This window comes from Bolinopsis microptera, chromosome 5 (assembly GCF_026151205.1).
Source record: "Bolinopsis microptera isolate Bmic1 chromosome 5, MBARI_Bmic_1.0, whole genome shotgun sequence".
Lineage (NCBI taxonomy): Eukaryota > Metazoa > Ctenophora > Tentaculata > Lobata > Bolinopsidae > Bolinopsis > Bolinopsis microptera.
In genome coordinates, this window is record NC_087076.1 from 11439144 (window position 1) to 11583322 (window position 144179).

General features: G+C 38.1%; 8 protein-coding genes and 1 long non-coding RNA gene across 14 annotated transcripts; 6 read left to right on the forward strand and 3 right to left on the reverse strand.

The window, feature by feature from the left end:
• Positions 1 to 36271: 36271 nt before the first annotated feature.
• On the reverse strand, positions 36272 to 59088 carry LOC134815864 (furin-like protease kpc-1). Of its 2 annotated transcripts, XM_063824454.1 has the most exons (7): positions 58260 to 59088; positions 57980 to 58097; positions 41880 to 42049; positions 39773 to 41103; positions 39492 to 39625; positions 38490 to 38573; positions 36272 to 36771 (listed from the first exon to the last, which is right to left on the reverse strand). In XM_063824454.1, the coding sequence occupies exons 3-7, from the start codon at positions 41939 to 41941 to the stop codon at positions 36712 to 36714; spliced, it is 1671 nt and encodes a 556-aa protein (XP_063680524.1). In that variant the 5' UTR covers positions 41942 to 42049; positions 57980 to 58097; positions 58260 to 59088; the 3' UTR covers positions 36272 to 36711. The 2 variants fall into 2 exon arrangements, with proteins under 2 accessions (XP_063680524.1, XP_063680521.1); XM_063824451.1 differs by lacking the exons at positions 57980 to 58097; positions 58260 to 59088 and adding an exon at positions 48167 to 48688.
• On the forward strand, positions 38902 to 72355 carry LOC134815866 (uncharacterized). Of its 3 annotated transcripts, none has more exons than XM_063824457.1 (5): positions 38902 to 38935; positions 70309 to 70837; positions 71020 to 71286; positions 71496 to 71762; positions 72070 to 72355. In XM_063824457.1, the coding sequence occupies exons 2-5, from the start codon at positions 70322 to 70324 to the stop codon at positions 72160 to 72162; spliced, it is 1143 nt and encodes a 380-aa protein (XP_063680527.1). In that variant the 5' UTR covers positions 38902 to 38935; positions 70309 to 70321; the 3' UTR covers positions 72163 to 72355. The 3 variants fall into 3 exon arrangements, with proteins under 3 accessions (XP_063680527.1, XP_063680528.1, XP_063680529.1); XM_063824458.1 differs by lacking the exon at positions 38902 to 38935 and adding an exon at positions 68916 to 69050 and having other exon boundaries at positions 70308 to 70837; XM_063824459.1 differs by lacking the exon at positions 38902 to 38935 and adding an exon at positions 69058 to 69317 and having other exon boundaries at positions 70308 to 70837.
• Positions 50340 to 51857, forward strand: LOC134815653 (uncharacterized). The gene is made up of 4 exons (XM_063824207.1): positions 50340 to 50425; positions 50594 to 50770; positions 50986 to 51115; positions 51224 to 51857. The coding sequence occupies exons 1-4, from the start codon at positions 50402 to 50404 to the stop codon at positions 51475 to 51477; spliced, it is 585 nt and encodes a 194-aa protein (XP_063680277.1). The 5' UTR covers positions 50340 to 50401; the 3' UTR covers positions 51478 to 51857.
• On the forward strand, positions 53926 to 59794 carry LOC134815868 (uncharacterized). The gene is made up of 4 exons (XM_063824461.1): positions 53926 to 54121; positions 54304 to 54385; positions 54583 to 54689; positions 58947 to 59794. The coding sequence occupies exons 1-4, from the start codon at positions 54080 to 54082 to the stop codon at positions 59163 to 59165; spliced, it is 450 nt and encodes a 149-aa protein (XP_063680531.1). The 5' UTR covers positions 53926 to 54079; the 3' UTR covers positions 59166 to 59794.
• On the reverse strand, positions 63010 to 77500 carry LOC134815870 (uncharacterized). 3 transcript variants are annotated; one of them, XM_063824463.1, is made up of 3 exons: positions 77401 to 77500; positions 76907 to 77016; positions 63010 to 63329 (listed from the first exon to the last, which is right to left on the reverse strand). In XM_063824463.1, the coding sequence occupies exons 1-3, from the start codon at positions 77491 to 77493 to the stop codon at positions 63215 to 63217; spliced, it is 318 nt and encodes a 105-aa protein (XP_063680533.1). In that variant the 5' UTR covers positions 77494 to 77500; the 3' UTR covers positions 63010 to 63214. The 3 variants fall into 3 exon arrangements, 2 of the variants coding, with proteins under 2 accessions (XP_063680533.1, XP_063680532.1); XM_063824462.1 differs by having other exon boundaries at positions 76907 to 77025; XR_010160318.1 differs by lacking the exons at positions 76907 to 77016; positions 77401 to 77500 and adding an exon at positions 72469 to 72565.
• LOC134815323 (keratinocyte proline-rich protein-like) lies at positions 74833 to 76327 on the forward strand. The gene is made up of 3 exons (XM_063823840.1): positions 74833 to 75343; positions 75573 to 75845; positions 76059 to 76327. Exons 1-3 carry the CDS (start codon positions 74852 to 74854, stop codon positions 76149 to 76151), a joined length of 858 nt encoding a protein of 285 aa, XP_063679910.1. The 5' UTR covers positions 74833 to 74851; the 3' UTR covers positions 76152 to 76327.
• A 3374-nt stretch (positions 77501 to 80874) lies between the features above and the next one.
• Positions 80875 to 86915, forward strand: LOC134814845 (protein transport protein Sec61 subunit alpha). The gene is made up of 11 exons (XM_063823142.1): positions 80875 to 81103; positions 81293 to 81360; positions 81622 to 81822; positions 81942 to 82017; positions 82176 to 82356; positions 82509 to 82752; positions 83268 to 83408; positions 85373 to 85429; positions 85752 to 85928; positions 86046 to 86196; positions 86350 to 86915. The coding sequence occupies exons 1-11, from the start codon at positions 81097 to 81099 to the stop codon at positions 86463 to 86465; spliced, it is 1419 nt and encodes a 472-aa protein (XP_063679212.1). The 5' UTR covers positions 80875 to 81096; the 3' UTR covers positions 86466 to 86915.
• Positions 86916 to 86917: 2 nt separating this feature from the next.
• LOC134814844 (uncharacterized) lies at positions 86918 to 89656 on the reverse strand. Its single transcript, XM_063823141.1, has 8 exons — positions 89374 to 89656; positions 89044 to 89223; positions 88707 to 88845; positions 88378 to 88549; positions 87991 to 88256; positions 87681 to 87785; positions 87344 to 87529; positions 86918 to 87219 (listed from the first exon to the last, which is right to left on the reverse strand). Exons 1-8 carry the CDS (start codon positions 89481 to 89483, stop codon positions 86941 to 86943), a joined length of 1437 nt encoding a protein of 478 aa, XP_063679211.1. The 5' UTR covers positions 89484 to 89656; the 3' UTR covers positions 86918 to 86940.
• Positions 89657 to 90495: 839 nt separating this feature from the next.
• On the forward strand, positions 90496 to 108931 carry LOC134815777 (uncharacterized). The gene is made up of 4 exons (XR_010160291.1): positions 90496 to 90645; positions 91017 to 91169; positions 91333 to 91538; positions 108874 to 108931. It is a non-coding gene; the product is annotated as an uncharacterized LOC134815777 (long non-coding RNA).
• The last annotated feature ends 35248 nt before the right edge of the window (positions 108932 to 144179 follow it).

Consider the following 144179-nt stretch of genomic DNA (forward strand, 5'->3'; position numbering starts at 1 on the left):
AATCGAACGCTGCCTTGAAATCGACAAACTTAATGAAAAGAGGAATGTTAAACTCAAGACAGTTATGAATAATAGTTCGGAGAGAATAAATCTGATCAATACATGAGCGGTTCTGTCTAAATCCGCACTGATTCTCCCTGAGAAGACACTTCATACCAGCATGTAACCGCTTAAGAAGAATTATCTGAAAAAGCTTGGATGCTGTAGACCTTAAAGTGATCCCTCTGTTGTTCCCGCAGACTGAAGTGTCTCCTTTCTTCCCAATAACAATGATCACACCCTTTAACCAATCTTCAGGAACAGTCTCTTCTTCCCACACTTTCTTGAATAGACACTATAGTTGATCAACTAGAGCACTCCCACCATACTGCAGTTGCTCGTTAGTTATCCCGTCCACGCCTGGGCTTTTGTGGTTCTTAAGCTTTGTCAGGGAATAACTAATCTCGTCTCTGGTGTAGTGGGTGGTCCATCCGAACAAGATAAGTGTTAGTTTAGTGAAACAAGCTTTATAAATTACTGAGTGATAAAATTCAGCAAGTCTTAACAAATTAAATTATGATATCAGCTGATAAACTCGTGAGTCGTGGCTGATTATTTAACAGTTGATTGACACTGAATGGTAAAAAGCGAATACATATTTGAGAACAGATTTTACTTTGCATTTACATTCAAGAAGCAACTAAGATCAAGACTGCGGTGTTGGGTATGCTTTAAAAAAATCCTATATAGTCGATGGTGCTGTTGATGTGTCGAGTAAGCATCAAAATGTATTAGTTTAGGTTAGATGCAAATAATAACTAAGATGAGACAGAATATCTTATTACAGTCAATAAAGTTGGCATACGATGTAATAATATGACGTGCACATGATACGCATCGTTAACACGAAACAAACCGCGCAAAATATGAAATGATCTACAACCAAACCACATATTATACAGATCGACGGCGCACCTCAGATGCGCGCAGAATTTTTCAAGTTCTGCACGCATAATATAATTAAATATAATGTAAACAATTATCATGTGCGCCAAACACAATAAACTCAATAAAGTTGAACAATTACATTGTAAGCAGTAGGGAAATGTCGTGCGTGGTGTTACCGCGACGAAATTCTTGTTTACATTGTTTTGAATTGTTTCCAGAACTTTGCCAGATTCGATACCGCGTTAAGTTGGCTAAAGTATTTGTTACTATTTTTGTTGACAGGTAAGGGCTTTAATAAGTTTTCGGCAAACGTATTAATCTAGCTCGACACGTACTGTAGTTCGACACGTACTGTACTTGTAGTTCGACACGAACTGTACAAATGAATTTGTATAAATGTTTGAATCAACAGAAGGAGAAAAGTTGAGATTAAAAGTTAATGACCTGTTGTCGTGAAAATAATTGAAAGCAGAGAGGTTGCACGGTCACATGAACTTCACGTTTGAAGTCACCAAGTGTGCGTCCGTTCAGTACGTGTGCAATTTATTGTTGGGTATATTTATTTGTCTTGGGTAGTAACATTCCTGTCCAATTTTCACAAATAATTAATGTCCATTTCGCTGTTAACATTCAGTGACCTTAATAAGATTATCGAGGTCACTGAATGTCAAAACCACTAACGTGTAAATAGCTTTGTAACCTAAAGTACCCAGGTTAATGAGCAATATAAATGTTCAACGAATAATAAAGCTAAAATTATATATTTCCAGAAGCAGCACGAGCAAGATGTCTCTGCATCTCTTCCTGCTTCTTCTCCCTGGCACGTCTGTTCTGAAACCAGGTTCGTAGAGAAGGATGGGGAATGTCAATCTGCTCAGCTAACTCCTCCCTCTCTTCCCTGCTGATCAAGGAACACTTCTGGAACCGTTCCTCTAGGATCTCCAGCTGGGTTACAGAGTACTTGGTTCGAGGGTAAGTGTAGGGTTTGTCGATAGAAGTCTGGCGGGTTCTGTAGGAGGAATACCTGCGTGGTCTGGTTGTGGTGCTCTCTAGAGAAACCTGGCGGGGTCTGGTTGTAGGGTTCTCTAAGGAATGTTGGCGGGGTCTTGTGTTGTCTGGATAAGCTGACGGGTAGGAGATGGTATAGTGTCCCTGGTCCATATGAGTCCAGTTAGGCGTAGAGAGGTTTGGTTGCCATATTCCTGCTCCAAGGAATCGAGGCTGTGGGTAGTGGTTAATCATAATAGAGGGAATGGGCTCTTTACTAGGGCTGCATGTTTCATCCATTAGAGGAAGATTAAGGGAGGGTTCTGCAGTAGGGACAGGTAAGCTTAGGGTTCTGAAGTCAGGAGAGGTTTTGGAGAAAGGGCTGATGTTGAGACTTGTAGAGTAAACAGAGGTAGGTATAACGAGTCTTTGAGAGAAGGAGGGAAGTTCATGAGAACATAGTGCTGGGAAGTTAGTTTGCTCCATTAGGTAATAGTTTAGAGTTGAGGACAAAACGAAGTGATGAAAAGTATCTATTGATTCAGTTTTTAAACAAGAATGATTAGGTCTAACGAGCGTGTTAATGGGGAAGGTATTGTTATCGGATGTAAATGTCGAGAGATCAGATCACATAGTGTGCGATCAGGTATTACGAGATCAAATCTCATGTATGTAACTTGACCTGCTATCTCAAGATCTTGTCTTCCGGTATACGGTACATCGTAATGGTTCAGGTCCCTAGTCTCCTCACTCCTCAGGTCTCTAAGCTAATATATCTGTGCATGTTAGATCACATACGCGTGATTAAAACTCAAAGAAAACAGGAATAATTTACTGAAATTAATTAGTTGATGAACATATTGCTCAGAATTAGAACCTTAAGCAGTTGCATCATCTCAATAACACCAATCAAATCTGATTCCGCAAATAATTAATCTTTCGTTTTCACTCATATTCAGAATTCTGAGGAAAGCAAATAACTTGTAACATTTATCAGAGCCTGGCAAAACCTTTTAATGTTCTAATAGATAACCATACGGCGAGCGTAACCTCTAAATTATATTATCTAATTGCTGTTTTAAGAATAAAGATGAAAGAGGATCTCCAGACTTATGATGCAGTGAGAGGAGAAGACCACAATTACCTAGCCCCTCCGGCTTCATCAGTGGATATCGGGTGGACTCCAAAAATGAATTACAAAGAAATTGCACTTTTTGCAAAGGACTGGCTAAAACTGGTTAAGTGGGTGTGGGTATAATGTTTTTTGTTATCCTTGATTAAGACTTAAGTAGAGGACTATAACAGTTAACACTCGCATCAAGTGAAGCCATGATAGAAACATTTGTCTTAAAGACATTTCCATTTAAGTTCGGTATGTCTCGTTGTGATTAGTGGCATTTTAGTTCGAGATAGCTTAGGACTTCATAAGTTTTAAAAATGTTGAAGCTTGATTCTGTTTGTATTACTATTTTTTTTGAAAAACGTGCAAAACGTGCCTTTACTTGTAAAATATTGCACCGGAATAATTAAATAGATATATACGATGAATCATGCATGTCGCATGAACTGTACGTGAATACTGTACGTGACGTTTGATCTCGAGACCACCAAGTATATTTATAATTGAAAGAATTTTTCCAATCGATATCAATGATGATCTTACCTGGCAATTAACCTTTCTGAAACTTCTCTCATCGGGGGTTGTTTTTCTTAATCGCTTCGATGATAGACAATCACGATATCGTAAACTGTTGTTCCGTGAATATAGGCGGTTATTGAGCTTTTCAGGATGAATGACCGCTTGGAAACTGAGATTTTTTATCGGAAAGGTTTTTCGTTGATTCGGTTAGACCCCGGTAAGAGTAGGACGGCTATCTCTGCCTGGCACCAGCCATTATTTCACAGACGGAAGATAAAGTAGCGATCATTACCAACCATCGTTTCACATATAATGGTAATTGCTTGTAGCAATCGCTTTGCTACACGGAGGCCGCGAAGAAAGGGGTTGCAACGTGTGTCAACAAGATCGCTACAAACCATTATTTCAGTTTCACTCTGACCAGCGATCTGCGCCCGTCGTCAGGGTGGCGATTAAAAATGGAGACCTATCAGTATTCGTGTAGTTGCATATACCGATACGAAAGGCCCTGAGGGTAACGTGGAAGTTATGTAGATCAATGTATTTTTGGACGCTGATTCCGAATAACTCCCATAAAAATGCTTCCCTTAACCGGTCTTAGGAGTTAACATGTGCTAAAAACATTTTTGGTTACGTAACATGCCAGTTAAATGCAAATTGGACTGTTTATGGTTACGGTTCGGGTTACTGTTATGTTAGGCTTACCATTACTATTTATAGCGTTAGACTTAGAGTTAGAGTTGCGGTAAGGGTTAGGGTTCAGGTACAGCCGAAAATTATTACAGCAAATTGTTTTTGAAGTAACGCAAAATTCCTAATCCATCCTGATAAACTGCTAGAATATTACTTGTAGGAACAAAGCACTAAGAAGTTTTTTATTTAATGCCTTGATCATGAACAGCACTGGTCATAAGTTCCTCATAGATCATGAACAGTACTGTTCGCCACTCGCCAGTGACGTGGTATAGATTTAAACCCACGCTTGCATTCACATCTTACTGTAAATGAATCGGGTTCCTGCTAGTAGCTCTAAGTAAGCTCGTAATAACGGCTATTATATTATTCTTATATTTACTGATAACAGTCAGCAGTGACCTCCTAACATTTAACAAAACCTAGAAAGAATTGAGAGATACGAGCATCATCTATTACTGTAATAATTATCTTACCGGCCATAATTTGTCACGATTTTGAAAACTTAGCGTATAACTATAACCACATCAACAATTTATTCGGAAAATCAGCAAACGAGTCAATGGATGATCATTCATCGACCCAAAATTGTGGAAAGCAATTACCTACCATTTAATCTCATTACCAGCCAGTTTCTGCATTACTATTAGTATTTTAACTTTCAACATCTTGGTTTTTGAATTGCAGTTGATTGGGTACGGTAGACACTTTATTTTTAGGAATTGTGGTTGCTAATTGCTATAATGTTCCCTGGCCTAACTATTGAACTCTTCACAAGCTTCTCTGATTTTATATAATAGATATGTATTTCTTTTCCTTTCACTCAATTAAATTGTTTTATAAGCTCTTGTTTCTATTTCGAGATAATGTATCGAAGTTAAATTTTATGGATGGAGTTCGTTTTGGAATTTCGAGTTTTAAAAAATGTTACTCTTTAATACTTTGTTAACATCCTTGTATAATGTTTCGTGAAAGATTTCCTAAAAGTAAGCTATGACTTAGTAATAGTATCCATATTCCGTGCACACTTGGAAACCATTTATTTATTTATCTACGATATTATGTTCTTTTTGTTTGGTTGAATAACTTTCATTTAACTGATTGGGATCTGACACATGTAATTTTGTAATGATCTTTCTAATTTCTAATTTCTAATTTCTAATTTCTAATTTCTAATTTCTAATTTCTAATTTCTAATTTTCTAATTTCTAATTTCTAATTTCTAATTTCTAATGTATAGTCTAGACGGGAGCGTTAGTACTATTCCCTGACAATTTAATCCCTGTTTTAAATATCGTCCCACTATTCAATAATTGGGTCAGCTGTTAACTTCTCCTAATGGGTGCCCGGTTAGGGGTAACTCTAGCTTTCTGCTGTGCCGAAAAGTTGATCGAGAAATGTACTCTGGGGTGGTCACTGGATGTAATCAGTAATACAGATTACAGATGATAAACTCGTATTATTTGGAAGCTCTAAAATTAAGCTGAAGGGACGGCAAAAAAGGAAGCCTGATTTCTTTATTTAAAAAATCATTTTTAGGACATTAGACAAATTTTATGTGGGGGATGTGGGGGCACATAGGTAAATTTTGCCACTGCTCATTACTCTACTGATCGATGGGTGATTTTTTTAGAAAAGTTAAATTATATAGCCGTTATACAGAATGTAGAGTTAATTATGTCCCCTTATAATAGTGATTCTAGACTGTCCATATCAACATTAGTCGTGCGTATTACATAGCATACTGAATTCTAGTTAGTTTAAGTTAGTTTATAATTCAAAAGTAAATGGTGTATAGTATTAAGAAGAATCAAAGACAAAAGTGAACGGTTTATGAAAACAGGTTACAATAGGTTACTAAAAACAACTAAAAAGGCAAACGGTACAAAAAGGTGTGAATGATGGTGGAAAAAGAGTGCGTCAATTCGTACCTACGGTTGTTAATTCAGACAAGACTCAAGATCAAGACCAAGGAAACATAATATTTAGAATTTATGAATATATAAGAGACTAAGAAGGGGGACGTACGTGACGGATGATGATTAATCAATAATCACTCTACACGAACAGGACTCCCTTCAGTACGTGTTAATCTGCATTACAAAAGCAGGGCGGGACATGTACGGTAAACCTCGTATGCATTTTTCAGAGACTTACCGTATAGCGCACCGATTTAGGTTGTATGTACAATGTACTAGTGGAGACCTCCAATAATTACAGTGGAGGTCCTCGCAGTATCTCTACTCGAAACTCTATCAACTATGAACATATTTTAAATTTACTAAACATGCTTATGCATTATGACCGTAGAATCGATTAAAAGTGGAACGGTAATGATTGAATTTTTATTTTTATTGGCAAATTTTTTGTCACGTGTTTTAATCGTTATTAGTGCACTGAAAATATTTGAACTTGGCGAATGAAGCCGATGACCAGGGATTAGACTTCTTAGGGGCCGTCTACTTAGGACGTCCTTGACACACGCTGCAACCCCTTTTGATCGAGAGGTGTGCAACGTGTAGCAAGGACATCCGTCAAAATCGCAGATTTTCAGACCGCTGCACCCCCTTCCCCTGTCCAGGTGTGTCCGAATTTCAAAACCCCTCCCCCGGACGTCCGGAGTTCCAGCTACTTTTAAGAGTACAAATAAAACCAACTCAAATTCATTGTTAATAAAATTCAAAGAGTTGAAATAAAATTCAAAGAATTAAAATAAATGGAACTTTTTCGTTAATTCTGCCAAAATTTCCGGACGTCCGGATTTTCAGAAACCACCCCCATCTCCCTGTCCGGATTTGTCCGGAAATTCAAAAACCAACCCCCTCGGCCCTATTTGCCGGACGTCCTAAGTAGATAAGATAAGTCCTAGGATAAGTCCTAAGATGGCCCCTTTTTATAAATGTTAAAGCAGTTCATGATCAGGGCAAAATAATTTCATGGCGCTTGTTTCATTATAAAAAAGGAACGATACAAATTCTTATGCCACATTCAACATACCCTATCAGAACTCTAAAAATTGACTCGACGGGTTTTACTTAGGCGAGTAAAAATAATGACAGGTAAAAATATGCCAGAATTTCCGAAAAACCACAAAATTTAACCCGCCATAATTAAACGAACTAAGGTATTCAGATTGAATGCTGGCTCCGGTAGAGGAGATTCTAGGAAATTTTACCGTCAAGAGAAGAGAATTTTTCAACCAAATTCGACCTAATTTTCGTTCCAGACTGCGTATTTGTTTGCAGTTTCAAAATAAAATAAGTATAACATTATAATATTAAAAGACTTTTTCCAAGAAAATCAGCGTATTATATGTAAATAGATGATTATTCGAATAAAACAACCTCGTTATCAATATCAATATCATCATGGTTGGAATACCTGGAAAGTGAGTCCATTGCGCTTGTTTCAATATAAAAAAGGAACAATACAAATTCTTATGCCAAATTCTTATGCCATATACCCTGTCAGAACAGGTAAAAATATGCCAGAATTTCCGAAGAACCGCCAAATTTAAGTTTTAACCCGCCATAATTAAACGAACTAAGGTATTCAGATTGAAATTGAATGCTGGCTCCGCTAGAGGAGATTCTGAAGTAATTTTACCGTCAAGAGAACTTAGAGAATGTCTCAATCATATACGAAAAACTACCATCGAAATCAAATAAAAGTGCTTTATTTTGAAATCGAACCCAAAACTCCAGCAGAAACATATGATTCCGAGGTGATTTTAATTTCAACAAACAGAAGAGTTTTGCTTTTGATCTATGGCTGCGGTTTAAAGCTTGTACCACTGGCTAGTTACAACCCGCACTTTAATTTCAACCAATAAAACTTGTTTCAGACCTGTTACAGGTTCCACCCCAATCATATATCTTGACGCGAATAAAAACTACGTCATGGAGATAAATGATGATAATGAAAATCTAATTATTATTGGCTGCAATGAGCGTTAGTATAGTAACAAATAGAGATAGAAACAAACTACTATCCGTCAAACCCGAAGAAATGTGTAAATGCGATTTTCTGAAGAATATCTGTCTTTTAAGAGAATGTTAACGTCACTATTTCATCAACTTAGGCTTAACCACTGGTTTGGATTTCCTCTTTTAAAAATTTAATTACATAATTTTATTATAGGAGAAATGCAATATTCAAACAATATAAAGATAATTTGAAATGTCAGCAGGCATTGTCCAGCTATGAGGTAAGACACTCTTTACTGGGCGGCGCTCAGCCTGTCATTCCGCCGAATCTCTATAATATGTTTATGAACATTATAGCCTGGGGTCCCCAGGTAAGACACTCTCAACAGTATATAAAGCATTTTAAAAATCAAATAAAACAGTAACAAATTAAGAAAATTAGGGTAGATTTTATAAAAAACCTCCTTGTAGTATTTATATATGGGTTTTTTATAAATTTAAAAATAGACTTTTCTATTCCGATGATATATTGCAGCACAATTTAAATGCCCATTGCAACGAACAGTCTAGGCACCCCTGAGCATTTATGTTTTAAACATCGTTCACATGAATTACGTGATCACTTTTTGGACAATTTTAAACCCCCTCCTTCCCCCCTCCGTAATCAATTTTACACATATCTATTGTGTCAAAATTACACTAGCGTAATCATTTGAAAAGATTGGTCCAGATCCAGATTGCAGTAGGTTGGAGACTTCTCACCCCTCTGAATCCCATGATGAATATCAATGGGTTACACTCTGAAGTCTGAAGTATAGTCATTGACAACTGGTCAATACAGAAACACTGTTGAAGTGCTCAGCAATCACCAGTGACGTGGGTTTGTCTTCTGGAGGAACGCTGTTGGAGTGCTCAGCAATCTCCGGTGAGTTGGGTTTGTATTCTGGAGGAACGCTGTTGGAGTGCTCAGCAATCTCCGGTGAGTTGGGTTTGTATTCTGGAGGAACGCTGTTGGAGTGCTCAGCAATCTCCGGTGAGCTGGGTTGATCAACTGAAGGAACACTATTGGAGTGCTCAGCAATCTCCGGTGAGCTGGGTTGATCTTACTGGGCTGCGCTCAGCCTGTCATTCCGCCAAATCTCTAATGAACATGATAGCCTGAGGTCCCCAGGTAAGGTTGATCAACTGAAGGAACACTGTTGGAGTGCTCAGCAATCTCCGGTGAGCGGGGTTGATCTTCTAGAGGAACACTTTTGGAGTGCTCAGCAATCGCCGGTGAAGTGGGGTGAACTTTCTGCAGATGTGGTAGTGTTCCGAGGATTGTATTCGAGTTGTAAATTTGCTGCTCAATCTCATTATCAACACGATATTGAACTCGCTCCTTGATTGTCGCAAAACATTTACTCCCGATTGTCCACATATATGAGGTTATATTTTTATACATATCACTGTAAAAGATTGGGTTCAGAAGACTGTTGATTGGGATCACGATCAGAGCAAATATCTCAAACATTTTTGCCGGAGGATTTATACCGGCATAGGTCAAGATGATGACAGTGGCTATGAAAGAGACCCAGCTGACCAGTTGTGAGATTATCATGAGAGACAATTTTACTGTCAACTGAGAAGTGTTGTCATTATTGACTGCACCAGCTTGCTGACGGGAACTTCTTGTCTTGAAAACTATGATGATGTAGGATGCTGTGATGGCCGTAAGCAATAAAGCCACAACTACGCAGTAGATGATCTTGTACGTGTGATAGTTACCTTGCACCTTAAAGACGTTGGATATACACAGTGGGGTGTTACCGTAGTATCCTATGTCTGCAACATTAAATATCGTGTTATCGGAGGTAATGTTGGCATTTCTAAGGTCAGCTAAGATCAAGATTGTATCTGTTGAAGAACTGTTATTGAAATAGTGGCTGTGGATCCTTTGGACATCTTTTATCATATCAGGGCCTTCTCTTGATGTTATGAAGGGATTTTTGTCCACAGCTGTTAGGGTCATGCTTGTTTGTCCGGAAAATGTTCTGGAGCTGATGAATAGGTAAAATGGGAACAATAGAATGAACAAAGCTGAGAATAAAAACAATGACAGTAACAATCCTGACTGTATTCTTCGAAAGTTCAAAGGAGAACCCCAGTGAGCACTTTAAACACCTTAGAATACTCATAATGCCAATGACAATCAATGAGCTATGAGAGGATACAGAGAAAATAACTCCTAGCACCATACATGCTACACTTGCACGCCAGTCTTCATCAAATTGACAGTAATCTCCTTTAATCTTTAGAACAATTGATGCAACAATCATGAAGAAAAGGTATACGCCCATTAGAAAATCATAAAAACATATTGAAAGCCGTAAAATCCTATCTATTTGAGCTGCATTTGAAGTTGGATTTTCGTGATAAGTTGTAAGACCAACAGATATGTTAATTATCATGATACTCAGACCTCCAAATGTAGCTAAAGCAGCGATGAGTTTAGATTCCACCATAAACTCAAAAGAACCATCCAGGGTGCAGCCTGAGCACTCATCTTTTCCATTGTTACAGTCTTTCTTTCGGTCACATACCAGACTTTCGTTTATCCAGCTGCCAGCTTTATCGACAGAGCAGTAAAAACGTCCTGGGCAACCCAACTCGTCAGCACTGTTTAGACAGTGTATTTTACCATCACATAAAAAGTCCACCGGATAAGAATTATTTGAATGAGCTACTGAGTCATTTTCGCACTTGAAGACCATGGAGTGGGGCATAGTCCGACTCACACCTCCAATTCTTATGGCCGTACTCAAGCCGTTCTGTATTAACTAAAAGTGTACACTGTACATGAAAGTATGACATTTTTAGCCCTCCCAGTGCTGAGAAAATAGACAAAATTTACTAATACATATTTACAAATAGTAATTAAATAATAGTAATTTACTAATAGTAAATTTTACTGTAACCATTTTGATGACTCAGTAATACTGAGTAAGTATGATCTCAGGTTTGGTTCCGATGCAGAGAATATTAGCTAGAAGGCTGGTGTTGTGGATGTACTCGGGATGGAGCTAGTTCTTCAGAAGAAGTTCCATGTTTCACTGCTATTCTTTTGTCGGCTTCGGAAATCCGATAAAACGGGTAAGTTAAATCTCATCACCAAACTACGCATCAAATAAAAAGCAGTCGTTCATGTCTGGTGAGAATTTACGTCGATAGCATCGAGTTTCATATTTCACATCGACTTACTCTCAGCAAAAGTTCGATTTGTTATAAGATAAATTTTGGAGTACACTGTTCAATGTACAATAGACCGATTTGTGATAACTGAGTCCAGAGTCGTAACTGACTTATTTAGACTATACCTATTACATTTTGTTTCTAAATATAACTGTAATACATTGATGTAAAGTTTATTTGAATTTTGAAATAAAACGAAGGAAACACACAATGTTAGGCTTGAATCCTTCGTAAAAAACTACATTTTAGAGCCTGTAAAACAGAATATAGAATACTAGAAACCCGCCGCTAGTCGAAAGCTTTGTTCGAGGAAATTTTAAGCATCAGTTATGTTTTAATTTCTCTTCATCATATAGCCCCAAAACAATACTTTTTACCGCATCAAAAAATTTCAATCACAACCAAAGTTATAAATATATATAGGTATTTATCGGTCATCGCTAGTCAATGGTCAAACAATCCAACAAATATGCTTTAGTTCCCGAACCCTGCTTCACTGAAAATATATGAATTACACATTTGAATCATTTCGGTAAATGTCAGGTCCCTCATCGTCTCATTTGATAGATCTGTTCAAATTGAAGTTTTTACGTATGAAAGAATTGTGATAAATAAAAAAGGAAATTTGTGCTGAATGAAATTGGTAAAATGACATAATCTATCAAATGACTTTAGATCCTAAATCAAATGGTTAATAAATGGATATTTACGTAGGTTGACAAAACGTTAATTCAAAATTATTATCATTATATGAAATTATTATATGAAAATTGATTGCTATGAAAATAAGTAATAGCTAGTTATGAAGACAATCCTTGAACACGGGATTCTTTGCAATATTGCCCCGACTTGACAGCACCAAGATATCCTTAGGATCGTGTGTTCTTGACAAAGCTTTGTTCGAGGAAATTTTAAAAATCAGTTATGTTTTAATTTCTCTTCATCATATAGCTCTGTTATACTGTAGACATAATGGAATTTATCTAACAATGGCGACAGCGTTGTTAGTATTCGGATTCCCAAAACGATACTTTTTACCGCATCAAAAAATACCAATCACAACCAAAGTTATGAATATAAGTCATAGCGTGAGCGTAAATGTGAGCTAGTTTTGAAATTATGACGTAGCATACAGCATAACAACGCGCGTAGTTAAGATGTTTTTGCTCGCGCACGTGCATTTTAACGTTGCTACGCAACAGCGCAGTAAACCTTTGCTAAAATAACGACATTATTCTAACGGTTATTTTACCTCACTTCCGACGTTAATTATAAAAAATCTAAAGCCTAAATCAAAATTCTAAGAATGCTATAGCCTATTCCTATCCTTTTTCTACAACCCTGCTAAAAATGGCGAGGTTTCAATTCCATTTGCGAGCTGGGTTTGATTTCACCAGAGGGTCATTTTGAGGTCGATTTTCGGTGTTTTTTCTTCTATGTCCCCGTTGCCGGGGAAATTTCGTCAAGTTTAAATTATAGTATAGATAGATTGTCCGAATAATGCTCAACCTCTCAATTTAGAAGATCATTCGTTTACTATTACCATTGATTTAAACTCCATTAAATTTCAGGGTTCCCATGTTCTGAGGAAGAGAGTATGCAATTAGGACATGATAATGAAGATACTAAGTACTGCTACAGAGTTACTGCTACATTAGTAGACCTAGACCGACCAGGACCAGGTAAACGTCATTAATATGAAATTATTCTGACAACATACAGACAATTTCAGCAATGGCCATTGTCCAACTGTAAGGTAAGACACCCTCACCAATAGTCGATAAACAATTACAAACCAATTTGATAAATTATATAAAATAGTGAAACTTTAACACACAGTTATCTGTAATCGGAGTCCAGGTGTGAGGGAGATTGGGTTAAATAAGTAAATACACCAGTAATGTGATGCAAAGATCAACTTTTATTTATTTTGTCGATCCAGATTCCAGTTAGACTTAGAAGTGTGAAGAATGTGCACGCTACTACTTTGATATAAGTTTTATTATTTTAAGATGTGACAAACCTTTAGTGATTCCTAGTTTAGCAATGGTTCCCACTTTGCTATGATGTGGAATGTGGATTCTTTCAACATAATTCTTCAGGCCTATGTTTGTTTCGTTATGTATGTATTGTATTTTGTTTTATAGTGAGCGGAGACTCTCAATTCGTCGCGTCAGTATGAATAAACAATTTTATCAACCTATTCACATCGCTAATCAGACTCATTACATTTAATAGAACAGCCACCCTCGTGGGGATTGGGGATATGATTCAAATAGATAACTTTTAACCCCCTTACAAATTAAAAGTAAGGAGATATATCAAGCGTACTCTAATCTGTTTAGTCCTGCACCGTCAATATACCTTACTCGGGATTATTACGACGGGTTTATTAACGACCGGTTAAAATATGGTTCGGGAAAAATATGGCGAAATTGCTCAAAACCCACCACATTTTCCCGGTCGCCATTTTACCGGTGTCCAACCTTTCAATTTTAGATTCAAAAATTTTGTCTCAGATGTAAATTTCCTTATTAGAGATAAGCAAGTTTAGAAATTTTCGCATTGCTAAAACTTGTGAAACAAGTCAAATTATCAATAATTGTTGAAAGTAGACAGAAATAATGACTCGTGGTTAATCAAACTAGATGGAAAATAATTTTTAACATTTGAAGCGTAACAACCAGATCGATATTAAGATAAAGGGAGAGCTGTTTAGTCTTCCAATAAGTTGTAATCATTTTCGTTATCTTCATCTGGATCATCCCTTTCATCAGTTTTAATTAATTCAAGTTTTAATTTAACTGTTACTTTTACTTTGAGTCCTATTTCATTATGTAGAGATAGTCAATACCTAAGAAATTAAAAATTGGCCTATTTAAATCAAATTTGACAATAAGGATATATGTGATATGACAAGAATTGGGCAAAAAGGTGAATTTTTTGCAATTTTAGCCAAATGAAGTCGAAAAACCTACAACAAGTGTCCCAATAGTCTTCTTTAGTGAATATAAGACAACGATTAAAATATGAGCACCCATACCCCTTGGGAACCCTATAAGCTGAGTAGGCGGGTTTATTAACGACCGGTGAAAATGTGGTTCGGGAAAAATATGGCGAAATTACCCTAAATCCACCACTTTATCCCGGTCATAATAATCCCGAGTAAGGTAGATAATATTTTACAGTTAGGACACCTGAAAGCGCTGGTTAGCTACTAGTAGACCACCCCGTCTATATAGATAATATCTTACAGTGAGGACACTAGAAAGCGCTGGTTAGCTACTAGTAGACCACCCCGTCTATATAGATAATATCTTACAGTGAGGACACTAGAAAGCGCTGGTTAGCTACTAGTAGACCACCCCGTCTATATAGATAATATCTTACAGTGAGGACACTAGAAAGCGCTGGTTAGCTACTAGTAGACCACCCCGTCAATATAGATAATATCTTACAGTGAGGACACTAGAAAGCGCTGGTTAGCTACTAGTAGACCACCCCGTCAATATAGATAATATCTTACAGTGAGGACACTAGAAAGCGCTGGTCAGCTACTAGTAGACCACCCCGTCTATATAGATAATATCTTACAGTGAGGACACTAGAAAGCGCTGGTTAGCTACTAGTAGACCACCCCGTCTATATAGATAATATCTTACAGTGAGGACACTAGAAAGCGCTGGTTAGCTACTAGTAGACCACCCCGTCTATACAGATAATATCTTGCAGTGAGGACACTAGAAAGCGCTGGTTAGCTACTAGTAGACCACCCCGTCTATATAGATAATATCTTACAGTGAGGACACTAGAAAGCGCTGGTTAGCTACTAGTAGACCACCCCGTCAATATAGATAATATCTTACAGTGAGGACACTAGAAAGCGCTGGTTAGCTACTAGTAGACCACCCCGTCTATATAGATAATATCTTACAGTGAGGACACTAGAAAGCGCTGGTTAGCTACTAGTAGACCACCCCGTCTATATAGATAATATCTTACAGTGAGGACACTAGAAAGCGCTGGTTAGCTACTAGTAGACCACCCCGTCAATATAGATAATATCTTACAGTGAGGACACTAGAAAGCGCCGGTCAGCTACTAGTAGACCACCCCGTTTATATAGATAATATCTTACAGTGAGGACACTAGAAAGCGCTGGTTAGCTACTAGTAGACCACCCCGTTTATATAGATAATATCTTACAGTGAGGACACTAGAAAGCGCTGGTTAGCTACTAGTAGACCACCCCGTCAATATAGATAATATCTTGCAGTGAGGACACTAGAAAGCACTGGTTAGCTACTAGTAGACCACCCCGTCTATATAGATAATATCTTACAGTGAGGACACTAGAAAGCACTGGTTAGCTACTAGTAGACCACCCCGTCTATATAGATAATATCTTACAGTGAGGACACTAGAAAGCGCTGGTTAGCTACTAGTAGACCACCCCGTCAATATAGATAATATCTTACAGTGAGGACACTAGAAAGCGCTGGTTAGCTACTAGTAGACCACCCCGTCAATATAGATAATATCTTTCAGTGAGGACACTAGAAAGCGCTGGTTAGCTACTAGTAGACCACCCCGTCTATATAGATAATATCTTACAGTGAGGACACTAGAAAGCGCTGGTCAGCTATACTAGTAGACCACCCCGTCAATATAGATAATATCTTACAGTGAGGACACTAGAAAGCGCTGGTTAGCTACTAGTAGACCACCCCGTCAATATAGATAATATCTTACAGTGAGGACACTAGAAAGCGCTGGTCAGCTACTAGTAGACCACCCCGTCAATATAGATAATATCTTACAGTGAGGACACTAGAAAGCGCTGGTTAGCTACTAGTAGACCACCCCGTTTATATAGATAATATCTTACAGTGAGGACACTAGAAAGCACTGGTTAGCTACTAGTAGACCACCCCGTCTATATAGATAATATCTTACAGTGAGGACACTAGAAAGCACTGGTTAGCTACTAGTAGACCACCCCGTCTATATAGATAATATCTTACAGTGAGGACACTAGAAAGCGCTGGTTAGCTACTAGTAGACCACCCCGTCAATATAGATAATATCTTACAGTGAGGACACTAGAAAGCGCTGGTTAGCTACTAGTAGACCACCCCGTCAATATAGATAATATCTTGCAGTGAGGACACTAGAAAGCGCTGGTTAGCTACTAGTAGACCACCCCGTTTATATAGATAATATCTTACAGTGAGGACACTAGAAAGCGCTGGTTAGCTACTAGTAGACCACCCCGTCAATATAGATAATATCTTACAGTGAGGACACTAGAAAGCGCTGGTTAGCTACTAGTAGACCACCCCGTTTATATAGATAATATCTTACAGTGAGGACACTAGAAAGCGCTGGTTAGCTACTAGTAGACCACCCCGTTTATATAGATAATATCTTACAGTGAGGACACTAGAAAGCACTGGTTAGCTACTAGTAGACCACCCCGTCTATATAGATAATATCTTACAGTGAGGACACTAGAAAGCACTGGTTAGCTACTAGTAGACCACCCCGTCTATATAGATAATATCTTACAGTGAGGACACTAGAAAGCGCTGGTTAGCTACTAGTAGACCACCCCGTCAATATAGATAATATCTTACAGTGAGGACACTAGAAAGCGCTGGTTAGCTACTAGTAGACCACCCCGTCAATATAGATAATATCTTTCAGTGAGGACACTAGAAAGCGCTGGTTAGCTACTAGTAGACCACCCCGTCTATATAGATAATATCTTACAGTGAGGACACTAGAAAGCGCTGGTCAGCTATACTAGTAGACCACCCCGTCAATATAGATAATATCTTACAGTGAGGACACTAGAAAGCGCTGGTTAGCTACTAGTAGACCACCCCGTCAATATAGATAATATCTTACAGTGAGGACACTAGAAAGCGCTGGTCAGCTACTAGTAGACCACCCCGTCAATATAGATAATATCTTACAGTGAGGACACTAGAAAGCACTGGTTAGCTACTAGTAGACCACCCCGTTTATATAGATAATATCTTACAGTGAGGACACTAGAAAGCGCTGGTTAGCTACTAGTAGACCACCCCGTTTATATAGATAATATCTTACAGTGAGGACACTAGAAAGCACTGGTTAGCTACTAGTAGACCACCCCGTCTATATAGATAATATCTTACAGTGAGGACACTAGAAAGCACTGGTTAGCTACTAGTAGACCACCCCGTCAATATAGATAATATCTTACAGTGAGGACACTAGAAAGCGCTGGTTAGCTACTAGTAGACCACCCCGTTTATATAGATAATATCTTACAGTGAGGACACTAGAAAGCGCTGGTTAGCTACTAGTAGACCACCCCGTTTATATAGATAATATCTTACAGTGAGGACACTAGAAAGCACTGGTTAGCTACTAGTAGACCACCCCGTCTACTCGACATATAAACGTTCGCTCTCATAATCTCAAGACAATCCTTACACGGTGTAGCTCTCGATGTAATCACTTGATTGGCAATTTTATAAGCCGATAATTGCCACCATCAGTGAAGAGCTCCAAGTATGATAATGGCGGGGAACGAATAATTTGCTCTTATGAGCCGTGATTATACTGCTTATGTGCAGAGTACACTGTGTACTCCTTGTTTAAAGCACATGCCCTGCCTTTTGTTTACTTCAGAAATGAGTTTTCTTGGATTGAGCGAACAACCTCCCGGCGCGCGTCATGTCACGGTAAACGTTGCATAATCCCTTTTATCTTGCTGTATATCTACTAGTTTTCCCATAAAAGCCTCCCTTGCGTTTTGTTGTACTTCATTATAACGCCTCCCGTAGATCTTCGTTTATTCTACTTTCGTTCCCTGTGTACGTGGCTTGCTCCAAGATGACTAATACTTCGACTTGGTATTTAAATTGCCGTGGAAAAGAGAGAATAGCGGATTGTTTATCATTGTCTTGGTACTGAGCTTTTAATCAATAAGATTTGGAAACATTGTCTTCTTTAATTATGGTATTCTTTCGCTTATGCGTGTCATTCGTCATTCAGTTGGTATGACTTTATAGTTTATCCACGACTTTACCATGATTGTATACAACACCAGTTATTCTGCTTTCTGTAACACAATTTCTATTGTCAGTGTCTTGCTCAGACTAATAAGAGTAAAACATGTTCATTGTTCATTTGAAGGTGAAGATATTGGTAAACAAAAAAGTAGCGTTTTCGACATTAGTGCCATAATTTTGGCATCTATAAACCTAGCATGTTCAGAACTTCTGCACATTAGCCACAATCCATACTCCCATATGCACTGCTCAGAATATTTACTTTTGTTAGGCACTATAATGTTTAAAATGTTACATTTTTTTGTGTGACTTTGTTAACTATAGCTGCCCAGTTAGTATTTTTTGGACGGAAATGTAGTCAGTAGTACTAGTAGATTAAGTCAACCTAACAACTGTTAGATTGGGCATGGATCCAACTGTTATAAGGCAATATTTCGTTAATTTTGTCACGTTTTTAATACTTTCAACACTACTATGTAACAAATAATTTGAGGTATCGAATTATTACAAAATAGTTGTTTAGTTTTTTTAAGAACTGACAATTTGTCATTTTGTTCCTTCGGCCCTTGATCTTTCTAGCAGGGTTTATAACATGGAAAAGATGGAGTCGGACTTGAAAACAATCTTGAGTTATACACTGCCAAATTACCTAATTATATAGCAAATCTGTTATGAGGGGAGAGAGAGAAAGAGAGCGAGAGTGGGAGAGTACACACATACACACTTTAGTACCACATTTGGATCACAAAATGATCAATTAAACCGATTTGAAAAACCGTGATGATTTGGCTTCTTCAGAGTTTTGTCGGCACTATACCGAAAAAACTAGCCCAGTAACTCTTACCGTTTTCTTGATCAAGCCGCTCGAAAATTACACGCGAACGAACGAACACACACACACACACATCTTGAGAATATTAGTATTGATTGTCATATGTGCCCATCCTTACAACTAGAGTCTTGACAATCAAAATTTGTTAAAAAACGGCAGTAAGGGGTCCATAATATATAGTGTGAAAATGTAAACATAAATCCGTGCCGGCCGTATTTAGGCGATATCTTATCACCTGATTATGTGACAAAGTTTGCCTAGCAGATGAGACGATTATCCTAACCAACAATTAGGGTTTATATGTTATCGTAGTGTGACAAAGTTAACTACACTTCTTTTTAATAGGGTTGTATATTTACCAATATCCTCAAATGAACATGTCTATTAAACCGACGAAAAGGATCAGAGAAAAGAGGATGTCCTAATGCTTTTTCAATGCCATAATACAGAGTACAGACGGAGTGCCACAAAACCCGTCTATTACAGCTTCCGATTCGAATAATATTTTCATCGTTATCCTGCATTTTTCGACCATATTAAATTTATGGTCTAGATTCATCATTCAAATGCATCGGCAGATGTTCCTTTTGTTTGAAATTTTATAATTTGTATGGATAATTGAGATTTTTACGGTATAATCATTGTTGAATCATTCTATTGTGCGGCAATTTCCAAAGTTAATTTCAAACAATAAAAAGTTTCATCTCATTTAATTTTAACCGTCGTATGTGTGAGAAAAGCTCCAGTATTACAAAATCACTGGTATCGCGAATAATATCTGTGACGTTTCTTGATTTTTCATTGTGGCCCATATTACTAACTACCCCGTGCCCTTTTACCACTACTATAGAAAACTGAGTTTCACTGGTTTGAAATTACTATTTGAGCTATTGTCACGAAACATGAATGGCAGGGCGTTCCTATTGTTATAAATGAAACTAGTTTAGTGACAGAGAAGAAATTATTAGATAGAAATAAGTGAAACAAAGAGTTATAACTCTTTATAAATAATACAAATACAACTTTCTGTGCAAAACCTTTTGACTCGATTGTAGACTCACTCGAAGGGGTCTATTAGATTGAGCTAGCAAGGATTGCCTTAGATTAGAACTTTAGAACTAAGAAAAATGTAGGTTATAAACTCGCACGCTTGTCAATTCGTATCCATAAGATTATAGTGATAAAGTTAACAAGAAGTAAGTTTGGTCTCCACCGCTTTTCAGACATATACTCCAAAACTGCAACGCCACCCTGCTTGACGGTGCAACCCGGCCAATGAGCTCCCGACTATAGTAGCCTCACTGTAGTCGCGGGGACTAACCACAACCCGAACACTATCGAAGTTGTGTTTTACTATCCTGTCAAGTGACCAAAACAGTTTTTGGCCGTTACTCGTCAGGGAAGCATTTTTACCCTACGTCATGGGGGGTTATTCGGAATCAGCATCCAAAAATACACCGAGATAGGTTACTATAATACCCTTAGGGTCAGAGATGTGTTACTTTTAGGCGGAGGCGGTCTGACTATGAGATATCCAAACCGGGGTCTGTGAGGTGTAGTTAACTGTGTACATGATAATTTGGTTGTGTAACTGATGTAGATGAATCGATTTCTTAATATCACTCTACATCGAAGAACTAATTTATCGTTAACCTCAAAGACCGCGGTCTGGGTCAAAATTTCGCGGCGGCGGTCTGGGTCAACATTTCTGCGAATCGCTGTGGTGCACGTCTCTGCTTAGGGCCTTTTCACAAGGTTTTAAAACATTTGGGCGAGTGATTTAGTGGGAGCGATTTCTTATACACCCGAAACTACAATAAACCGTGTTCCATTAATGCCGAAACTATCTCCGTTAATATTACACGCACTTTTAACCGTTAGAAACGCTATATAACGTTTAAATTTTAATACTTTAGGCTACAACTAAAATCTCCTTAAAGATATCTCTAAATATCATTCAACAACATACTAAAAAGAAGTCTCCATTTCAAGGATATCACAATCTTGAATCTGGCATCGGCTCTGTAATAACAAGGCAAATATATATTATATACCCTTTGACGGTTTAAAGTCTTTAAGAGGCCGGAGAAGCAATTTACTGGGGATGTACCGTGTTTGACTGTTACACTGCCTACACTCTGTCTATTATTTAGCCTATTCATAATGCAATTGTCTGATGGTAAGCTTCATCTCAGCGTGCCACTAACAATGGTATGGACATGAAGCCCCAATATTAATTTGAGGAGCATTTTTTAGTCACCCGTCTATTATTGTATCGTGTTAGATCAAGATGCCATCGTGGAGTAGATCGTATCCTGCACCTTTTCCGCCTCGACATGGTGAAAAAACCCCGTCTATTAACAAATACAATGTAGGCTAATTAAAACAGTAACCAAATCCAATTAACCTTGTCATGTCGATATGTGATAACATTACCACAATCTTTTGTAATCTCGGCAGTTACAGCCCTCCTTTTTCTCTTACAGTGTGATGACCGCCTTTTGGCTTTGCTGATAGCCACTGTTAAAATTAGGTGTTATAATACTGCCGGCTCACGCAGCAGCTATTAACAATTCGTCTTGCTACTTTTAGTTGATTTGTACCTTTAAATACTTTAATAAGATTAGAGGTCCCATGTTTTGCTGGGTGGTGTGACTAATTGTATACGGAGTTAACCATTGTGAGGATATTAAGTTAATTAGACTGTGTGAATACCACAATTAATTGTTACGGATATTGGCTGGATTGGTGGGTGGTGAAGAATTATTTCAATGTCTAATAGTTGTACTGGTGGTGAGAGTAAGCTAACAGATCTGTTAATGAGGAGGAAAGTGTTGCCAGGATGTTGGCGGTCGAGCCCCGCAATAATTGACCTGCTTAATATTATACCCAGAATATATGCTGTATGATGGCCGGGGAGGGAGCCACATTCGTTCAATCTACACTTCCGGTAAGGGGGGTACAGAGCACCTGATCGCTACCCAGCCACACATCCTATCACTGCTCAGTGCTCACTTTATACTAGAGTGCTTGTGCGGTGGTTCTTTGATTTTATTAATCTTACCGTCGAGCTGCGGGGTTATTGTTTGGCTTAGTGTTACTTTAAAGCTTATCCATCGTCACAGAGTTAAAGTTAGTATAGTTTAAAAGCGCTAAAGTGTCCCCCTTAGTCCAAACAGCCCTCACCTCTGGATTAGTCAGGTGCCACACATCGTCCATTTCTTATCTCACAATGCTCAGAGGATTAAAATATTTCCTAAAGTTAGTTGTTGAAGTTTTGTTTCGTAGGGTTAGAGTTTCAGTTATTTGAGGATTAACTTGTAGAATTGTGAAGCTGGGTTTCATAGTCTATAAATCAACAAACTGTGTATACCATCTCAACTTTATAAAGCTAAAAAGCGGCATTCACATGGGTTATGCGAGAAATTTAAAATCACTTATTAAAACTATTTTAATACGCATTTCTTTAATGCGCATTCATCACAGTGCAATGCAAGACGCCGCTTCGAATGTAAAAGAAACTTGAAATCCCATGCAGCACTTTGAATTCGACAATCCATAATAAATTTAAGGGATACTGAATGCTGATACATCGAAATTTGCTGATTAGACTTACTAGTCTTATAGTACGAATGATTGATTTAGCTACGTATGCAATCACACAGATCGTTTTTGAACTTAACATCGATCTTAAACGGGAACCAGAATATAATTAATCATTCATCCTAAAAAACGCATACTTTAAAGTTAAATTTACATTATTAGTGGTGATATCCGACACCTAATTTTCTCACTCCATCTTTTAATTAGTTTTTAATACTAAACATTGTTTGTAAGCCTGCGAGCAGGTAGTATTTTAGTAGTTATATTATCGAGCTTATGTACAGTAAGCTATTTCTGCGTCGTCGCAACTGTTGCCGTTTAACTTAATTGACGATTTAGTCGTCTGTGAGTTTTTAGACCATTTACAGTGGCAGCTAGTCGTATGCATCATTAAAACAACATGTAACTACTCACACGACTGTAGAAGTACTGTTGATTTACCAGCTTCTTTAGCTTCGTCTGTCAGAATTTAGTCCATTTTCTTGTCTCGCGTTCGTTACTCTCCAGTTTATAAGCTTACATTTTGTGTATCATGATAAACTTAATAAACCCAATTCTTGTTAAGTAGAAAAATGATCAATCCCTTGTATATAAGTATGTTGAGTGTCTTAGAATTCAGAGGTATGATCTACATTCTACATATTCCCCTCATCGTAGGAACGAACACACATTCCACACAAACGATGTCGATAAAATTTAAACTGTGACTCCTGTCACTCAGTCACTGTGGCAATTAGAAATGTATCTGTCACTATCTCTTGTAATGCTCATGAAAGGGTGTGTTAGCTTGAGCACCATCATTCATCTTCGTTACGTTATGCTGTTATGGCAATAATCATATGAAGTGGTTAGCCCCGCAGTTCTTGTGTTTTAAAGCAATGTCATTTGAGAATTAAAATCTTGGTACGACCCGTATCTTGGGCTAAGTACGGGTACCTGAAATTTCATCCCTCGACATTTTAACTTCTTTTGTAGATTTAAATTAGGTTTAAGGTTTGGGCCAGTGTAATTGAATTGGGATTTGGAGGGCGTGCAGAATGTTATCATGGGGCTTTTCCGCATCTTTCAGTGTTAACTCTTTTACAATTTATATTTGATCTACCAAGAATTGAATTGTAGGAAAATAAATTTAACATACGCTTAACTGCATTTTAGCCAATCAGGAACTTTCATTTTAATTATGCTACCAACATTTTATACCAGTTTTTATTTGAAAACCTATAATCTGGATTAACTTTATTATCTATACCATTTACAACTAGTGTATAAAAATTGATAGCACCATGCCACCATAAGCAAGTGAAATTCCTCGTTCATATTCATGTGGAACTGGAACATTTCCAGGTTTGCCAACTTGGTTACGCTTGCTTGGCTTACCATCTCCTTCTGTTTTACGCGCAACATTTATACAACTTCTTTAAAATTTCCTCTACTATTGCAATAATTTTTCGCTCGTTTTTGCATGATTTCTATGATGCTATCAAATGTTTTTTTATCATGCACCCGTGTCTCCGATAATACGATTCTTCACCAGGATTGTGATTCAATACGAAAACTGTTAATAATTCGACACGATTATTTAGTGCACGAGCGAATCTTAATTTCTCGATCTATCATCAAGCCTTAAGAGTGTTCTATTTAGCAGCACAGTTACAGTTACATAGCTGCATACTGCATAGTTAGAACGCAAGAGGGAGCGGTCTAGTCGCTGTTAAACTTTCGTGTCCGTTTTTCACGTTTTTCCCCGATTTTCTAATTTTCTAAATCGTTTGATCTCCCTTTCTTATATTTTCTGAATATTAGATTTTCCTCTCCAGCGTTTTGTTTATCTAGATCTTAACATCTGTTAATCTATTGTACACAATGTAACATAGTAATGCAGGCCTGGTGCTGTGTAAAAGTATCCCAGTATGAAGTTGCATGCATTACCTTGACTAAAGTACTTGTAGAGCTAATTAGCCCCATAATACGCCTACTAGTACTCAATATTGAGCTGGTAGCGTAACCACGGGGACTACAATATATTACGTTCTGACATGACAGACTACAATTAATCTAGCTTAACCCAGGTAAGGACGCTAATGCACTATTGACGTGTACCTCGATCAAGTTATAAGGCATATTTATCAAAGGCCGTAAATCAACGCTGTGCTGAGTGCTCACGTTAGATATTAGCTCCAATGGAGCTAATAATATCTGTATAATATTAAGATATTAGAATAGTTTTGTACCTATGAATTGGTGCAATGCTTTATGAACACTCATCTTTAGTCTTCAATAAAGTACACTCCTCTCTGGTACGTCCTCATTAAAGAACACTCCTCCCTGGTCCTCAATAAAGTGCACTCCTCTCTGGTCCTCCCTGGTCCTCAATAAAGTGCACTCCTCTCTGGTCCTCACTAAAGTACACTCCTCTCTGATCCTCACTAAAGCACACTCCTCTCTGGTCCTCACTAAAGTACACTCCTCTCTGGTCCTCACTAAAGTACACTCCTCCCTGGTCCTCACTAAAGTACACTCCTCTCTGGTCCTCACTAAAGTACACTCATCTCTGGTCCTCACTAAAGTACACTCCTCTCTGGTCCTCGCTAAAGTACACTCCTCTCTGGTCATCACTAAAGTACACTCCTCTCTGGTCCTCACTAAAGTACACTCCTCTCTGATCCTCACTAAAGTACACTCCTCTCTGGTCCTCACTAAAGTACACTCCTCCCTGGTCCTCACTAAAGTACACTCCTCTCTGGTCCTCACTAAAGTACACTCCTCTCTGGTCCTCACTAAAGTACACTCCTCTCTGGTCCTCGCTAAAGTACACTCCTCTCTGGTCCTCACTAAATTACACTCCTCTCTGGTCCTCACTAAAGTACACTCTTCTCTGATCCTCACTAAAGTACACTCCTCCCACGGATGGTATCGTTCTATTGTAACCTCAGGTAAAAATAGAACGATTCTATTCTTGGAGATAGTCTATTACGATAAATTATGTGTAATTAATGTTTCTTTCAAGAGGATTACGTGTAAATGTTGTATAGTGTAGTTATTCCGTGCTTTCCTTTTGACTGCACTGAATTCTTCCTTTCTTCTCCAGAATCAGGGCCGTGTATTATAACAGCTGACCTAAATAAAGGCCTCGTAGCACACATCACCACACACATTACAACATGTGCATTTAATCAGCAGTTTTACCACATCAATAGTAATGAATACTGAATAGTGTCCGTAACTCCAGGAAGAAGCCAGGTTTCTGAGCCGGGTCTCTCCCAACTACAAAGTGTGGCCACACAACAAAGACACGCTTACCCCACAGTACAAAGTGTGGCCGCACAACAAAGACACGCTTACCCCACACGGACTATTCTTGGTTACCTGGCCGCCTTATCGTTGAAGAGCTACCATTTTGGACTCATCCTTTCCGTTTAGCATAAAATTACTTTATGTCTTTATAGTTTGACTGTATTGTGTCTTAACTCTCAGTTGTATTGTGTCGTGGCTCGACAGTCTGATTGCTTTCTCCATTAGCTTGATTTTATTTTGTCTCAGTTTAACTTTGCCGTGCCTCAGTTTGATGGTTAATTGTTTCGTAACCCATTTTCATAAAGTCGTATTCAAAATAACTTGGAAAATGTGGTATTAACGAATACCAATAATAAATTACTAACCATAACTTCGGTTCTGAAGGTCCCAGAGCGTTCCAGTTTAATCCAGATTAATTGTTTAGGCTGTCCATTTTACTTCATACGTACTGTAGATTTAACAAACCTATTCATTTTGTTAATATCTAGGAGTACGATATCGATAAATCTAAAGATAGATTCTTTCATAAAGATGTGGAAATTCAGCGTACAGTCAACTCCAAGTTAAGTCTGTCTTCTTAGTTAAGCAAGAGCAGCTGCAGCTGCAGCATGCCTCTCTAAGTATTAGTGTAGAACAGACTATGGTCGAGGGATATCACTGCTATCTACTGTGCGGATCTTCTTCAGTCTCTACCAGACTGATAATTCTCCTTAAATCTGAGCTAAAATTAAAAGGAACAAATCTGTCTCGGGTCTCGGGTAACATCTTAAAGATTACAAGCTAAATAATCAGTGTGGTCCCGCAATCTTCCGAGACCAAGTGAGAGACATTCAAAATCAGGGTATTTAGGATAATATATTATGGAGCACTTAGAATTATTCAGGATCTCAATTAGGGTTTCAAATGACACTATAACTCCACCGGGACAGCCACCTGCACCACATCTGGGACGTATAGATAGTAGATACCTAGTGTACACTGTGGATATGTTATGTGGGTCTGCAGTCTCGAACTTCGAGTGCTTCATCTATTTTATTCTATACATTCGTATATATTATACAGGACCATTCACTGACTTGCTGCATTACATTTCTATTTATGTCAATCTTTTATGCGCTCAGAGATAGTTTCTTAATGTATATTAATGTCTGTAGTTTTTTTTTCTCTGTTTCGGAATGTACCATCTTCATTTCATGAGGTACACACATTTCATATCTTTTGTAAAACATTTCATATTTTTCTAAGTGTAACTGTTAAATAGTAATGTTGGTGCTACTTGACGGCTTGACTCATGGATATGCCCCACTCTTTTGCTGCAGGATCTATCTTACTTATAATTCAAAGAATTATGTTTGTCTGTATGTAGAATGTATAGATGTACGACCGCCCACGTGCAAATAAGATAAGAAATAGGATGTTGCATAGTAACCATGGCATTTGGCAACGGTGTATATCCGGTTGTGACGGATATTTTTTGATGCGATAAAAACTGACTACCAAAGAATACTATTAGCTTCCTCCCTGTGACCACGGGCTTTCTAGTATAATATAATGATGCCTGGAGTGGCAAATTCTCACTCATAAGTCATAACCGTGTTGTCTTTCTGAGTTAATATACCCTATTTCTGTATATTAACAAACCCCATCTGAACTGGATAATTTAATTTCTTAATACCCTTTTGGAGCCCTTTCAGAGACCTTTAAGGTTTCTTTTGATTGGGTATGTCAATCTCTCGCAGCTCGTAACTCCGCAGCTCGGAACTCAAACCATGTTCGGATAGTGCAGCGTAGTACAAAGGTTTCTATTAAAAGATAATTTGATAGTCCGTAGACGATAAGTGCCGTATGTAGTGATTTACTGGACTAAATTAGGTGAACAGTGTGCGTGCATCCAATCTGGAGGTCCATTTTATATTCATTTCTTATATTCATATTTTATATTCATTTCTCAAAATATTTTTCCCGGATCATCCCACAGCTGCTATTTTTTATCTTATATTCTAATTTTCTTCGACAATGCATAATCTTAACAAAAAAGCATATGCCTTCAAATTAGGCGCTTATATGCCCTTATCTGGCTCATAACTCCTTTTTTCATTTAATATGGATAAAGATTAAAGATCTTTATAACTGTGTATGTGGTTATGTATGTACCTTTACAATCTGCATAACATATTCTATATAATCTATATAACACTATAACAGTGTATACGACTATACGAGCTCATGAGGGTATGTACGAGCTAGCTTGTTGGTCAATAACTATATTGAGATCAAGTTCTACAACAATTTCAGGCTGAATTCTCCTTTATAAGTTTAACAGTCACGTTATAGATCTCTAGTCATGTAATGTGGCTCTATCCACATTACATGCTCCTATTAAGCTATTACTTCATTTCATGCACTTATTTGAAGTGTGAGCCTGAAAGTAGGAAGCACATAGCTTGTCACTGATGTTGTGTTCGGTTATTTCTTAGTTGATAAGTTGATAGTAGCTCCGTAGCTCTGTTCTTGCTTGTTCTCCGACGTAATAGTGTATTCCCTCGCACAATTGTTGATTTTCAGATCTCTGACTTATCCCACGTTTTCTAAATTCCTGAAAGTAAGTTCAGACCCAGGTGCTATCCAGGTCTCCTTAGTCCTAGTCAACATACTTAACTAGTTCCCAATTAAACGAGAGTTCTCTTACTCCATTACTTGTGGAATGTATTTATGTTGCTCATGTTCGTACTTATTCGTAACATGTTGATGCATAGCTTTTATCTGTCATCCTATTTTCTGAAACTCCCAGTCCCCTGGAGACTGACATATCCCTGCACTTGTCGGCTCAGAAAAGCAGCATGTTGCTTACTGACTGTCGGAAGTCTCTCCAAAACTCGTATTTGCCATCGTTTCTAGGTTCGACGTAAAATTTCAACAACAGTTTCAATTATCAGATGTTTATTTGTAACGATCTTATCAGTCTCTGAAAATACGTTGAAAATCTTATAAGAATTCATCTCAACATGTATCTGTTTAATAACGGAGAGGTGTGAAAACTGATATGTGCTAGAGTTACAATCCAGCAATGTGAATGATGAGTAGTAGCAGCCAGTACTGGATCGGAGCCACTACTAGGCACTAACGACAGTCTCGTAGTCTCTCCTAACTACTGCAACTATCTACAGCTAGTAGAGCTAGTTATAGAGCTGGTAATACCCGTCTAGTGGTAGCTGATCGAGTGATGATCCTGGGTGTTGGGTTACATTCTCTAATACTCTAATTTAGCAGCGCTGTCACCTGATCTTTGTAATGCGGTTAGGTTGTGGGTATTTTGTGATGCGGCTAGCGAGCTGACCTGTAACCTGTTTCTGTACCTTGCCTCTATACTCATTAACTTCTCGTCATCTCTTAGGAGTTGTGCTGCCTCTTAGAAATACTCCCCAGTACGTGCGAATGGTGAGCTCTTGTGCTTGATTCTGTTTGTGTTTTAGGATGTGTAAAAATCGTTTCTTTACCTTGGGTAGTTTTATATTTCCACACTTACAGAACTTCCTTTACTTATTCCCACGTAGTTAGGGTCAATACGGATAAATACAGTATCTCCTGGGAACTTGTTTGCCATAATCATTTCTGTACAGTTTTTAGAGTTGCAGTCGATGTAATAGAGGCTTCATAAGTTGTACTTATGAAGTTGTAATTGTATATTTTATATTTTATAATGTACTGTATATAATTTAGCCATTACGAACATGTTGTACCTTTTCAGAAGTATAACCTACCTATATTTCCTTTAAATTCGCAAAAATCAGTTATTCGCTGATAATTCGAAAAGAAACTGTTTTAAGACTTATGTTGCTCCATAAGTTGTATATAAATGTACTAGTTGCGACTATTTTGCTCTAATACAGAAGTTGATTTCAATTTTTTTCAAAAATTAAAATATCTCGATTCGAAATGGTCTGAGCATTTTCAAACTATCATTCGCCTGCCATGATATGACTATTGCGGTCAGTTTGCACACCCTGTTGAGCTTCAGAGTGCATTCCTAGGGGCAAAAACAAATTTTTAAAGTTTGTTAGCAGGCGTCTGGAGAAAATATGCTCTAGCTAGTTTTGTGCATTAGATATACTTTTACAACTCTTTGGGTGGTTCCTGGGACTATAAACAACACATTCCTGCACAGAAATGCTTGTGGCAAATTAGTTCCCAGAAATATCCATAACACCCTACAAATAATGGGACAACTTGTTGAAAAGGGGTTGATGTAATGTCAAACAGATATAGTTTCCAGAACCAAGATGTTAGATCTAATTTCTTAGGTAAACGAAAATTGCGTCTGTTTTGAATTGACGATTATCATTAATGTTAAACCATGAGGATGCTTTCCATGTACTCCATAACGTCTGTGATGTGGTATTTAATCCGGAAACAAATTTTTTAAAAGCAAATAAAAAGTAAAGCAACGAAAATGGTAGTAGTATAAGTGGCTTTCTTAGGACTTCCTTATTTCAGTTCGACTTATAACATTAAGTTTTTAACTGAACGGTGACTATCTGAATACTTTTACTAAGTTAAACTTATATCTTGTTGTTTACTTACCAACAGAGGTAACATATAGGTGCGGTAATGTTTTGTTCATAGTGCGATTCCGCACATGCCCAAATTCTTTTTATGTGCGGAAAATTTGGAGACAAAAACACACCGTAATTGAGCTGAACAATCCGCCAAATTTGCAGCCTTTTAAGTACTCTCAGGTTCGATTATTCAACACCGTAGTATATAACGTTGCCTTGCACCATTGTTGTATTTAACATTAACACGACAATTGATTTACAATCATGTGTCTCACGTAATGTCATACGCTGAATTTCTTGACAATACAAGATGGTGATAAACATAATTGAAATATTCAATACCACAACTTTATAACTTTACAATACCGTAGATCCCAACATACTGTGTATAAACGACTAACGTGAGTAAAGTGACTCAATTCCGATCTGTTGAGGGATTGCGATCTAGCTTGGCAAGTTATTCATTTGCCAAAATCCAATAAAGGACTTCTGGGAATATTTTTAGGAATATAAATTGTTCCGTATAAGTTTTTCCTGATTTTAAACTTGTTCCATATATTTTTTAAAATCGATTCTGCTTTCTGATGTTTTAATGATACGTCATGAAAAACGTTTGACCCCGAACATAGTTATGGGCATGTATATTGCATATCTTATTTGACCAAAACCCATAATTGGGTAGAGTGGACCGTTGCCAGTGTCTGTACTTCCCAAACAAAAGTAAATGATGTTAATTTGAATTACCGTCCGCAAATGCACAATGATACCGAGAATGAAATCGGTCGGTAATCTAAAAGATTCGTCTTACCAAGCTGATTACGATTCTGTAAAAATTTTAATTGATAATTTTTGAGTTATAGGCATTTTCAGCCTTATATCTGCCATTTTTTACCCTTTTTTACGATGAATTTTACTAAGTCCTTTGAGGCCAGATTTCATACCTTAAAAACTCAAAATTGAGAGAAATCCTGTTCCAAAAAGTTGGATATGATCATCAGCTACACTCACAAGAATTTTTGAAGCGATATCTTATGACCTGGGTGATTGGTAAAATGTACAACTTTAATAGTAGGCAAAAATTTCAATTTTTCTTCTCTCGACCTTGTAGTTGTTCGGCCTGTAACTTCGTCATTTATTATTCAATTGTGTAATCCTTTCGAGGACGTCTTGTACGGATTGCAAATATTAATAATGTTCAGTAATAAAATCAGCCATAACACTTTTAAAATTATTAAATTATCGGTATTTCAGTAACAGACTTCTCAAAATTTCAAAAAAGAATTTTTTTTTTCAAAAGTGCGTACTCTCAAAAAAATGTTCAATGCATCAAATCTTATTTTTTTAAATCTATACTTTCATAATATGAAGTCAAATCCCGAATCTCGGCAAAAAAGGTTTTGATGTATGTCCCCTTAACGGCTGCTTGGTAGACTATACATTTGGCCAGACACTGCATGTCCTTAGAGGGGGCACTTTGAGGCGTCTCTGCAATTGCACTCTTTTTCCGGAATAGATATACTTCACGACAATCTGTTTTAAAACAGGGGTTCTCATTGTGCACAGCGATACAAATTTGATAGAACGAATAACGGCCGATGGTGCAAAAGAGTGCCGTATTACTATTAGGTCAATAATCAATATATTTTTCCTCTGTATACTGTGTATCATCTAAAATGAAAGGGTGTGGAGCTCCCAGAATTCAAAGTCAGGGGCTGGTTTAAAATTATAAATGTACCCAAAAGTTGGTGGTAGGATGCGGCTAATTTGTAAAATTGGTGGTTCACTTCTTAATAAGACTAAGAGGAAGTATTGATCACAATTATGACTAAATTTTGGTAGAAAATTGGGTCCCCCGTGTATTAATAAAGTAAGAAACATTAATTTCCGCAAAAATTAAAGCAATTTCTGATAATTAAGATATAATTTTTACCGTGTGAGTGTAATATAGAATGTAATAAAGAAACAAACAATGCTTTGATAGATTGAAACTTTATGAATGATTTTCCCGTCGATGACAATTGTGACAATTGTTGGTAGTGAATCTTTTTCGTTGACCAGGTTCAGTTTATGTTCAGTTTTTAACACAGAAAATATAATTTTCAATTTGTCGCATGATAGTTTGTATTTCATAACCTTAAAGGGATTTCTATTAATGAGTAACTATTCTAATTAATTTTAATGTGTCAGTGCCGCGTTCTTACTTCGGTCAGGGCTCCTTAATCAATATATTTATTATAAGTGTGCAGTGACTAGATAGGCTTGTCGGCAGGACCACTAATTTCTTTGCCTAATTTGGACACTTTTCTATGAATATTAATGTCAACTCATTACCTTAATTCAGGATTTCTATCCTGCGGGGCTGCGGTACTCAATTTACTCAAACCTTATAGTCTTATATTTTTCTTTGAGTATCTTACCGAAAGTTATTGTGTTGCAGATCTCTAAGGTCAAGCTCCTTGTTATTGATGATTAAGTTTAATGGCCGTTACTCCTTCTCGTGTTGTGAGTCTAAATCCAATACAAATACAATTCCCTTCAGTATACAAAGCGTATCCGATTAGCCGGGGGTATCCGCAGATTCTGTTCTTGAGCTCAGTTTTTAAGGCTGTACTTTCACATCCACTAGACTAAATTTCAGATTTTCACCAAACAATCCCTCGGGTAATTAAAGCGTCGTATCACCACTGGGTACAATTGAAGAGGAATTCGATTAGTTCGAGTTAGAGAAGACCGCCCTTTGTCTATCCAAGTGTATAGTAATCTAACTCTAAGTACCTCAATTTCGTGTGAAAAGGTCGGGCGACTGCAGCACCAACCTTCTGGGATACCACCCGACTTTTCCTCTGTTCTCTTAATTTGTCAGTCATTTTGCTGCTACTGCTTCCATGCCTGAATAAATGTATTCGTTACGCCTCATATCTTGCTATTTATAAAGCGAGACGATGTATATCTTTTGCTATTTTACTGACACCGCGACATAAACTTTAACACGACTTTCCGCGAAAACCGTGAAAGATAAACCATCGAATATTCTTTCAAAGAATCTTTGCCTGAGTCGAATGGTTTTATAGCCTTTCGAGCAGTGTGAAGAAATAATATTGGCCACGGAATAAGAACTTTAGGACCAACAATAAGAACTTTAGGACCAACAAGTGGTGTCAAAATCTCAAAATAAATAAATATTGTTGTCTCTTGACACCACTTTAGAGTTGGAAATGCAAAATGGACGGATTCCTGCTGTATATATAATAACGTTTAACTAGATTAAATTAAATAAATGATTGATAACCAAATCCCCTAGAAAATGGCTACAGAGGAAGTAATAAAGTATTGCAAGCTATTCCTTCTGAACGACAAATGTGTAGACACTCTATTAGCAGCAGATCAGGCGATAGGCAAATTGAATGTATCACACTGCAACACAGAAGAATTCCAAGGCAAAGATTCTATAATTGATTTCGATAAATTCAAGTATTTTGAGAAAGAGGAGGATAATGGTGATGTTAGCTGCACGCTATGGGAGAACCCCGGATACTCTCCAGCGAGCATCATCCTTCCTGTCATCATCTTTGTTTTATTGTGTTTACTACTCTTTATCATGATGTGTCAGAACTTGTAAGTTTTTTGTCATGATCTTCTTTCTGGATGTTTACCTTCTTTTAAGGGGTCGTTCACATATTACGTAATCAGCCGAGGGGGGGGGGGGGCTGCTTACGGTTGATTACGGGGGGGGGGGGGGGGGGGTTTGGTCGTTGATTTCGTATAAATCAACATTTTCTTTTTTGCCCTCTAGAATAATAATAATCAATTTTACTCTGATAGTGATACAATTTAGAAATTGATCGAATATCCGGCTAAAATAGTAAGTAGTTTAGAAGGTGCTTGGCCGGATATCATAACGTAGTCGTAATGATTTTTACTGGGCGGCGCTCAGCCTTTCATTCCGCCTAACATCTATTCGTTTATGAAAAGTAGGGAAAAGGTGAAGGGGGGGGGGGGGGGGTTAAGGCCATGATTACGTAATATTTCGGGGTTGGGTCTTGATTACGGTTGATTACGGAGGGGGGGGGAGGGGGTAAAAATTGTTAAAATATTGATTACGTAATATGTGAACGACCCCTTAAAGCTGAGACGACTCTAATTTTATTTAAGTTGTTTCAGTAATAATGGGTCGTTTTGATATAGTCTGACTCCATCATATTCGTACGCAGCAATTAAGAAATAATATATAGTAATAGAGTGGTAGCCGATTTTGGTTCAATATCTGGGCCAGAACCATTCATTAGAGGTGACAAGTCGCCAAAATAAACAGTAGTATAGCAGTTTTCCAGTTTAGTCCGACAATAAAATATGTACGCGGAGTCTGGTTTGTTCGCCACAGCCTTAGTTTGACTTGCAACTGTAAAATCCTTTTAAATTCGTGGCGATTCAACGTGAATATGCCGTGCAAATATTGATCTTGGATAAGGCGGGGAATCTATAGCAGGAAAATATATGTAAACCTTTTATGTCATAGACCAATTATAAATACTTTCCCATTCAAACAAACTCTAAACTAAAGAAAATATTTCCCCGCAGAAGAGAAAGGTCGTCGATACGAAAGCATTTCTTGGCTAACTACAAAGAGCTAGACCCAACAGATCCTAACGACAAGAAACCGAGCAGAGTACCCCAACAAGAGTTTACATGTGGAGGGGTTACTATTAACTTCCAGATGTGCAGTAACCTTGGTAACCAGAAGAAACCTAATGAAGTGAAAACAGAGCAGCCGCCTCCACCGGCACATGATGAACTGAAAGTATAGCCGGGTTGGCGGACTAGTGGTCATTTCAGAAACATTTGTTATATGAACTATGATCTTCAGTACAATCTGACTTAATGAAATTGATAATGGAAAGAAGGCGATGGCGTGAGAATAAAATGACTGATTATTTACAGCTTGTTTTCGATTTGTTATGAACTTTCCTTTCGAGCTTTATATTTTGTTGCTAATTATTTGACTGCAGAATCTTTATGATTCTAATTCCGTAGCAAAAGTATAAGAAGGTTTGTATAAGAATATATGTATAAATATAATATTAATAAAAAATTTAGGAAGATTCTGGTTTTTGCTCACTCATCTAAAGAATCAGCGAAAGAACAAGATGACAGATGAGTGGGGCATTTTTGAAAAGATTTTATTAACTCCAAATGACGATCCTGTAGAATTAGAAAGCGATCAAAACTTTACATTTACTTTATGTTCATCCTATTACTTTAATTATCATAATTCCTAATGCTATCCACATGATCAACAGTGAACAGTATCCGAGTTTTAAAAGTAATATTACATTTTGTGATAAAATCAAGCTCAAACTAATTTACACTAATTTTTAGTTGAACTTAAACTTGTTTCACATTCAGGGTAGTTTTAATTTTTCTAGATTTTCTAGATTTATTATAATACATTTCTGATCATGATTGCCCACGGTTTAGGCATAAAAAGTTTTTATAGTTTTACAAAGTGAAACAGATTTGAATACACTTAAAGTTAATCAACTTCGCGAACGGGTTTGTAATTAAAGAATTTAAATTGTGTCACTAAAACAATGTCAAATTATCGAAATTACTTTACTCAAATAAGATTGCGTTCAAAATCATATACTGATCGTTTTATTACTTATTAGTCATCTCAACAATATACTTCTAATGTCCAATTTGAATTCCTAAAAGTAAAATCATCAAATAATTTAAGATTTATACACTAAAAATCTTTAGATATTAAAACCTTTTAAAAATTCCTCTCCTAATGAAACGGACAATCTTTTGATTTTTAGAAAGACCTACGTTACGAGATGATATACATTACTTACGTCTTAATCTACAATTTTTACAAATATTTTGCCAAAACTACACTTAGTGCTACTGCTAAAAGAGACATGGGGTCTGGAAGAAGGAAAAACAGGAAGAACGATTTACGTTAAGTAGGTAAGCCATGGTTTCTTTTCTTTAACTCGTCACTTCGACGTTTGAGATCAACCTGAAAACAAAAATATAAGTTTGTGTCTTCATCAGTTAACTGAAAGGTCGATTCAAAGGATGATTAAAATATTTGGTCTATAAAAATTCTAGATATATGTCATGCGTTTTACTGTTTACGGATGCTATCCGTCCAAATAATGTTTCATCATGTGAACTTGAAGAACTGTGGGACAGGTCTCAGCAAGCAAGTTGTTATCACTATCAGTATGATAAAAAATCAGTTTACCTGCGCGCGTCCTTTTTAACCACTTTTGTTAATTTCACTGTGTTACTGTTATAAATACTTATAAGTATAACAGTAACACAAATAACTATTTGTTATGAATGTGCCAAATTGAAGTATCATGAAACAAATGGTTACATGATCACTGAATCATTTAACGGGTGATACTCGTAAAATATCTGTTCCATATATTACCGTCGACGAGTCCAACTCGGCGCGGCGCGCGTCCTGGTAGGTTGTAAACCTACAATGTATCATTCGTAAAAATTGTATTTCTCGGATGATGAATTGATTGACAATGGCAATTGGCAATTGTCAATTCTTTGAACAGATTGTAGCTCAGCTCACGAAATCATATCTTATCCAGCTTGAATGGACAAAAAGGTATTCGTGATCGTGATAATTTTGGGGGACCCCAGGCTATATAATTATAAATGTTCAGAAACATATATCGAAATTTGGCGGAATGGCAGGCTGAGCGCCTGGCGCCGCCGTCAAATTATTTATGGTAAGCATTAAGAATTTCAATTTATAATGACTTTGCTACTGCTAATTGCTAGATGGTCATTCAAGAAAAATTTTATCTGCAGGCACGTCAGTCCCAATGCGTGGCGCTCTTTTCGAGCCTCTCTCATTATTAGTCATTATACGTGCAACGTGAAAGGAGCGAGTAATAGACTAGCAAGCTAGGTAAGAAAAATTCAGTCTAAACAGCGAAGGCTGAAATTTTAAAATGTCCGACATATTCAAAAATCTCTTCTTATATTCTGATTATTTTCCGTTTATCAAAGCTTTCTTTGGTGATAGAACTTTCAGTGCCTCAATTGTGTCTTGTGCCATTCTCAGTGACCGGGACCTTGCTAGATCATGGTCATTCAAGACAAATTCAGTCAAAACAGTGAAATTTGGGTCGCGGAAGGCTGAATTTTTAAAATGTCCTACCGGTAGGATATTTTCAAAATTTCCATTCCATCAAAGTTTTCTCCGGATATACAGCTTCCAGCACCTTGATTGCGACTTGTGTCACTCTCACTATCCTCACTGATAGTGATTGGTCACTGGTCAAAAATTCAGTCAAAACCACGAAATTTAAGTCAAGGAGACAGCAGAAAAGCTTCGCTTCAAAAATTTCTTTTTATATTCTGATGATTTTCCGTTTATCAGAGCTATCTTAATCGTGCCACCCTAGTGACCTACATACTATTACTATTAGATTTTGAGTCCTAGTTTATGTTTGCTTTTCATCGCTTTTCATAATTTCATGTCCCCTCACCACTTGCTCTAAATAACAAATAAACAGACTTTCGGCCTGGCCAGTGGCCAGTGGCCCTACTTGCGGAAGAGTGTAGCTTCATATAAATAACTTGACATACGTTGCATGCCACTTTTCGCGCGCGAAGCGCGCCAATATCTCTGATATTGGGATACAAAACATGTATCAATAAATAACAAAAGTTAATAATTTGTGTCGAACAAATTCATTCGGAGCTCACCTTGACTACATCCATGCACTTGGCGCAGCGATTAGCGGAGTCGTAGTAAGCGTGTTCTGCCATATTGCAGAGAGAATCACAAACCTGGAAAAAGTGTGATAAACTTAAAGACTATGGTTATAATTACTTTAGGTTTGGCTATGTATTACTATTAAATACCTAGTTACATTACTGATTATGACATTAGATATAGTTACAGGAACCAAGTGACAATATCAAATAACGGAGTAGTTCGCTGTTTATTAGTCTCATGATTGAAATACTGATATCTGGATATTATCCGGTTGGAAGAGACAAGGACAAGTGAAACAAGGAAGTTAGGAGTAAGGGCAAATTTTCGGCGTCAACGCCATCTTCAGGCTCAAATTATTTGTTATATAGTAGTGTTGAAAGTATTAAATACTTTCTAATACTTTCAACACTACTATATAACAAATAATTTGAGCCTGAAGATGGCGTTGACGCCGAAAATTTGCCCTTACTCCTAACTTCCTTGTTTCACTTGTCCTTGTCTCTTACAACCGGATAATATCCAGATATCAGCAAGTGACAATATGATATAAGATATAGTATTTAATAGATTATCACTAAGACTAAGAGGGTTGGTACGCATGAAAAGAACTAAGAAGGACTAAGAACTAAGATATACAGTGTACAATGTACATCTCAATACATGCGTGTGTACATCTTAATACATGCTTGTGAGCCCTACTATACATTGTACATCTTAATGTCTGAGTTTGACTTATTACATTTCGAATTAGTCTTGTTCTGGGATATAGAACTACATAGTACATAGATTATTAGTTATAGTTACACTAATCTAGTGACTAATGACTATCTACGTCATGGTGCTTATGCTATGATGCACTTAAAACTCTGCCTGGGGAGCTAAGGCTTAAATGTTTGCAGATGTTATATATTATATATTAAGATGGCGGAGTCAGAGGCCGGCCGTGTTCAGTAATTATAATTCTTAAGTTAAAGTGCAGGTCAACCTACCGAGGAATCATCAGAACTGAAGACAGGAATACTCGGCTCATGCGGAGCGTTTTCCGTACCGAACACGTCAAGGAACATGTTTTCAAGTTCTGCGATGTATTTGCCGTGGTTCTTGATATGCACGGTCCAAATACCTGTGATTTAAATTAACATTCGTTAAAATCAAAGATTACAAATTTAAGAGTCGTTGTTTCTATAGTAGTTTCAGAAGGATCTTTCATGGTGAAATACTAAATCTAGTGAGTTTATTTATAACCTAATCACGTTCTTCATTTACTTACCATCGGGATTTTCACCGAAGAGGAACACAGTCATAAGTCTCCAGTCAACGAATCCGACAACATCACTATCATACTGCCTGGTGCTGATGAGTCTCATCTCAGTTCCTGAAGGTGATATCATGTCGATTGACATGTCACCTCTCCTCGGTGTTTTCATGGTGATCTGCAAGTAGACATGTTCCATGGATTTTACCTCGTTGTTAGTGTCATGGCATCCGTCGAAGGGTATCTCTATAGTAATACCCTCATGAGCTGTTATCGCTCGGTTGTATGTTAGTTTTGGAGACTGACATCTGTGATCTGGTCCCACGTTAGTCCAGTTCTTAGCAATATTGATCGCCCTATCTGTGTCTATGATACCATACCCGAAGTTGGTGTGGGTTGCACGGTTAGCAGCGTTTCTAACCCACCCCTCGTGATGAAACAGCTTGTCAGGCACAGCTGCTCTGACTACCACATGCTGAACATCTCTCCAATGTAGATCAGGGTTCGCCTGCAGAACTAACGCTAAAATCCCAGCGGCTATTGGAGCGGCTGCGCTGGTTCCGGAGTGTTTTTTAGTGCACTCTCCATGGATATCAGTTGTAGCGATACTGTGCACAAAGCCGCTACTAAATGTAGAGGCTAGAGCAGAGGCACATGGTTCAGCGTAGTAGGGCGTGTCTCCATTGAGTCCCACAGCGCTGATGCTTACACTCCATCTCATCGTCTGATAACCATCAGCGTTGCAATCATCATTCTTCCCTCCGTTACCTCCGGCCCACACGTAGATGGTCCCTTTTCCTCCTCTTCCATTTTTCATAGCCGCTTCCAGAACCTCGGATGTGATCCCTTTTGGTCCGTCCATGGACTTTCCGTTATCAGGAGGTCCCCAGGAAGCTGAGAAAATGTCAATGTAATCAACATTGAATCCGAGAGCCTTGCTCTCCATGATACGGGTAACCGGGCCGTCTAGGATCCTGATGCCTCCAATTTTGGAATCAAAGGCCACCCCAACCCCGCACACGCTATTGTTCCTAGCCGCAGCAATCTCCCCCGCACACCGTGTACCGTGCCTGTTGGGTTCGTTACTGGCGTACCGAGGCGAAGGGTCTTCATCGTCATCCTGCATGTCGTAGCTTGCTAAGGGGTCGTAGTTGTCAGCCAAATCTGCGTGATTTTTCTCGAGACCATCGTCAATGACACAAACCACCACCCCGCTACCGTTGTAGCCCTTGTCCCAGGCTGGCTGGATGTTGATATTGTACTCGTACCTCTCAAACGGTCCTGCGTCTTCAGAGTTTAAAAACCACTCATTCGCCCATATAGGGTCATTGTACAGCTCGTGCTTACTGTCGATGGAATGATTTAAAAAATCACAAATTTACCATTAAAGGCTAACCTACAATCATGATTGACATTGAATCTGATAAACTTCTACAATCTTACAATAAGGTTCGTAAAGGAATTTACATTTTTAAACCCGTCCCCTGAATAATCGTTACTTATAATTCGAAAGATTATGTTTGTCTGTCTGTAGAATGTAATGTACGACCGCCCACGTACAAATTTGCTGAGAAATAAGAAGTTGTAAAGTAACCATGGTAACGGTGTTAAAAGTGCACTTGCACGTGCAAGGATTTGAGAGGGGCATTTTGATCAGTTTTTTGTTATTACGTGGTGTTCAGTGCGAGCTATATTTTAATTGGCTGTATCTTCGGTTGTGATGGATATTTGTTGATGCTATAAAAACTGACTACCAAAGAATACTGTTAGCTTCCTCCCTGTGACCACGGGCTTTCTAGTCTATAATATAATTCGAAAGATTATCTCTGTCTGTACGACCGCCCACGTGCAAATTAGGTAAAAGGCAAAAGGTTGCATAGTAACGGTGTTGGAACGCGCACGTGCACATGCAAAGATTTGCGAGCGACATTTTGATCGGTTTTGTGTTATAAAGTTGTGTTTAAAGTGTTTTAGTTTTACATTGAAATGGGCTGTATCTTCGGTCGGAATGGATATTTTTTGATACGATAAAAACTAACTATCAAAGAATACTACCAACTCCCTCCCTCGGGCCTTCTAGTTATATTATAATTATACAATAAAGCAATAATTACATGATCACCTGATTCGATTTCCTCGCTTATCAAGCTGTAGGACCTCATCCTGCTCGCTGCTCTCGATCATCTCATGTAGATTCAGCTGATTAGTAACATCACGTCTGAGTCTGGAGTGCCTCTTTTTTAGTTCTTTGTGTCGGAAGTGGTAAAGATTGTCGAAGTGTCTCTTGTGCAGCTGAAATAAAGGAAATGTTGTAATAATCTTAATGCTTTAATGTTAATACTTGATATGGTTGCAGTAGAAGAGACAAAATGAAAGTGTGGTAGAATGGTTATAGAAGTGTGCATAATACCACCATTGACCTAATAATAGTATACTATTATAATATTATACCTTAATACCGCACGTTTTTGCACCATTAGTGATCTGCCGTTATTTGTTCTAACTTCTATAAAATTTATTTATTTCAGCTTGGTATATCGTTGTATACGATGAGATAAGAAAGACATGCTCATAACTATGGTGAGGGTCAAACGTTTTTCATGAAGTAACATCAAACTCAAAGACATCGGAAGATCGCAATTTAATCCCTCAACAGATTAAAATTGAGTCAATATGGAAGTCCTAAGAAAACCACTAATACTACTACCATTTTCATCGTTACGGGTAAACCGTCCCTAAAACGTCACCTGTTTTTTGGGCCCAGATTGCCGAGTTAGGGCTAAATTTACAGGGTTCTGAAGTGTCTAGGAATAATATTTAAACCTTTTTCTAGCCTGCCAGGAAGATTTGGAGATTTGAAAATAAAATCAGGTACAATTTTTTTGACGTTGAAATGGAGTCACTTTTAAAACACCACCCCTAAAATGTCAACTCTATATGTGTGATAATTACAAAATGTACAGGAGGCCTGATTTATCTTTTGTCACTAGTACTATTTGTTTTGTCTTATTAAAACATTAAGCTACTTGAAAACATTCACTCACTAAAGGAAGTACCTCAAAACCGTAATCAGCCCCTAAAATGTCACGTGCACCACCCCTAAAACGTCAGCTAAAACAGGTTGTGTAGCACTCAGAATGTAGCTCAATTATTAATTTTAATCACTTCTGGGACAAATATAACCTATTTCTGAGAGGTGTCGACCAGAATTTCTCTCTCTGTTGAAAAAAAATGGTGGAATTTAGTCAATTTACTTTTTGTGACATTTTGGGGACTTTTTTTTGAATACCCAGAACTTACGGCAAAACAGTAACTCAGTCAACAAAATTTACACCTGTAGTTAGATTATCTAGTTATAAACTAACAATTTGCACAAAAGAAATGGATTCAATGTGATTTTAACCTAGTGCAAATTGCATGTTTTAATTGCATTTTTTGGGATTTTTAACATCATCCTGCATTTTGGCAATTGTAGTGACCTGTAGTTAACTAAGCCAACCCAGTAATCGATCTGACCTTCTCTATAGACTAGATTTGACTGCTTTTAGCAAAATTGAATGTCAAAAACTACGGTTTTTGGTACTTACTAGTTTATGGTAAACCTATGATATGCCCCCTAAAATGTCATTTTTTCTCCCCTAAAATGTCAAATTTGTATTTTGTTCGCATGGTGTGCGATAATAGCTCTTGTTTTGGCACTTGTTAATTATTAACATCAACTATTAATGAAATGTGAGTATGCATTGCATCTTAGGAAAAGCCTGAGTAATTTGATCAGGTTAAAATGACATTTTAGGGGGGATAATTAGACATTTTAGGGGATGTTTATTGCGATTAATAAAATAAAACTAATTCCTTGAGCTGCCAAAGCTTTCCAATATTACCATTAGATGCTAAATATGATGTTTAATAGGCTGGTACCTCCATTTTATGGTGCTTGTAGTCTCAAAGCCAGAATCTGATAAAATTACATTTTAGGGGGCGGCCAGGTGACATTTTAGGGGAGGGTAGTAATATTGAGTAATGTATAACTTTCCATATCTCCAGTCATATGTACAAAGTTGCTAAAATATGTAAATATCACTATCCTAGACCAAAACCGAGTTAATATTAATGAATTCCAGAGTTATAAAATTGTGCGCTTTTTTTCAAAAGTAAAAAATTCGTACAAAGTGAAAAAATGCCCTTATGGCATCATTTAGATTCAATTTCAGGATGTGGCAGGGTCTGAATGATATTTTTTTATGTTTAGGAGTTACAAATGATTAGGTAATATACTTTCTAAGAAGATGGGATCCAATCAATCAAGAGTGGCGTTTTAGGGGTGGGTGACATTTTAGGGGCGGTTTACCCGTATACTTTTTATTTGCTTCTATTTATGACCTCCTTCCCCCCCCCCCCTCATCAAAGTTATAGAGATTTGTTTCCAGCGGTACTGCTCAGAATTACACAATATGTAGTTAATTTACAGAGAACAGTGTACATAGTACACGGAATACAATATCCTCCATGTTCAATACAATGAGCAGGATTTCTATTGTTTAGGCACTACGTGTAGTACTAGTAATAAAGCACACGTACTACTTTTTCGATCAAACCTATCTGAGTGTGTTAAATCACTCTACCATCTACATTTGAATGTCGAGATTGTTTCAGAAGAAACGTTGGCATGGCATTTTTTCTGGACGCTTCTTCCGAATCACTCCGCATGACATGGGCGCAATTAAACTGTTTTGATCACGTGACCGGTGACATGCTAATAAAATGAAGTACGTCAAATATGTCGCAAGTTAACCATATGAATGCGAGGGTTGAGTGATTTAATCATGACCTGATGATCTTGTCGCCATATTTTCTCATAGATACATGTACGTCTATCAAATATATTTGCTATCAAATGCCACGTGAATTAATTTTAATAAGATTGACCCCATGATCAATATCTTAACCAAATTAAATTGTGAACATATGACATTAGTGATATATGATCTTTAAATTCTATTCTCCAAGTGTTTGTTTTGGGTTGCGAAAAGGAAAGGGCCTATATCTCATTACAGTTACAATCTGTTGGTCAAATATTTCAGATTCTTAAGACCAACAAAGAAAAGAGCCCGATATTGAGTCACAACCTCCATCACAATGCAATGATCTTAATGACCAGCCTGCTACACGGGCATCATTACTTCTCATCACAATAGTCTCCTAAGATCGGACAATGAAGAATGGAGCAATACTTGACGGATGATTTCTTCACAACGATCGCTGCATTAATAGTTTGCCAGCCAACAATGAGCTGAAAGATGTAATGATATTGGGCTATGATTACAAATACGTGATTAAATAACTCGACCGTAATCTCACAAAACTCCACAGAAGCACTCCTCCTTTTCAAAGGAACGTTTCCTCTACATAGCAACAATCAAAATGTGAGAGTAGTGAACTGAAAACTACAGTCATCTCATGTTATGATAATTTTTTCAATACACTTACAGACATTTACTTCACACATATGTTTACTTCAAGGCGGTGATTTTTTCCCTACTCTTGCCGAAGGCAAAAAGATCGTAGGGAATAAGTAATCGGGTTTAGATATATGAGGTGGCCCGATGGACCTGCGATGACGACAAAAGTCTGCTCCTTCGTAATATAGACCACTCCCCTATAATTGAGTGTATAGGAAGCGTCTGTTATGCTGCGCGCGACGCTAGCCATGTGTTAATTAATTACAGTGAAATTCCTCCTTCGCAAAGTTATTTTCCGCAATTTTCTGGATTCATTTATTGTTGATGCAAGGCGCTGCATTGGTCAAATAAATCGTCAAATTTTACCATTAACCATGCACGAATCCCACTGGTTATTTATAAAAAACATAGTATGTAAATATGGTGCACTTTTTTCCAGTCACACTTTTCACTCAAAAGAATTAATGCCATAATGGTATAAGTACATGGTAGAGAAAATTGATCGTGCGTGGTTTAACCGCGGCGAAATTCTTGTTAATGAACCGAACATCGTGACGTTAGGGCCTTCTCGAACAGGGTCCGTCATAACAAAGGTTGTTTCAATACAACTTCTGAGTAAATAGTCGTATAGCCTGCAGCCTGTATAGAGTGTCACTGAAAAGTGTACGTGACTTCTTAAGAATTGACACGTTTTTCTTCCAGTTCTCCTCGAGAGCAAAATGAAGAACGTGAGGAATTTCACATAATATGAATTGGATCTGGCTCCCACACAAGTTACAGTGTACCCCAATTTCAGGGTGCCCAATTGATGAAAATTCACAACTTCTCCCAGGGCTCGGGTCTTATGAAAATTTTTTCCAAACCCTTTGTGAGTCAGACCACCAGATCAACAAGAGGGCCTGCTCAAAAGTAAACATTTTAATATTTTAATTTTAATAACTTCAACACAGCTATAATTGACTTCTACACAGTACACAGATATTTCTTCAACACAGATATTGACTTCAGATATTGACTTGAAGACAATAATCTATCACACACCTGCTGTACCAACAAAGCAACAACATTGAGCTTTGCTACGTGGACAATTTTATGTGTGCTTTTTATTTTTCCAGTTTTCATTGTTTAATAAACTGCCAATCTAAATATCAGAATCGTGTGAAATCATTTCCATTCTTTTCCATTCTTTCTGCAAAACACCAATCCCCATAGCCACCCTCCTATCCTAAAAATTGTGCAATAATCCGCCCCAGACATAACTATGGCTAATTTCACACTCTTCCAGCTGCTGACACGAGCTAGACCCAAGTCAGGTACCTCTGAATTATAATTTGAATTCTCTGCTCCACTAACTAGGCGGAATAACATGCTGGTTACTGGTTTACTGGGTATAACAGTGGTACTGGTTAACTAGTTTACACCTGAAAGTTGCGTACTTTGCTTTATATAATACTCCCCTCTATTACGAAAGTTTTAATGACAGGCTGCACCATTGTAGTGAGAAGAAAAAACATTGTAGTGAGAAGAAAAAACATTGTAGTGAGAAGAAAAAACATTGTAGTGAGAAGAAAAAACATTGTAGTGAGAAGAAAAAACATTGTATTGAGAAGAAAGAACGTGGTAATTACTTACATTAACTATATTATATTTAACATAGTTTGCCGGAAAGAAATGTCCTGTTAAACTTAAAGTATGTTTTTTTGTGCTGGCTTTATAATTATTAAACTAAGGGACATATACATTACACAACTCTGTGTTAAACAGGATATTAGAAAACAAATTCCCTCCAAATATTTCCTACGATTCAGATCCGTGTCTGCAACCTCCATAAAACAAAAGAACTCCGGGAATTCTATTTTTATTTATTATTTGTTAGTCTTTACTGTACACTATACACACTTGTACACTGTACATCTAACAGCACAACACCCCATGAGGTTGTGTGAAACAAGCCGAGATGCAGTACGTGGATTGAGGAAAAAGATATATGGAGCCACTATCAACCCTGTTGATATATGGAGCCACTATCAACCCTGTTGAAGAATATTTTTTAAGTTCACATTTATAAATTTAAAACACTGGCAAAACATGCTACGTGAACAAGAATCCTCGTCAGAAGAAACAACACACAGAAGACTTGTGTATAATTTTACATGGGGGACGTGGGGTCGAAATTAAATACAATCTAATCTTAAGACTGCACATGCCATGACTCTCAAACTTATTAAAACATATTTCCCGTACATGTATAGTGTATACTACATAGCATGGACATATGACGTGCAGCATGAAAACAATGCAACCATATTGTGTGTAACCTACCCTCCTAACCATCCATCATCATGTACACAATTAAGAAGGCCGAAAAGGAATTTAATTTGACATTTGACCCTTAATAGTTTTTTTGGCTTTTGAGTTTTGGGGCTTGGATTTGAGTTGTGATAGGATCAGGCTGGCGAAGTTTACCGTTGGGTAATGTAAGGTGGAAGTCGAGAGATAAAATGTTCAGAGGTAAATTACACTCCTTAATTATTATATATATTGTTATAGGTAACATTGGATATTTTTTAGATTTGAGAACTTCTGAAAACTTTTCGATTCGTTTCACTTTCACTTATCGAGTATAAAACGCAGAATTTAGCGACAGTACATCATATTTCGCGATCATACATTTCTGAATAAGTGAAACCATGATCACCACAAATGTATAATGTACATTCGAAAAAACATCCGAGTACATTAATTTGAACCTCGGGCCGATTATCGCGGGAATACTATTACTACAGGAAACGTCGTATGTACTTAAAGTTAGGGGACGGTTTGTATTTCTACATAGTGGTACCTTTCAATAAAGATATACCTCACTTAAATACAAAGTGTACGGCTGTCAAAATAACCAGCCAGTTACTATGACAACAAGATGACAAAGTGACCACGTTATTGTTACCTGGCCGAGATTCTCAAAGTTGTGGAGCTCCGCCACGGCATCAGGGTCAGCTCCCCTCTTCAAACGAACCGCCCATTCGTTGGTAAAGATGCCCGCAAGACTCGAGCAAATCAGGGCAAATAATATCGTTCGGAAAAAGATTGCCTCATTATTACTCATAATAGGAAACAACAGAACGATCAGTCAAATTACGCAGAAACCATGATTTTGAAGATTGCACAATTCAACAACAAAACGAATAGTAACCGAACACGACCAGCCTCTCACAATCGCTGCAAAACAAAGCCGATATCAATCCAGGTGCCTTATCCAACAGCTCGTACAAACTCTGTAATAATTAGCGAGCAACTGATGTGAGGAGCTTACACCACCTGTTTATATAGTTTCTTAGTTTGACACTAACTCGCACCACGCCTCTAAATGAAACCAGATCGAAACTCGTCAAATTAAAAAGTAGAGACGCGCGAACATAACTCGTTAAGGCAAGGTACTAGCAGACCAGTAGGGAGCATGCTTTTGATTGGCTAGTGTCATAGCAGCGTCACTGCTATACAGATGTACTGGGCTATTGTGTGCCTACCACCTGACCAACACGTGATCAATTCTTCACACAAAACATACGGTGGATCCTTTGTCTCCAGTTTAAGGAGTGCACGACACGTGGGGTGGTACATTACACATATGCTTATATAAAGGTTCATTCTTCTTCAGCAGGATTAGCTTGGACTGGGCAGGCGATAATTCACGTTTAAGGCTTGTTAAAGGCTGGTTAAAGGGGAGTTAATGCGAGCAAAGGAGATGATTATGCTGGTAAACGGAGCATTACCAACAAAATGTTATGCAACATCAAACTCAGTCATCTAAATATGATGTTAACCTACACTTACATTGTTTGTACGGTTATATAGTATAATTGGCTTATACTGTAATTAGATGTATATCATTATTGATTTCAGCTAAAGTACAATCGGCAAAACTGAAGGGCCAAGAAGCAAGGCCTTTATTCGATGATGCAAAACAGTGACAAAACATTTCATCTGATGACGTACCACTATGGTCTTCTCCGACCTCTGGTCAGCTATACACTTACAGTGCAGTATTAGATATCGACCGGTCTTTGGTTTTGACTGCTAGACCGGAAACGGCCCGATATAAATATATTTTCCGGTACAGGATTTTGGCCGCTAAGCCATTTCATATGGTCTCATAACTACTTACCAAAACGACATAACCTTGATTCACGATGTCAATCCTTCGCATCTCGCCGATCTGGTTGCGAGAAGAATTATTTGCCGATCTGGTTGCGAGAAGAATTATTTGATGCGCGGCGCGACCCAGTAGTGCATCGCGCTACAAGACATAACCTTGTCTGCTTCTAATTCTAAAGCCTAGTTTGATCTAGGAGAAGCAGGGCATTCATTTAAAATAAACCCAGCTCTGTTTTCAAGTGTCAGCCTTTTTGTGAGAGATTGTGTCTTTTGTCTACTGTTGACTGGATTACCAAGAAGTCTAAATGCCAGCTCGTTATTCTAGAAAATACGGACACTAACAGTAACTCATGAGTTGGTTGAGGTACATTTTTACAATCGGAGCATTATTACTATCCGTTCGTTAATTTCCGTCTTTCCTAGGTTGAAGAGCTGACGTTTAGGACTATATTAATCTGGAGTGACACTTTCTGAAAGAGAAATGTTTACTGTTTAGTCCAGTAGAAGATGTCTTCAGTCTATTTGGACTGGTGAGTTAGTTGAGAAATTCATATAATCTTATAATCAGAGCTTTCATCGGAAACGAATTTTGTCTAAGATCATCAGTTGAGTTTGACTAAACTATCGTCCAGGCTTGTAAAGGTCTGATGAAGAAATAGTGGCTAAATCAATCTACTTTACTAATTACTTAAAGGCCGTTTGTACTCCATGGATAACAAATCCAGTCGGGCAAGCTGCCAAAAGAGGATTTATGGTCAGCTGTTCGGTACGTGATTTTCAGTAAGTGGTTACAACAAATGCTATTGTCACTGTCAGCCACATATCCTGACCAAGTGGGTGGAGGACACAACAATGACCCCAATAATTCTACACAATTGGTCAAGATACAGTTTACCTGTACGGTGTTTTGACCGGCAATTAGACCTTTTCAGCTTTACGAAGTGCCTGCAAATCAAATTTAAGTGAGACTGAGAGCACAACAATATATCTTATCTGTTATTTGTTTGAGTTGCGCAATTTTAACGTTATGCGAGACAGCATCTTTACTAGGGTTAGTAACTAATAGCTATATTAAGTATTGCCATCAAATAACGGAATCGAAATGAACAATTTTTTAGTCTTAATTATTGAGGGTTCAAACAAGCTCAGCACAAAGTGCTCAATTTATCTATGATCTTTGGTTCCAGGTTCTTGTGAAACCTAACAAATTGTTTGGCAGGCGCGAAATGCCCGGACGGGGTCTGATGATCTGGCTACTTACTGTAACAACATGGCACCTATCACCTTTAAAGTGGGTTTCCAACTGTTCGTGGTTGCATTGGTAGCTCTGATGATGGCTATTGGCATCACCCATCTCAACGAATGTCCTATAAATTGTCTGATCCCCATTTACCTGGTAAGTAACGTCTTCGTTGGACTCTTCTTTCTTTGGACTTCGGGTTTTCACAAAATTCAAACGCCGGAGTAATGATCAGTCGATAAGGGCTATAGTTGATCAGACTTAAAGTTTGGTTTGCCGTTCGGACAAAATATTTAATAAAGCTTTATATATCTTAGTATCTTACGACGCTTTCAAAGCGACAATTCGACAAATAACTTTGGGCTCCACAGATAGCAACCGGAGGGCTGTATATTGGCTGGTTGGTGCTTGAGATGGGCTGCGAACAATGCGATTTTCCCAATATCAAGCTCTGGCTCAGAATTCTCTTGAGCCTCTCAGCCGTTGGATTTTTTATCGCTGGTAAATTTTTTAGATATTTCAATTTTAGAAATTTCTACATTTCCGTGTTAGACCTTCTAATTAATTTCAGTCCAAGTTTAACCAATAATTCCAGTCAACTCTCATCAGGCAACATCTGGGTGTACGGGGCATGGGAGGAGGTGGAAACAAGGAAACGTTTCCTAAACAATGACGAGTACTGCAACCCGTGGGTGTACTGGGTGGCCTTCTGTACCATCACCATCAACACCGCCCTCACCATTATAGGCCTGTTCAGTCTGATGGCCTGGTGCCTCCTAGCCTGCTGTATCAAGTTGTGCTGTAAAGGGGTGATAGATGAGACCACTCCACTTACTGCAGCTCGTAGTGACAGTCCTGCGTAGAGGCAAAACAGTCCTGCTTAGAGGCAAAAGTCAGTGAAGATGAGGACGATAAGATTGGGAGACTTACCTACCGGAAATTTGCCTTCGTCCGTGTTTGGGGTTTTTTTCATCGGGGTTTGACTGTAGTTAGACGGGTTGAATGTGAACTTATTTTATATGCCTTAATTTTTATAGCACCAACTTTTGCTGTGTAATTTTTGAAGAAAAACCGCAAAATTATGAAGTTAAAAATTAAAAATTGTTGATCCGGTGGGCTCTTTGTTTTGGTTATTTGTGTATCGTTTTGACAGAAACTGAAATATGTAAAGAATTTGGATTGTTGATATTGAAATATTTTGAGGTTAACATGTCAATATTATAATTATCTTCCTTCCAGCATATGCTTTTATTTTCATATCTCATCAAATATCTTAACATCATAGCAAAAAATTTCTTTGCTGCCCTAGGCCTAAGTGTTACGGGGATAATATGCGATTGGGTATGGCTTACATATTATGGCCTACAATGTGAGTGTTACTGGCACTGCACATTTAAAATTAGCAAAATATTTTACCGTAAGGGCCTTACTACACGAGTTGGTAACAAAGGTGCGGATCGTTATTTCCATATTTTAAGAAATCCTGTAAGTTAGTGCTCAGTTTTGAGAGTCGGATATACTCGTCATAACAAAGACGAAAGCGGTTGTTTTAATGAAACTTCTGAGTTAATGCTGATTGCTGAGTAGAGTTTCACTGTAAGTATCTTGTTAAGACAATTCTTAAGAATTTACGCGCATTTCACCCATTTCTTCTCGAGAAGCAAAACCATAATAATAGACGTTGGGAATTTTACCTAATTGGCTCCAGCTTCCGCACTACTGACAGTGTACCACAACGTCTGGGTGACGTTTTTTAGTTTCAGAACTGAAAGTAAAAACTTCTCCCAGCAGTCAGCACCCAGGTCATATGACAATTTCTCTGTGAGCCAGACTACCGCTACCAGGTGAACGAGAGGGCAGAGGGCTGCTCTAAAATAAGCATCTTCAGACATAAATAAAGGACATTAATTGTTCTTTTCTTGTGTTATTTTCTTGTGTTTAACACTTACAAGTCTCGTAACTGCTTAGTTGTAATGCACGTACGGAACGTTCACTAAAAATATTCTGTACATACGTTCACTAAAACTCATCTCACGTTCTGAACGTTATGGATAAATTACTACTGGTGTTCAGTAGGATTCACGTACTCTAGTTCGACACGCACTATAGTTCGACAAATTAATTTCGCCAGATATCGCCCCTGCCGTACTTCGGTACCTGTCGAACTAGAGTCCAGGTAGCGTACTCTAGTTCGACAAATAGTTTATGCTTGTGATCCAATGGCTATTGCTGGGCCCTATTCATAGGATCACAGGGTTCAATGGCAGATAAACAAATTTTCTGACATCTAGCAACCATGAGCGGTTAGAAATTCCAGAACCTTTCAGTATAGTTTTAATTCTCCTGTTTGCCACTCAGTTCTGGTCTCTAGCTAACAGGAAATAGATTGATATCCGACTATTTTCGATTCAGCAGCCAAATCTCTAGACCGGTACTCGGTTACTAGTCGTTTGTGATAATAAAAAGTATGGTATGTGGTTGATATTTATATACAATATAGCGTACTCTACAATCTAGATCTATAAAACGGAGTACGAGTTACTACGTTAGTCTTTTATCTCTCCGCTAAGTCTACAGTTCTGCTAACTAACAATTAACTTATGAGTAGAGGACAATTAAATGTTCATAGATATGGAATATGCATTATAGAGATTACATTCACACATAATTGAACAGCATGAGACAAGTGGAAAGCAAACGAATAGATTACAAGCTCGTAAAGGATCGTTGCTTGAGACCGGAGATTTCAAAACTCTAGTTCGACAGTCGAAGTTCTCTTGTCGAACTTTAGTACGTGTCGACTGTCGAACTTGAGTCCAGGTTGAGGTAGCGCGCTTTGGTTCGACAGAGTCGAACCTTAGGGTTTGTCGAACTACAGTACGTGTCGAACTATAGAGTGCGTGTCGAACTTGAGTACGTGTACCTTATAACTTATTGATAATAATATTACCCTTTTAATCTTAATCTTTTGTGCACAGAAATAGGATTGCTTCATTTTGGGAAAATTAATAATTATCAGTTGGGGAAATTAAGATTTCAAAAAGTTTATTTTCATAATTTTTTGTTTTTGATAATCACTGACGTTCACTAAAAACGTTCAATAACGTTCACTACAAAATGACTGGAACGTGCGTTCAATACGTCAAAATCCACCGTTCACTACAACTAAGCTCGTAAGTGTTAGAAACACCAAAAGAGGAGATAATAATGAAACGCTCATATCATGACTCACTCAGCATCTGCCACCTTAGAGTACACATCATAATTTTACTGGAGACTTTTCTGTAATTTGCTTCTAGCTATCTCTTGTTGCTTGAGTTTGTAGTAATGGTTCATTGATCGAAAAGTAACTTTGTCCAAAACTGCTTTATTAACTATAAGTTGAACGAAGAGGAGATTTCCTGCGCATGAAGAATCACAGTGGCAGAAATTCAGCACTAAATTTAGTAACAGTATTTAGTAAACATGACGGATGAACAGGGTCCCAAGAAGGGATTCTGGGAACAGGTTGAAATTGTAGAGCTTTTATTGAAATGGGACCTATGACTGCACAGTGCACACCAATGCAAAAGTTCTTCTAAGACATCTACGCAACGTCTTTTTAACAAGATGACTCTTTTACTTTCCCAAAATTCCCAACTGGAATATGATGATATGATATCGCCGAGTAAATATAGTTTTTATTTCAGGCCAGGGAAGCCCGTCATAACTCAGACGGATGGATTAAATACTTCATCACCATGGCAACAATAACGTCGGTCACCGCTTGTGGTAATGCATTTTATTGGTTACGAATTGTTTTTATAAAACACGCCCAAATTGCTGAACAATCGGATTGTTTGATCGAATCAATTGTCAATTGATCCAGATAGTCAGTATCATAGACAGTACCCGGCAAATGTCAAATCTCCACAAAACTTTACTTGATTCTGTACTTACCTCAACAAACTATAACCACAACTCCACAGGAACTTGTCTAATGGTGATAGCACTTCTGGTACCTTTCCTAGCTGTTATTATAGGTGTAGCTAAGATAGACGACTGTCCTGTTAATAGTATGATACCCATCTACTTGGTAAGTCCAGTCAGTGGACATTTTAATGGGGACCGAGAGCAAAATAGTCATATGACATATCTAATTCGATATTGTATTACTTATCCATTTTGTTACATTCATTTCTATTGCTATTGAAGTAATTTTGTTGGTTTGAACTTAACACGTTGACAATACTGACACAAGTTTATGTTAATAATTATTAAATGGCTTACAAATTTATATCACTGTATAACAATACATGTAAGTAAAACATCAACAAACACAATAAAAGATCCTCCATATCAATTTGGCAAACGGGGGAAACTCTGGAGAAAAAAAACGATAAAAATAATAAACACACGTATTATCATAAACACAGTTACACTAACAAAACAGCTTCCTGAGAGAAGACTACGACAACTTCTTAAACCCCGTGAAATTGGCACATATGTTCATGTTTACAGATCCCATCAGAGCACCTCACAGTGCCCGTAGGACATTTCCCACTATTACTATCCTCACAGAGACTACAAGTTTTCTTACAGTTCTTAGTCATGAAGCGGTGATACTTGCTCCCCTTCTTACAGTACCTAGTGAACTTCCCACAGTACACATCCCTGCTCAGATTCTTGCACTCTGATCCGGAGTTGTCGTTGAACTGTTCCTGTTCCTGTTTGTTGAACTTTGGAGGGTTACAATTCCCGGTGCACTGCATTACCGGCCGGTAGACGTAGTCAGAGATCCCACAGTTGCTGGAGACGTCTCTAGAGATCCTGATGTAGCCTTCATCTCCCCACTGGGTACCCCAACTGTTCCTCACTCTCCAGTAGTTATTACCTCCTGTATTTCCGTATCCTACCACTGAGACTGCGTGGTTTGGTTGTTTACCCCAACATCCTGAGACGTCCTGGTAGATGCCGTTTTTGTACACGTGGAAGGTACTGCCGACGTAGATAGCAGCGGAGACGATCCCCTTGGTGACACCAGAGAGTAAACCTGAGTCTCCCCTGTATGTTTGGTAACCGGTAACTCTGGCTTTGGTCAGGGAGTTGGCAACTCTGGAGTAGGAGCAGGAGCCGTCTCTTTCTTTGTAAACTTTATCTCTGCTGTTGGCTAAACGTCGGGCCTGTTTGACGTAGTCAATAGGTTGGCTCAACCATCCTCCTTTGCATCCATCCCTCCCTTCTCTCTCGTATGTGCAGTCCAAAAGTTCTTGCTCGGCAAAAGAAATCCGATCTCCAGTAGTCAGATAATAGGTACTCTCGATGGCAGAAACGGTACCAAATGCCCAACAACTTCCACAACCTCTCTGATCCTTCATCGGAGGGTTCGCTCCCCTCGACACCCAGTCAACATATGTGGGTTGAGAGCTAGTTGGAAGGATTGGTTCAGTAGAGAGGTGCATATCTGTCTCTTCCTCCGCATACTCGGATATGTTAAGACCGGTGTACTGCCTCCTTTCTGCTTCAGTCAGGGTGCTGAACATGTTCACCTCCGCACTGTACGGGATACTGTCGTCTCCGTTAATATGGTCTATCTCTGCTTTGTACTGCTTGAAGTTGAGGAATCTCTCTCGTTCTGTCGTTCCATCTCCAGCAGACATGAGTCCTTGTGTGGTTCCGTGATACTTCTCCATCGCTTTGAAATACTCTTCCACCAGAGATTCGCTAGCAGCGAGGGTGATGGTGAGAGCTAGAAGAAGTGAGGTCCTCATAGTAGTAGTGTTACTGAACTGGAAGTTGCTGTGAACTGATGATGAGGGGGGTTGTGAGGTAATATTTATACTGGAGTAGGCGATTAGAGTGAGCTTTTGTTCTTTTGTTTATCTTGTTATTGATAAGGACGGCAGGTAATTGCGGCAACTTGTGACGATTGACCGTGGTTTATAGAATAGGTTCAGGTTTCGTTTGTTAAAGCATAGTCCTGGTTAGTGACAATGACATTCCATTTCCATTATTTATTGAGTGACCTGTTAATTTTGACGAGCAAATTACACTAACCAACCCACTGAGCAGAAAGTAGCTTTGTCGAGGGTACTAAGTTGCAAAGTATGGGGGAATTTACAATAAATTAGGGTCATAATTTTGAAATACATCAGTAGCTCATGCTATAATGTCTCAACGAGACTTATCAAGATTTACTGTCTCTAAGCAACTTGCTTTCTATTTGACACGTTTTCGCTAAAGATTTTTTCCTTTTCACCCTTTTGAAAAAAGGCAATAGTGAAAGGTTACGAATGGAGGTTTTTGCAGAAAAACGTGGATTTTGGAGAACGAGATAGGTGGGTTTAAATATGTCGTGTGTCCTTCCTTCCTTCCTTCCGTTCGTTACCATGCAACGAAAAAGTTGGGCGCGCGCGAGGATTGCTTGCGGAGATGTGATGTATAGATAGCCTGTGATTTATGAATGCGCGGCGCGACTGTGTTTTAATGTATAGGATACAAGGATACAAGGATACAAGGATACAAAAGTGATAATTATTTTATTGAATTCACAATAGTTATGATTCTGAAATAATTTAAGGTTACACAATTCTAGTTATTTACAGATGTGTAGGGATAAAATAGAAATGTTTAATATAATACTATTTTTGAGGTCCTATAGCATTATGCATTGGCCAGTATTTGAGTGGAAATCTGGGCTCTTATAGTAGGCTGTAAAATTTTCGTTCACAGAGAGAATTGAATGGATTGCTCTTGCTGTGGCAGTAAATTTTGTAGGGTCTAGTGTTTTATCGGATAGCAAACCGGCTAGGTCAGTAATATTTTTGGGATGGAAGTTAAATTTTTCTCTAACTGAGGAGTAGAGTAAACAGTCAGTTAGAACATGAATTTCGTCCTCAATAGGCTTAAGCCCCTTGCTGAAAAAGCAAAAAGTGCACCATCGATATGATGCATGTAATGTATAATATTACTATTAGGTAATACGCCCAATTTGTACGTGGCACGCGTAGTGTATTGATGTGTACACGAGTATAGTTTACCTTTGCTGATAATTTCTTGAATTACAGATACAAGTTAAGTTCTACGGCAATTGAACTGAATTTCAAGTGTTTCCCGTATTTGATGCATAATTTATCAATATTATTATCATGAAGATTGAAGTGAGCTGATTGGAGCTTATACTTAAATTTATAGTAAATGTGAAATGGAAATCTAGCGTCCGCCAAAACGAAACAACGGGCGCAATTCTTGTTATTGATAACCTGTAAGACGTACTTCAAAAATTTATCCGAGGACCACGCATCGTAACAGCTGGCGATGTTGTAATTATGAGTCTTTTCGCAGTACGAACCAAGATACAACTATACAACAATCTATACTACATACCTTACCAGTTGACCAGCCACTAGGAGACCGTTTCCAGCCGGCAGCATATTATATCTGATAACTATCATCCATCTAGCTGTTGGATTTCCATTTTTATTCAGGGCTTCTAATAATTAACCTGAAAATGCATTAATTCTCTTAGTTGCGATAAAGGGTAGTTTACATGATACAAAATCAAAATTTTGGTACTTCAACCCTGATAATCGCCCTCCTAAAATGTATCCCCTGCACATCACTGCTAACATAAATTATCTGTTTTTACCTGTACTGTATAATGTACCTGTTTGGGCTGTTTATCATACTACACTACATTGCGATATTATCACATCTCCTCCAGATAGCAGTTGGTATAATAGGTGTTATCTCCTCCAGATAGCAGTTGGTATAATAGGTGTTATCTCCTCCAGATAGCAGTGGGTATAATAGGTGTTATCTCCTCCAGATAGCAGTGGGTATAATAGGTGTTATCTCCTCCAGATAGCAGTGGGTATAATAGGTGTTATCTCCTCCAGATATCAGTTGCTATAATAGGTGTTATCTCCTCCAGATAGCAGTGGGTATAATAGGTGTTATCTCCTCCAGATATCAGTTGCTATAATAGGTGTTATCTCCTCCAGATAGCAGTGGGTATAATAGGTGTTATCTCCTCCAGATAGCAGTGGGTATAATAGGTGTTATCTCCTCCAGATAGCAGTTGGTATAATAGGTGTTATCTCCTCCAGATAGCAGTTGGTATAATAGGTGTTATCTCCTCCAGATATCAGTTGCTATAATAGGTGTTATCTCCTCCAGATAGCAGTTGGTATAATAGGTGTTATCTCCTCCAGATATCAGTTGCTATAATAGGTGTTATCTCCTCCAGATAGCAGTGGGTATAATAGGTGTTATCTCCTCCAGATAGCAGTGGGTATAATAGGTGTTATCTCCTCCAGATAGCAGTTGGTATAATAGGTGTTATCTCCTCCAGATAGCAGTTGGTATAATAGGTGTTATCTCCTCCTCCCTGGGTTTGTGGAGACAATGTGCTGGAGTGGAGGACATCAAGACTCAGCGTTGTATTGCTTGTCTCCAGATCCCTCTAACTCTCGTCTGGTTTGGATTCTTCATCGCTGGCAAGTCGCAGATTATTAAAATACATGCAATGTTATCACATTTATGGAGAATGAAATCAGTAAATACGCCGTAGTAAACAGTTATTGAAATTTGGATATGGGCACTCTTTAGTCTCTAAGTATGTTTTGCATTTTCTACTCAAGAATATTACAATTATTATAACCTTGAAAATGTTGATGTTCGGTTACGACAGGAAATGTGTGGGTGTACGGGTCGCTGAAGAAAGTAGAGACGGATGAAGAAATGAGGGTGTTAAAAGGAGCCGGAAAAATCCCGAACCCCAACTATTGTAACGCTTGGGTGTATTGGCTTGCTTTCTTCATGATAACCATGGTGTATGTCATGATAATCCTGATGTGCTGTCTGCTCTGTGCTCTCGGAGCCGCTATTTCTCGAGGTAAGAGCGAGGAACAGGCACCGATAGTGCAAGATAACGAAGCCCCAAACTACACTGAAGAAGGGGGCGCTGCACCTCAAGAAGCGGATCTGGAAAATACAGAGAATCCCGCCTAGATTCCGATATTTTGTGACTGTATGAGAACATTGATTGTTGACGAATCATTATGGTCATGACTCGACAGCTGGAACTGCATTCAGGACAAATATAACTATCTCATTGTCATATTTGAGAGCGGCAGTCAATACTTTGGATGGGAAAATAGTTTTTGATACTAGTACGGCCACGTATCCTGGTAGTAAATATACGGCTTCGCATGCACCCCCGCTATCGATGAGATGATTGGTAGGGCAGCGTTTCAGACAAGGAAGCGATTGATAGACTGGAATTCCAACAAAATTATGTAATTTAAATAGTTTTCAACCAAATTTAATATGCATCAATAGCTAAAATTCATTCCCAACAAATATTTTGTATAAATTAATTACAAAACTGTCAGAGAATCATATTCAATATCTTATAAACCTTGTTTGTCTTGTAAATTGAATAAAATATATGGCACTTTTTCGACGAAATAAGTATTATCCGATACCGTGCCACATCCTAAATCCTGTTCCAAGATATTTTCATCAGGAGTTTGTGGCATAGTACATTCATTTCAAGATCATGCAAAGTCGCAGACATAAAGTATAAACGATATTTGCAGATATAATGATAGCTGTAAACGCCCTCCCTGATGTATTAGGACAGTTAAAATTTCTTTTTATCTTGGAAATTTGGTTCCCAACGATGTTTTGGAAATTTTCAGAATTTAAATTTTTGGCATATTTCACCGGTTCAAAACACTTTCCTGTCATATTAGAACTGATTACTTATATGATAGATCAGTTTAAGGCTGTTTCGGGCGATATCTGAAAGTGAGAAAATGTCTCCATTTTGAGGAATCATTATATCATGTATATTATGCATTTGCAGCTAGATTCGGGTTGGGGATCAATTTAGTAGGGACTACGGGTGGAAGATGAATAATTGAAATTCCAACAGCATCTTGTTCCCTTCATTGTGCTGATTCCGTGAAGCATTCTGTTTACGCTCTCATCATTTTGTAGAATGAGATATCGTTCATTTAAAATTGGGTAATTATAGGCCTGTCAATGATTGCAGCCCAATTAAGAGCTGATCAATTGCAGCTCCTTGTGCCATATAAGGGATAACTGAGGTCACGTGACAGTCGGTCCTATCACGTGACCTTGATTCGTTAATCCTCGAGCACGTGATCACATTCGTAACGTGTCGTATGCCGACTAGGATATTTTGTGACGTCACCAGAGCTCAAGTTACTTGATCAGGCCTTATATGGAGTAATACAGTGTTTCGTGTGTAATTGGACCCAATTAGAGGAGCTGAACGCTCAATTATAACAGCATCTGGTACCACCTTCTGAAACCCAGCAAACAGCTGGCTCAGAGAATCGAAAATAGAAGGATTTTTTATGGATGAAAATCGAAGGGAAAACCTTGTAACGCTACATTTTCGATGACGCTGAACAAGAATAAACTGGTCATAATTATCATACTCTCGTGTAACGTACTTGAAATTTGAATCATGCTATCAATTGTAATACAATTTGTACAATAAGCTGAGCTGCTTAACGGCTGGTATTCCTGGGCCGCGCTCATCCCAGCTTGTCATTCCGCCTCAGCTTCACTGTTTGTGAATATTACAGCCTGGGGTCCCCAGGTAACGGCTGGCACCGCAATCTCTTCATAATCTCAGTTTTTGTAAATAACGAAGCCTCTAGTTCACAGCCAATGAGCGGGCTTACGAAGGAAAGATCTCGAGTTGAGAAGACGAAAGAAATTTATCCAAATATGTGCTAAAGATTCAAACGAATACGGATAACAACCAATATCGAGAAGGACTCCCAATGGATTGTATCGGGACTTCTATAAGCGTTATTTCAAGTCTTTATAGCGGTTTTAGGATGAACTAACGGTATTTTAGGATTGTGTTAGGGCTACTTACGAGTAGGTTGACACTCCTGTTATGAGAATGTTCCCCTTCCGTAGAATGAAGGGAACAAGTTGCTGTTGGAATTTCAATTATTCATCTTCCACCCGTAGTCCCTACAATTTAGGTTCGCACATGTGCGCGGCTTCGAGGGCATAAGTTAATTAAGATATGTGCAGTCTAGCTAGTGCACTGCGCGCGATTTAGCGCTACTTGAACTGACCAATTTGCATTCGGCGCCAGCTGCAGAAGGAATTCTCAGTATTCAATTTTAACTCTCTTCCAGTATATTTCAGGGCAACGTTTTAACGTGCACATAGCAAATTAATGTTATGAAATGATAAATGAATTTCTTATTATGATATTAATCTGCAAGCACATTCATCCGGTCGAACTTATCTAATGTAAAATATACAGCAGGGTGTCAGAATTATTGGCGTGTTCGAAATTTTATGTGTATTTTATGATGAAATCAATATTTTTCAACGGGTCATAACTTTACTTCTGAAAAATTACAAAATTCAAAAACTGGTCTGTTGTTTGAACTTTTTCTTAATTTCAGAATTTTGTGTTGATGTACCTCAAAAGCCATAATTTAGGCCGTTATTTAAAGGGTCGATTCCATACTTGGTTAGATTTATGAAGGAGCAAGGGATTTATGTGTAATTTATTTTCGGTTGTGATGGATATTTTTTGATGCTATAAAAACTGATTACCAAAGAATATTATTAGCTTCCTCCATGTGACCACGGGCTTTCTAGTCTTACTTACAATTCTGAAGATTATCTTTGTATCTCTGTCTGTATGTCTGTACGACCGCCCACGTGCAAATTAGGTAAACAAATAAAAGTTGTGTAGTAACCATGGTAACCTTGGTGAACGCGCACGTGCAAAGATTTGCGAGCATTTTGATCGGTTTTGTTGTGTTGAGTGCGATTTTAATCGGCTGTATCATCGGCTGTGACGTGGATATAACAAAAGTAAAAAGTCTACATTTAAAGGGTCCTATCAGTTCTAAGAATCTGTCTTTGCACCTTCCTCTGAAGTCACGTCCTCTTTATTTTCCCCGTCTTGTTGATCAGGTATCAGACCAACTCCTAGAGATCTAAATAAGCTCTCATTTGACAGACTATTGGCCCACTTTAATCTGTTGAAAGTAACGGGCAGATACCCCTCTCTGTTTACTGTGAACTCTACACCGTCAGGTAGTTTAATGTGCAGATTGTCTGTGTTAAAGGCTGGCAGCTGGGAGGGGTCGGTCACCTGTTCTGACACGTGGTGTTCTGGGAAGGAAGGGTTTACATCGCTGTCATTCTTAACGAAGTCTAGAAGTTCGTTCCAAGACGACATTACCTAGCATTAAGAAAGGTATGATAAGGCAGTAGAGTTTAGATGTAGGTTAAAATTTATATTATGGAGGAGTATCTTAATTGGAGAGATAATTTATTGAATAATATACATGATATGCACTGAATATGCTATCAATTAAAGCAATAATAAAACAATGTAATGGGAATCATAAATAAAAGAAAAATAATTTATTTACACAAAACGGATCACTTCTAGACAAAAACACAAATCTTATCTATATAATACACTTTATACACGTTCTAAACAAAATTCTCAATATTAAATCATTCACATCAAGTCATAGGATCATAAATCTAAATCCGAGCAAGTTCCAAACAAGTTATTTAATCTAACAAGTGTCCTCCTCACTGAGCAGCGGACCACGCCCCGGTTCCCGGATAATAAGGTCCCATGTAGAGGCAACTATTTCTCAACTTCCTCTGTGTCTCCCACAATTCCTTGTCCAATACACTGTCACTCCTGAAAAGATTGTGTGTTATTCACTAATTACTAACTAATTACTAACTAATTACTAACTAATTACTAACTAATTAGTTAGTAACATAGTTACGTCTCGCCACTGACACGTATACAAACGACTTAAACCATTTTCTTATACTTTTCTTATAAACCTTCACTCTAAATATACAGCTATGTTATTCAAGTTTTCACCAATTCTGTGATTTAGTTACTCGGGAACAAACACATGATCTCTGTCTTTATGCAGCATAACGGCAATATAACAGCAGTAAAGTCGGCCTGTTACCACGGACAACTCTACCACCGAACTAGGGGGAGATTGTGAGAATCTTGATTCCTGATGCCAAGCGCCAGCTGGTGAGCTGGCATTCCGTGAAAACATTCATTGAAGAAATCATGCATTAAGATGTTATATACATAATGAAATATTTAGAATTTATAAGTAAGAAATCGTATGATGCTGCTTCTTTTGAATAATTGGTAGTGCAATCGCTCAACCAATGCTGAGATATCATACGTTTACAAGTGAAGTTGTATTTCGCGTGCACGCATCTTATTAATCTTTTACACGTGCCGCGTGTCACGTGATGTAATGTACTTGACGAGAATTTGTTGTTCAATAATCGATTTTCTGCTTGACCAGAAAAAATAATATGGATAATAAAAAACAATCCGAAATAATTTCAGGAAAAAACAACGCACTGAAAATTCTGTTAATAAACCATAATCAAGATGGTGGGTATATAGATGTGGATTCTGGTGGGGGAGAGAGGCATTTTGTACAGCAGTGAACCAATTAGCTTCCACTATTGAACAATGAAACTCAGAATCACTTTCACGTGTCAAATAAAGCCTCGTCTCACCAGAATTCACATATATATTAAGATCCCGTTAGTACATATAATACTCCATTTTGCCCCAATTTAGGGCTGAACAGAATTGTTAGAAGGGAAGAATTCTGTTGGGGTCTTGATTTGCTGCTTAGGAATATATTATCAGCCTTGCATATTACAATATTTTAGGATTGAGAGTTCAGATCACTCGATTCATTGGAGAGAAATTCAGGTATTTCAGTGATAGTTTCAACCACCAGCAAACAGCTCCTACTTTTGTAATGTGTAAAAAGATAGTCGCGCTTGCCAGCACTGTTATAGCAATATAAATCAGATAATATGGTTATATCAATTACTAGTTTCTGTATCTACAAGAGATTTCGTTCCTATAATGTACGGCTGGTAAGTAGACAGTTTAAGTTTGTGTAATTGTTGAGAGGTAGTAACTACTTCTCAACAATTACACAAACTTAAACTACCTCAGGTAGTTATTTCATGCGTCTGGAGTGTAGACGTTTAAGATGGACGTAAACAAAGAGATGGTTGCTGAGTAATGAGTTACGAAGAAGACCCTTACAAACAATGAGATTGAGCAATATACCGCCGTGGCTATTTCATGGGAATAACAGTTCAACAACAAGGAGCAGGAATATTAAAACAGAGGTTTAACAGTCACAAAATATACCAGTCACAAAATATACCAGTTTATAAGATTTGATACCATATGTAGTATCATTACAATGGATATTGATATCGATTTTTAAATGATAACTTCTAGCCAGCCGATAAAAATATACATTAATTGGTGTTGACTTAACTAAAACCTATCGTGTTTGTATTCCTTTTTCCCTTCCTAAGTTTTATCAAAATTAAAATAACTTACTTAAAGCCTAGAACGAGTTAAAGGGGCCGGGGTCTTCATCAAAAGCCTTACGAGTTAAACTCAGTTAATGTCTTCATTATCACTGAACCAATCCAGCCCAAATCTTTCAAGATAGCTACAGATATAATTCTTATTTCAAATTTCAGAATACAGAGGAATTATATAACTCAAAAAATAAAAGAGGAATTATATAACTCAAAAAATAAAAAGTTTGGGACCTTTATTCGCCCACATTAGTGTGCCCATTCCGGTCATTTTGACGGGTTCGTTGACCTCAATTGGTCAATCAGAAGCCGAGTAAGACACATTTTCAGTCCGTGTCAATCGCGATTTGGTAACCCAACTTCAAAGCATCCTGTAGGATTATGCCCAAGATAAAATAGGTGCATCCGAGTGAAATTGAGTTACTAATACCTTGATGAAAGCCTGTGCTTCAGGAAAAATACTTCTCACATCGTGCAGATATTCTACAGCTTTTGTGCATATATAAATTTTATTATACCCTCTAAATGTGACCTGTTATATATGTGTTTGTACGATAATAAAGTATCTGAAGCACCCTACAGCACCCTACAGCACCTCGGCAATTACACCTCAACACTTGCACAGTTTAGCCACTTTCCTATCATCTAATTCTATTTTACTGAAAAACCTCTCCTACGATCTTCCACGTGCCTGCATCACCTGATTATCCATAATTTTCTTTTCACCTTATCAACTTATCCAACCTTTAACCTGCCACACGACACGATCATCATTTTAAATCTTCAAGCTACGCTACTCTGTACTCGCTAAAACACATTAGCCCATAAATTGCACGCATTAGAAATTACCATCACAGGACAACATGAGACTTTAAAACTTTGAACATAACACGAGGAAATATGGACAGAACTGAACAAGAACAAAAACCACATTCAAAGACTGAGGAATCAGGAGGACTCTGCAACCCAGGAATCAACTAATTAGCTATCATCGCTCAATAATCGGTTTGGTAACGACGTTACATATGCATACTTTGATTCTCCGACTTTAAAGCTGACTTAAAGAAACCAGGGAATTAATATTACCTTCCTAAAATTAAATCGTTGATTTTATTTCTATATCACTTTTTATTTTTATTTTTATTCTTTCAAACAATCCAGTACATTGTGCCAGAAAGTTTGAGATTTAAATTTTGGAAGCATGTAGGGCTAGAGATCTGATATCGATCGTAAATACTAAAAATAATCTACCACAATTGTTACTGCAGTTTTACAGAACTCTAAATAATTAATGAACACACTTGCAGGTACCACCCGTATTCCCACTCAGAACTGAGTTTTGTAATTTTCCGATACGAGATTGGGGACAAACAAACAAACAACTGTTTATGGAGTCTTGTCCCTTTATTTGTTTTATGTTGTATAAAATAACTAGATATATCATGTTGTATATTTGAGATGTTCCGTAATGTTGTATAACATATAAGTTTTGATTTGTTTATTTAGCACTGACTGATCTTTGAATTTCTTCGGAATACAGAGGAGATCTGTTAGTAGCCGCGATAATTTGCCTACCTGAACTGAAATAGCAAAGTAATAATGATATAATATGGAGATAAACTGACAAATAATTATCAGTTTATTTTCTTCTCTTATTATTACTACATTAAACTACTTACTTATACTATTATAGCCGGATATTCGATCAATTTCTAAATTTGATCACTATTAGAGTGAATCATTGCATTCTTCATGAAATATACGAACACTGAACAGTGAACACCCACCACTTATAATAGTAGTCAATCTCTTAAATTTAGCCTCTACTAAATTAGCCTCTACTAAATTCCTCTTTAATTGTACTCCAGTTGTATCGGTGCAGAGTTGAGAGTTGCCAACTTTCCAGACTTGGCAAACTTCTAAACTTAACTACTTCGGTGCTCTTATTAAGATCCAATTGTTAAGATCTCTATAAAACTGCTACTTGCCAGCTCAGTAACAATAAGTTTGTAAAGCTCAGTAACAGCTATCTCTAAGTTTGTAAAGATGTGGAATATTTGATGATGATGAGGCGTCAAAACATGAGCTCATGAGGCCCTACCACATACCAGTAATTTAATATTACCTTCCTAAAATTAAATCGTTGATTTTACTATCACTTTTTCTTTCTTTTTGAGTGGAATTTGAATTAAAATATTGTCAAATTGTTGTTATTCTAGAGGGTTTTAAAAAATTGTAATCAACCATAAGCATTTGAAAACCCCCTCCCCTCCCCTCGGCTGATTACGTAATATGTAAACGACCCCTTAGTTAAGAGTTGACTTATGGTCAATACTGATATAAAATGTAACATTATTAATAATATGTAATCTGTGATGAAAACAATTGTCAAAATTCGGTGGTTTATTTTAAGTAGTATTCCTCTATCACCTATATAAACTATATTACTCTTTCCTCATAAGTGACACTATAATCATTGCATTCTTCATGAAATATACGAACACTGAACAGTGAACACCCACCACTTATAATAGTAGTCAATCTCTTAAATTTAGCCTCTACTAAATTAGCCTCTACTAAATTCCTCTTTAATTGTACTCCAGTTGTATCGGTGCAGAGTTGAGAGTTGCCAACTTTCCAGACTTGGCAAACTTCTAAACTTAACTACTTCGGTGCTCTTATTAAGATCCAATTGTTAAGATCTCTATAAAACTGCTACTTGCCAGCTCAGTAACAATAAGTTTGTAAAGCTCAGTAACAGCTATCTCTAAGTTTGTAAAGATGTGGAATATTTGATGATGATGAGGCGTCAAAACATGAGCTCATGAGGCCCTACCACATACCAGTAATTTAAAATTACCTTCCTAAAATTAAATCGTTGATTTCACTATCACTTTTTCTTTCTTTTTTTTCTTTTTTCTTTCAAACATTCCTGTACATTGTGCAGAAAGTTTGAGATTTAAATTTTGGAAACATGTAGGAATAAAGATCTGACATCGATTGTAAATATACTAAAAATACTCTAGCACAATTGTAACTGCAGTTTTACAGAAATCTAAATAATTAATGAACACACTTGCAGGTACCACCCGTATTCCCACTCAGAACTGAGTTTTGTAATTTTCCGATACGAGATTGGGGACGGGTTCTATAAACAAACAAACAAACAAACAACTGTTTATGGAGTCTTGTCCCTTTATTTGTTTTATGTTGTATAAAATAGCTAGATATATCATGTTGTATATTTGAGATGTTCCGTAATGTTGTATAACATATAAGTTTCGATTTGTTTATTTAGCACTGACTGATCTTTGAATTTCTTCGGAATACAGAAGAGATCTGTTAGTAGCCGCGATAATTCGCCTACCTGAACTTAAATAGCAAAGTAATAATGATATAATATGGAGATAAACTGACAAATAATTATCAGTTTATTTTCATCTCGTTACCATTAGCTCCTCACTAACCTTAATTCTCTTTTAATCAGCCAACTGGTCTGACCAACTTTCCATGTGTGTAATTGAAAGTTTCTAGACTACGTTTGAACTAGGTAGACTAATGTTTGTATAATTAAAACAATTATTAGAGATGTTTAGAAAGAGACAGTACAGGTGATGATGAGCAGATAACAATGATGCAGCGGAACCTGGTGAGGGTGAGCCAGCCCCATGTGGTGACACCACCCCTAATTACTTTTCAATAACCCAACCGAGCGGTGGGGACCAGAACTCAGTTTGTCAAAGTTCGATCACTGTTGAGGCACGTTCAGGGTGTAGGAGTAAATCTCTTTGTGGGGGGGGGGGGGGCTAAAATTATAGAGTTTTTAAAATGTAGCGCGCTATGCGCCTGAATTTCTAAACAGCGACTGCGAAACATTCAGTGTCAACCATACTATTTACTTTGACTAGGTGGTATTAGGAAATGATGCGATGAGGGAAAGTATCGACTGACTCCGAAAAAAAAGACTTAAAAATTATTAAGAGCTTACGGGTACAAAACCAACATAGATACAACTTTGAAGGTGAGTAAACAATTGCACTGCCACAATTGAAATTTGTATCTGATGAGGGCGGTAGTAAACTGACCACATCTATGCTTAATAAACCATGTCATTTATAATTTAGTACTAAACTTTGAACTTATTTTCGATTTTTCACGTTTTGAGTACGCCTTGAGTTGATCAGTACGATTAGTAAGTTTTTCGTATAGAAATGCTGATGGGTGTGGGCAGGAAAAATTAGTATGCGACTGATTTAAACAGTTGGTCAACAGAGTTCAGTTCACCGAGGTACTAATATTAAGGAGATTAGCAAAGTTTTATTGTTAATAAAATTGATTTGAAACAAAAATATTTGCCAAAATTCACGTTACATTTCTGCTGACGTCAGCAATGCTCAGACCCCCCTCCCCCCTCCCGTCAGCGACCGTCAGCATTTCCAAACCCCCCCCCCCCCTACCTCCTTGTTTGCTGACATCATATGTGAACACTCCCATATTGTATTCTTTGGAAGAATTTCAGAAAGTTTGCTTTCACGATTGAAATATAGCAATGTAAAATCACAAAGTGAAATTATAAATCAAGCAAGATTTTGGCTTTCCTGTTTAGGGGTCAAACGATAAAGTCCTTTAAATTTTGAAAATATACTTTAATTAATAGGTCTCAAAAAAGGTGCAAAGAGAGATTCTGCAATTTTTTTGGACAATTTGCTTTAAAGGAAGGAATTCTAGCAATGAAGAATATAAATTTGGACCACTCTAAGTCTTTAGCAGTAAGGCAATTTGGATAATGCAATTTGCAGATTGGCCAAATGAGCCAAAAAATGTTGGCCCCTTTCGGCCTTTCCGCCCCTTGCCAAGATTTTATGGGGGGGCGGTCGCCCCCCCCCCCCCCCCCCTCTTCCTACACCCCTTGGCACGTTGACAGGAGTGGCGTAGAGACCGTCCCCGCTACCCCCGCTACACAGTGGGGCAGCATTTTCCCGAATGTTAGAGTTTTTCAAACGTCCGATTTGTGTATTATCCAGTTCACTTAAACGTCCGGTATTTGAGGGTACAAAATGATTCCATGGATTATGGGGCGGCAAAAAGCTGTAGGGGCGGCAAAAAAAAGGCCTGAATTTTTTAGGTTTTCAGACAAATTTAAGGTGGGCGGCAAAAACAATGAGCGGGGAGGGAGGGAGGGACACTTGTTCATAAAATTTTGATTAAGTTTTAAGAATTACGTAACTCAAAAATTGATTTTTGTTGTAATAACTTTGTAATCCTCACTTTAATCTAGCACGCTACATCACGATGCGGTTCTTTCTGTTTCTCGTTGTTGTGCTGGCTTGTGTTGCCCTCACTACAGGCAAAAAGGATAAGTCCAAATCAAAATGCAAGAAGTTGGAGAAAAAGATCAATAAGTGTTTCAAGAAAGGCTTCTCTCCAAAATCTCTCGAAGGTTGCAAAATAGAAGATAAAAAAATTAAGAAAAGACCCGCTAAGAAATGCGAAGCACTGGAAGATCAGGTCATCGCTGCAGGTTGCAGCATTAAAGCATGTAAAGAACCTGAACCTGAACCTGAACCTGAACCTGAACCTGAACCTGAACCTGAACCTGAACCTGAACCTGAACCTGAACCTGAACCTGAACCTGAACCTGAACCTGAACCTGAACCTGAACCTGAACCTGAACCTGAACCAACTGGTCCAACTTGGTGCCAACACGAGAACAGTTTCCTGTACAGCTATGCTGGAGCATCCTACAACAGTCTAGAAGATGCTAAAAATGCTTGTTTGGAGAACGCCAAATGTAATGGAATCACTCAGGTTTGTTAAAACAATCAATTTAATAATATACGACTCTATTTTTTTCAATATTACTTACATATAATATGCTTATTGCTTTAAAATATAAAATACTCAAATATTTTTGAAAAAGTTAGCTCTCCAATTATTCTATAAGTACGACCTTAAAGATCTCCATTTTTAAATAATTTTCAACTTTTCAGGAGCCTTACTACAGTAACCGATATACACAACGAGTTGGACCTGAAATACACGACTGGAGCCCTACCGGTGAAACTTCTTGGACAGTCTGTGATGAACCAGAACCTGAACCAGAACCTGAACCTGAACCAGAACCTGAACCAACTGGTCCAACTTGGTGCCAACACGAGAACAGTTTCCTGTACAGCTATGCTGGAGCATCCTACAACAGTCTAGAAGATGCTAAAAATGCTTGTTTGGAGAACGCCAAATGTAATGGAATCACTCAGGTTTGTTAAAACAATCAATTTAATAATATACGACTCTCATTTTTTCAATATTACTTACTTATAATATGCTTATTGCTTTAAAATATAAAATATTCGAATATTTTTGAAAAAGTTAGCTCTCCAATTATTCTATTTAAAGTACCACCTTAAAGTATACGTTTTTTCAGAGTATAAAGATCTCCATTTTTAAACAATTTTTAACTTTTCAGGAGCCTTACAACAGTAACCGATATACACAACGAGTTGGACCTGAAATACACGACTGGAGCCCTACCGGTGAAACTTCTTGGACAGTCTGTGATGAACCAGAACCTGAACCAGAACCTGTACCTGAACCAGAACCTGAACCAACTGGTCCAACTTGGTGCCAACACGAGAACAGTTTCCTGTACAGCTATGCTGGAGCATCCTACAACAGTCTAGAAGATGCTAAAAATGCTTGTTTGGAGAACGCCAAATGTAATGGAATCACTCAGGTACGTTTCTTATCAATAATATAATGCAATTTTCTAGGGTTATGTATCAAAGTGAGCTAAGCACTTCAAACTTGAAATAGTGTTGTTTTGATCGCGTAGAAGAACAGTTCATAAAACTGCGTCCAGCCGTTTAAAGTTTGTAGTTTGGATTGTGTCATAAGCAGATCTTCTTGAACGATCTTCTTGAACTGTGGTTCACATATAACACCAACAGAACCAAAACATCTGTATAAAAACGAACAATAGGTTGTCCTTCTGCTTGTACTTTGGATGCAGTTATAAAGTTCCTTGACCGAATATATTTCAGGAGCCTTACAACAGTAACCGATATACACAACGAGTTGGACCTGAAATACACGACTGGAGCCCAACCGGTGAAACTTCTTGGACAGTCTGTTAAAATATTATTGAATATTTCAACGTTAAGAAGCATGAGAACACCTAAATATGTTAAGACTTTATTATGATATAGGTGGAAGAATTTAACTTTCAAAGATTAAAATACAGTTTAGAAAATTTTTGCATGACACAAAAATAAACTGATTACTGACATTATTTTATCTTAATATTTGCAAATTCGATCAAGCAGCAAAGAGGCATTTTTATTTCTGAGTTAAACACAAAAAGTAAATGGGCATTGCACTAAAAATACCAAAATTATTGACTATCAAGGATTATGCCGAGAGGACTTCTCAAAACCTCTAACTTAGCTTCAGGAGCAGTGGAGTATCTTGGTATCTCGTAGCTGCTTATAGCACCTCGGGGAAATGTTCAACATGTTCTTCAAGATAGTTGATGACAGGGTCATCAACTATCTTGACAGGGTCATCAACTATAGTCTATATTGACGGGGTCATCAAATATCTTGACAGGGTCATTAACTATCTTGACAGCGTCATCAACTATCTTGACAGCGTCATCAACTATCTTGACAGGGTCATCAAATATCTTGACAGGGTCATCAACTATCTTGACAGGGTCATGTAGTTAGGGACAATTAACATTAATACCCAACCATATGGGAAAAAATTTGCGGCAAGCTGTTTTCTGCAGGAATGTGTTGTCCATAATGTGACATTATGATAATGTCAGGAACCACCCCATAGAGTTTTGAATCTGGATCTGATTGGGGAAAAAAGTTAGAGCAAATTTTCTGCAGCTGCCTAACTCAGCCTGAGAACCGCACTCCAAAAACTCGTAACTGTCGTAAGAAAGACACATAGGAGCCCCATAGGGGTGCAAAATAACCGCAATAATGATTAATGACATTAATATGTAGGGCGAATCAGTGTTTCAGGGTCATCAGACTAGTATTCAATTTTTTGTATTATTTAAATTTTCAATTTTATAATGTTCAAAATTGCTCAAAAAGTTTATTAATATTTGAGGTAAAATGAAACCATACCTTAGAAGGACACACAATCAACTATGATTGGAATTTTCTTATAAATTTCGAACATTCAGTGTAATTCTACTGCAGTTGTAAGTTCGATAAACTATATTGCATTTGTAAACTATAGTTAGTAGTTTATAATTATATATATTGATTTCAAAACCCCTGGAAAACAGTAGTTTACAACAAAACACTTAATAGTATACTTACTGTAAAGTTGTTTCATTTCGGTAAATAGTCGTGCAGTTAATTGCCCATTTTCCACAATCCGATATTTCATGTGGGCGATATGATTTCTCCCTTCCCCGCGATTTCTTTGTTCTTCTCCCTTCCCCGTATTTAAGTTTTAGCACTGCTCCAACCTTGTGCAATTACGATGGTTACCAAACAAATACGGGGGCAATTAACCCAAGTTGCCCTCCCTTTTGTCTCTTTTGTCCTCATTTGGATGTTGTTAGTTTTAGCACTGCTCCAACGTGAGTATGAGTAACACAGTTTTACCAGAATCACCTCAGTATTTAAATCAGTTCAGTTCCCACACGTTCACTATGAATTCCTCTTGTATCTTACAATTTACCTGGGGTCCTTGTTGGTATGGGGCCAGATTGCCAGATTTTGGATTCCTCTTTCATCTATCCCTCTAATTATTATTGCAACATTGTTTGCTTTCCAAAGGTTAGGTTGAGTCAACTTGGTCATTCAAGCAATATAATGCTCAAACCGAGGGATGAAGGTACTGACTCTACACCTTTATTTAAATTATATTGTCCATCTGCAATATTCCAAAAGGTAATCGTTAAACCTTTTTTTTAATTTAAAGGCTTTGCCCATTAATAACAATTAATAATAACAGTTTGATCGGTCGCAGTCGGGGAGCCGATTTCCCTGTCTAAAAGACAACAGTTACTGCGTTTCGGCCACAGCCGAAGCTGTAGGGGCGGCAAAAAAGAAAGCCTGACATTTTTTTAGGAATTTGGAAAAATTTAAGGTGGGCGGCAAAAACAATTAGCAGGGAGCGAGGGAGGGGCACTTGTTGATAAAAATGTTGATTGAGTTTTTATCTGATGAGGGCGGTAATAAACTGACCAAAGCTATCATTAAACCATAACATTTATTTATTTTTATTTTTCACGTTTTGATTACATGTTGAGAGTTGAGAGTTTGTTTTCCGTTCTAATCATATTTATGGTAGCTCTGGAGCTGGCGAAGGTTCCAGAAGGTGACTTCGGAAGAGTCTGGGTTGCTGGACTGACGAGCCTCTCAAAGCAGATGCAATATTTAAGTGCACAATTTTGCGTAAATAAAAGTCCGTTCTCACATTTTAAAATTGTAGGTAGGCAACAAAAACATTTATGGGGCCTCGTTCAGGAGGACAATTCCTCGGTTTGCCTCGGCCTCGGTTAAAAATTAAGTTGCTATTCCTCGGCCTCGGCGAAAATATGAAGATTTTAAGGGTCGACCGAGTCCTCGGCCTCGGTTTTACTAAGGAATAGCGATTTTTCCTCAGCCTTGGTTTTATCAAAGCAAAATTTCCTCGGTCGCAAATCCTGCCCTCGGTCGACCCTTGATTGCTAGACTGGTGGTGAGAGGTACCTGTCCTCAGTACTTTATCTTTTTTAAATGTACTAAACTCGAAAAATGATTTTTGTTGTAATAACTTTGTAATCCTCACTTTAATCTAGCACGCTACATCACGATGCGGTTCTTTCTGTTTCTCGTTGTTGTGCTGGCTTGTGTTGCCCTCACTACAGGCAAAAAGGATAAGTCCAAATCAAAATGCAAGAAGTTGGAGAAAAAGATCAATAAGTGTTTCAAGAAAGGCTTTTCTCCAAAATCTCTCGAAGGTTGCAAAATAGAAGATGAAAAAATAAAGAAAAGACGTGCTAAGAAATGCAAAGCACTTGAAGATCAGGTCATCTCTGCAGGTTGCAGCATTAAAGCATGTAAAGGACCTGAACCAGAACCAGAACCTGAACCTGAACCTGAACCTGAACCTGAACCTGAACCTGAACCTGAACCTGAACCTGAACCTGAACCTGAACCTGAACCTGAACCTGAACCAACTGGTCCAACTTGGTGCCAACACGAGAACAGTTTCCTGTACAGCTATGGTGGAGCATCCTACAACAGTCTAGAAGATGCTAAAAATGCTTGTTTGGAGAATGCCAAATGTAATGGAATCACTCAGGTTTGTTAAAACAATCAATTTAATAATACACGACTCTTTTTTTTTCAATATTACTTACATAGTAGTAGTAGTATTACTTACATATAATATGCTTATTGCTTTAAAATATAAAATACTCGAATATTTTTGAAAAAGTTAGCTCTCCAATTATTCTATAAGTTCCACCTTAAAGTAGACGTTTTATCGGAGTATAAAGATCTCCATTTTTAAACAATTTTTAACTTTTAAGGAGCCTTACAAAAGTAACCGTTATACACAACGAGTTGGACCTGAAATACACGACTGGAGCCCAACCGGTGAAACTTCTTGGACAGTCTGCGATGAACCAGAAGTAGAACCTGAACCAGAAGTAGAACCTGAACCAGAACCTGAACCAACTGGTCCAACTTGGTGCCAACACGAGAACAGTTTCCTGTACAGCTATGCTGGAGCATCCTACAACAGTCTAGAAGATGCTAAAAATGCTTGTTTGGAAAACGCCAAATGTAATGGAATCACTCAGGTTTGTTAAAACAATCAATATAATAATATGTACTACTCTCTTTTTTTCAATATTACTTACAGTACATATAATGAGCTTATTGCTTTAAAATATAAAATACTCGAATATTTTTGAAAAAGTTAGCTCTCCAATTATTCTATAAGTTCCACCTTAAAGTAGACATTTTATCGGAGTATAAAGATCTCCATTTTTAAACGACTCTCAACTTTTCAGGAGCCTTACAACAGTAACCGATATACACAACGAGTTGGACCTAAAATACAGGACTGGAGCCCAACCGGTGAAACTTCATGGACAGTCTGTTAAAATATTATTGAATATTTGAATTTGAAGAAGCATGAGAACACCTAAATATGTTAAGACTTTATTATGATATAGGTGGAAGAATTTAACATTCAAAGATTAAAATACAGTTTAGAAATTTTTTGCATGACACAAAAATGAACTGATTACTGACATGATTTTATCTTGATATTTGCAAATTCGATCAAGCAGCAAAGAGGCATGTTTTATTTCTGAGTTAAACACAAAAAGTAAATGGGCATTGCACTAAAAATACTAAAATTATTTAAGTAAAATACAATTTTAAGTAAAATACAGTTTTACTTAAATTCAACTGACGGCTCCCAGATGACATATATGCACATGTTCATGAATCGGTTGGTTGGGCTGTGATTGTATCGACCATGAGTACCAAGCAAGCAGATATTTGAATTGACTAGATTTTCACAGGTAAACAATTCGGAAAGTCATGGGCCGGCATAGTGCCGGGGCGGGTATGATGCGCCAACGTCCGAGTTTCATGCCTGGTGCTCTACCAATTGAGCTACAAGCCCTATTCAGCGCAGGAACTTCTTGCAAGTCTATCAGTAAGCAATCGTGTAGTTATTTCATATCTGCTGCTATTAGTACACTGCATTATATACATTATATGCAACTGGAATAGTCACTGCCATATGTGAGTGTGCATACTGTGTGTAATGTTTTTAATTTAAGGTTTTGAGGGATAAAATTATTGATTGTCAAGGTTTATGACGAGAGGACTTATTAAAACTACTAACTTAGCTTCAGGAGCAGTGGAGTATCTTGGTATCTCGTAGCTGCTTATAGCACGTCGGGGAAATGTGTATTCTCTGCACATGTTTTCAACATGTTCTTCAAGAGCCTGTCCCTGTAATTCCTGTGTAGTATTATTCATAGAAAAAGTTTATTTTGATCGTGAAATAATGCAACTTGTTGATTGTTCCTCAAAGAGGAAATAAGCAACTATAAGTATAATTCATTAATGTAGCCGTCAAAGCTGACCTCCAAGGATCAAACTTAAATTTACTCATCTAATTTGTCGGACTGGGGTGATCCTACTTTTTTATTACTTTTAAAAGAAGCTGTTTAGTGTTCATTGGTCAAATTAACTTGAGTCCCAAGCTAAATAAAAATCGAGTTTGTTCCATAGTTGCAATTTCAAGCCTATACTGGCCTGCTTTTTGTAGCTTATAATAATAAGTAACCAGCTTGAGTTTATAAACTCAAGCTGTATAAATACTAAGTTGCTTACCTTTGACTCTTCCTTAGCGGAGAGTGCGAATTGAGCATCCTTCTTTTTAGCTAATGTGCGAGATCTTCTAATTGCTTCCATATGAAACGACATTTTTAGCTATATAGAGTAATAGATTGAATTAGTCAAAATGTGCATATTAGTAATATTAAAAATAATAAATAGAAGCTTTTTTGCCGTTTCATTGACCAATATTTTACAGTTTTAACTCAATTTTTGACCAGTGACCAGTTAGTGAGGTCATTTTGAGTGATACAAGTCACAATCAAAGAAGTGGAAGCTGTATATCCGGAGAAAACTTTGATGGAATGAAAATTTTGAAAATGTTGTACTGGTACAAGGACATTTTCAGATTTCAGCTTTCCACAACCCAACAACCTGTTTTGACTAGATTTTTATTAAATGACCATCTAGCAAGGTCGCTGAGGAAGGCACAAAATACGATTGAGTTTATAAAAGTTCTATTCCCAAAGAAAACTGTGATAACCAAAAATCATCAGAATATTAAAAGAGATTTTGGAAGATCTTTGAAGAGAAGCTTTTCTGCCATCTAGTCAACTTGACCATAATTTCACAGTTTTCCGTTTTGGCTGAATCTTTGACCAGTGACCAATCAGTGATGTCAGTGAGAGTGACACAAGTCGCCATCAAGGTACTGAAAGCTGTATATCCGGAGAAAACTTTGATGGAAGGAGAATTTTTAAATGTTCTTCTGGTAGGACATTTCCCTCAAGCCAAATTTCGTTGTTTTAACTGAATTTTGTTGATGATTAATTAAGAATATTTAAACGATGTAAAATGATAGAATTTTCAAAAACTGTGATAGAAATAACCTGCTTCTAGAAAGATTAAAATTTCCTGGTCTATGCCTACATTATCACTTACCTGGGGACCTCAGGCTATCATGTTCATAAATAGAGATTTGGTTACTGGGCCGCGCTCAGCCTGTCATTCCGCCTAATCTCTATTCGTTTATGAACATGATAGCCTGAGGTCCCCAGGTAAAGATTCGGCGGAATGACAGGCTGAGCACGAGCCCAGTAACATTATCACTAAAATGGGGCATCCAACAGATGACAAAATAAACATATCAATTCCTTTTCTTAAACTTCGCCCATATAAGCTAACGAACTATGTTATTTGATGTTTTGCTCTATCCAGAGCCCTAGCGCTTGCAGTTAGTAGCCTACACACTACAGAAATCCGCAAAGTTAAAGTTGTAAACTTTTACTCGGCCGAAAATCAGACTTTTCTGAAAATTTTGAAACAACTCAAAATCTACGTTGTCTCAAATTTCTCCCTGGGGGAAGGCCCAACCAGTAAATTTTCTTGTAGTAGTGGGGTGGTAAATACTGTGAAATTAACACGGATTTTAAGAATATTAAATGCCAGTGACGGGTCAAAAGTATGTTTGGTAGCGCTCGATCTTTAAATAAATGTTAAGTGTGCGGACTGCGGCGGTCCGAAATTGCATCAATCTTTTGTTGATAATTTACGACCAGATCAAATATTGCACATATTATATCACGTCCAGAAATTGCGTTTCTCTTGTCGCTAATATGATTGATGCTATAATAATGAATAAATTTATTGCAATATCCTGATATTGATCTTTGATACACTTTGCACTTTGTATACATTAGATTTTTCCCCATTTTTCGCGCGCGCGAAGTAGCGTGCTGGATCAGTCCAACAATGAGTAAATATTATCAACTATTATATTGCCAGCTTAGTACTTAAACTTCATATGGTAACATGCGATTCTTTTCGACCTCAGCCCTAATCTTTTTTATTTAAATTATTGCTCAATGCGGCGCGCACTTCGCGCTCGAAAAGTGGCATGCAACGTATGTCAACGCAAGCATTTAATTAAATTTAAACTTAAACAAGAAATTTTACCTATTTTACTTAATTAGGTAATAAATAAAAGATGTTGTTTAACTTTAACTCACAACTGTCAAGTTTGTACTGGGATTTTGACGATTTTTGAGCTATAATACGAAATGGTTTTACCCTTGTAGCGCGCTGTGCAATGCACTATGAACTGCGTACTGGCCTACGCCGGGCCGCGCATCAAATTATGTTTATTGCAACTACATCGCCATTTTCCAATATTTTCGCCGAGTTGCGAGTTGACCATTGTTAATGGTCTAGCCCGGCGCGCGCTACTTCGTAGCACTTGCCGTCGGGCTAACATTTCGAGAAGAAAGCGGCGCGCGCTACTTCGAAGAAATTTAGACGAGTAACATCCGTCAAAGGTTTATAACCTACCAGGACGCGCGCCGAGTTGGACTCGTCGACGGTCCTAATATATGGCCATGGAACAAATATTTTACGAGTATCACCCGTTAAGTGAAACATTATATTACTTGTGAAACATTATATTATTTGTGAACAAGCGCGTCATATGCACATGAAATACGCGCGCGCGCGCGTAAACTCAGATCATGATGGCTATATGAATAATTACTCGCAACTCGGCGAAAATATTGGAAAATAACAATGGTCAATATATAAAACCTACAATGTTTCACAAGTGACAAGTAATATAATGTTTCACAAGAGACCTAAGTAATATAATGTTTCACAAGTGACAAGAAATTTGTAGCGCGATACTTTACTGTGCCGCGCCGTGCACTCAAAGAGGCTTCTCACAGCGACATCGCTTGTATCACGTGGTGACCCCGGACCCCCACTGTCGCTTCACTATAGTGTAGAGTTTTCACGATACAACGTATGACAAGACATCGCTAGATCGGCGAGATGCGCTACTGTGCCGCGCCGAGCTGCGATGAATTGACATCGTCAATTAAACAAGTAATATAATGTTTCTCAAGCAATATAATATAATGTAATTCAGAAATAATATAGTGCCGCCGTTTCAGTATAAACGATAAAATCGAAATGTTTAATGTCCATGACAATGTATTTAATATAATTAAATTGATTGCGACCCTTTCAGATTCAAAGCAAAACAACGATTTCGTCTTTGATGTGAAGCAATAATAATAGTTTGCGCAAAGCGTAGAATCAAGAATAAAATAAAATTGGCGGGGCGAAGTTCTCTTATCGAATTTATATATGTAATTTTAATGTTTGAAGGGTGATCCTCTGTACTCGTAAAATATTTGTTCCAGGACCGTTGACGAGTCCAACTCCAACTCATAAACTCGGCGCGCGTCCTGGTAGGTTATAAACCTACAAATATAACTTTGATCATGATTGAATATGAAGTACTGCAGTACCAAGTACGATTTGAAGACGATTTACACAAGTATTTTAAAAGCTCCTGGTAATAAAATCTTTCGAATCACTTATATGTTTTAAATATCCCCCTCCAGGTACTGCAGTAGTTTATCGCCAATTTTCAGTCCTGAAAAATACAGCACGATTTATGATTTTGGTAGCTTGAATTTATTATGATGTATTTAATATTTGATATTATTTTGCATTTTTACGCACCCTTTGTGCTTTGATTTCAATTATTATTCGTACGCCGCGCATAACCTAGCCATAATTAAAACGATGATAGTTTGCAGTTTTCGCGTTGGATAAAATGTTGCTCCCTTCTTATGTGTTGGACACACGTCACTCCTTAGTTTGTATTTGATAGTTGTTTTGGAACGTTATGCCATTATAGATTGGTGCCACTTGAACATTTTACCCACATTGTTGTATTGATTATCCTCTTTCACCATGGGATGTAAGTTCTTAAATTCTCTCAATAGCTTCATTTAGGGGATTTTTGATTACTCACTTTAAATTAGACTTAAATCGATGTTCGTCCGTACATCTTAACTTACATTAAAACTAACAGTTGACGCAATTATCAATGAATGACCATCTTTACTATTCTTAAATCTTAACTGTAAATTTAATTAAATCATTTCAGTCAAAATTTTGGAATATCTGCAGCCCTTCTGCTCATTTTTGCCTGAGGTCTCAAAGCCAGAACGAAAGGTAAGTTCGAGGTGTAATGTTTGTTCACCTTGCGGTTTTTCTAGCGAAGGATCGTTCAGAGATAACGGAAATCTGTAAGATGTCCGTAATATGCACTAGTAGCTACATTAAGTTCCCCGTCTATGATTTCTACTCTTCGCTATCAAATCAGTTTCAGATGGTTAAACACGATTAAAATTATGAACTTTTCTCTGTTCTCATTTATAACATATCAATGTTTTCAAGTCCCCGACCCTAAATTTATGAATTTTAACCTTTCAGATTCAATTCAGAGAGAAAGTGCTATGGACTGCCATAACACTTTTCATCTTCCTGGTGTGTTGTCAGATTCCCCTTTTCGGTATTATGTCATCTGAATCCGCAGATCCTTTCTACTGGTTGAGAGTTATTATGGCTTCTAATAGAGGAACTCTTATGGAGTTAGGAATTTCACCCATCGTAACATCAGGTCTTATTATGCAGGTACGTGCCAAACCAGCTACTACGAGAGTTTAGTATTATTGTTTGAACTGTTATCACCGTTATGTTTGTCAATTCTTTAACACCTTTTCAAACCCCGCTAATGATTTTCATTCCCTTAGCTTCTTGCTGGAACTAAGATTATTGAAGTAGGTGATTCTGTCAAGGATCGGGCCCTCTTCAACGGAGCTCAAAAACGTAAGTTCACTTTTCAACTATCCAACATTAATGTACTAATAAAGCTGTTATTGCGATATTTTAACCTTTCTATTGTTGACAGTCATTCATCTCTAACTAAAACTCGATATTATGAATATAATCAAATGACTCTTTTCTTAAACAATCAATATTTACAGTGTTCGGTATGCTGATAACAGTATGTCAAGCTATTGTGTACGTTGTTACTGGTATGTATGGTGAGCCCGCTGATCTCGGAATGGGAATCTGTCTGCTTATCATTATCCAGCTCCTCTGTGCCGGACTTATCGTCCTTCTTCTGGATGAACTTCTGCAGAAAGGATACGGTCTCGGATCTGGGTAAGCTTAGTTTATCCTCATTTGATACTTAACATTAAACCTTTTTTTCTATCTTCATTTTAACCACACAGAGGTCATGGAAACAGATCTGATTTTATCTGTTTTTGATTTCGTAAGATATAAGTATGACAATTGACGAATACAATCCTCAGTATTTCTCTGTTTATCGCTACCAACATCTGCGAAACTATCGTCTGGAAGGCGTTCTCACCTGCCACAATCAACACTGGTAAAGGTACCGAATTCGAAGGAGCAGTCATTGCCCTCTTCCATTTGCTCGCTACCAGGACTGACAAAGTAAGAGGCCTCCGTGAAGCTTTCTACAGACAAAACCTGCCCAACTTGATGAACCTGATGGCAACCGTCGCTGTCTTCCTTATCGTCATCTACTTCCAAGTGAGTTAGATTTCACTTCCACTATTCCTCCGCTAATACACGTGGCTAGTTGGAATGAGGTGTCAAGTTTCCGCTGATCAATTACTTACATTGCTAGTTTACACTCCCTACTAATTCTATGATAAAGCTTTGTTTACGTGCGCGTGAGATAATTCTCCAACAACATTGCCGTAATTTCATGAGAAAACATAGCTTAGGATAAATATTCTATTTCATCCTGCACAAAACAAATAAAATTTGGAAAACGATGCGAAAGCTAAAGTTCTAATTATTTAACATAATCCATTATTGAGGATATATGGCACTTGCTCTTTGACTTTGATAAATATGCAAGATGACATCAAAATGGCTGATTATCGTCGTGATATTCTGTAAATGCAGTTCTTTCTGATGCGGAGGGTCAATAGAAAAGTTGCTATGGTAGAGGCAGTCCGTATCAAAATACAAATCTTCCAATTTCAATTGTACACATTTTCTTTCTTTCTGGCAGTACTTAACACTTCTGAATGTTTCAGGGTTTCCGAGTGGATCTACCAATCAAGTCAGCCCGTTATCGAGGTCAGTACTCCAGCTACCCCATCAAGTTGTTCTACACATCCAACATCCCCATCATCCTTCAGTCTGCTCTTGTCTCTAACATCTACTTCCTGTCTCAGGTAAGAATTTACGGTATTTATTATTTTTTAAATCACGTTATGACGTCTTAGGTAATCTGGGGTTACTGTTGTAGGAAGTTGTGAACTAGATTTGGAATTGATCATGTTGCATGTTGGGCTCATTCTGTTTTAAAAGTTGTAAGATTCGCTGTACGTTAACTTGGTGACCCGTCGATACACACTTGGAGCACACTGGAACTCAACCAACATTCACTATTGGGACCAAGACAAACTCCGGGAATATTAGGGGATACTGGGGCACACTCTGGGAATATTGAGACCACTGAGGAACACTAGGAATATTGAGAACACTGGGAATATTGAGAACACTGGGATCGGGACACAGTCCGGGAATATTGGGAACACTGAGAAACACTGGGACACACTCCGGGAATATTGGGAACACTGGGAATATTGGGAACACTGAGACACACTCCGGGAATATTGGAAACACTGGGAATATTGGGGAACACTGTGGAATATTGGGACACCGAGGAACACTGGGACACACTCCGGGAATATTGGGGAACACTGGGACACACTCCGGGAATATTGGATACACTTGGGAACACTGGGAATATTGGGGAACACTGTGGCACTCTCCGGGAATATTGGGAACACTGGGAATATTGAGGAAAGTCCTGTATCTCTATTATTTATTCTCCGTATGTGAGATATTATATGCATTATGCCCGGAGTGATCTTGGTGTCACAAATGTGGAGATACACAGATGGTGACTATTAGATACCCCATTTGATTTCTCGAAATTAGGCTTCTCATAATGCACTTTACCTTACACAACTCATTTCTGGCGTAACAAAGTCGTGGTTATGACACCCTGGATATTACTAACTAAGCTTTGAATGGCATGGTGACCCACTCAAGTTGAAGCTTACCGAAAAGCACTGCTAATTTATGTGGATTGTGGTGGGGAGTTGATATATTTTGACACGTGACTGTGATTCTGGGGTTTGACTGATTAACAGTCGAAGCTGATCAGTTAATGTCTGTCAGTTGTCAAAATATATGCTTCACCTCCCCACCGGTATCCATATCTATAAAGAACTGACAGCATGGAATAAATAATCTTATTCCCATTTGGAACTTTTAGAAGCATAATATTATTCTCTACCTTGATCCACTGACCCAACCTTTAACTGCCTTAGATTTAGAATGGTAGTATTTCAGGAGAATACTCTTGAGTAAAACATTTAACCCTTTATATTAACACTGTATCTCACATGGATTTTAATTACTTCAAATCTGTAAAAGATGGCCACGTGTATGGAATGTTTAACGCTAAAAGTAATACATCTTGATTCCCTAGATAATTTCATTCACAAATCTTATCAAGAAAGGAATCGAACAATTAAAAGCTGGTTGTCCATCTTAGATCTAGATTATACATAGATTCTGAAATAGTCTGTTTAGTTGTATCGAAATACATCTGAAATGGTATCAACTTATCGTGAAACTGATAGTCTATTTGGAGATCTATCTTCTGTCATCTATCTTACGTCATCTACCTTACGTCACCTTAATACGCATTTATACTTTGAGCGATACCAATACTCGACATCCAATCTACGCCTATCCGCCAAACGATCGAGCTTAAACAATAAACCCGCATCTCTTGCGAGGTATATTTTATCCGCATTCCATTGTAATTACTTGCACGGTTTATCTATAGAATAAGTTAGTTCTGACTTCTTTTCATCTACTATAACCATAATTACTGTTACCACGATAATTGTTGACCGCAGCCGTATGATTAATTTCTTACTCAGTGGAAGTCTTTGTCCGAGTTGTTTATATAAGGACAGTCCCTAATATATCTCGATTTAATGTCCTTCTAGATGTGCGTGTTCAAAGATAAAACTGTAAACAAACCACTTCATCTGGAACCGTCTTAATTGAACCAAACTTCCGAATAACCTATAACCTAACTATGTATCCATTTCAGATCCTGTCCTCGAAGTTTGCTGGAAATGTATTTGTCAACCTCATCGGAACCTGGGCGGTAAGTGAAATCTTTGATGACACTACTTTGTTTGTAAATACAAGCTGTTATTACGTCACGTCCTTGTTTTATACACCTCACCTTGCTCTATACACCTCATCTTGTACAACGCGGCGACCATTTGCACTGCAATATTTTGCGAGCTTGTGTCAAAAGGTCTATATTGTAAACATTCAGAGTATGCGCGCAACAGCGCGCGCTAATTTGCTGAGCTGTCGTTTTCGAGCTGGCTGCTAGATTTTGCCACGCTGCAAATTGTGCAAATCCAGCGCACAATTCCTTGTCGTTAACTTTAAATGTTTTTAACATCTTTTATTTTCAGGAAAGTGGTTATCAGAGATATCCTATTGGAGGTTTGTGTTACTACCTGTCCCCTCCTGAGACGATAGGTCATATCATAACCGATCCGATACACGCTATCATCTACATTATCTTCATGCTGGGATCTTGTGCCTTCCTCTCCAAAACCTGGATTGACGTCAGCGGATCCTCCGCTAAGGTGAGTTCAATTTTTAATCGTTCTCATATTTTAAATTATATCAGTGAGCAACAGGTTTCGGTACAAATTTCAGTCGAATACGTGGTTTCAAAGTCAACTTATCCGAAATATTTTCAGGACGTAGCAAGGCAGCTGAGAGACCAGCAGATGTTGATGAGAGGACATCGTGAGAAGAGCATGGTTCACGAACTCAACAGATACATCCCCACTGCTGCTGCATTCGGTGGTCTCTGTATTGGAGCTCTCTCAGTACTCGCTGACTTCTTAGGTGCGTATTCACGCTAGTGTACCCTGGTACAACATACATTGCTCTATACATAGTTCTATTTTTACTGTATTCAATGAACTTTTATATCGTATCTGAACTCATACACAGTTCAGTCGACATAGTTTGCTATTATTAATTTATCTCATTGATCAGGTGCTATCGGATCTGGAACTGGAATTCTGTTGGCAGTTACAATCATCTACCAATACTTCGAGATATTCGTAAAGGAGCAGAGCGAAATGGGAGGAATGAGCACGCTATTCTTCTAGACTCACTTTTTTAGATCACCACACCCACATCAGTTGCGCTATCCAACTAACTCGAACTTAGATCTCCAAAATACTTAGTCGTTAGCCGTCCGTTTGAGATTGTGGTTTGTTTTAATAAGAACTTTTTAACTTAATTTGATGGGTTTTACATCGAGTTGTTGGATATGATCGAAAAATAAGCTCTGATTCCATTGGCCTACCTGCTGGATCATGTTATTTTTGTAGGCGCTGTAAAATATTCTGTATTATGACACGTTATTATTGGTATTATTTTTATTTGTTATTCCTCAAGTTGTTACAAACGCGTGAGTGATACAGAATTAATGAGTCGACGAAAGCTTTGAAGGAAGATTGATATTTTAACCATCTTTGTGATGGGGCCGTCTTGTGTGTACCGGTGTTACGTATACAATTATCAAATTATGTTTTAAGATTAAACGAAACAATCAATATCTGTGTATTTATTCTAAAAATATTATCCTATAAGCCCGTTCATGCGGGAACCGTGGCAGCTGATAAGGTTCGTCCCATCGGGGTTTTGATCACGGCGGTTCAAATGGAATAGAAGGTAGTTGTAATCCCAAATCCTCGGTACCCAATCTGACTTGTGTTCTTTGTTGTACTCTTTGTGAGCTTGGCTTTTCATACAGCTGGTATCCTTGATATTCGGTAGTTTAGGAGAGTCAGTTGGGAGGTTCTGATTTTCTGACACCTGTACGCCTTTGTCTGTGAAGCTTGGAGCTTCCTTTTGCTCCTGGTGTATTAGAGTTAGTAATATGTTATCAGCAATGTTGTCCTGAGTATACTGGTTCACAATATTAGAACAAAGTTGCTGCGAGGACAAAACTTATATGAAGTTATCATTCAAAAACATTTACCGGAGAAGTATGTATGAGAGTGTTGATAGCTAGGGGAAGTCTTAGGTAGGGATTCCCGATCTTGTCAGGGTTGTCACTCTGGCTGGATGGTGGCCATCGTGGATTGATTCCCTGCTTTAGACCTCCGTCTGTCTGTGTTGCTCTCGTCTCAGATAAGAAGTATTGAACTTGTGGCACATGATGAACCTGGTGTGATCATATTGTGAGTCGTATTCGCATTGTGGAAATAATTCATATTCTATTTCTAACCACATTAAGTTTGGGAATGATTGGTCCGCCATGACAGTTCAGTTTAAAACAGGATCAACATTTGACACGCGAGTACTAAACTACTAACATTTGATTTGACAGCAAGATTGGATCGCCTTAAGTTCATCTGCCTGTTTGCCACAGCATCTGTTACTTTCGCTGTCACCCTCTGCTCCCTCGTTTTAGATGTTTCCTAGACAATGCGGGTGTAATGTACGAGGGAATTATTAAATTACAAACAATAATTTTTGTGCATTTCATTGGGTCAAATTTCTTCTCCAGGTTAGATACAGTAAGAATTTAATGTGATACTACGAGCGGTGCGGTCGCAGAGTCATTAACAATAACATAATTAATGCCTTACTAATACTATTAGCAGCTCATTAAAGTTAACTCACGAATTGTGTGGCGGGCAGCACAGCGAGACTGCAGGAGACCTCACTTGTGCTTGTAGCTTCGGAAACAGCTCGCAACATAGCTGATCTTGACCTTCTGGGGTGCATTGTTTTTGTATTCTCGGAAATGGGGGTTGTTGACCTGCACCTACTCTTTTTAGCAGATGACCGGGGTCGTTTTGTTTGGGGCTGTGCTGCAGGAGGTGACTTGGAGGAGAGTTCTTTGTAGTAGGATTTTATCAGATTGTTGTATTTTTTCTGTTGTTTCTCTGAAGTCATTTAATGTGATTTAGAAAGTGGTGGACGTCAGTTTGTGTGAATTTTCAGATTTTCTGTGGTATTACACAATTTTTGATGGAACTATACGAAATGTAATTTTGTTGAACTCACTGATTTGCTTAGCGAAAGGTGTTCTGACAGATTTTGTAGCACTGGTTGGTAGGGGTTGGTAAAGGTAAGCTGTTTTATGTTCCACATAATCGCTCCCCATCGTAGACTTGCCGGTCGCCACTTGCAAGCTCGTCACATACTCGAGACAGGCTTGGGTGTGAAGCTGCATTATCTGAAATTTTATTTTTGTTCAGTGAAATGTTCTGGTCCAGCAGTAAAATTTCATAAGATCAGCCTTACCTAGCTTTAACTAGGGACATTTTATAGTTATGCCTCAACATAATTTAAAGAGGAGGGTTAACTTCTAAATTCTCCCAAGGAAAACGAACCGTCTCGGTATTGTTCCAGTCCGAATTCAATGATCTCTGTTTAGTTGCAGTGCGACCCATAACCTCGCTATCTACAAGATTCTTGTACGTTGAAGCGGCTCCTTTCTGCACTACGTCAATGCTTCCCTCTAGTAGCGATCTGCAGGATGCTCATGTTACAACCGAATGATGATGATGGTGATGATGATGTTCAAACTGTTATCAATCGACAGTAATGCAAATTTAGTCCTGCTAGATTTTATATTTGCTAGAACTTAGAAGATCACTGTTTTGTACATAAAATTTGTGACAAATTTTGATAACCGAAAATATTTGGTCATTTGACCATAATACTTACACTGGCTCTGCTAGAGCTCCATAGTGCCTGTGGCCCTTTAAGGAGCAAGGTGGCAGCTTAGCGGCTCTCATTACGTTCTTGAGTTGGCTCATGTCATCATGAGTTGCATTCTGCATCGGGTGCTCGTATATTGCAGTACCCCATGTCCCTCTGTGACTCTCCCATGCTGTTGCTTTCAAGCTGCAAAGTTGGGATATTCATAATCCAACTCCAATTTATATGATATACAATGTAGAATATTGATCCATAGTTCAAGATCAATTAGAAAGTTCTGATATTAGAAGAAAATCGACTTGTATGTTGTTTGATTGAACTGAATTAGCTCCGAACCTTTCCTGTGCATTGTGCTTGTCTTGGGTGACCGGAATCCTCAAAAACACATTCGAAGATTTAAAAGTACGGCTGTCGTAGGGCTGTTTGACAAGACATTTACTGGGCATTTTATGATTTGCTCGATGGCTGAGATCAGATCCTTGCAGATTAAACCATTTGTTGCTACTAAATAATAACTGTCTTCTATTGTTGCATCTAACAGGTTGATAAAATCTCTGAAATTTTAAAATCCAAACGAATAGCCTAAATAAAACAAAAAGTAACCCAAATCTGACGCACGTGTGGCGCGTGCTTTTTAATTTGTATCCATGACAACATATATTAAACAATGGCGCGCACTATACACAATACTTGACATACGTTGCATGCCACTTTTCGCGCGCCGAATATCTCTGATATTGGGATACGAAACATGTATCAACAATCAACACAATACATGATATACTTACTTATTATCAATTATATACTAACTATGAACTATATTATCTCGATTGAAAGCACATCCGACTAACCGACTTAAATTAAGATTTAAGATATGTAATATGAAATAGTATTAATTACATTTGCTTAATTTTGTACTATTAGCTCATGTGTATCGACCAAAATTCAATAAGGAACATCTACTCTTTTAATGTTCTAAATAAATTTTGATGCACAGTTATTTTGATACAGTTATTATACAGATTGATCTCGGTTCATGAATTTTGAAAAAAAAACTGCTGCCATGCAATGCAATGCGCACAATTTATTGGTGTTTAGGGAATTATGTTTATATAACATATATATATATATATTATATTATAAACGTTTCTTTTCTCTTTTGTTTATATAAAAATATTAACTGAATATTGTAATTGAAAAGTAATTTTTGATTTTGTTTCAACCAAACAAATAAAAAATCGCTTTTTACATTCACGACTGTATAATATGATATATGGAGTAAAAAATGAACTGAATTTATATAGTTATGAGCTAGCTCTAAAAATTATTTCCTTTTAGTAAGGTCATGTCAATTTTACGCCGCGCACGCAACTCAAATCATTCTTTAATTGAAATCGTAATCAAATCGAGCGCTATCCAAAATTTTCTGCTTTATTCGACAAGTCTGAGCAAGTTTTTTGTCGTTTCGTTTCGTTTCGCTGGTTTCATGACATAAAATTAAAAATACCTGTCTTTTTAATGAGGGTTGCGTAAGAATAAGCTTCTGAACGTTTCTATGAGTTTAAACGTGTCTTGGATTCGCGGTTCCAATGCTCTGACTCTGCTGAGGTTAGCTCTGAGATAATTAGAACTTTACTTCAATTGTCGTATAAGATTTACCAGATTGCAGCAAAACTCCTAGTTAAGTGTTTCGAGCTGACAGATTTTTGTTGCTATTCCACGTTAACCACATTCATGTCACCCCCTAATTCGAAAGAAGAACATTTTTTATTAAAAAATGGTTAGATATGCAGTAAAATGTGAAGGAATATTTGACAATTGTACCTCGCACAGTGGGATCAGAAACCATTTGAAACAGAATTTGATGGCACTAACCAGGGGTAATATCATCGCAACAAATTTGTTATTCCTCCTTTGTTAAATTTAATGCAGTGCATCATGTAATATTTCGTGCAGTGCACTAAATTTAATATTTTCAGAGAACGTCTAGCCCCTAAACTCGTGGAACACAAACAGAAGCTGACCAGATCTTCATGTGCTGTTTTCATACCAGTGTGCCACAGGGAAGATAAACTAAGTTTGCTTTACACCAAGCGAACCGAAACTCTTAACTCCCACACCGGTCAAATCAGGTGTGTTATTTTGGTTATTTAATGAAGGATTTGTCGAGTGAATTTAAATCGTTGTTCACCTACCATCCATTTGTTTGGGTCTTAAATTTCTCAAGTGAAATTCCCAAAAAAATGTTTCCCAGCACCTTATGATGAAATAACCACTTTTGTAAAAAATAAATAGTTTTCCAGGAGGACGATGTGACGATGGAGAGACAGCACGTGAGACCAGTATTAGGGAGATGTATGAAGAAATAGGGACTCCTCTCCTCGCAAATTTGGGGCAATCTTTCTCGTCCTGTGGTCAGCCTCAAGATGGAGAACGTATATGCTTGCCTCGGCTACATCGGACATTTTGAGGACTTGCAAATCAAGCCATGCCCCGACGAGGTTATTTGGTTTCTAAATTTTGTTTTTAGATGGGTGTCCAGGATTCATTGTAGTAGGGATTGTAATACATTTTAAACCTAGTTATCTTTATCAGATAAGCTGGTGAATTGATATTTGAGGTATTCTCTCAGTTACCAGTTACCACAACTAAAGTCTAACACTTTATACAACTATAGCATGTCAAATGTATTGGGGTTGTTGGGTGTCACTAGATTGTTTATGTAGTCAGGTTGATGGAAGTCATCTCTTGTACTTCTCAAACCAGATTCACTGTGCTAATAATTTGTTAATTACCGATGTCAACAAAAAATGGTCCACTGCCACACAAGGGGTTATAAAGGTGAGCGGGAAAGTATTTTAAATAATTATAAATATACATTATACAATTATAAATATACATTATACAATTATAAATAAATATGTATAAAATTGTTAATAATTAGGTCTTTTACACACTCAAATTTGATATTCTTACTTTCATTTCAAAGTTTAAGAATTTTCAAGGAGTGAATTCGGAGTGGTTTTAAAACTTTTTTAATTTCCAGGCCTCACTGATTATAAGCTTGGAGCAAAAGTACCGGATACAAGGATTACAAATTGTTAATAATGGTTCTGCTTTTATGAAGTATTGGTCTTAATACGGACTATGATGTCAGACTATCAGGTTGGAATCTTTCGTTACAGATTTATCATTCGTATCTTATGACTTGTTAGCCTCATTTCCCCCCAATTAGCGAAAAAATTTCCCTCTTCTCTTTGGATTCTGAAAAGTTTCGATCTGATGAAATCGATTTAAAACAGTTTAAACTTTTTATTGCATGCTTGGAAGCTGTCATTAGAAAACAGAATGTAAAAATAATCGTTAGCCTCAATTTGCCCTCGACTAAATGCTTTCAAAATTTTATATATCGTAAACTCATAAGTTGAACTATAGATGTGGATACTGGCGGGAGGTGGAAAAACATTTGTTTTCTTTAATAGTAAGCACATGTTTCGGGCGGGTTTTGAGGTGGTGAAACACATTTGTTTACACTTTAGGCGTAAGCACATTGTTCGGGCGGTTGAAGGAAGGTGATACACCATTTTGTATTATAGAAGGGCTTGTAACAATTGTAACGCTTTCTTGTTTACCCCCTTTGAAGGGCCGAATTATTTTTCTGAAGAATAGTTCCAAAAAATAACCGAGAAAACGACCTTCTATTTAACTCATTTTGATGACTGTTTCTAACCTTAAATTGCACGAAAATTCGATTTAGCTAGGTCTCAGAAAACCTAAAAACACTTCCTTATCCCTCAAAATTGATGTTTTATAGTTGATACATGCCAACAAGCAACATTATGTTTTGATCCTTCGGTACTAATTCATGACCTAGCAGTTAAGCTGAACCGACAGTTCGAGGCAATCCTCACCTTAACTGATCAAACTGGTTACTAACCACAATTTTCAGTATAAATGTTCTTTGCGATACGTTTATTGGCAGCTTTGCAAACTTGAGTGAAGACCAGAGTACGAACACTCCGCAGGTAAGCAACTCACTTGTGGTGACTGTTCCTCACGAAACATTCTGATCCTGTAAAATTGAACAGGAGATCGTCTCCTAACAAATCGAACAGGTACTATTACAATTTTCCAGAGCACAGGCATGATCAAAGTAAAAAGAAAAACACAATGACGGTAGTTACCAACACCCACAATATAACAATCATTAATAATCAATAAACTGAATTAAAGTTTATTCTGACGACGGGCACCCTGTATGTTGCTCCGTGATCCTCAACGAGCGCCCACTTGTAATGAGGTGTTATGTCATGTGACACCGATCCGTCCAAATCACAAACAGGAAGAGTGACCTGATCGATATCGTGAGTTTACTTTCCTTATCTTTAGTTGACCTCTGTTCACATTGTTATCTCTACCACTTATCGCTTGGCTAAGGTCCGCGTGCAAATTGTTGTGACTTATATAACCGTGCCAATGGCCCACGTACAATACAAACAGTTGGGGGGGGGGGGGGGGGGGGGGGGTTTAGATAAACAACGATTTGATAGGTGTTGGTCGCTTGCGGAGAAATCGTATTATTAAAATCATTTTACTATAATATGAGGTCGCGATTCTGAACTGAGTGAGATTCCAAATGGTGGACTGTGCTTTAAGTTTACTCCAAACTGGGAAGGCAAAGGTATAATGTATAATCCATGAGTGCTTCCCTTTTCTTAACCTTAGACAGTAAAGTGTTTGAAACAGACTCTAGGGACACGACTTTCACTGACAAGAAATGAATGTTTCCGGAGGAGGCAGTATTTACAGGAGTGGACAAAGTATGGTTTACCTGGGACAGAGTTGAAGTACTAGTTCAACATGCCAACATGGTGCAGTTCATTTTACCAGGTTAGACACTCAAAATTTCATTTGTTGCTGTGTAATTTGTCATTTGCCTTTAAATATGTAAAACTTGGGAATCCTTCTCACAATTGTAATAATAAGATGTTTGTGTAACTTGAAATGTTGCACTTGACCTCAAAGTCAATGGAATTCATTTTGTGTGCGGGCTGTTTATTTTAGATGAGGATAACCGCTGCCGTTTTCTGACAAACGTGCTTCACAAGTTTCATTTAGTGCAAATTGAGGGTAAAGATTTCAATTTCTGTAATTGTACTTGGCTTGCTGCTGTCAATTTAAACTGCCACCCTATGTTTTCTAAGGTAACTTTGGTCGGACTTTGAGACCTTATGACAAGGTTTCATCATCCTAACTTTCGGACAGTGCCTCAAAATCACATATTATAGTTTGCATTTCTTAGGAAAAAGTGTTAAGTACAGTCAATCGGCTAATATACATGTTCTGATGAAAATTACCCCCCATTCAAAACCTTTGGCGTCATCGAAAGTTAAAAAACGAAAATTAGCCTAAACCTGTTGTGAGAAACATTGGTTGTAATAGGGGACACGCTGAAATTGAAATTTGAAATTTCGTTTTCTGAGAATAGTGCTTAAGTACAGGCCACATTTGATGGAACTTTATCTGCGATCATTCTGACCTAAAAATTTTACGAAATATTGATGGTGGTCGATCAAGAAACGAAAACCTCCCTTCTCCCAGCGATTTAAAAAAAATAGTCGGAATTCTACCAGCATTTCAACGAAGCGTTGATTGGTGAAAGTTGGCGATAATAAATAGATAAGTTTCTTTCTTTAGAAATTAAATTAAGAACTCAGATGAGACGTTCTTCATAAAGACCAATGATTTGCGAATTATGTGATATCGTAAGCGAGGCAAAGAAAAACAAGCGTGATAAAAATGTAACTAATTGTAAGAAATGCTGTACAAAATAAATGGTAAAAATAATACAAGAAATTGGATGATTTTTTTTAGTCAAACACTTGATTTAGATCGGATATAATCTAGGGTTTTACTATCAGGTAAGTTCATCCAGAAAATACCCTACTATCGGGGCCATAAGCCTGCACAGTTTTAACCGTATAATGTATTGTTTTTTGGGAGTAGCTATCCCCCGGGCTCTTCCTGGGCGAAAGCTATTTTGAAACTATGGAAATGAGTCTTTCGTCTTTTTTGTCTGAGAAATGGAGTGAAATGAAGGGAAACCTCGTCATTGATTTGTTTCCAATTCCATTTCTACAGACCACGGCTGAATACTTACAACTTTAACATCTTTTAAAGAGGAAGGTTCTTCAGTTTTACAACGGTTGCTTGGTTCCGTAGGAACCTTGGCACGGATTCAAAGTCTGTGCAGTTTCATGCTTTATAGCAGTACCCACTGTTCAACTGCCTGAACAAAGTCCTTATAATCATGAAGTAGACGTGATTGTTTTAATGGTCAAACTCCACTTTTATGGTGAATGAGTCTTGCACTCATTAAAGGTGTGCCCTGGCTCTAGATACTTGACCGTTATCTTGTCTAGGTCAACATATGGGCTGTTGATAATTGACATAGGGCTGTAAATAAAGTCCAACACCTTGTTTTGAGCAGAACAAATGTTGCCCCTTTTTTCCCCAAAATTGATCTCCCTGCTACCACCAATCTTGGCCTGCGCAAAAATGTTTATTGCCCCTTATCCAACGTCGAGGACACATTCTCTCTTTCCTTACTGCGAATGACTCATTCCAAAGAATCGCTAAAGGAGCTTCCGTCGGACCCCAGCCTCGCGAAGGTTTCGTTAAATGTGACAAGGGCGTCTTGTAAAAAAAAAAGCCTCCTTGTACTCCGTGCATGTGTGTTGAAAAGAAACTTCATCCATATCAACAGAGGAAAGAGCAGTGAGGCAAATCGCTTCTATCTCTTTGGTAATGTTCCTTGCCTGTCGATAAATCCCGCCAGTCTCAAACTTATTAAGAGAATTAAAAAGTTTAAAGCAAATTATGAGTATATTTTGAAAACGTTCTGCATTGACAAATCGGCAATTTGACGGTGAAGCTAGCGTTTCATGAAGTTATGGACATCACCATCGATCCGCCGGAAAATTGAGGATCTGTTAGTACCGATTATATAGTTTCAGTTGGCGAATTCAACATTTTATTAAAGTATAATGGCATTAAGACACTTTTGTGAGAAACGAGCCCGTTTTCCACAAAAGTGCTTAAGTGACATAAAGTGTTTTTTCCCAGGCAAAAGACCCACGATCACAAATTGCCTTCATAGGCCAGTTTTGGGACGTAGAAAACAATGCCACCGTTTTCAGTTCCGAAATGCACCATTTTTGAAAATAACGGCACCCGTTTTCCAAAATATTCTTAGTTACAGCACTTTTCTCAGAAAAAATGACCATTTTTTGCATTTTAGGGGGTTCCAAAAAAGGGGGGGCTTTTGGGGGGTCGGCGAATGTATCCAACGGTCCTCAGGGATAGTTCTTGACCCAAAAACAAAAAGTTTAGACCAAAAGCCCGAAATTTCCAAAATGACTTTTGTCAGGAAAACGGAGCACGGAAGTTCACGTATTGATTAATCGATCACGGGTTATTGGTGCGCTGTTTGGAAATGTGTTCATGTGGACCCCTCTTAAGTTCGTATACCTGCTGCATTTTATTTCGGATCATCTGGGTTTGACTGTACCGCTATTAAAACTTTCTATTCGAAATATACTTGTAACTGAATGTTAACTAGCAGATATTTTAGCTGGTACGTACTTATCGTATGTAATTCTTGGCCACATGAACGGTCCTTTACTTTTAGGCCCGAAAACTGAAAAACGTACTCCATCGTTAAATGGTGCTACTGCAAAAATAACTCTGTTTGTCTGTTTGAATCCATGCTACCACATGATTATGTGTCATGCTTAAAAATTAACTGTGACGTAAAACACTAGCGTGATCCGCGTCCGGTTTCGTTCAGGTGGACCCCCTCTTTAGTTTGTTTCCTGCTGCATTTTATTTTGGATTCATGGGTTAGAGCTTTGCTGTACGCTATTAAAATTTCTATTCAAAATCCTGCATGCAGTTACTTTGTTTCTGTATATTCAAACATTCTACCTGTTGAGCTTGGTGCTGGAATATACGGTGCACCGTAAAAACGAACTAAAGAGGGGTCCTCTGAAAACCATTTCAACAGCGCACTTATTACCCGTTATCGATTTTTCATTACTTGGAAATTCCGTGTTATCTTCATCTAAAATGAACACCCGCACACAAAATGAATTCCATTGACTTTGAGGGCAAGTGCAGCATTTAATTATTTAATGTTACACAAAAACTCTTATATTACAATTTGCGAGAAGGATTCCAAGTTTAATATTTAAAACGGCAATGGGACTAATTTACACAGCACAAATTGAAATTTTGAGTGTCTAACCTGGTAAAAAATGGAACTGCACCATGTTGGCATGATGAAATAGTACTTCAACTCTGTCAGGTATACCATTACTTGTCCTCACTGTATACTGCCTCCTCTGAACATACAGTTCTTGTCAGTGGAGTCGTGTCCTAGATTATGGTTTTCAAAAAACTTACTGTCTAAGTTAGAAAAGGAGATGCACCTCATGGATAAATTTTACATTATTCTTTGTTCAGTTGGTGTAAAATTAAAGCACAGTTCATCATTTGGAATCCTCCCACTCTCAGTTCATAATCGAGGACCTCATATTAGTAGTAATGTTTTAATAATATAATCTCCGCAATTTAAAACAATTACCGAAAACATGCTTAACTAAAAACAATGTTATGTTCAGTTCATGTTGAACGGTTAGCATCACAGTCAGTTGGCAGGGAGCGACCAACACACTAATTTCAAGATCGGTTTGTTTATCTTAAACCCCCCCCCCCCCCCCCCCCCCCCCCCCCCCCCCCCCCCCCCCCCCCCCCCCCCCCCAACAGTTTTAGTATTTGTAGTGGGCAATGGGGCACTGGTTTTATAAGTAACTTAGTACAAACAATCACCACTATTTCAAGTTCATGACGTAATCATGGCGTGTTTTCCGCGGTGCAGATATTGCACGCGGACCTTGCCAGCCGATATGTGGTAAGAGATTAACAATGTGAAACAGAGGGTTCCAAATAAAGATAAGGAAGTAAAACACACGATAATCGATATGGTCACTCTTCCGTTTGTGATTGGACGGATCGGTTTGTAACATGAATAACACCTCGATTACAGTGGTTCGCTCGTGAGGTATCACGGAGACTTCAGGGCTGCCCGGTCGTCAGATATATTTTAATTCAGTTGTTAGTATGATTGTTATATTGTGGTGTTGGTAAACCTACCTTCATTGTGTTTCTTTGACTTTGTATCATGCTTGGGCTTGGAAATTGGGATAGTACTGTTTGATTTGGTTTAAGGTGCGATTCTCCTTGTTATATGTTACAGGATCAGAAAAATGTTCGTTGGGAACAGTCACCAAAGTGAGTTTTGCTGCTTACCTGCTGTTGGGTTATGTACTCTGGTCTTCACTCAAGTTCCAAAGCTGCAATAAAACGTATTCGCAAAGTACATTTATATCTGAAAATTGTTGGTTGTACCAGTTTGATCAAGTTAAGGTGGATTGCCTCGATCTGTCGGGTTAGCTTAAACTGCTTAGGTCATGAGTAGAACCGAGGATCAAAAATATGTTGCTTGTTGCTCGTATCAAACTGTAAAACATCAATTTTGAGGGATAAGGAGCGTTTAAAGGTTCTGAAACCTAGCTAAATCGATTTTTCGTGAAATTTTCAGGTCAGAACCAGTCATGCAAAATGAGTTAATTAGGAAGGTTTTTCGATTTCGCGGTTATATTTTTGAGCTTTCGTTAAGAAATAATTACGGGGCCTTCCAAAGGGGGGTTAACAAGAAAGCGTTACAAGTGTTACAAGCCTTCTATATACAAAATGTGTATCCTCCTCTTCAAACCGCCGAACTTTGTACTTACCCTAAAAGTGTAAACAAATGAGTTTCACCTCCTCAACCCGCCGATATCATTGTGCTTACTATAAAGTAAACAAATGTGTTTCACCTCCCCGCCAGTATCCAATCTATAGACATGTGAATATTATATTGCATATCTTAAAATTCTAGCTGTGACTATCTTCTAAAGTTAAATTGGGGAAAAAACGTGGTCCATTTCGTGCGAACGTTTCTAAGACAATCACCTGAGTAATTCTTATTTATAAGATTTATACAACATTTACCAAAATTTTGCGTGTGAAATGGTAATTTACACAAATGTTTGCAGGTCTTGTTTGAAAGAACCGCTCTGATGACTCTGCTGAGTCAAGATCCCAAACGAACTTGTTGGAAAGCTATCAATCGGAAAATCGAAGCTAAAGAATCCAACCGCAGATAAAACGTGGGACAGAGTAAAGGTTGGTTTAGATTCGCCAATTTATCATAAGTTTATCATAGTTGCAGTAAAACCTCTATACCGTGCCTCTCCATACCGGGTACCTTGAAATACTCGGCCTCTTCATTTCTCCCATAGTTTTAATCATTTAGCGTGTTTCGATATTTCGCGAAAATAATGTGATTTTTCGGCTGGCGGACTTAGAGGAACCAAGTGACTTGAACACTATACCTGTTTCCTTCCTCTTGCGATGAATAATGTGGAGGTAGGCATGATGATTGTGGATAAAATGCTGTACTATTGTCTTCCATTTCAAGTATTCATATCTAAGATTTAGGCATGACCTTTCGTTTCCCAGCAGGAACCCGGTATAGAGAGGTTTGACTGTAATACGTTATATATCACTATACAATATATTGAATAAAGCTCAGCAACAAACTTATCCCATGCAGACAGATAATTATCAAATTTCATTGCAACTTTACGGTGGATTGTAGCAAATAATCATTAAATTGCAATGTATGCTTTATCTCTTCTCGTCTAAGCGACTTATTGCATCTATCTCTCTATCTCTCTCTCTCTCTTGGTTACGGTCAACGGTTTCTGGCCTCATACTGTAAGAGGGAAGCCTTCTCGCCGTGCCCAAAGAATGCAACTCCTGCTAGTACACGCCAGGTCTCCCAAAGTATATACATAAAATATAAATGAATAAATATCTCGCAACAGGACCTCTTAGAGTCTTGAAAGCTGTCAAACCCATTTCGTTGTGTACTTCAGCGGGCAGACAAGGGTTCTCCGAGCAAGTCAACGCCTGGGATTTGGTGGTCTCTATGCGGAGGTCGGCCTAGGATGGGTTCTGATTGGTTTTAGTGTAATGCCTGATGTGAAATACTTAGGGGTTACCACAGAGATCTTACTTTTTTCTAGTCTTTTGGACTGTTCCACTAATTTGGATGATGTGGTTGAGTTTTACGGTTGTGAATTTCCTCCATTGTAAGAAGAGGTTTACCAAAATCCTCATTATGGAGTTTATCTGGCTGGATGCATTCACAGAGGAAGTGCTGGGAATGTCTGCTTCCCCTGGGCAGTGTTTGCAGTTTGGGCGTCTCCCAAAGTTGACGTTATTTTGCCACAATCTGGAAGTAAGCTAGTGGGCGCGACTGAAAGTAGCCATGTTAGCCATCTGATGTGAGTTCCTGAAAAATATTACGATTCCTGTATTTGTATTTGTGAAAAAACAGGTCGAGAGGAATTTTTCCTTAATCACTGGACTGCAACCTGTTGCACTTTTGAGGTGAGTTTGAGAGTTACTCCTTGGTTGGCTATTGTTGATGATGACTTCCGGTAGTGGGAGGAAAGGTTCGGTCCTATGGGGATACTGCTGGATCCTCCCTTGCGAGTTCGTCAGCCATTTCATTACCGTATACCTCCTTCGTGTCAGGGACCCACCTAAGTTCTTACTCGGTGAGAGGTACCTAGTTTGTTGGTCAAGCGATGTCCAGCACTAGTCTGGAGCTGATATTCGACTCATATTAGTGCTGTTTAAGCGCTTTGAGTGAGGCATGGACTCTGAGAATTGGCTAATGGTTGATGATGTTCTATGTTATCAATTGATCCAGGATACCATGTGGAGCGCAAAGAGCTCACATTGAAAAAAAATGTTGCCAGCATGCAAGTTGGTCACTGACTCTGTGGTATTACTGTGTTCCTTTAATGACATAGAATTCGATATAGCTGATGGCATATTTCCTGTCCTGAATAATTACTTGAAAAACGTCGGTACAGGTGGTAGCCTTGGGGAAGCGACTTATTTGTAATAAGAGAAGATAAGATTTGTTCCAGAAAGTTCTACTGCTACACCCACTAACAAGGGCAAATTAGCTTGTTCACGCTTGACTAGTTCCCCCAACAGGTGGTTTGTACACAGCGTTTAACAAGACAATACAGTTTGGTTTTTCTTGTCTCCTGTTGGAGAATTCCTCAAAGGAAGTGAGCCGAGAAACAATGCTTTGAGTAACCATAGCGTAACGGATCACGGTAACCCTGGCAACGATTCAGAGCAGACTGAAACACGTCTAGTAATGCATGTATTTAACATTGTAGATTGAATCAAGCTGTATTCATGAAATTATTGTATGTTTAGGGGTGTGGTAGATGCTGATTTCAAGTTGTTTCAACAGATTAAATTTTGATAGTTGAGAGCCTAGATCTATTTTCAAATTTAAAAGTAATGTATACACTTTCAGGTAAACGACGTTTAGGTGCTCGTCCGAGCAGGAAACTGTCAACTTTTTATCAAATGTTTTCCAAGCAAACCTCTCTCTCCTAATATTCTTCCAACAAACCAGTCTGTACATTTCTTTTCCGGACAAAAAACAAAACCCCAACTGTGTCACGCCCATCGCGCTGTTCCTCGGTATAATGGGCACTATGTCCAACGGAACTGCTTCGAAAATTCTGCAAACTAGGAAGCAATATAGTGTTCCCCTGAACAAATACCATGGTAATCCAGAAGGAGGGAATAAACGCGTGAAATGTGTGAGTGGCCACGGTGGGGTTACCTCCTCGTGTTCTGTCTCGTTTACCACCAAGCGGGGATAAACCCCACATGTATCACCTGGCGGCAGTGTGGCTGTCTTGACGGTGTTCCTCTCTGGTAAGACCCTGGTGTACCTGTGCCCCCACTTTGCGGGCCATGACTCTTGTACGGCGGATCTGTTGTTTGCTGAAGCGAGTCTTGGGACAAAAAGAAGGTCTTGTTATCTGCCATTCGTTAGTGTAGCTGGGGAGAAAACATCTTTATTTGGAGGGGGATACTACCAGGGTTAGGGAACTTAAAGTGGGTGGCTTTTTCGGGATCTTAAAGTTCCTCGGGGGTATGAGCAAAGTGGATGTAGCAGTTTGCACTTAGAGAAAAGGGAACTGTATGTTATAGAAGGGTGGAGATAAAGGGGAGATAGGAGAGATAGGATGGTGGTGGTAGACGAGGGTCACTGGTGGAGACTCCTCACGGGGGTATCTTCTAGAACTCCTCATCACCAAAACTCCTCTACCACTCCAGGCAAGAAAACTCGTCCTCTTCCTCCCTAAGAATAGTGGGAAGAGTGCTACCCTCCATAACCTGGACCTACTGAGCCGTGTGGCTGGACGCAGCACTTTACACATCTGACTTAGACAGTTCCCCTGACCCAGCTGGTGAGATAGGGAACATTGTGCACGACTTAACAGGGAAAAACCAGTCAGAGAACTCCCTTTCCCTTCCTCACGAAACATATCACCATTCCTTTGTCAAGGAAGTCCTCCTGTCTGGACACAACGTCCTTATAGTCTGTTCTACTAAAAGCTTGGACTGAGAAACTCTGTGATTGATAGCAGGTACTCTACTCAACAAATACCCCCGCTTTAGACCAGACCTTGGTGTTGAACGCGGAGGGTTTAAAGGAGATATCTCAGAGCTGCGCAGGTTGCCCATGACTTGTGGGACCCTGTGTTAGAGGCGGTGTGTGAGACGTGGCATTGCATACCACACGCGGTGGGCTCGATATTCAGGAGAGAGAGGTGGTAGAAGCAGGGATCCGGAGAGTGTTATCAGGGGTCCTGTAGCCACCAGTACTCTGAGTGCGGGAGTTAACCTTCCTGCTAGTACGAGTCTTAATCAGGTCCCAAAGTTCGGTCCTTCTTTACATGTCACCCTGGTGTACCAAAACTAGATGTCAGGAGAGGGGGAGGATGGGGGTTGATGAGGCGGGGGACTGTGTTCTTATCTTGTACACCCAGGAAAGGGGCGCTATCGACAAGATCGTATCTTATGTCATTGAATCCTGATCTAGCTGTTGGGCGGGAACAGACCTTGGAGCTGCAATGAAGAGGGAGCAATGTTAGAGGATAATCGCTGGTGGGATAGGTTCTAAGACTCATGAGGTTACTGAGTACTTTCAGAGCACTGTTTGGCGGCAGAACAGAAACCACTGCCCTGAAATTTTAACTTCAAGCTTAGAATTTATAGTGAATATGTTTCAATTAAGCAGGAGAAAACTCTGAAGGTGAAATGGTTTACACGGGGCGACAAAGTTAGGTTTTGGTACCTTGAAACTAGCCCTTCCACCGAAGAGGCTCTAGATCGCTATCTATCTTGTGAAAGGCGAGGACGGAACTTTAAACTTGGAGGTCTGATGCAGCTGGTTTTGAAGTACCTCCGTTATCTGTTTCAAGGAATGGGCAACCCCAGATTGGCTTCTTTCACTCAATGTGGTCTAACCTGTCTCTGCCTACAAGAGATCAGGTAACAATGGGTTGTTGGATGAAGGGTAACCTGGTTGGGGGCTGCCTCTGGCACGCCCCTACTCGACAGAAACAGCAGTAACTTAAACTTCAGTTTTCCTTGCGGCTTCATTGCTGCCCTGGGCGTTATTAGAGTCGATCGAGGAGATACCCATAGATCGGATAGCTATATTAAATAACTCACCAACAGAGGTCTGCTCCAATCCTTACAAACAGCCGCCTCCTCTACGCCGCCAAGTTGCCGTGTTCTGTGGGAGACTGGGTTCGAACTCTGGGGGACATTGCTATTGAATCTACAGTGAGCTGTTCAGTGGGGTACAGAAGGAGTTGTGTGATCTGGTCAGAGTACGGCTTCTCACTGGACCTCTAGCCAGGGTACTGTACAATGAAGGGTACACTGGTGTTGCTAAACTCCTCCCTCGCTGATCAGGACAATAAAAACACTGCTACTAAGGAGTGTTGCCTGTTAAAAGACAAGGAGGGTGACTAAGGGAGGAGTTGGTTAAGATAAGAGGACATGGTCTTACTGTAGCTGAGGCTGCTACGTAGTCATAGAATAGCTGAGGTGCTCAAGGAGCTCCTGCAGGAGGGACCTGGCTCAGATGGACTTCAAGGGTAGGACTTGTCGGGACATTCTTTTAAAACTATAGATAAGAGAAAAAAGTCACATGGACGGAGTTATGCTCTTTATCAGGGTGAGGTTGGGAATCTTCCCGCTGTAGGGTGGAGAAACACTTCGGATTAGTGCTAGTGCTGTTAACTGACTTGACATCATTGTTATGGAGATTCTGTTATCCTCACCCACAGAACAACTCAATCTGTAATACTTAGAGCGTCCTCTAAGCGGAAATCCAGTTTAGTTGGACACTAGGAGAGGGCCAGAAACATCTAGTAAAGGCTAGAAAATGTTAGAATTAACGAATCGACATTTCTTCTTCATTCGACGAATTCAATTTTGTCGCCTGGGTTTTTCGTGAAGTAGGATAAAGATTTGGCTGGCCAGCGTAGAGAAGGATGCTTAAAAAGGAGTCTCCTAACGAACGAGTATGTGTCCCGCAAAATTATCCTCTAAAAAAGCAGAAAATAGGGGAGCCCAGCTAAAATCGCCTCTGAATTTAAAAACAATTCCCGACTAACCAGTTGAACCAAAGTAAGACAGTTTTTATTTTTACAGAGGATGATAAGCATAGTATCAGTAGTCTGGATACGTGGAACCGTACCAATGAGGGGACAGGAGAGGTGGTCGTTTGGGCAGATGGATGACATGACGTCCCTCCTCTCCTCCCTTCTCATCCTCACTCTCTGCTTACTTACGCAACCTGACTCTCCTCTTATCCACTGTGAGTAATTCCAGCAGGTGAGGCTCCTTACGCCACCCCTTCAAGAAATAGCTAAGACTAAAAACTGTGTGAGTCACCTCTACCTCTAGCTATTCTATTGTAGATGTTTCAGGGGACCGGGGCATGTTTGAATTGTTTTTGTTGAGGAACTGAGAAAGTAAGTCTCAGTACTCATATCAGTAGCGGGGATCACGTGATGGCTCAGGAACAGTTCTCCCGCCAATAATACCCTCTCTTTTGCTGAGAGTATCGGAGAAGCAGCGCAACAGTGTTGGAGAGTACTCAAGTTGTAGGGATTGCCTTTCTGTTGGGGTGGTATGGAAAGGTATTACGTTTGTTTAGAGGAGGATGTAGAAGAGCCCCTGAGTTATCAGGTTGTACTCCAATGATACTTCTGAACTATCTCTGGAGATGGTGGGGGTCCAGACTTTATCTGATATTTTTACAACAGGTCTCATTGGACACAGCTCTTTTTTAGACATGTCGTTTAACGAAAAAGTAGCGCATGCGAGAAGTAGATATCAGAGAATAAGGGTTCGTATCAGGACTCATGAAATTCTAGAACTTCCCTTGACTTCTTCTATAGAAAGAAGATGTGAGGGACTGTTATGGTAGCGGCCTGGTTACTGACACTACAACTTTCAAACCCTAACAGTGTGTCTCTAGTGGACAATTTATCCCTGAAGTTGCTATAGAGTTGTGGGATGAGGAGACAGCTGTGTTCCAGTGTTCAGTACTCCTCGAGTAAGGGTGCTTTAGACGCCTTGTAGGCTGGCACATCCACAGTACGTTAGAAAGTGAACTTAAGAATACGGAAAAAATTGTTGTTATCTTACAAAGAAGTAGGAGTGTCCCTGTATTCGTGTTTCTAGCTCGTATGGATGCTTAGGGTTAGGGTTTTCTGTTGAAGAATATGGGAAATCAGTGACAGCTGATGCACGGGCACCATATGGAGCGGCTGGAAAATCTAGCTTATACATTAGCCCACACTACTTTCTCCTTTCTCCCTAGTGAGCTGTCAGGAAGTACTGTTCAGCAAATTCACCTGCCACCACACGATCTAAGAAACCAGCTCCTAGATGCACAGAGCGCAGGAGGAGTTCTTCAGCACCAACAGGAGGTGCTAACTCGCCTGTCTCCCTCACCCGCTACCCGCAGTAGTGCTATTATGGAGGAAGATATCCAGTGCTCTGAGCAGGACTATGTTTGCCACTTCAGTCTGCCATCGTATGTGTACAGGTTGAAATTGAACAGGGGTACACCTCAATTATCTGAAACGTACTCCTTACTGGAGGAGTCAGTTTAGGGAGCTAACGTTCGAACATCCCAAGGAGTTTGCCACTAGACTTTCCTGACTATCGCAAAGTGAACAGGACAGTAGCTTTACAGCAGGGAGCGCATGTTTGCGCAGTTCTAAAACCTATGTTTGAGCGTGTGATGGTTGTGTGTTAGTTGCTGCTGATTACTCTCAGTTAGAAACTGAGAAATATTAGGGCACATGAGCGGGGATAAGAAAGTTAAGAGACCCTCGTCAACCCGAACAGCGGAGGAGGATGTGTTTTAAAGCAGTGGCAGCTGGGTGGAAACAGTGTTCTGTCTCCGATGGGACCCCGAGCAGAGAGCTCATGCTAGCCTGATCTGTTATGGTATCTTGTATGGAATGGGGTCTGTGAGTCTGGCTAAAGAGTTGGGCAGCTCTGAAGAAAGAGGCAAGGGGAGTTGTGGAGGCGTTTAAACACAGATACTCGGTCTGGAGGAACTACATCCCAAAACAGTTAATATGTGCCAGAAGAAAGGTAAGTGGAGACGATCTTACACAGAGTGCCGTTTCTACCCAACATATACAGTGATTCAAGCCCGGCGTGCAGGCGCAGCGCAGCGCCAGGCAGTCAACACCACCATACAGGGATCTGCTGCTGACATGTGAAAGGTGGCCATGGTGAATATTGTACAGACAACTTCCTGGGGAACAAGTATCCTGACACCGCCTTAACCCACTCCCAGAGACAGGACGTTCCGTCCTGATGCGCAGGCATCGTGACGGGCAGCGCCGGCGTGGCGTTACTTGGTTCTTCAGCTTCACGACGAGCTGATCTTACGAGGTTAGAAAATAATATGGGAATCAATTTATTTCGACATTTATGCGTGAAACTATGTGAACTATCAAGTTTCATATCCAATTTCGATTGTTTTTTATGGTTTTTTTTGCTGATTGGTATTGCAGATCGTCAAAAAACTGTTTTCAGTTTCCAGATTATAATATCAACCCAAATTCCTGGTTCTGGTAATTGGTTACATTTAAGATGTTTAAAATTCAGGTTTAGGGGGGTGATGCAAAACGTAATTAATGTTCGTATTCCATAAAAACCCAACTGACATTACATTAAATTGACATTAATTGACATTAATTGACATTAATTGAATTAAATTGACCATTAATTGACATTTAATTGGACATTAATATTGTCTTGAAATTTGAGATTATCATTATTCCGATTTAAATATCAAGATATTCACGTCTATGTAGTTTAGACCGGTTCAAAAAAAACAAAATGTCCTTGAATTAATTATGAGTATGTTCTTATCTGTGGATCCTAGGTTCAAAGGACCACAACAAAAAATTTAGCTTCAAACTATTCGCATCTTCGGTCCCCACCGGCCACGCCCTATTTTATTGGTTTATTATACAGGTTAAAAATATCTAGGAATCGGCTTTTTTAGTATGAAGGGGTAATGTTAGCTGTTTAAGATTGTTATTCAAAAATAAATTATGAAGGCATTTCGTTTAATGCGGGTTTTAGTTCTGATGGATGTTGAGAACCACTCCCTTGGTGGCCCGCCCATTTAGAAAATTAAATTTCGAAAACTTTATTATTTTAGTTTTATTGTTTAATGATCTTGAATTTTACATTTCCATTTCCATATGTGATAGTAGTGAATAAATTGATGTAGAAAGTTTCTAAAAAGTGCTAAAAATCTGGTAGGAACTACATAAATCTCTGGTCGAAAAATTATCGTGTAATTACTGTCAGTTTCCAAAATTTTGCAAAACTGAATTGAACATCAATTGACATTAATGACATTAATTGAATTAATTGACATTAATTGACATTAATGGACGTTGCATACCCCCCAGGTTTAGTTACTGTAAATTAAAATCGATAATGTAAAGTTGTGTTCTTAAATTCCATTATTGTTCCAGGTCAACTCACAAGATTTAAAATTGTTGCTTAAGCTTCATAAAAAGAGGAGATGGAGAATGTCTTGATCCTGAAATGTTAACTTGCAGTTCCAATCAACCCATATACCCCTAGCTAAATGAAAGAGATGGGCATGTAAGTCCGGACGCGATACTGATTACTAAGTATATTACTACTCATCACTAGCCCCCTCTCTATCCCGCTCACCCCGACGATACAATGAAGCTTGACCTGCGCTTGCTATCATTTGTCCTTGCGATTCATTCATCTGAACCATTCTCTTTACATCACGATCGGGAACCCTGTTTCTTAAGATAAGCATTGATAATAAGTAGTGTTTGGATATTTATTTATTGTTTTTGTAGTGTTTGAATATTTATTTTCTCTCCATTTTCAGATATATTTCTTATCCCGCTTTACACTTGATGTGTATTAATCATAAACTTCATAAATGGTAAATTTTTTTTATAGATCAAGATTTTCAAAAGTTTTTTAAAAGAAAAAAGTTTTCAATTATTTTTACTTATTTTAAAAGTTTGATGTTTGTTCGTTCTAAGTCGTGGTTTTTTTTAAAATGAGTGGTAAAAAATATTTGAAATCCTTTTTTTATCAGAATTCGATAAAACTGACTTCTGGACCTTATTGAAACCTAATATACCTGGAATTCGGGGTACACCTCCAAGTTCAATAATATATATACTCTATATTAACACCCTAATATGTACGTAATCACGCTCTGTATTACCTCAGGTATCACACGTGTTCACAGTACCAATAGAAGAGTTAGTACACCACGTGCCAGAGAAAACTACACAAAACCAGGCGCTCCCAGCGTCAATGGTGATGTTAGCAGGATCGGTACAAGGCAGAGTCTAAAGAGCAGCTTCGACAGAGCTGAAAAACTATAGAAGGAAATAAGTGTGATAGGAGATTATTGATGCCTGTATTTCCTTCACCTATAGCTGCAGATCTGATATATGGGGTCATACTGCTGTAATGACTGATGGGTGTGTTATATGCTGCTTTCATGAAAACATGGCTACAAAAAACACGATTTATCCTGGGGGAATTGGTTTTAAATTATAGAGAGCAGGAAAATGGCTTATATTTAATTATATTTGCTGCGGTTTATTGGGGAGGGTGACGACTAACGAGTGGTGACAGGGTTCGTTAATGTACACTCTGTGTACTGGAAACACAATGAGATTAGTCAATAATCTGCAGCTCGTTCTTTGACATTCAGAGAATATGTAGATATTGGGATTGTAGGTCATGATTCAATGTATCAGATTTCTTTACAATCTTTTTCGTTAGGATATTCAGTAGTTAATATTTTTATATTTGAGAGGATGATCTTTAACTAGTGAAGATACTAATTATTTCTTAGCAGAATAATGTCATAATGTTAATTGATATCCGTTTTCAGTTTTATTTTTGATTTGTAAACGTTATTTAAGGACATATTATTTGCCAATAGATTAAAAGTTACGCTAACGCTAACCGCAGATTGTTGAGACTAAATTGAGGTTTAATAGCTCAATGGTTATCCAATTATTCTCATTTAATGCTCGTTTTATTGCAATCATTAACATATCTTTCAAATCAGGATTGTTATTATCGTTCAAGTGTTGTACGCTCGTGGTCGAATCTTAGCAACCAACTATTCCTCTCGTTTCTTAGCAACGTCAGTGTTGTTTCACAATCCATAGAACACAATTGTGTGATTCAGATCTTTACTAACAACGCCAAGTAACCATGACAAAACGAAACTCACTTCGGTTACCAGGACTATCACCAGAATCAGAAGAAAAAAAAACAATAAACAAACGAGAGCAATGTAAGGAGGTTTTCGAGCGAGTGGCCGACACATACGATTTAAGAACGATGCTATGTAACTCGGAAGTTACACCGATTTGGAAGGAACATTTTTTTACATCAGCAGCTCCAAAACCAAAATATAAATGTCTGATGTAGCGTGTGACTAGAGGGACGGGGGGCATTGCCTTCAAAAACTTCATAATCACATGAGTAACATAAATAGGGACTGTGAGAAAATAGTTGGGTGTGATATCAAAAACAAGGAGTGTTGAGAAGTGGGTCAGGAGAGAGCAAGGGAGTTCAGGGCTGGGATGTTATTATTGGTTGGAAGGAAATGCGGAGCTGTTAGGAACCTCCGGGACACACCCTTTGATTTTACACGATAGCGTATGGCATTAGAAACTGCAACACATGAGAAAAGTGGTAGAGGAGGGCGTTCAGAGTGTTGAAACCCGGCGGTAGATTTATGTGCTTGGAGGGTTTTGTGAAGGTTAATAAACCTGATTTATTCAAGTTTATGCGAAGTATCTCACGATGTCATAACCAGTTTTTGGGGCAAGTTATTGCAGGGATTTTGGAAATCTTATCAGTATTTAGTGAGTGTATTAGAAAGTTTCTAAATCAGGAAAACGTTTGCTGAAATGATTGTGTTGCCGGTTTGTTTTTGAGATTGTCGAGTTATGGAAAACTTAACTTTCGGTGTATGCCATACATTTTGGTTATAAACTTTAAGTTTAGTGAATTTTGAATGGTCTGTAAATAATGTTTGTTTCGCCGGGTAAAAATTTTAATTGGACAGTGACCGAAACTTGTGTAATGAAAGTAAGGGATTGGGTTATCAAAACTTCTACTTTAAAGTAAATCATAAATTTATATTCTAAGTTATTCACTAAAACACTCGATTTTCGATCTTTTTATTTGGAACAGATTTGTCGAAAGTCCTTCTGCCACTGTGGTATCAGTCATACTGTTTACGTTGCGCACGATAAAGTTTACTGTATATAAAGTTTAAATGCGTATGGCTAGCATTTGCAAAACCATGCTGCGCGTCGAATTGTACTGAAGTTTTGTTAATTGGCTGACTAGATTTTCAAGTAAAACCCGCCCTAACATCTTATATCTCTAGGAAGGACGAATAAGAATTCTACACTGGTCACTGTACCCCGCAAAAATCACCATGGCTCTGGACAGTGGAATATTTGTTCTGGTTTGCTCTTTATTCTTCGTATTTTTAGCTCTGCTCAAACAGAATGTTCTCGTCTTTGTTTCCCAAAATCTCGACGGCCGAAGGAATATGACTCCTCAGCAAAGAGCATTGTTTGAAGCTTATGACATTGATAATAACGGGGTTATAGATCAAGACGAATTCTTACTCATAGCATCTAATGTGCTTCCTCAAAGTGAAGACAGTGGTGACAACTTTGAACCAAATCTTGATGAGACTTACTTGAAAATACTAATTAACTTTGAGGGAAATACTGACTTTCCATCGGTGAACAAAGAGATCGAATTCAGTACCTCAACGTTTTCTTTATTTATCCCAAGTGAAGTAGTTTTAGGATTTAGTTGGGTATTATATGAAGGTTCCAGAACCGCCCCGACAGCCTACTACTCGTCCCCTGTCCGATCTGTCTTTGCCCACTATCCTCTCTACCAACTATTCAGACACATACACTGGAACGCTGTGTTTGATACCAACTACCGAGCCCCTGTCAGCTACGCGCTTGTAACCGGGATATCAGACTCCCACTTCAGAGTTAACTTTATTATAAGTGTCGAGTACCAGCTAGCCGTGCCTCTCAACAAACCCTCCTGGTTTGTTTTATGTGATCCTTGTGAGGACGGGACTTGCGATAGATCTCAGTGTGAGTTAGTTGGGGAGGCTATCTTCACACTTGACACTCAATTGTTGGAATATTTTGTTGTACAATGTGGAGGAAGTCAGTGCAATGATCCTGGGAATAAAGTTAAAATCTCCAATCAAGGTGTTGCTTACCGATATAAAATACAACATAACAAGGTGTTGACTTTCCCTGTTAGCGAGGAAGTGGGCGTGTCCTATGAGTGGCACCAGGTTCTTGATGAGTGGGTAAAAGTACTTAAAGATTCTACTAAACCATAATGTTAATCACTGTCAAGCAAAAATACTGGCCGCTAAATTGATCTCCTAATACAACCTTACTTCAGATCAAGGTTGTTAAATACGTATTAGGAGGGAATACGTATTGGAATACGAATACGTATTAATCCTCGAAAATTGACGTATTACGAAAATTTCGATAAGCTAACATTAATTTCGCAAAAAATGTTAGCTTATCGGATTATCCATAAAATTTGATTACAAATTTAAGTTATCATGTATAACTGCACTCCTTTAATGCATGATCGATGATGAGGTTGGCGCGCAGCTGTAATGTTTAATTTTGACAAATCAGCGTATTACGGCGTATTATGGCGTATTCGTGGACGTATTTAACAATCCATAAAAATTACCGTATTACGGCGTATTACGACGTATTCTTTATTAGAACCGAATACGTCGTATTCTTTCACGAAAATTTGACGTATTTAACAACCTTGCTTCAGATTACCACAAATCTATCTTTTATATTTCATCATATTTTTATTAAAGATTGTGACTATCGCTATATTGAGGAAAATTGATTTGAGGAAAAACAATTTTGATGTTTAGGAGTAAGGTTTGCGGTTGGGTTAAACATTATGTTGAGAAAAGCAAGTTTTATGTTTTTTTGTTTATGATTAGCAATCGAATTTATAAAACTTAAGTTAAATAAAGATGATCCAGAAGCTTTAAATCATCTCAGGGCTAATCTTTCATTTCCATTGAACGTAATTTGAAATTCTGTTTAAATCTTATTTATATCTATTTGTCTTTATTTGAGTAAATGTTACTTTTTATGTTATCTTGAATCTTGATATATTTTTTTGACTCATAAATTGTTGTAATGTATCTATTCCGATTTGGTTTTCTGGTTTGAAACAGTTTGTTTCTCTGGATAGTGGATACTCATTACTCATAGGGGTCGTTCACATATTACGTAATCAGCCGAGGGGGAGGGGGCCGGGGGTTTCCAAATGATTACGCTAGTGTAATTTTCATTAAATATTTCTAAAAGTTAGTGAACTTTGTAACATGGTTTTAAAAAGTAGATAGACTTATGCGAACAACTTGAAAGATTGTTGATCAGTTGATGTCTCACTCGTAATTCAAACCTTGTCTTGTGATATGTTTTTTGTGCCATTTTATGCCATTGGCCCCCCCCCCCCCACTATAATCAAGGGGATCATAACATTAGGCTAAATAGTCTGTGATTCATCCTGGAATCTTAATGAAATTATCCGACTAAGTTCCAAATTTAAATTAATTTGTCTGGAGTTCCAGATAAGTACATATATTAGGATGCAGTGAAACTATCAGACTACGATGAATGGGGACTTACCACCCTATGGCAACATTAAACTTTTATAAACCACGGTACCATTTCATTCAGGTGTTAGTTGCAAGTACCGGGTAATAATCACCTCTCCCATGTCTAATGTCCATGATATTTAGTACTTTATTTACTCCAAGAAATTATTTATTTAGAGCTCATTTTGACTTGGCTAGAACTATACATGGGAGGCCCCGGTTATATCAAGAGAGTCTGTCTCGGAAGGTTCTGAACCCACGATTGAGCGTCTTAAAACATTTGTTTTAGGGAAATTATAGTTTTGCTAGAATTCAGAATTGCATGTTACTTCTTATTTAATTTAGTGCGTTTAGTGATTATAATTCAGACTTTCAATTTTGGTGGGTTGACACAAATGGAAACAACAATAAATGAATGAAAACCTTCTTATTAAAAAATGATTATATAACAATGGAAGTAACCTTTTTATACTACACTAATGAAATTGACACGGTGGAATATCTCATAACCTATTTAATGGAACTATCTTGGTCTCTGAGTCTATGTTGATGCAATCACCTTTTTAGTAGTTCCTCTCTAGTGATTAATGGAGTAGGCGGGCTGGAGGATCACTCATTAGAATCTTTAACAGCTTGGCGGTCACGAATGGTCTGAAAACAATATCTTTTACTATCGCGTTAAAACAATACATAACTGGAAAACTCCCTTAAACCTGCACTTGTAAATATTAATATCAAGTCCTACTCTATAAAACAAAACTTAATCATTATTACTATTTAAGACAACTAATATTTTAATATGCAGACGTTATAACTGTACTAATTACCTTTGCTGACGAAGGAGATCAAATAATCTAGCTGGTATCGGCAAAGGTAACACGGTCTGAGCAGAAATGTTCGTGCAATCGACCTGGAAGTGGAAACGGAAACGTACTTTTGTACAATAACAAAGTATATAATTTTTGAGAGCACGGAACTACGATTATCAAATATATTCTTAGATCTAATAGTAATATGCCAAGACTAATGGAAAAGGAATTTACCTCAAGAACAAACTCGATTCGTATGATGGTCCTTTGGTACGGGCTTCAAGCGAGAGGGAGATAGGGAATCTTATCCTCGTTAGCTTACTTCTACCCGGAAACCTTGGATAGAAAGTAATCAAAGAATCGTGCAAAATACTTCTTAACAGGATTTAAGATGGTAAAACATTAAGCAATTATGAAGGATATTTTATCTAAGGTAAATGAAATATTAATCAATCGGATGTTTTACAATGTATATTCTGCTAAGCAGTTTACACTTACTTAAGCTTAGTCACTGTTCTTTAGATTATGGAATTGGAGACTGTCCGGGAAACTGCACGATGTGTCGGGTCGGATCAACCTGGATAGAATTTACTTTCAGTGAGTGATCGTATAGAATTTAAATGGACATTGGAAATGGGAATAGACACTAGAAACAATATAAATATAATTATAAATTCACGTCAGACTCTTTTTATTTATAAGAAACAAAATACTAATTTGAACGGCTCACGTTAATTTAAGGCAAGGAACTTACTGGAATACTTATGACTGGGAAGCTTAAAGTATCCGGGTGGAACCGGTTTACTGGACTCTGTTTATAAGCACTGCTCTAAAACAAACTTATAGACTGCACTGACCCGAGAAAGACATCGGTCCTCTGATCGTTCTCCGTTATATCTTTCTGAATTTCCCTAGAATTTCCCTATTCTGCCATTCCAGCCTTTTCTCAGGGAACGGCAGTTTTGTTCATCAAGATCGGTATTGCTTAAACCTCTCCATAAGTCCATAGTAACTCATCAACCGTGTCAAATTGTCCCTTGGTTAAACACAAAAAGCTTCGTTTGTTAATTAAACTTAACGGGTGATACTCGTAAAATATCTGTTCCATATATATACAGGACCGTCGACGAGTCCAACTCGGCGCGCGTCCTGGTAGGTTGTAAACCTACAAAATTAAACGTAAGCCTCTTCTCTATTTCAGATACAATTCTTATATAAATGATCTGCTAAACTTAAAGAGATATATCTTTAACATAAAATCATTCAAGCACAGAATGACTGGAAATCCTGTGAATTTCCGAGGTTCATTGCATAAACTATACCGACTCTGTTACACTTACATCGCTTCCTAGATCAAGATGAATGTATATTTAATTGTAGTTGTGAAAATAGTTTAAAACTATAAATGTAAGATTTCGTATGATTAAGTGATATCTGTGTCAAGGATGCGATTAACGGGTGATACTCGTAAAATATGTGTTTCAAATATTATTCAAGACCTTCGACGAGTCTAAGACCGTCGACGAGTCCAACCCAGCGCGCGTCTTGGTAGGTTATAAGCCTACAAGGATGGGAGATTCTTATTTTGGTCGAGCTTGGTTACACAGCACTACACCTTGGTCAGCACTGCACTTGGTCCTGTCAAATTTTGCCGTCAATGCGTCGAAACCATGTTAGTTTATTTATGTTAAGAATAATTTATAATCCTTAAATTTACCTGCTCGTATAATACAACTAGGTTTTGAATCGTATTCCATAAAGTCCGTGTTACAAGTAACTACACTGCTTCCTACGTTGAAATAGCCTTCCTGACAGAATACAGTCATAGTTGCTCCATTATCTACTGGGAACTCTGTATTTGTAAACACTCCAGTCCAGTCTTCAGGAAGTTTGGAACAATCTGAAATAAGACGTTGATGAAATGACACTGATAAAATATATTGGATATAATATATTATCGTAGACCACACCATTAATATTTTGATTTTTGAATAGAAAATACAAATGTGTTTTAGGAGATATTGAAATCAGGTACCTAGCTTTTCCCACGTAAACTTCAATCTGTTCTCGTTACAAAAATTCGCCTCAACTACTTTATTGTTATTTATAGGATTTGCATTCCCTCCACTTGGATTCCAACATCCTTCAGAATCAGCGCTGATTTTTTTGATACTGCTTTGAGTTGTAAATTGCCATTTATCAGCAGTTGTGCATTCCGTTAGAATAATATTGTTTCTAGTTGCCTGTAAGAAAGAACTCTAAGAATAACGGATTTGGGATTGCATATTTACAGATGTGCAATTCTAACCGCCACTCGGCTCACGATGTCTTGTTTGTGGGCAAGGGTTTGTAAGTGTTAAATTAATGTGCAGGAGGAGGGTCCGATTGTTTAAATTGTTTATGAAAGGATATTGATCATTGACGTTATTTAACTCACTTCTCCACTGCTTCTACAGCATAGACCACTCTCTCTATGCTTTATGTATCCGTTTGAATCCATACAGAAGACAAAACTGTCTCCCTTACAATCTTCGTTGGTGACAAGATAAGTTCCAGTGGCTGTGTTGCCATTAAGAGGCTCTACACATTTACCACCGATATGCTGTAATCGCCCACAATCTGAGAAAATGTTCATTATTTTTGGAAATAAGTTGAGCTTTTAGTTTTATGATGCATGCAACACGAGGAATTAGGAAAAATATATATCATATAAATTAACAATTTCATCATTTTCAACAAAAATTTACTGTTTTACTTTTAATGTTGTCGTACATTGCAGAACTATGACAATAAGTAATATTTTCTTACCTAATGTATACATTTCCTGGATTAAAGCAGCAATGAGCAGAATAATCTCTATTCTTGAACCACGCATGACAATAAAAAGCAACTATAAATAGCAAGCGACTCAGATGAAAAATGATATTAAAGTAATATGTTGTCCCACCTTAACGGCTTATTTCTCATAAACACGTGCCCTCTCGCTAGTCCTCCCTTTCCACGTGCATTCCCAACACGATATAATTACTAAGTTTTAGTTGCTCTTTAGTCCTATAATAAGCTCTCAGAGCAGGAGGAGGCTGGAGGAGTCTTTACTCGTTATTATACAGGTTATAATATTAGAGGGTATATTAGAGACAACCATCACTTAACCAACAGCCGTAGTTGAGATTTGGGACTAATGAAATAACGTAATTCTATTTTTATAACCTTAAAACAATTATTTATAATTGTGATAATATAAGACATAACATTGTATCACCGGCCTTCATTTCAACCTAATAAAACTAAAATCTCAGATTGAGCCGAACCTGCCGCACACAATCCTCTCCACCCCGACCAGCCAGAGACAACCATCACTTAGTCTTAACCAACAGCCGTAGTTGAGATTTGGGACTAATGAAATAACGCAATTCTATTTTTATAACCTCAAACCAATTATTTATAATTGTGATAATATAAGAGTCAAGACATAAAATCATATCACCGGCCTTCGTTTCAACCTGCAACCTAATATTAAAAATTTTTAGTTGAGCCAACCGGGGCACCCACCCCTCCAAATACCACCCGCAAACAGTGGGGTCACTGTGCCGGACCCCGTATTCAGTCAGTAGTCTGTCTTCAGTCAGTATCTGTATCTTCAGTCAGTAGTCCGTACTCAGTCGTAGTCTGTACTTCAGTCAGTAGTCGTACTTCAGTCAGGTAGTCTGTAGTTCAGTCCAGTAGTCTGTACTTCAGTCCAGTAGTCGGTATTTAGTCAGTAGCTGTAGTTCAGTCCAGTAGTCATGGAGTTCAGTCAGTAGTCTGTATTCATCAGTAGTCTGTAGTTAAGTCAGTAGTCTGTAGTTTCATCAGTAGTCTGTACTTCAGTCATAGTCTGTACTTCAGTCAGTAGTCCTGTACTTCAGTCAGTTAGTCTGTAGTTCAGTCAGAGTCTGTAAGTTCAGTCAGTAGTCTGTACTTCAGTCAGTAAGTCTGTACTTCAGTCAGTAGTCTGTAGTTCATCAGTAGTCGTTACTTCAGTCAGTATCCTGGACTTCAGTCAGTAGGTCTGTAGTTCATACAGTAGTCGTAGTTCTCAATCAGTAGTCTTAAGTTTAGGTCAGTAGCTGTAGTTCAGTCAGTAGTATGTACTTCAGTCTAGTCAGTCTTAGTATCACTTGTATTAATACTTGCCGTGTTGAACCTCGAGACCTCATGCTATGGTCAATATGAATGATAATGAACAAAAATGAATTATGATTATATCGTATAAAGATAGTGCGAATACAAGTTTTAGTTATTGATGGATTGCACACCCCGAGGCATACTCTGCATTAACGCCTTTACAATGTTTAATTACAACAATAAAGATTATACACAGCATACATAAATAAAATAACCCTATAGGGAATGAAAATAAGTTCTATCTCTATCAATTAATTAGAACAGTAAATACAGAGTCTGAAAGAATGTCAACAGATATCTTATCAGAAATGGCAGTGAAATTGTTGGATGGCGTGTAGCATTTGTAAAATACCTCGAAGATAGTCATATTCGTTCTGCGATAAAAGTTTTTGTTCGGTTGCGTACTTCCCGCAACTTTAATCACACCTTTATCACACTTGCCTAAACCCTGGCAACGTAGCGACTGTGGAGTGTTGGGTATTTCTGATTACCAAATATTCACGTGAACGTCTAAACAGATGTAATTAGTTCAGCACGATATTAAAACACCGAAATCAACTCCGAGTATGCCTCAGAGTAGACCTTTGTAATTTTTGGCTCGTCGATATCTGGCTGTTGATTTCATTCAGCATCGTGTATTTTGTCTCAATTTACACATGAGTGAAACAATTTTGTCCGCGCCAAAATTTACCTGAATGGCCGTGGTTCTGAGTGTGATATGATAAATACAGAATATCATTAAAAATTGTATTTTCAGAAAGAAAAAATTAAAGCATATAGTTCTCGGAAAAATCCATAGCCAAAAAGTCTAAATAAAGATGTTTTATTCTGATCTGGGAAAACACAGTGAAAGATCGTACATACAAGGTAACCGTTAAACACATTTATTGGTTAATTATAAAAGATTACTATGGTAACCCGGCTACGGCCGGGATTTTCACGCCGCAGCTAAAAAGGGTAGGAGTAATTACCCGCTGAGTCAAACCCGGATAGGCGAGCAATTCTATTCGGAGTGCCCTCAAGTATCCAATAGTAATGCTTAAAAGCTAATAATTCTTAATGAATAATCAATAGAAAATTAAAACACTGTACACCATGCACCACAACCAGCCTATCATAATTTGTGAACATGCATTACATTGTCTTATGAAAGTAATGAACTCTCTCTACAGTCCAAACAGACCGTTTGAGCACCTCCCTCCCCTAATAAGTTTATAGTATTATATGACCATGTAAATATAAACCATGTAAATATATACGCTAACATATGCAGAGAGAGAGCTAGCTCAGTACTCCTTGCGTTCTCTCAAGCCGTTTTTTATGTAACACATTTTTTGTGGTACAAAACATCATATTAAACCACTTACCACCGCCATTTTTTATAAAAATTTGCTTATTTGCTTCTCAGAGTTTTGTCGGCACTATACGAAAAACCATCCCGTAACTATTACCGTTTTTTTAGTATAACCGTTCGGAAATTACACACAACACACACACAGAACACACACACAGACACACACACATTCTGGTGTTATAAGTTGATAATACACTTGCTATGACTGAACCTTTGTATCGTCTCATGGCACAAATCCAAATATCATCTCGTAACAACATATTAATGTGATATCTGTTTTAGATACTGTCCCCTGGGATGCTGATGCTCGGTGTTGTTTCTGAAGTTGGTGAGGTTTGAGATGTGGATAAGTGAACTGCCCAATGGGATTTGACTGGCTTTATCCAGGAGTAAATGTGATTAATGCATTTTCTATGGTTAAATTGATGTATTGTGGCACAATAAGCTTTGAATTAGATCTACTAGATAAAATATTTGATAACAAATAAGTGCAATGTTAATGATACCGAATGAAAAATGAAATGAAGAAACTAATGAACGAAGTAATTTATATCAATATTGAATTCTTGTGTTGAGCCATAACTATTATTATCAAAATATGCTAGGTTACTGATATCAGGCGAGAATTTGAACAAGTGGTATCGAGAACAAACGCTGGAAGGTGACAGGAAGCAGAAGGTGAAGAGGTTAGTTTCCTCTGTTGTAGATTTGAAAGAAGAGAAATGTAACTTACAAACGGTGGCATTGAGAGTTCACCACACTGTTCTATACTCAAACTCAAATTCGTCTAAATTAATCATAAACCATTTCCTAAACAGCCTTCTTTTGAAACACAATTTAAATGTTAAAGCCACCTAAACATAGTATCTCTATTACTTTAAGCTCCTGTGAAGTTCCACTTAATTTCATGGAAACTAGACCTCGTGACGTTGTATCAGTGGGACAGTTTCTTATCCTGCTCGGTTGTTGAGTGTAGTTACTGTTGACGGAAGACCACGCAAACTCAACCTCACCCCCAAACGGAGATAGTGAACGTTCTGGCCAAGCAACAGGATATCAACAAGAATATTGGTAGGAGATTTCATTCGATTAAAGGACTAGTGACCACACCTTACTCTTCAAAGAATATCTTTTTTAGTATGATAAAGTTTCATGTTTGCTTTTATAAGCCGGAACCTTATTTCCGGTAGTGTTTCATCTATAAAAATACATTAAATGATTGTGCCACTTTTTTTAAACAAAAAGACAGTTTTAGGATTATCTGATAGTGAAGTAGTAACATTTAATAACAGGTTCCTACGAAGGAGTCATCCAAGTGTTGAAGAGTACGGGTACATGTGAACGAGGGAGTCAAAGGAGTAACAGCCTTCCTCAACAAGAGTGCATGTGCTCCTGAAGAAGTGTGATATTTGTCCGGGTGGTGGCCATACGTAACGATGGCACCTTATTTTAGGTGCGGTGGCGTTATAAATTGTGCTGCCCCCGGGGGATTATTAAATTGTTTTTATTTCTCTCGTCCATAGTTATATTGAGATTGAATAATACAATAATAAGTTTGACTCATATCTATAAGCTCTGAAATTTTCCTGTGCAATTCTAAGAAGAATTACCTGAGTTATTAAAGGGTCGCGTAGGGGCAGTTACTTCTGGCCACTCTGTATAAGTTGGGTAGCTCTGGCAGTGTATCAGGTCAGACATTTATAAGTAAAATTTTTTAATTTAGAAGGGAGATAAATTATTAATCATCTCTTATTAACTGTCTAATTACACAGTCTAATTAACAACAGGACTGTCGCGGTAGGATAAAGCACTTTCGGAGAAAACAGTAACCACGTCTCTTCTCTGACGCCAGGTCACCTTGTTAATATCACCGTTAAGACACAGGCGGTTAACGGACTGAGATGTACCTTCCTTGGGGGGTATCCTGGTAGGTACCCTCTCACTTAGGACTGTTTTGCTGGGGGTGACTGCAACGTCAATTAATGCAGTATTCAAAAAACCCACCCCCAAACTGACAGTGACATTAATTGACATTAATTGACATTAATTGACATTAATTGAACATTAATTGACGATTAATTGACATTAATAGACATATTCGATAAATAGTTCAAATATTCACGTCTATGTAGTTCGATCGGTTCAAAAAAACAAGAAGTCCTTAATAATTATGAGTAAGTCTTATCTGTTTGATCCTTAGGTTCAAAGACCACCAAAAAAAATTTCAGCGTCCAACTCTTCCATCTTCGGTCCCCACCGGCCACGCCCTTCATTTTATATTGTTTCTTATACAGGTAAAATTCTAAGATCGGCTTTTTTAGTATGAAGGAGTAAATGTTAGCTGTTTAAAATTGTTATTTCAAAAATAAATGTCATGAAGGCATTTCCGTTTAATGTGGTTTTAAGTTCTGATGATGTGTTCGAACCACGCCCTTGGGATGGCCAAGCCATTTAAGAAAATAAATTTTTCGGGAAACCGTTATTATTTTAGTTTTATTGTTTAATGATCTGAATTTTTCACATTTCACAATGTCCATATTATAGTATGAATAAATGATGATATAAACGTCTAAAGTGCTAAAAATATGGTAGAACTACATAATCTCTTGGTCGAAAAATATCATGTCAATTAATGTCAGTATTTCCAAAATTTTTGCAAAAACTGACATTAATTGACATTAAATGACATTATTGACATTCATTGACATAATTGACATAAATTCCGTTTGGCATCCCCCCGTTTTGCTAGAGTAGGAACCGACCGGTCTAAGGTTTTTGGGCTGCCGGACGCAGAAAAGAACCCGGATATTCCGGATTGTTTTCGCATTTTTCCCGGCCGAACCGGGTTAATAATAAGAAGAATTTAAGGCTGCCGAAAATTGAGATAATCCTTGATTGTGGGTTTTATCAATTATAATATTAAAATCCCTGTGGACACAATGAGAAAGTGCTGTACAGTCCGACTAAACTTGTTCACGCCCTATTTCAAATTTCAACCAAACTCTGCGCTTGAGCAGCAGTCACTTTTGATATGTTGAGCGAGCAGTGCAGAGGTCACTGATTATCTGCTGTATGAGCAGAGCTAGAAACGAGTTGGAATAAAATCAAAACATTGCAAGAATTCACTGCGCCGTGCCTCGCACAATGTTACAAATTGCTTCAGTAGTAAAGCCCAAGATCCAGCAGCCAGTGCAGCTCTTATAAGTTTCGTGGCGTCAATATAACCGAGGAAAATGTTCCAAAGTGTTTAAATGGCAGATGGCCTGTATGTTTATTTCCACATGTAAGGGGAGTTTATGCAACGGGTTTGTTTACCACAATATAGCAGGGACCCTCTGCTCTGCTTGAAATGCCTCATAAGTAAACATAAAATGGTAAGCTGTTTTGACTCTAACCCACTCAAAAATCCTCACTACAACGGTCTTGAACATTCGCTGACCGATAACAGGCGACCGTGGAGCGTGGAATTACCGGTCCACTGAGAGCATGGACTGGATGCCCCTTAGTAAGAATTTTGACGAGAAATATTATACATTGTTAGGAACACTTAAAAAAGAAATGACCGGTTGACATATCCGGCCAAATTTTGAAACCGGACCGAAACCGGAACCGGACCGGAATTAAAGCCGAATATCCGGCTGGAACCGATTCAGCCGGATATCCCCGGTGCAGTTCCTATGCTAGAGGAGCTTATTTCGACTATGGTCCCATGGAGATATGTCTTCACAGGCTATTAAATATATTTACTTGTTTACTTCAAAACTTACTATGGTTATTTTAAATCGCGATGTTCTTTTATTCACACTAAAGAATCCCCGTTTGACCCTGATATCCTAACAGGGCTCCCGTACACCTAATACATCTAAGACATGTACAACAGTAAGGAGTGTACTGAGGTGTACCCTGCTATAAACGCAAGTTAGCCGCCAGAGTCCTCCTCATTAACCCTGAAAACAAGGTAGTTGGACCCTGCTTGATGATGCTATAAGGTTCATTTTAGTAGATAAAATTAGGGATTTACTGTGTGATACGGTACACAATTCTCTACTGTAGCACTCACAAGAATATTGGTTAGAAGTTGTAAACATAATGTAACAGTGTAAAATCATTGTAAGAAATGAACAGTGTAAATGTAACAGTGTAAATCATGCAAATGTAACAGTGTTAATGTAAGCAGTGTTACAACTCTCAGACAGTGCTGTTGAGTACATTGAACTGCCATGTAAAGCCATGGAGACACCCTGCTACCACTAAAGAGGTGATGTGTGAGGATGTGAGTGGTCAGTTACTAAACGGGGGTGTATGTCTCCACTTGATGACGGTCAGAAGTCTGTACTTCAGTCAGTATCTGTAGTTTAGTCCATAGCATGTAGTTCAGTCAGTATGTCTGGTATTTCAGTCAGTCATTAGTCTGTAGTTCAGTTCAGTAGTCTTGTAGTTCAGTCAGTAGTCTGTAGTGTCAGTCATAGTCGTACTTCAGTCAGTAGTCTAGTACTTCAGTCAGTAGTCCCTGTAGTTCAGTCAGTAGTCCTGTAGTACAAGTCAGTAGTCCTGTACTTCAGTCCAGTATTCTGTACTTCATTCAGTAGTCTGTAGTTCAGTCAGTAGTCTGTAGTTCAGTCAGTAGTTCTGTACTTCAGTCAGTACTGTACTTCATCAGTAGTCGTGTACTTCAGTCAGTAGTCTGTAGTTCAGACAGTAGTCTGTAGTACAGTCATTAGTCTGTACTCCAGTCAGTATCTGTACGTCAGTCAGTAGTCTGTAGTCAGTCCATAGTCTGAGTTCCGTCAGTAGTTCTGTACTTCAGTCAGTAGTCTGGTACTTCAGTCAGTATCCCCTGTAGTTCAGAGTCAGTAGTCTGTAGTTCAGTTCAGTAGCTGTAAGTTTAGTCAGTAGTCCTGAGTTCAGTCAGTAGTCTGTACTCAGTCAGTAGCTGTACTCAGTCATAGTCTGTACTTCAGGCAGTATCTGTACTTCATCAGTAGTCTGTAGTTCGAGTCGTACTGTACTTCAGTCAGTAGTCTGTACTTCAGTCATAGTCTGTACTTCAGTCAGTAGTCCTGTAGTTCAGTCAGTAGTCTGGTACTTCAGTCAGTAGTCTGTAGTTGTAAGTCAGTAAGCATGTAGTACAGTCAGTATCTGTATTTCAGTCAGTATCTGTATTTTCAGTCCAGTAGTCTGTAGTTCAGTCAGTAGTCTGTAGTTCAGTCAGTATCTTACTTCAGTCAGTATCTGTACTTCAGTCAGTAGTCTGTACTTCAGTCAGTAGTCTGTACTTCAGTCACTAGTCTGTACTTCAGTCATATCTGGAGTTCAGTCAGTAGTCCCTGTACTTCAGTCAGTAGTCTGTAAGGTTTAGTCAGTAGCATGTATTCGAGTGTCAGTAGGCTGTGTTCAGTCATAGTCTGTAGTTCAGGTCAGTAGTTCTGATTCGAGGTCAGTAGTCTGTAGTTCAGTCAGTAGTCTGTACTTCAGTCAGTAGTCTGTACTTGCATCAGTAGTCTGTACTTCAGTCAGTAGTCTGTAGTTTCAGTCAGTAGTCTGTAGTTCAGGTCAGTATCTGTACTTCAGTCAGTAGCTGTACTTCAGTCAGTATCTGTAGTTCAGTCAGTAGTCTGTACTTCAGTCCAGTAGTCTGTACCTCAGTCAGTAGTCCTGTTGTTCTGTCCAGTAGTACATGTCTAGTTCAGTCAGAGTCTGTATGTTTTGTCATAGTCTGTAGTTCAGTCAGTAGTCTGTACTTCAGTCTAGTCTGTCCTTTATCTCACTAGTATTAATACTGACGGTGTATGAACTCGAGACCTAATGCTATGGTCATATGAATGATAATGAACAAAATGAATATGTTATAGGCGTCTAAAATGGATAGTGAATACTAAGATTTTAGTTATTTGATGGATTGCACTACCCGAGGCAGTACTCATGCATTAACGCCTTAAAATGTTTAATTACAATCAATTTAAAGAATACCACATACATATATATCAATAAACACTAATAGGGAATGAAAATAGTTTCTTATCTCTACATTACTTTAGAACAGTAAATTCAGAGTCTGAAGAATGTCAAAGATATCTATCAGAAAATGGCAGTGAAATTGTGGATGGCGTGTAGCATTGTAAAAATCCACCTCGAAGATTAGTCATATTTGTTCTGCGATAAAAGTTTTGTGTTTCGTTGCTGTACTCCCGCAACTTTTAATCACACTTTTATCACACTTCCTAAACCGGGCCAACGTAGCGACTGTGGAGTGTGGGTATTCTGATCACCAAATATGTCACGTGAACATCCTAAACAGTTTGTAATTAGTTAAGCACGATATCAACACCGAAAACATCAACTCCTGCGTATGCCTTCAGATAGACTCTTTGTAATTTTATGGCATCGTCGATATCTGGCTGTTGATTTTCATTAAGCATCGGTGTATTTATCTTCAAATTTACACATGATAGAACCAATTTGTCCGCGCCAAAATTTACCTGAAACTGGCCGTGGTTTCTGAGTGTGGATATTGATACATACAGAATTCTTTAAAAATTTGTATTTTCAGAAAGGAAAAGTAGAGCATATATTCTCGAAAATCCATAGCCAAAAAGTCTAAAGATGATTCCTATTTCGATCTGGGAAAACCATGAGAGATCTTACATACAAGGTAAACGATAAACACATTTAGATGTGTTAATATAATATATAATATTACTAGTGTTAACCCGGCCTACGGCCGGATTTCACTGCCGCAGTTAAAAAGGGTAGAGTAATTACCCGCTGATCAAAACCCGGATTAGGCGAGCAATTCTATTCGGAGTGCCTCACGTATCCAATAGTAGCTTAAAAGATAGTACAACCTTAATGAATAATCAAAGAAATTAACCCTTAATTAACACCATTCACCACAACCAGCCTTCATATTTGTGAACAATGCATTACATTGCGTATGAAAGTAAGGAAACTCACTCTACAGTCCAAACAGACCGTTGAGCACTCCCTACCCCTCAATAAGTTTATAGTATTATATGCCATGTAATATATACGCCATGTAATATATGACGCTACATATTGCAGAGAGAGAGCTACCCCGTAACTCTTGCCGTTCTTCTCAAGCCATTTTATGTAACATATTTTGTGGTACAAAACCAGATCAAGTTAAACCACTTACCACCGCCGATTTTGTATAAATTTGCTTATTGGCTTCGTCAGAGTTTTGTCGGCACTATACCGAAAACAACCAGTCCGTAACTATTAACCGATTTTTTTTTTATAACCGTTCGGAAATTACCACAGACACACACGAAGCACCGACACAGCACACAGACACACACACATTCTGGTGTTATTAAGTTGATAAACACTTGCTATGAAACCTGACCTTTGTATCGTCTCATTGGCACAAATCCGAAATATCACTTCTCTAACTACATATTAATGTGGATATTTCAGTTTTTTAGAAACTGTCCCCTTGTATCTGATGCTCGGTGTTGTTTCTGAAGTTGTGAGTTGATGTGGTAGTGAACCTGCCCGAATGGATGACTGGCTTTATCAGAGGTAATGTGAATAGCCATTTTCTATGTAAATTGTATGTGTGGCACCAATAAGCTTTGAATTAGATCTAGCTAAGATAAAATATTTTGATAACATATTAAGTGCAATGTTGAAATGCATACCGAATGAAAAAATGAAATGAAGAAAACTAGAATGTAGAAGTAGATTTAATACAATATTAATTCTTGTGTTGAAGCCATATCTAATTATTAGCATAATATGCCTAGGTATGCTATCAGCGAGGAATTTAATAACAGGTTATCGAGAACAACGCTGGAAGGTGACGAGAAGCAGAAGGTGAAGAGGTTAGTTCCTCTGTTGTAGAATTTGAAGAAGAGAAATGTACTTACAGAACGGTGGGCGTTAGAGTTCACCACAACTGTTCTATACTCAAACTCAGAGATTCGATACTAAATAAATCAAACAATTTCCTAAAACCAGCCTTCTTTTGAACATCAATTATAATGTAAGAGCCACCTAGTAACATAGTAACTCTATTCTTTAAGCTCTGTAAGTTCCACTAAAATTTCAGGAACTAGACTCTGTGAACGTTGGATCAGTGGGACAGTTCTATCCTGCTCGGTTGTTGATGAAAGTTTAACTGTTGCAAGACACGCAAACTCAACCACACCACCAAACAGATGTGAACGTTTCTGTCAAGCAATAGGATATCAACAAGAATATGGCAGGTGATTTCATTCGATTTAAAGACTAGTGACCATCCTTACCTTTTTTTGTCTCATAAGAATATCATTTTTAGTAGAAGATGTTTCAATGTTGCCATTATTAGCCGGTACCTTATTTCGGTAAGTTTTCAATCTTAAAATACGTTAAATGATTGTGCCACTATATTTAAACGCAAAATACATTTTAGGATTATCTGATAGTTGAAGTTGTAACAATAAAAACAGGTGCTAACTAGGAGTGCATCCAGAGAGTTGAAGATACGGTACCTGGTGAACGGTGGGAGTCAAGGGAGTAACAGCCTTCCTCAACAAGAGTGCAGTGCTCCTGAAGAAGTGTGATAATGTCCGGGTGTGGCCAAGACGGTTAAACGATGGAAACGGATTTTTAGGTGAGGTGTGTATAAATTGTGCAGAGCCCCGGGGATATTAAATTTTTTTATGTCTCTCTCCAGAGTTTGAGATTGCGAATAATTACAAAAATTAAGTTTGACTCATATCTTATAATCTCTGAAATTCTGTGCAATTCTAAGAAGAAATACGTGAGTTTATTAAAGGGTCGCGTATGGGCAGTTACTTTATGGCCGTACGTCATGTTTAATTGGGTAGCTCTGGCAGTGTAGTCAGGGTCATACATTTATAATTAAAATATTTTTTAATTTTAGCAGGGAGATAAATTATTAACAACTCTTATTAACTGTCTAAATTAACACAGTCTAATTAACACAGGACTGTACGCGGTAGGGAGAAAGCACTTTCGAGAAAACAGTAACCACGTTCTCTTCTCTGAGCGCGCCAGGTCCAGGTCACCTTGTAATATCACCGAAAGAAACAGGCTCTAACGGACTGAGATGTACCTTCCTTGGGGGTATCCAGGTAGGTACTCTTCCACTTAGGACTGTTTTGCTGGGGTGATGCAACGTCAATTAATGTAGTATTCCATAAAAACCCAAACAGACATTGACATTAATTGACATTAATTGACATTAATTGACATTAATTGACATTAAATTGACCATATAATTGACATTAATAGACATTATTCGATAAATATTCAAGATATTCACGTCTATTAAGTTATGATCGGTTCAAAAAACAAAATGGTCCTTAAATAATTATGAGTATGTCTTATCTGTGATCCTTAGGATCAAAGACCACCCAAAAAAATTCAGCTTCCACTCTTCCATCTTCGGTCCCCACCGGCCACGCCCATATTTTTATTGGTTTCTTATACAGGTAAAATACTAGAATCGGCTTTTTTATATGAAGGAGTTAATGTTAGCTGTTAAAATTCGTTAATTCAAAATAAATGTCATGAAAGGCATTTCGTTTAATGTGTTTTAAGTTCTTGATGAATGTTTGAGAACCACGCCCTTGATGGCCAAGCCCATTTAAGAAAATTAAATTCGGGAAAACCGTATATTTTTAGTTTATTGTTTAATGATCTGAATTTTTTTCACATTGTCACATTACCATCTGTGATAGGTAGTGATAAATTGATGATATAAACGTTCTAAATGCTAAAAAATATGGTCGAACTACATAAGTCTCTGGTCGAAAAATATCATTCAATTAATGTCAGTATTCCAAAAATTTCAAAACTTGGGGGGAAAAAAAACATTAATTGACATTAATTGACATAAAATGACATTAATTGACGATTAATTGACATTAATTGACCGTTGCATTTCCCACCCGTTTTGCAAGTAGGACCGACCGGTCTACATGTTTTGCTTGCCGGTAAACCAGAAAAAAGAACCGGATATTCCGGTTTTGTCGCATTTCCGCCGGAACCGGTTATTAAGAAAGAAGATATTTAAGGCTGCCTGGTATTGAGATTATCCTTGATTGTGGGTTTTATCATTATAATATTAAAAGCCATGTGGACACAATGAGAAAGTGCTTACAGTCCGACTAACTGTGTTCACGCCCTATTTCAAAATTCAACCACACTTCTGCGCTGTGAGCAGTCATCCACTTGTTGATATGTTGTGCAGCAGTGCAGAGGTCACGAATGATCTGCTTAGAGCAGAGCTAGAAACGAGTTGGAATAAATCAAATCGAAACATTGCAAGAATTCACTGCGTCCCCCCCTTGCCCTAGCACACATGTACAAATTGCTTAGTAGTAAAGCCCTAGATCCAGCAGCCAGTGCAGCTCTTATATGTTCGTGGCTCAATATAACCTAGATAAAGTCAAAGTTTTTAATGGCATGATGGCCTTTGCTTGTTTTAATCCTTGACATGTAAGGGATTTAGCAACGGTTTGTTTACTACCACAATACAGCAGGACCCTCTGGGCTCTGCTTAGAAAAGCTCATAATAAAGCAATAAATGGTACCTGTTGACTCCTAACCCACTCAAAAATCTCACATCAACGGGTCTTGAACATTCCTGACAGATAACGGCGCGAACCGTGCGGCGTGGAATTTCCCGGTCACTGAGAGCAATGGACTGGGATGCCCTTATAAGAATTTTGACAGAATATTATACATTTTAGGAACACTTAAAAAAGAAATGTCCTGTTGAATATCCGGCCATAATTTTGGAAACCGGAATCCGAAACCGGAACCGGAACCGGAGATTACAGGCCGAATACCCGCGGAACCGGATTCAGCCGGATATCCCGGTCAGTTCCTATGCTAGAGGAGCTTTATTTATTTCTACTATGGTCCATGGAAGATATTTTCTTCTTCTCTGGCTATTAAATAAATTTACTTGTTTACTTAAAAACTTACTATGTTGTTATTTATCGCGATGTTTCTTTTATTCACACTAAAATCCCCGTTTGACCTGAATATCCCTAACAGGGTCCGTACACCTAATACGATCTGCAGGAAATGTACAACAGTAAGAGTGTAATGGAGTTGTACCCTGCTAAACGCAAGTTAGCCGCAGAGTCTCTCCTCATTTAACCCTGAAAACAAGGTGAGTTTGTACCCTGTCTTGATTGATGCTATAGGGTTTCCATTTAGGAGATAAATTAAGGATTTACTGGTGTGTAAGGTACAACAATCTCTCTGGCTTGCTAACTACTCACTAGAATAGTTTTGGTTAGAAGTTGTAAACATAATGTAACAGTGTAAATCATTGTAACTGTAACAGTGTAAATGTAAACAGTTGTAAATCATTGCAAATGTAACAGTGTAATGTAACAGTGTTACAAAACTCTCAGACAGGCTTGTTGAGTACATTGAACTCCATGTAACCATGGAGACACCCTGCTAGTACCAACTAAAGAAGGGTGATGTGTGGAGGATGTGGAGGGGGTCAGGTTACTAAACGTGGGTGTATTCTCACATGATGACGGTCATAGTCTGTACTTCAGTCAGTAGTCTGTAGTTTAGTCAGTAGCATGTAGTTCAGTCCCAGTGGTCTGTAGTTCAGTCAGTAGTCTGTAGTTCAGTCAAGTAGTCTGTAGTTCAGTCAGTAGCTGTAGTTCAGTCAGTAGTCTGTACTTCAAGTCAGTAGCTGTACTTCAGTCAGTAGTCTTAGTTCAGTCAGGAGTCCTGTAGTTCAGTCATTAGTCCCTGTACGACTCAGTAGTCGGTACTATCAGTCAGTAGTCTGTAGTTCAGTCAGTAGTCTGTAGTTCATCAGAGTCTGGACTCAGTCAGTAGTCTGTACTTCAGTCAGTAGTCTGTACTTCAGTCAGTAGTCTGTAGTTCAGTCAGTAGTCTGTAGTTCAGTCAGGAGTCCTGTACTTTCCAGTCAGTAGTCTGTACTTCAGTCAGTAGTCTGTAGTTCAGTCTAGTCTGTATTTCAGATCAGTGTCTGTACTTCAGTCCATAGTCTGTACTTCCCAGTCAGTAGTCAGGTAGTTAGTCATAGTCGGTAGTTCAGTCAGTAGTCTGTAGTTAGTCAGTAGTCTGTAGTTACAGTCCAGTAGTCAGTACTTCATGTCAGTAGTCTGTACTTCAGTCAGTAGTCTGTACTTCAGTCAGTAGCCTGTACTGCTTCATCAGTAGTCTGTATTAGTCAGTAGTCTGTACTCAGTCCGTAGTCTGTTACCTTCAGTCAGTAGTCTGTACTTCAAGTCAGTATCTGTAGTTCAGTCAGTAATCTGTACTTCTGTCAGTAAGTCAGTAGTTTAGTCAGTAGCATGTAGTTCAGTCCAGTAGTCGTGTAGTTCAGTCTGTATCTGTAGTTTCAGTCCAGTAGTCTGTCGTTCAGTCAGAGTCTGTAAGTTCAGTCAGTAGTCTTACTTCAGTCCGTAGTCTGTACTTCAGTCCGTAGTCTGTACTTCAGTCATTAGTCTGTACTTCAGTCAGTAGTCCCCTGTACTTCAGTCAGTAGTCTAGTTCGTCAGTAGCTCTGTTACTTCAGTCCAGTAGTCTTGTAGTTTAGTCCAGTAGCATGTAGTTCCAGTCGTTAGTCTGTAGTTCAGTCAGTAGTCTGTAGTGCAGTCTGTAGTCTGTAGTTCAGTCAGTAGTCTGTAGTTTCTGTCATAGTCTGACTTCAGTCATAGTCTGTAACTTCAGTCAGTAGTCTGTACTTCAGTCAGTAGTCTGTAAGTTCAGTCAGTAGTCTGTATTCAGTCAGTAGTCTGTACTTCAGTAACAGTAGTCTGTAACTTCAGTCAGTAGTCTGTAGTTCAGTCAGTAGTCTGTACGTCAGTCATAGTCTGGTACTTCAGTCAGTATCTGTAGTTCAGTTCAGTAGTCTGTATTCAGTCAGTAGTCTGTAGTTAAGTCAGTATCTGTAGTTCAGTCAGGTAGTCTGTCACTTCAGTCTAGTCAGTCTTTATACATGTATTAATACTGCCGTGTATGAACCTCGAGACCTCAGCTAGGTCAATAATGAATGATAATGAACCCCAAAAAATGATCATGATTATTTCGTATAAATGATAGTGAATACAAAGTTTTTAGTATTATGATTTGCCACTACCCGAGCAGTACTCTCTGCATTAACGCCTTAAAATGTTTAATTACAATCAATTTAAAGATATACACACATACATAGATATAATAACACTATTAGGGAATGAATAGTTCGTATCTCTTACATTAATTTTAAACAGTAATACAGAGTCTGAAAGAATGTCTCAGCTATCTTATCAGGAATGTCAGTGGAATTGTTGGATGGCGTGTAGCATTGTAAAAGAACCTCCGAAGATAGTCATATGTTTCGTTCGGCGATAAAGTTTTGTGTTTCGTTGACTGTACTTCCGCAACTTTTAATCACACCTTTTATCACGCTCCTAAACCTGGGGCATCGTAGCGACTAGTGAGTGTGGGTATTCGATTACCCAAATATGTCGACGTGAACGCCTGAAACAGTTTGTAATTTGTTGTTAAGCACGATATTAAACACCGAAATACTCCTGAGTATGCCTCAGAATAGACTCTAATTTGAATTTTTTGGCTCGTCGATAATCTGCTGTTTGATTTTTCATTCAGCATCGTGTATTTTTCTTCAATTTACACATGAGTAGAAACCATTTGTCCGCGCCAAAATTTTACCTAAACCTGGCCGTGGTTCTGAGTGTGGATATTGATTCAATACAGAATTCTTTAAAATTGTATTTTCAGAAAGAAAAAGTAAGCATATATTCTCGGAAAAATCCATAGCCAAAAAGTCTAATATGATTCTTTTTCTGACTGGGAAATAACCATTGGGAAGATCTTACATCAAGGTAAACGATAAACACATTTAATTGTTAATTTATGATAATATTACTAGTGTAACCCGGCCTACGGCCGGATTTCACTGCCGCAGTTAAAAGGGTAGGAGTAATTACCCGCTGAGTCAAAAGCCCGATTAGGCGAGCAATTCCTATTGCGGAGTCCCTCACGAATCCAATATAAGCTTAAAAGATAGTAATTCTTAATGAATAATCAATAAATTAACCCTTACCACCATGCACCACACCAGCCTATCATATTTGTGAACATCATTACATAGTTCGTATGAAAGATGAACTCTCTCTACAGTCAAAACAGACGCGGTTGAGCACGTCCCCCTTCCCTAATAATTTTAATAGTATTATATGACCATGTAATATATACGCCATGTAATATATACGCTACATAGCAGAGAGAAGCTAGCCCCTAACGCTTGCCGTTCTTTCTCAAGCCATTTTTTAAAAAATAAATTGTAAAAAAAACCATAATTTTGGTACAAAACCATCAATTAAACCACTTACCCACCATGCCGATGTTTTATAAAATTTGCTTATTGCTCGTCAGAGTTTTGGTCGTCACTATACCGAAAAACCATTCCCGTAACTATTAACGGTTTTTTTTGTATAACCGTTCGTGAATTAGCACACAGACACACACACAGACCCACACCCAGACACACAACACATTCTGTTGTTATTAAGTTGATAATACACTTGCTATGACCTGACCTTTGTATCGTCTCATTGGCACAAATCGCCAAATATCAGCTCTCTAGACAACCATATTAATGTGGATATTCTGTTTTAGAACCTGTCCCCTGGTATGCTGAGTGCTCGGTGTTGTTTCTGAAGTTGGTGAGGTTTGATGTGGTAGTGAACCTGCCCAATGGATGACTGGCTTTATCAGAGTAATGTGAATATGCAATTCTTGTTAAATTGGTATGTGTGGCACCAAAATTCAGCTTTGAATCAGATCTAGCTTAAATAAAATATTTTGATAACAAATTAAGTGCAATGTCAATTGCATACCGGAATGAAAAATGAAATGAAGAAGACTAGATTAGAAGTAATTTATGTCATATTGAATTCTTGTGTTGAGCCATATCTAATTATTATCATAATATGCTAGCTACTGATATCAGCGATGAATTTTACAGTGTTTTCGAGAACAACGCTGAGGGACGAGGAAGCAGAAGGTGAAGAGGTTTGTTTCCTCTGTTGTAGATTTGAAGAAGCGAAATTTACTTACAGAACGGTGGGCGTTGAGAGTTCACCACACTGTTCTATACTCAAACTCAGAGATTCGATACGAATTAATCATAAACCATTTCTAAACAGCCTTCTTTGAACATCAATTTATAATGTAAGCCCACCTATAACATAGTATCTCTATCTTTAAGCTCCTGTAAGTTCCACTTAATTTCAGGAACTAGACCTCTGTGACGGTGTATCACAGTGGGAACAGTTCTTATCCCTCTCGTTGTTGATGTAGTTACTGTTGACAAACAACGCAAACTCAACCTACTCACCACCAAACGGAGATAGTGAACGTTTTCTGTCAAGCAACAGATATCAACAAGAATATGGTAGGTGATTTCATTCGTTGAAAGGACTAGTTGACCACCTTACCTTCTTCATACAGAATATCTTTTTTAGTATGAAATGTTTCAATGTTGCTTTAATTAGCCGGAACCTTATTTCCGGTAGGTTTTCACTTAAAAATACTTTAAATGATTGTGCACTAGTTTAAACAAAAATACAGTTTTTTAGGAAATCTGATAGTTGAAGTTTAAACATTAAAAACAGGTGCTGACAAGGAGTCCATCCAGAGTGTTGAAGAGTATGGGTACATGGTGAACGTGGGAGTCAAGAGTCAACAGCTTCTCAACAAGAGTGCAGTGCTCCTGAAAAAGTTTGATATTGTCGGTGGGTCAATACGAGTTAACGATGGCAAACCTTATTTTAGGTGAGGTGTGTTATAATTGTGACTGCCCCAGGGGGATTTATTAAATTTTTTTATTTCTTTTCTCTCCTCCAGAGTTTGAGATTGAATAATACAATAATAAGTTTGACTCATATCCTATAATCTCTGAAATTTCTGGCAATTCTAAGAAGAATTACGGAAGTTTATTAAAGGGTCGCGTATGGGCAGTTAACATCTTGGCCACTTCTGTATAATGGGTAGCTCTGGCAGTGGATAAGTCATGGGTCATACATTTATAAATTAAAATATTTAATTTTAAGCAGGGAGATAAATTATTAATCATATCTCTTATTAACTGTCTAATTAACACCGTCAATTACACGGACTGTACGCGGTAGGGATATAAGCACTTTCGAGAAAACAGTAACCACGTTCTCTTCTCTTGACCCCATGTCACCTTGTTAATATCACGTTACGAACAGGCTGCTAACGGACTGAGATGTCTTCCTTGGGGGTATCTGTATGGGGGGTACTCTTTCCACTTAGGACGTTTTGCTGGGGTGATGCAACGTCCATTAATGTCAGTATTTCCATATAAAACCAACCCCAAACTGACATGGACATACTTACATTAATTGACATTAATTGACATTAATTGACTATTAATTGGACATTAATTGACACTAATTGACATTATTCGATAAATACATCAAGAATTCACGTCTATGTAAGTAGATCGGTTTCAAAAAAACCAAACTGGTCCTTAAATAATTATGAGTATTTCTTATCTGTTGATCCTTAGGTTCAAAGACCACCAAAAAATTTCAGCTTCCAACTCTGTCCATCTGCTATTCTTCGGTCCCCACCGGCCACGCCCATATTTTATTGTTTCTTATACAGGGTAAAATATCTAGAATCGCATTTTTTTTAGTATGAGGGAGTAATGTTAGCTGTTTAAAATTCGTTATTCAAAAAATAAATGTCATGCAGGCATTTGGTTAATGTGGGGTTTTAAGTTTCTGATCGATGAGAGAACCAACGCCCTTGGATGGCCAAGCCCATTTAAGCAAAATTAAATTTTCGGGAAACCGTATTATTTTAGTTTTATTAGTTTAATGATCTGAATTTTTCACATTCACATTTCCTATATATGTGGATATAGTAGTGAATAAAATTGATGATATAAGCGTTCTAAAGTGCTAAAAATAGGTAGAACTACATAATCTCTGGTCGAAAAATATCATGTCAATATAATGTCATATTCAAAATTTTGCAAAACTGACATTAATGCCATTTATTGAACATTAATTGACATTAAATTGACAATTAATTGACATTAAGTGACGTTGCATTCCCCCTCGTTTGCTAGAGTAGGAACCGACCGGTCTAAGGTTTTGGCTGCCGGACAGAAAGACCGATATTTCCGGTTGTCGCATTTTTCCGGCCGAACCGGTAATAAGAAGAAGATATTTAAGGCTGCCGTCAAATAGATAATCCTTGATGTGGTTTTATCAATTATAATATTAAAGCCAAGTGGACACCAATGAGAAAGTGCTTACAGGCCGACTAAGCTGTGTCACGGCCCTATTTCAAATTTCAACCAAACTTCCTGCCTGTGAGCATCAGGTCACTTGTTGATATGTTGTGCGAGCAGTGCAGAGGGCACTGATTGATCTGCTGTAATGAGCAGAGCTAGAAACGAGTTGGAATAAAATCAAACATTGCAAGAATTCACTGCGCCTTGCCTAGCACAAATGTACATATTGCTTCAGTATAAAGCCCCAAGTCCAGCAGCCAGTGCAGCTCTTATAAGTTCGTGGCGTCATATAACCGAGGATAATGTCGCCAAAGTTTTTAATGCATGATGGCCTTTGTTTAATCCTGACATGTAAGGGGAGTTAGCAACGGGATTGTTTACACCACAAAAAGCAGGGACCCTCGGGCTCTGCTTGAAATGCTCATAAGTTAAAGCATAAATGGTAGCTGATTTTGACTCCAACCAATCAATATATCCTCTCATCAACCGGGTCTTGAACATTCGCTGACAGATAACAGGCGACCGGTGGAGGCTGGAATTTACCGGTCACAGAGAGCAATGGACGATGCCCCTTATGTAAGAATTTTGACAGAAATATTATACATTTAGGAACACCTAAAAAGAATGGCCGGTTGAATATCCGGCCAAATGTTTGAAACCGACCGAAAACCGGAAGCCGAACCGGAGATTTAAAGCCGAATATCCGCTGGAACCGATTCAGCCGGATATCCGGTCAGTTCCATGCGAGAGCAGCTTTATTTCTACTATGGTCCATGGAGAGATTTCTTCTTCTGGCTATTAAATATATTAATTTGTTTACTTACAAACTACTAGTGTTTATTTTATCGCGATGTTTTCTTTATTTCACATCTAAATAATCCCCTTTTTAACCCTGAATATCCCTAACAGGGCTCCGTACACCTAATACATCTGAAGGAACAGATGTACAACAGTAAGAGTGTACTGGAGTGTACCCTGCTAACCGCAAGTTTACGCCAGAGTCCCCTCATTAACCCTGAAAACAAGGTGAGTTGTACCCTGTCTTGATGATGCTATAGGTCCATTTTAGTAGATAAATTAAGGATTTACTGTGTATTAAGGTACTTCAATTCTCGAACTGTAGCTACTCACAAGAAAATTGGTTAGAAGTTGTACACTATGTACAGTGTAAATCATTGTAAATGTAAACAGTGTAAATGTAACCGTGTAAATCATGCAGAATGAACATGTTAATGTAACAGTGTAACAACTCTCAACAGTGCTGTTGATACATGAACGCCATGTAACCATGGAGACACCAGCTAACAACTAAAGAAGGGTGATGTGGTGGAGGATGTGGAGGGGCAGGGTTAACTAAACGTGGGGGGATGTCTCACTTGATGACGGTCAGTAGTCTGTACTTCAGTCAGTAGTCGTGTAGTTTAGTCAGTAGCATGTAGTTCAGTCAGATCTGTAGTTCATCCGTAAGTCTGTAGTTCAGTCCAGAATCTGTAGTTCAGTCAGTATTCTGTAGTTCAGTCATAGTCTGTACTTCAGTCAGTAGTCTGTTCCTTCCGTCACAGGTAGTCTGTAGTTCATCAGTAGTCGGAAGTTCAGTCAGTAGTCTGTACTTCAGTAATAGCCATTTATTAGTCTGTACTTCAGTCAGTAGTCCTGTAGTTCAGTCAGTAGTCCTGTAGTTCAGTCAGTAGTCTGTACTTGTCTGTCAGTAGTCTGTACCTTCAGTCAGTAGTGCCTGTACTTCAGTCAGTAGTTCTGTAGTCAGTCAGTAGTCTGTAGTTCAGTCATAGTCTGTACTCCAGTCCAGAGTCTGTACTTCATCAGTAGTCCTGTAGTTCAGTTCAGTAGTCGTAGTTCAGTCAGTAGTCTGTACTTCAGACAGGTATCTGTACTTCATCAGTAGTCTGTAGGTTCATCCAGTAGTCTGTAGTTCAGTCAGTAGTCAGTAGTTTAGTCAGTAGTCTGTAGTTTCAGTCAGTAGTCTGTACTTCAGTCAGTAGTCTACTTCAGTCAGTAGTTCTGTACTTCAGTCAGTAGTCTTACTCAGTCAGTAGTCTGTAGTTCAGTCAGTAGTCCCTGTACTTCATCATAAGTCTGTACGTCAGTCAGTAGTCCTGTACTGCAGTCAGTAAGTCTGTAGTCCAGTCAGTATCCGTACTTCAGTCAGTAGTCTGTAGTATTATGTCAGTAGCATGTAGTTTCAGTCAGTAGTCTGTAGTTCAGTCAGTAGTCTGTAGTTCAGTCAGTAGTCTGTAGTTCAGTCAGTAGTCTGTAGGCAGTCAGTAGTCTGTACTTCAGTCATAGTCTTGTACTTCAGTCAGTATCTGTAACTTCAGACAGAGTCTGTACTTGAAGTCAGTAGTCTGTACTTCAGTCCGTAGTCTGTAGTTTCAGTCAGGATCTGTACTTTCAGTCAGTAGTACTGTAGTTTAGTCAGTAAGCATGTAGTTCATCATAGCTGTAGTTTCAGTCAGTAGTCCTGTAGTTCATTCAGTAGTCTGTAGTTCAGGTCAGTAAGTCTGTAGTTTCAGTCAGTAGTCTGTAACTTCAGTCAGTAGTCTGTACGTCACTTCAGTAGTGCTGTACTTCATCAGTAGTCTGTAGTTCATCAGTAGTCTGTATTCAGTCAGTAGTCTGTACTGTCACACAGTCAGTAGTCTGACTTCAGTCAGTAGTCTGTAGTTCAGTCAGTAGTCTGTACTTCAGTCAGTAAGTCTGTACTTCAGTCGAGTATCTTATTTCAGTCCAGTAGTCTGTAGTTCATTCAGTAGTCGTAGTTTTATCAGTAGTCTGTAGTTCAGTCAGTAGTCTGTACTTCAGTCTAGTCAGTCTTTATATTCACTTGTATTAATACTGCCGTGGCAATGAACCTCGAGACCTCATATGCTATGGTCAATATGAATGATAATGACAAAAATGAATATGATTATATCGTAAAAAGATAGAGAATACGAAAGTTTTAGTGTATTGATGAGTTGCACTACCCCGAGGCAGTACTCTGCCTTAACGCCTTAAAATGTTTTAATACAATCAATTTAAAGATAGAACACTCATACATAAATATATAACACTATTAGGGAATGAAAATAGTTCTTATCTCTTACATTAATTTAGAAACAGTAATATACAGAGTCTGAAGAATGTCCCACAGATATCTATCAGGAAAATGGCAGTGAAATTTTGGATGGCGTGTAGCATTGTAAAATAAATACCCGAAAGATAGTCATATTTCGTTCTGCGATAAAAGTTTTGTGTTTCGTTGCTGTACTTCCCGCAACTTAATCACACCTTTATCACACTACCTAAACCTGGGACACGTAGCGACTGTGGAGTGTGGGTATTCTGATTACCAAATTTTGTCACGTGAAACATCTAAACATTTGTAATATTAAGCACGAGATTAAACACCGAAATCAACTCCTGAGTATGCTCAGATAACTCTTGTAATTTTTGCTCGTCCGATATCTGGCTGTTTGATTTTCATTCAGCATCGGTGTATTTTTCTTCAAATTTCACACATGATAGAACCAATTTGTCCGCGCCAAAATATACCTGAAACTGGCCGTGGTGTTCTGAGTGTGGATATTGATTAAAATACAGAATTCTTTTAAAAATTTGTAATTTTCAGAAAGAAAAGAGTAAGAGCTATATTCTCGGAAAAATCCAGAGCCAAACAGTCTAAAGATGGATTCTATTCTGATCTGGAAAAACCATTGTAAGATCATACATACAGAGGTAAACGATAAACACATATATTGTTAATTATATGAATATACTAGTGTAACCCGGCCTACGGCCTGATTCACTGCCGCAGTAAAAAGGTAGGAGTAATTACCCGTTGAGTCAAAACCCGGATTAGGCGAGCAATTCTAGTCGAGTGCCCCACGTAACCAATAGTATGCTTAAAAGAATAGTAATTCTTAATGAATAATCATAGAAATTAACCCTTGATCCATGCACCACACCAGCTATCATATTTTGTGAACATGCATTACATTGTCGTATGAAAGTATGAACGCTCTCTACAGTCCAAACAGAACCGTTTGAGCACTGCTCACTCCCCTAATAAGTTTATAGTATTATAGTGACCATGTTAATATATGACGCCATGAATATATACCTACATATGCATACGAGAGCTAGGCCCCGTAACTCTGCCGTTCTTCTCAAGCCATTTTATGTAACATATTTTTGTGGTAGCTAAACCCTCAATTAAACCACTTACCACCGGCCGATTTTTATAAAAATTTTGCTTATGGCTTCGACAAGTTTGTCCGGCACTATCCCGGGTGAAAAAGCGCGCAGTCGCCGTAGTACACACACACTCGGTGTTGTTATCTGCAAATCTGCACAGAAGAGACCGCTTCGGGGAAATTACACACAACACACACACAGACACACACACAGACACAACACAACACATTCTGTGTTATTAATTAAGTTAATAATACACTTGCTATGACCGACCTTGGATCGTCTCATTGGCACAAATCCAAAATATCACTCTCTAAACAACATATTATGGTGGATATTCTGTTTTTAAGAAACTGTCCCCTGGTATCTGATGCTAGGTCGATGGTGTTGTTTCTGAAAGTTGGTGAGGTTGATTGGGTAGTGAAACCTGCCCAATGGATTTGACCTGGCTTGAGCTCAGAGGTAATGTGAATTGCATTTCGATGTTAGAATTGTATGTGTGTGGCACCAAATAACTTGAATAAGATCTACTTAAGATAAAATATTTTGATAACAATTAAGTGCAAATGTTAAAATGCATACCGAATGAAAAATGAATGAAGAAACTAGATGTAAATAATTTGATATCAATATTGAATTCTTGTGTTGAGCCATAATCTAAATTATTATCATAAGTATGCTTAGGTACCTGATATCAGCGAGGATTTTAACAGTGTTATCGAGAACGACGCTGAAGGGTGACGAGACGCAGAAGGTGAAGAGGTTAGTTTTCCTCTGTTGTAGATTTGAAGAGAGAAATGTACTTACAGAACGGTGGTCGTTAGATTCACCGACACTGTTCTATACTCAACTCAGAGATTCGATACTACATTAATCATAACAATTTCCCTACACAGCCTTCTTTTTAACATCAATTTAATTAATGTAAGCCCCTATAACATAGTATCTTCTATTCTTTAAGCTCCTTAAGTTCCCTTAATTTCGTAACTAGACCTCGGTGACGTTGTATCAGTGGACAGTTCTATCCTGCTCGTGTTGATGTAGTCACGGTTGACAAGAACACGCAAACTCAACCTCACCCCCAAACCGGAGATAGGTAACGTTTCTGTCAAGCAACAGGATATCAACAAGAATACTGAAGGTGATTTCATTTCGGATTTAAAGGACTAGTGACCCTCACCTTACCTTATTCATAAGAATCTTTTTTAGTATGGAGAATGTTTCAATGTTGCTTTATTAGCCGGAACCTTATTCCTCCGGTAAGGTTTTCATCTTAAAAATACTTTAATTGATTGTGCCACTTCTAGTTGTTTAAACAAAAATACGAGTTTTTAAGATTATCGTGATAGTTGAAAGTTGTAAACATTAAAAACTGGTGCACAGAGGAGTCATCCAGAGTGGTTGAAGATAAAAAACGGGTACATGGTGAACTGGGTAGTCAAGGGAAGTAACGCTTCCTCAACAAGAGTGCAGTGCTCCTGAAGAAGTGTGATAATTGTCGGTGGTGGTCAATCCGGTTAACGATGGCAACCATATTTTAGGTGAGGTTGTTATAAATGTGCAGCCCCGGGGGGATTAATTAAATTGGTTTATGTCTCTCTCCAGAGTTTGAGATGAATAATACAATTAATAAAGTTTGACATCTTATCTAATCTCTGAAATTTCGTTTCAATTCCTAAGAAGAATTACGTGAGTTATTAAAAGGGTCGCGTATGGGCAGTTACTTCTGGGCCCACTCTGTATAATGGTAGCTCTGGCAGTGTAGTCAGGGTCATCCATTTATAATTAAAAATATTTTAATTTTAGCAGGGAGATATATTATATTCATCTCTATTAACTGTCTAATTAACACAGTCTAAGTAACACAGGACTGTACGCGGTAGGATGAAAGCCTTTCCGAGAAAACATTAACCACGTTCTCTTCTCTGAACGCCAGTCACCTTGTTAATATCACCGTTAAGAAACAGCTGCTAACGGACTAGATGTAAACCTTCCTTGGGGGTATCCTGAAGGTACTCTTCCATTAAGGACTGTTTGCTGGGGGTGATGCAACGTCAATTAATGTCAGTATTCCATAAAAACCCCAAACTGACATTGACCATTAATTGACATTAATTGACATTATTTTACATTAATGGACATTAATTGACATTAAATGACATTAATTGACATTATTCCGGTAAATATTCAAGATATTCACGTCTATGTAAGTTAGATCGGTTCAAAAAAAAACAAATGTCCTTAATACTTATGAGTATTTTCGATAGCTGTTGAGCCGTAGGTTCAAAGACCACCAAATAAATTTTCAGCGTTCCAACTCTTCCCATCTTCGGTCCCCACCGGCACGCCCGATATTTTATTGGTTTTCTGTATACAGAAAATATCACGGAAATGGCTTTTTTTTAGTAGGAAGGAGTAATTTAGCCTGTTTAAAATTCGTTTATTCAAAATAACTGTCATGAAGGCATTCGTTTAATGTGGGTTTTTAGTCTGATGATGTTGAGACCACGCCCTTGGATGGCCAAAGCCGCCATTTAAAGAAAATTAAATTTCGGAACCCGTATTATTTTAGTTTTATTGTTTAATGACTGAATTATTTTTTTTCACATTTCATCACATTCCATATGTGATAGGTAGTGAATAAATTGATGATATAAAGTTAAAGGTGCTAAAAATTGGTAGAACTACATAATCTCTGTCGAAAAATATCATGTCAATAATGTCAGTATCCAAAATTTTGCAAAACTGACATTAATTGACATTAATTGACTTTAATTGACTAATTGACATTAATTGACATTAATTGACGTTGCAATCCCCCCGTTTTGCGAGAGTAGGAACCGACCGTCTAAGGGTTTGGGCTGCCGGACCGAGAAAAGACCGAATAATCCGTTGTCGCATTTTCCGGGCCGGAACCCGGGTACTAAGAAAGAAGTGTATTTAAGGCTGCCGGAAAATTGAGATTAATCCTTGATT

Bases quoted from the DNA above. Each gene is read 5' to 3' on its own strand.
- LOC134815864 (XM_063824451.1), bottom strand. From the start codon at position 48,325: ATGAGTAATAATGAGGCAATCTTTTTCCGAACGATATTATTTGCCCTG. The intron at 39,626-39,772 runs GTAAGTAAATGA...TTTAAATCACAG, and splicing joins CTTCGGTGAAAATCCCGATG to GTATTTGGACCGTGCATATC. The intron at 38,574-39,491 runs GTAGGTTGACCT...CACTTTTTCCAG, and splicing joins TCAGTTCTGATGATTCCTCG to GTTTGTGATTCTCTCTGCAA.
- LOC134815653 (XM_063824207.1), top strand. From the start codon at position 50,402: ATGCGAGACAGCATCTTTACTAGG. The intron at 50,426-50,593 runs GTTAGTAACTAA...ATTGTTTGGCAG, and splicing joins GAGACAGCATCTTTACTAGG to GCGCGAAATGCCCGGACGGG. The intron at 51,116-51,223 runs GTAAATTTTTTA...AACTCTCATCAG, and splicing joins CGTTGGATTTTTTATCGCTG to GCAACATCTGGGTGTACGGG.
- LOC134815868 (XM_063824461.1), top strand. From the start codon at position 54,080: ATGACGGATGAACAGGGTCCCAAGAAGGGATTCTGGGAACAG. The intron at 54,122-54,303 runs GTTGAAATTGTA...TTTTTATTTCAG, and splicing joins AGAAGGGATTCTGGGAACAG to GCCAGGGAAGCCCGTCATAA. The intron at 54,386-54,582 runs GTAATGCATTTT...ACAACTCCACAG, and splicing joins AACGTCGGTCACCGCTTGTG to GAACTTGTCTAATGGTGATA.
- LOC134815866 (XM_063824457.1), top strand. From the start codon at position 70,322: ATGCGGTTCTTTCTGTTTCTCGTTGTTGTGCTGGCTTGTGTTGCCCTC. The intron at 70,838-71,019 runs GTTTGTTAAAAC...TCAACTTTTCAG, and splicing joins AATGTAATGGAATCACTCAG to GAGCCTTACTACAGTAACCG. The intron at 71,287-71,495 runs GTTTGTTAAAAC...TTAACTTTTCAG, and splicing joins AATGTAATGGAATCACTCAG to GAGCCTTACAACAGTAACCG.
- LOC134815323 (XM_063823840.1), top strand. From the start codon at position 74,852: ATGCGGTTCTTTCTGTTTCTCGTTGTTGTGCTGGCTTGTGTTGCCCTC. The intron at 75,344-75,572 runs GTTTGTTAAAAC...TTAACTTTTAAG, and splicing joins AATGTAATGGAATCACTCAG to GAGCCTTACAAAAGTAACCG. The intron at 75,846-76,058 runs GTTTGTTAAAAC...TCAACTTTTCAG, and splicing joins AATGTAATGGAATCACTCAG to GAGCCTTACAACAGTAACCG.
- LOC134815870 (XM_063824462.1), bottom strand. From the start codon at position 77,493: ATGTCGTTTCATATGGAAGCAATTAGAAGATCTCGCACATTAGCTAAA. The intron at 77,026-77,400 runs GTAAGCAACTTA...AATACTACACAG, and splicing joins CCGCTAAGGAAGAGTCAAAG to GAATTACAGGGACAGGCTCT. The intron at 63,330-76,906 runs GTTAGTAGTTTT...CAATCTTTTCAG, and splicing joins TCCACTGCTCCTGAAGCTAA to GAGTGACAGTGTATTGGACA.
- LOC134814845 (XM_063823142.1), top strand. The intron at 85,430-85,751 runs GTAAGTGAAATC...TTTTATTTTCAG, and splicing joins ACCTCATCGGAACCTGGGCG to GAAAGTGGTTATCAGAGATA. The intron at 86,197-86,349 runs GTGCGTATTCAC...CTCATTGATCAG, and splicing joins AGTACTCGCTGACTTCTTAG to GTGCTATCGGATCTGGAACT.
- LOC134814844 (XM_063823141.1), bottom strand. From the start codon at position 89,483: ATGCCCAGTAAATGTCTTGTCAAACAGCCCTACGACAGCCGTACTTTT. The intron at 88,257-88,377 runs GTGAGTTCAACA...AAATGACTTCAG, and splicing joins ACCTTTCGCTAAGCAAATCA to AGAAACAACAGAAAAAATAC. The intron at 87,220-87,343 runs GTAAATGTTTTT...CTAATACACCAG, and splicing joins CTCTCATACATACTTCTCCG to GAGCAAAAGGAAGCTCCAAG.